Consider the following 136673-nt stretch of genomic DNA (forward strand, 5'->3'; position numbering starts at 1 on the left):
AAAATTAAAAAAAAAAAAACCAAAATATATGCCTATATATATCTATTAACAAGCCAAAATCTATTTTTTCATAACATTTCATTCACTAATGAAATAAGAACTTCGTTCTTTTTATACATTTATACTGTTATTGAAATCATATATATTGAATTCATATATTTGGGAGCAAACGGACGATTATTATTATTTTTTTAAGGGGGAATGGGGAATGGAATGGCACATCTTGCATTTTTTCAACAAAAAAGGATCAAGTCTGTTATTTTAAATGTTTAACCCCCCCCCCCCCCCCCCCTTTCCGTTTTTCCCCAAATAAAAATCAAATGTTAGCTTGCTTACCTCTTAAATCTTTTTCCTACATTACTTACTTGCGAAGTTGCATTTAAAAAAGTCTCAAATGTGTACGACATTCATCTTTTACTTGATATGGTTCTTTTTTATAAAATTATTAGATTTTTGAATTTCTTGAGAAAAAAAAACTCTCGGCGGAAGGAAAGTGAAAAAAAAAGTTTGTTTAAACTGTAACTTACATTAACTTGTATATGGTCATTTAAGTCTCTAATCTGTTTAATTTTGCTACCTCTTCTAAATGCAAAATGTACTACTTCTTTCTTGAAACGTCGTACAAGTCAGATACAAAACAAAGGTAACAAAAAACAGGCCGTAAACAAACTGCCGTATAGTTTTTCTGCACTTGTAGTCAGGTCAAGGGCCTCGGCTATCTCCTCGGTCCTTGACCTGACTACTCGTGCAGAAAAACTATCCGGCAACGCTTGTTACCGGCCTGTTTCTTTGTTACCTTTGTATTGTATCTAATACGTATCTAATGAACATCTATATATACACAGAAGATTTAAACATCTTATTTTAACTTTTAAACAGGTAAGATTACTTCCGTACATTTTGAACTCACTTTTAATATTTGTCCTAAATAATGACATATTTACATTTCCCTGCGCTGTACAAACTGGTACATTGAAATGGGAATTTGTATAATAAAATGGCAAAAGTTAAATATATTTTATTACTTTAAATCGCCCATAGTAATGACTATACCTATAATTTGGCATTGCACAAGGTCATGTTTTTCTTTGACTGTTGATGACGTCTTTACATCCATTGGATGTTGGATGTGTACTGATTGATATTTTTGTCTTAGATACATGAATTTTTTTATTAGTTGTTATGGGCTTTGAACTAGCTGTCAGTAACTGCGAGTACTCTCAGATCTGTACTTAGTGTCCTTTTTGTTGTTAGGGATGACGGATGGATAAATACCCTGCCACGTCCAGTTTGTGTTTATGTTTGATAATTTTCTGCTTTGTACCGATCTGATGAGTTAAGCCTTTTTCAACTGATTTTTATGGTTTGTTCTTATGTTGTGCTGTTACATCACTGTCCTAGGTTAGGGGAGGGTTGAGCGCTCACAAACATATTTAACCCCGCCACATTCTTTATGTGCATGTCCCAAGTCAGGAGCCTGTAGTTCAGTGGTTGTCGTTGGTTGACGTCTGTCATATTTGTTTTTCGTAAATTGTTTTGTTATTAAATAGGCTGTTAGTTTTCTCAATTGAATCGTTTCATATTTTTCATGTCGGGGCCTTTTATAGCAGACTATACGATATGGGTTTTTCTCATTGTTGAAGGCCGTACGGTTACCTATAATTGCTTACATCCACTTCATTTAAACTTTGGTGGATAATTGTCTCATTTGCAATCATACCACATCATCTTATTTTTATATTGCATGCCATTATTGGAACAGTTTCATTCTCGACAACTTTCAGGAATCACATATATATGTTTTTATCTGATATGAATATTGCATATATTTGCTAAATATTCTAAAATCGAATGTTTCCTTATAAAAAACTAACATATAAAATTGCTTGTGACTGAAAATGTAAGCTACATGTATACACTAAAAGATAATTAATTGTAGATATTTCACCAGTGATCGTACGATAAACGGTGTTCATATGTTCTTTACAAATTAGCATGGATTATTAATTGTGAAATTAGTCGTTGAACACGGATCGTTACGTTTGCGCGACAAAACGCATTACGTTTGCGCGAAATTTACCTGTTGAAAGGTTACTACATTTTCGCGGATTTATACAAAAACATATGAAAAATAAGTCCATAACTTTTATAACAAAAAACTTAATATTGTTAAAATATTAAACTGAACAGTTTTGCAGACGATATAATGTCAAATGCTCAGGACTATGCATGAAATTTGCAACAAATTTGCAACAAATTTGCCGACTACTTAGAAGAAAATTACGTTACCAGCGAGTCAAAATGTCCACCAGCAATGTGGATAGCTGTGCCCAATGAAGAAACAAAACGTACCAACAATGGCCAGAGTCTTTTCATAGCCATTACAATAAACAGTTTTATTCAACTCATCCAGCCATCTACACTTTCCGTTGAGATGTTTCTACAAGTTTAGGCGACTACTTAATTAAAATTCGCGTCAGCGATAACCAAGCTCTTGTAAAACGCACAGACTAAGAGAAAATTCAGTTTACCGTTCAACAATTTCTGAAATTTCAAACTGGTGAAATTTCCCGTCAATGCTATCTCAAATCGCTAGAATACAAGTACCAGGCAAGGACTGATCTATAGAAGATTCCCGTATAGATATCATCCGCATGTATACTGCGTTATATTCATGACTATATACTTTGAATGTTCTTTTCCATGATATTTGTATTTTATTCAAAACTTTTTTTTTACATACATGTAGTGCTTTTTAATGTTTATATAAACAAATAAAGACTTGTCTTATATATGTATGAAGTAACAAGATATGGTATGATCGGCAATTTATGTTCAAAACAATAACCGAATTACAGGTAAAAAAAACCTCTGGTAAACTACAGGTAAATTCGCACAAACGTAATACCATTTTTCCGCGCAAATGTAATGCGTGTCATTTTAAAATCCGCGCAAGTGTAGGTCGCCCGTTGAACAACCTCGGATCATGTATTCGCCAAAACACTCTTTACTTTTGAAATGTTTTGGTTTTGAAGCAATGACATGATGGTACAAAAGAACTCCTTATAAGGATAATCCCAAAAGTCACATGATTTGAAAACATGCAAAGACCCTATTATTATTTTACATCACCAAAACGAAAATGTATGTATCAACAACATATCAATTTTAATGAAAAATATATGGATTTGTAATTCGAGATTTGATTTGATGACAAATCTAAGAACGTTTTTGGGCGATTTTATGTGCCTACTTGTTTACACATATTCACTAATTAAAAAAGAATTATTTTTTTAAATTTTCAGTTCTAGTTCAACAAGCTAAAGTTGTATGCAACATTTTACCAAAATATGTGACATAGTCCATTTGCTGTACCTTGACCTTAATCGGCATTACTGTAAACAATTATTACTAAGCTAAAAACAAATTTAATACACTACGAATATTTTACATTGATAACGCTGAGGAGAGAGTTGTCATTAGACATAAACTCCATACGGTACGTAGACCAACCTTTATCATTGACCTGTAGCTAACGGTTCGTTAATGACATGAATCAAATTATACAGCTTGACTGGTCATTATTAGTACATTAATTATGTAATTTCGCTAAAACTAAAGTTGCAGCTCTATTAGAAGTTGATCTAAAAAATTTTGTCTGCTCTGTTCAGAATCAGAAATTAAAACTGCCACCAAAAAAGAGGGTACTTCGGATAGGGTAAGCTTTTGCTTTATTTTACAATAAGTCACCAACGTAACCCTAAAAGAGCAATTCTTGATTGGAGATTTTACATCTGATGCCTTGTATAGGGAGAGAGTCACGTTCTCTACACTTTAAAGAACCCTTAAAATCGTCCTACATCAGTTTCAACGTCCCTATTTCAAAAAGTCACAAAGTTGCGTATTTTTGTATGTCTTGCTGGCAAACGGACGTCCCCTTATTATGGGATTTGCCGCTGGACGAGAGAAATCCAGGCCACCGTTTCACAAAGCCTTCTTAACTTACGATCACCGTATCATTTTACGACCCGTTTACGTGTGGTTCTACGTTCCCGTTACGTGTGTTTCACAAAGGCATCGTAAAGGACTACTAAGTTGATCGCAAGTTACGCACTGTGTATCATCGTAAGTGTATCGTAAAACGGAACTCTAGCTGTAAACAGGAGGTGTGAATCGTAGTTTATTTACATCGGAATATGGCACACTCTTCTTTCACAGATCGACGAGTCGAGCATGCCGATGAGAGCGGACGTGAAAATGTTTGCAGAGAGAATCCTTCAACATCATTGAAATTGTTTTGCTAAATTGGTTTCATGGATAAATATTGTTATCCTTACATCTTATATTTTATGTTTTGAATTATATTTTTTTGTTGAGGAATTTTCTGCAGATATTTTCAGGTTTGTTTGATACATGTGGTTAGATGGAATCCATTAGTAGTTTCCATGTGGGAAACTATCAGACCAATCTATTTGATGTCTGAGAGTTTTAGCTGTTGTTCCCCTAATGGATGGGTAGTTTCTTTCCGAGATGCTTTATTGTAGGATTTTCGGCTTTCCTCTACCGGGAATACAGCTGGGCATTTAGCGGTATCGGTTTGGAATCCAAGTATGTCCTTTCAGGTTTCTCGTTCGTTGCCTTGGCATTTGTGCGGCATCCGGGGTGACCTTATCCATTATTTTGTATATAATTGTTTTTATATTTTGAATTTTTATATTTGTAAGGACGAGCGAATCAGGTGAGTGGGTGTGTTCGAATGTTTTCATTTGTAGACGAAACACAAGCCTTGTATCTTTGATGGGTTACTTCCTTTAATATTCAATAATACTTTTTTTCCTTGTATCGGAAATTTGAAATAATAGGAGAGTGACGAGACGTGTTTATATCTGATCAAAGGATTAAACGAATTTTTTAACAATTATTTGATAATGTCTAAAGTTATTATAGTACTGCAATTTTAGAGGAGATATGATTGATTGATTGCTGTTTTCTGAACGTACAGTGGCAAATATTTCATGCAGATTTATGACCAAGAGAAGAATTTTTAAACAAGAAATAAGAAGTTGCATGCGTTTTCGTTGAAAAAGAATTAAAAGAAAGTCCAATAAAAATAAACAAAACCAGTGTATATAATGTGCGAATCCTGAAATACCATTTTCACTGTATCCGTTAGGAATTTCTAATGTAGAATGTTAAATAAACAGACGACAAATTCATGATTTTTGAATAGAATAAGAAATAAGATATAATGTGTACTGTTTTTATAAATTCATGATATAGGTATGAGATGCGGACGGGTTTTCATCGCGCCTACAGCCATTTAGGTGTAAAATTGATACACAAATAGATAAATATTAAGAATAGTTCACGAACAGAGCGTGCAAGAGATTTAAAAGCAGCAGTTAAGTTTCATTTGCAGAAAAAATGTACCTTTTAACATAGTTATTAATGTTGTATAACTTAAAACAGGTTTTGTTATTCAGCTTGTTATTGAATTAAATTCCACTATGCTGTATTCGTTATGCGATTCATGTTTACTGTCGAATAATGATACTAGACTTTCATTTTCACTGTAGGAGCGATTCATTTCTATTGTACATGCGATGCATTTTCACGGAAGGAAATTAATTAATTTTCATCATATAACGTCTTACATGTAATTCAGCCGACTCTCTAACAAAATTTATGAAGTCAGAAGGATTGATTATATGTGACCCGCCACGACATTTCCAGGCTTATGGAGGTAGAACATCATTGTGAGAAAAACGCCGTTAACTATATGTGACTAGCCACTTCCAGGCTTATGATGGTACATTGTCTAAACTTTGCTTTTTGTATATTTATCTAGAGCATTCTGAAGCAAAAAAAAAAAACTCTGTCATGTTATTATGACCTATTTTTTTGTAATAACAATGAAACAAGTCATTTCGAATACCGACATGATAATGAGACTGTTTGATGACGAATTTTTCATTATCGAAGACACTAATTTATAAAATACAAAATTGTTGTATTCTATTGGCGCTTAGCTATCTTCAACAGCGTATTTGAATAAAAATTTCAAACGAATTAAATTTACAACATTACAAACAGTTCTTAGCTCTATTTTAGAAAATGTAATTTAAACTTGTTAAAATGAAGTTAGTATAAAATTTGTCAAAGAAAGCTTTTAGAACTCCTTTTTTTTTTAATTTGTCTTTTAACTTAGATTTATGATGCATGTCTCCATACATAGTATGCGACGCGTAGCAGTTTATAAGTAATTGTTCTCATATATGCGTTTGATACAGTGCATTTATTATGGATATATTTTAGACTCCATTTATGAAAATCTATAGATCAGAGAATTTTGATTTTTTGTATCAATTTAAAATGTAGATTCAAATATTTATATGTCGTTGATACAGACAAAAAGATCTTATCATGTCAAAATCATGATACAACAGGAAATTTTCATATGCACGGTCTGAACACAAGCATTTACAGAATAAGATATTTCTTACTGAATAGAGAAAAATGACCAAAAGAATTACAGAATGCAGAAATGTAAAACCCACCCACCCCTCTTTCCCCCCCTAATTCAGACCCTCATATATCATTGTGACGGAAAGTTTTGTTTGTTCTATTTAACTGTTTTTATTTTCGAAAAGAATATTTGTACAAGGTGTTGTTAATAAATGTAACGGACAATATATATACCATGCCCTCTCAGCCGACGTCGTAATTTCATTTTTAATGAAAGAAAGTATTTAAAAGCTTCTCTCCCTGTGCAATATGATTTATTAAACTCATTAGGCAGAGCAATTTTTATGACTACTTGCATAATTGTTTAATTGTATCAAATTTATATTTAATAATAAAAGTTTCAGATCTTTAATATCGAAAACGGGTTAAAATTATTTACTTGCATTAATATTGACATAAAAACATCCAGTTCGTATTTTTTGTGTTTTTTTGTAGATCTAAGAAAAAAAGCAACTCTGTTACACTAAAACAATTTACTAATTAAAATTGTCACATGGTGTCTTCTTATGTCGTCTGAATTACAATGTAAGTTATTGATCTGTAATTTATATATTCGCCATCCGTAATTATTATCTAAAATGTTTATTTGGCATGCCATACTCGATAGAAGTGCGGACGTGAAAGAAAGCACTCTTCACAAAAAACGTGAACGGAGATTACATTCCACGGAGATTACATTTCGATGATTTCGTCATTTATAAAACATAATACGTGAATCTGAAGATAGAATTTGTATTAAAATTGAATGTTGACACCGATATCGATCTGTTGGATGTAGAATTTATTTTCAAAATAGTTTATTTAGGATATACCATTCCACGGAGATTCCACAACTGGAGGAAAAACCAAAATCATTTTGGCAATAAATAAAAGGGAAAAAGACTGAAACATCAGGAGTCTCACCTTTGAGAGGTAAAGATGGATTACTTTATAGTGATCCACAAACACAATCAAATATTTTTAATGAACAATTTAAAAGTGCATTTACTAAAGAATACAAAACTTCAATGCCACATAAACCTAAAAGTCCCTACCCCACCATGCCAGATATAACCATTAATATCAATGGCATAATTAAACTCCTTAAAATATAAACCCCCATAAAGCTAGTGGGCCTGATAATATCCCTGCTATTTTCCTTAATAAACTCTCAGAAGAGATACCCCCCTTCCTTTTATTCTTTTTTTCAAAAATCCATAAATGATGGAAAAATCCCAGAAGAGTGGAAACAGGCCAATGTTGTGCCAATTTTTAAAAAGGGAGATAAGCATAATGCAATTAACTATAGACCGGTTTCTTTAACGGCTATATGTTGTAAGGTTTTAGAACACGTCTTAACAAGTAACATTAGAAAACATTTAGATTTAAATAATATTTTAAATGATTGCCAACATGGCTTTAGGAGTAAACGTTCCTGTGAAGCACAACTTGTTATCAGCATCCGGGACATACTAGTAGCCAAATACTTGGCAGAAGGTAATCAAGTTGATGCAATACTTTTAGATTTTTCTAAAGCTTTTGATATGGTCCCCCATGAAAGGTTAATAACAAAGCTTAATTATTATGGTATACGTGAAAATAACTTACTTTGGATAACAATTTTTTTTTGTCAAACAGGCAACAGCAAGTCCTGCTTAACGGTGTTCAATCTTCCAAATTAGCTGTTGACTCGGGTGTTCCTCAGGGCACAGTATTAGGCCCAACTTTATTTTTGTTATTCATAAACGACCTACCTGAGCATGTCTCCTGTAAGGTTCGTCTTTTTGCTGACGACTGTTTACTTTAAGAAACATCAAATAATATAAATGAGTCTCAAGCACTCCAAAAAAAATCTATCAAGCCTTGAAAATTGGGAATCTGAATGGCAAATGAAATTTAATCCTGAAAAATGCTATGTCATAAATATATCTAAAAAGTCGAAAACTAATTTATTTCAATATAAATTACATAACCATGTACTTGAATCTGTCAAAGACAGCAAGTATCTAGGAGTTACAATAAGCAATGATCTTGATTGGGGGCCCCATATTAATAATATAACTTCAAAGGCAAATAAAACACTAGGATTTTACGTAGAAACATGAAAAATTGTTAAAAACCTTACGTACACATCACTTGTGCGTCCGACCGTCGAGTACTCCTCACCAGTTTGGGATCCGTACAAACAAAGCCAAATAAACCAAATTGAGCAGATACAGCGTAAGGCAGCAATATATGTTTTTAATGACTATAACGATAGATCACCAGGTGCTGTCACTGGTATGTTAAACAAACTAAAATGGGAAAACTTGCAATCCCGTAGAACAAAAGCTAAGCTTGTCTTGATTTATGAGATTAATGGGGGGTTGGTCGAAGTCACTAATGACGTCCTGACACAATCTGACAGGCGAACTAGAGGCCTACATAAATTTCGACATATATATACAAATAAAGACTTTTTTAAATCATCTTTTTTCCCAAGTACTATTGCTGTCTGGAACGATCTCCCAGAAACAATTTGCATGTCACCCTCCCTAGAATCCTTCAAAGGTGGTATCTCCACCTTAACATTTGGAGGTTCTAGTATGGCTAATTAATTAGTGTAATTAAGCCACTGTACATAATGTGAATATGTTTAACATTAAGCTACAACTAATGTTATTTTAAATTGTAATTGAACTGTGGCAAATATTTTTATCTTATAACAAAATTTTCGACATCCATTTGCATGTACATAGCGCCACAGTTCCGGGATATTACACACTCCGGCACCGGAGTCTTTCCCGTACCAGGAAGAAGAAGTACATGCTTAACAAATTTCTGCAGTTTTCAACTTTGTTTAGTTTTCAAGACTGATATGATTTGGAATAAATGACGATTTAACAAAATTATTTATGGTAACGTTATAAACAAAATTATTTATGGTAACCTTATAATCAAATTTAACTCATATCACACTCTATGTTGTGCTAAATATTTAGTCTTGCTTGGTCTTCTATCCGTTAACGGGAATTACAGGTTTACGAAGAAAACATTATGACGGCCGGTACGATCACTATCGTTGTGCAATATGTACTAAACTTTATAAAAATAAAAAATATAGATAATAAAGAAATATAAAAATCTCAGATTTAATTATAACAAGCTACGGGTATATAACTCGAAGTCGTTAGTTTTGCTTTGTTACGGTGGGACAAATCAGCGTCATAAAATGGGCGCTTTACCGGAGAACCAGTGAGTAGCGCAAAGCTAACAAAACCTGCGTTTCAGGAGTAAGTGCATGGGACCTATTTGTATCATGTTTTATATCTGGTTCTATTGCCAATGTGATTTCATTGATACTGTGTCTATCCAGTCTGTATCTGGATATAATATCCTTTTCATTTTCAAAATGATCAAACGAAGAAAGTGTGGTTCTAATATTGAAGATTCTTCTTCGTCTTCTAACATTTGCGGCATCTTGATCGAGAATAAAGCCATCTTAGATATGGTTTAATTCATATTTGCGGAAATATACGACTGGGTATAGCTGTAGTAAGTTACGCCAGGATTTACGTATTATTTACGCTCATCTTAACTTACGACGGCTTTGTGAAACGGCTGTAAAACCTACGATTTATTTACGATGAACGTACGATGACACGTAAGACTTACGAAGGCTTTGTGAAACGGTACCCAGGCTGCTATACATATATATTTTTAACACGATCAACCGATGGGGTGAAAATTCAATAATCATCTTACATTGCTTGTTATAAATTCAAACCCAGTAACTTTAATTCAAAGTTTATAAGTTTGATTTAATCGCTAATAATCAAATTGCATTGCTTGAGTTCTGCTTTAGGTCTTTTATTCTATTGTAGAACCATTATGTTACTAGTCTTACTGGCACTGGTTTTTGGTGTTAATTGCATTCTTGGATACACGGAAAATGAACGGAAACAGTTTTTGATGGCGGGATTGTCTGATATTCAACGAGAAACAATTGACGGAACAGTAACAGTTGAGAGTGGAACCATCCCAACATGGTTAAATGGTAGAAAAGCTTTCACACAACATTATCAAATATCTAGAATTTTACAATAAGCATGCTGACCATTTCCCTGAAATTAATGGCATACTTAATTTGCATAAGGCATACTTCCATGTGATAGTTTAGAAAACAAAATGAATATATTCACTTGGAATGTAAAGAAAATAACGAAAAAACTATTTTATGCAATTTCTTCGAAATAATGACACTTAGACTTATAATGTCGATGAAGAAAAAACCTTCCTAAACACAGTTTTATTTCTGATAAAATTTTCTGACGTGAAAAAAGCAGCATCTAGTTAATTCTTAGTAGATAGGTCCATAATTTATTTTAAAACTGCAGTTTGACAAAAATGCAATGCAATGGTGACGCCTAGATCTCTATTTTTGATTGACTTCTAATTCTACTGTTGAGTTTCTATCTCTATGAAGTTTACCTATTTTAAAGCACATAGTCGATATTATAAAGCATAATTCTTATGAGAAACATGAAATTATTTAGACACCCCTCCCCCCTTTCCAAAAAAATAAGATAAATATTGCGCTACAATGTAACATTCAAGCTTTTAAAATATTAGCAGAAAGTATGTCATGTATATAATTATTAAGTGGTGTATTATTATTATCTGATGTATTTTTTTTCTTTCAAAAAGGTAATTTTATGCGACATTCCTGTGGTGTCTTTGGTGAAACTGATCATTTGGATAGCAACGAACCCAACTATATCAGCCATCTTTTCGATTGCATTGAAATTGGTTCAAAGTTCAAATTAGAAAATGGACAAGTGACGTTTACAAATAGGTATGAAATATAATCATTCAGTATCTAAACCAAACTTTACCTCTACTTTTTCTTGATTGAACACACGATAAAAAAGACATACAAGATACATTTTGTTTTTGTAAAAAACAGGCAATCAAAGCTCTTTATTTAAAGGAGAACCGCCAAGATCATCACAAAAGAACGAATACGAACAAGAAAAACAGTTAACAAAGCAAAACGCAGAAAACTAAAGTTTGAGCAACTGGAACCTGTATGCATTTCCTGCTCCATATGTGACAACCGTCGTAAACAAAATGTCGAAAAATCAAAGTAAACATACGCTACTACTTTCATTTTTACTAGGCTAGTTTTTTTACAGTGTAAAATTAAAATTGAAAAGAATTTTATACCTGCAAAAAGTTTTGTCACGAAAGCCTTACTTATAAGCAGGATCTTCCTCTTGGATCGTGCTACAAACGATACTATTTGATTTTAACGAAAGAAATCTCTGTATTACTGAAAAATTATATATTACACTAGGGTTTTCGATAACACAAACTTGTCAAAACATTTACTAAATTTTATCATCGGTACAAAGACATCATTCGTAAATATAAATCAACGTGCAGACATCTTATACGTTCAGGTATTTCACATCCCATCTTTTATGGTAATATTCTATACAAAGCACAAAAATGTCGTCATTCACCTCAAAGGCTAACCAAACCTTTAAACAGACTTATTCTGAAGGGATATAGCTACGATACTGTTGTCAGGTCATTAAAGATGGCATTTTTTGGAATTAATATTGATTCACTCATAGGGTCTTTGCATCGGAAATAAAACACATATATTCTAAAACCAGTTGTTGGCATGAAACGGGTTATGTTCTTCTCGTATATTTTATGATGGTATGGTACTAAACCTCTAACGGGAGGGATTATGCTTGATTTTCATATGATGAATCAGTTTAATTGAGGTCTGGAGCTGGAATGTCAGTAACTGCTAATAGTCCTTTGTTAATTCATGTTGATCATTGTCATTTTGCTTAGTTTCTTCTGTTACAAGGACTTCTTTTAAACTGAGTTTTACTGTGCGTATTGCTGTGTGTTTGTTTATTCTACATTGGCTAGATGTATAGGTGGAGGGTTGAGATCTCACAAAACATGTTTAACCCCGCCTCATTTTTGCGCATGTCCCTTTGTTAGTCTTGCATATTTTTTCTAAATTTTTGGTTCATTTATATGTTTCGGAGTTTAGTGTGACGTCCATTTTCTCTGAACCAGTATATATTTTTGTTTAGGGGCCAGTTAAAGCCCGCCTCCGGATGCGGGAATTTCTTGCTGTGTAGGAGACCCATTGGTGGCCTTGAGCTGGTTTCTGCTCTTTGGTCAAGTTGTTGTCTCTTTAGCACATTCCCCGTTTCCATTTTCAAGTTTATTTTCATACTACTGGATTTATTTTATAACATGATGGTGAACTGAACAACGTTCACTCAAGTTATCTATCCTATTTGTTGATTAACACTAATACTCCAGTTACGAGAATAAAAAAATGAATGAGAATTTTATTTTTGTATATTCTCACGTATTCTCAAATGAAACGAATTATACAAAAAGCTTTAAAAAGCTTTTAAGGTACACAAATATCAATTTGACCCAAATGCTATAAAAAAGTTTAGGAGGAATGTCTGACAAGCACCAGAGCCACATGACAAATTGTAAATCGACCTTAGTCATCTGGAATCAACATTAAAATTTCGACAACATACAAGAAAGAAAAATTATATAAGAGCAAAATCCATTGACCAGATTGCCATAGAAACAATTGGTGGGGTTAAAAAGCTTAAAAAAATCAATCTATTATAATTAACAATTATCTTGTCCCCAATTGTTTCATAATTTTTGAGATTGCATCTCCCGGTCTGATTATATTCGACTTCTAATGTATCTATAATCTGTGGTGACAAACAAAAACTTTCGTATAGGAGAAAACAAGCAAATAAAATAATAATAATAATAAAAAAATACAGAATAATGAAAAAAATAAATAATTTAATACTGCAGTGAAAACCATAAATTCAATCTATCCAAACAATCAAAATGTGACAACAAAATATAACATGGATACAAGGTATCTCTTTAAAATGGGAAAATAGAGATGCATGATCGAGTGGATGTAGATAATGTTAGTTACAGCAAGTTTAAAGGAATTTTGCATTTATGCTCTAAAATTCAAAACTTGTCTTTTACATAGATGGTATGACACCCAGTCAAACGAATTTTTCAATCGTTATGGGAGGAACATGAACAAGTCTAGTGTTTTTATGGCCGGAACGTACAGCAAGGCAGTAAGTTTCATTTTTTAAGACTCGAAAGACCGGTCTTCGCATACACTATGAAGAAATATTCATCTAGATGTAACCAACTGATTGGGCAAATTTACAGTATTTCTACAAAATAAGCAGATGCATATAACGAATCATCTAGCACAGGAATATTTATCCAAAATAAACCTCCATATCTGAAGTAAGAGTTATTTGTGCAAAATTTTATTAAGCGTATTAAATATAAAAGTGAAAGAGACGACTTGAAAACATAAGGACTCGTCAGTCTATGTATAAAATCTTAAGAAACATTGACAGCATTCATATAATCAAAATTTAATACACAATCAATCGTAGAAATAGATTTCTGATACATCAAAATATAAAAAAACCCAACTTTTTTATAGAACCTGTCACAAGTACAGAATTTTAAACAATTTGGAAAGCAGTCAAACAAAATTGTTGAAGTTCCACATGTCAGTTGGTGGCAGATCGGTAACCAAGCCATTGCTATGACAGAAATGCCTGTAGGTGTAGTGATTAACCCAGTAAAGGTAGAGCATAATGGTTATATAAGTTACCTAGACAATAACTTTGGCTATGGCAAAAGTATCCAATTAACTAACAACCCGGCACATGAGCACACTGAAGCAGACGGTACATTGTGGAGCACAGTCACAGCTGTCAGATTTACATCACAGACTAACCTGAATATTTGGTAAGTGTCGCTTATACTCGAAAGTGTCATATAGTAGCGACAGTTCAACTAACAGGGTGTTAGTAATGGCCACAAGTTGATTTCATCTGTCCGTAAATTGATTCGTCTTTTCTGTGTAACCTGAAGTATTATTGAAATTTCTTGATTGGATGAACCCTATGTACTTATGTTAAGTTGGGTCAAGGTTACTCAATTCTAACCATCTCTTAAGACAGATCATTAGCATTGCTCTTTATATGTCGAACATTGAACTGTTTGTTATTAATGACAACTGACCGATTAAAAGAAAAATAAAACGCACCATTTAATAAAAGACTTCAAAGAGAGGTAAAGATCATATGAACTTATATGTACAAAAAAAAAAGTTTTTACTAATGATTTTTGACCTATTTGGCCATTTTTACGAGTAAATGACAACCCTATTTAATAAAAAAAAACAAACTATTTTACTTTGAAATTCAGTCAATATGGTATTAACCATAATATTGTAAGGCTTAATTTAACTAGAACCAATGCATTCATTTTTTTTAATGAAGAACATACAATATATATAGTGGGTTTATTTATTCAACCCACAAGTAAAATTACCTAATCGTTAAAACTGATATTAGATTTAAAATAAGTCACTTATCAGAGGTAAATGACATAACAGAGGGATTATGTTTCCTGAATATATATTATTGGATCGTGACCGCAGTCTTAACCGCCATCATTGGACATCTTATTCAAATATGATACATTTATAATTTAACGGGTTCACTGTTGAATATCCAAGTTTATGTTTAAATACTAAAGCATGGTAGATTATTATACAAAACTGATGCACGTTGTCTATATGCTAGATAAATTCAGAAACATGTACATGAGGGTCTGGATTGAGGTGGGTCGTCATTCCTGTATCAATTGATTTTTTAGGCCATTTTTCTTTTCTTTAATTTTTTGGTCCATTATTCTCCATTCTTTATTCTTTGCCAAATTTCTGTATTTTATTGTTGCCCTTTATTCTGTACCTTTGGTCCATTATTCTCTATTCTTAAAACCGCATGCACGCCCTCGTACATATTTGCGGTTATTTGTGACATAAGAAAATGAGCTTAAATCTTATGCAAGAAGGTACTGCCTAATGCAACAAAATATCATCGGACGAAGTATGAAAATAAATAGATTGTTATACGTATTTTGGATAGACACAAAATGTTATCATAAAACGTTCATGCATTGCCTTTATATGTTTTTGTCGTAATTTTGAACAATTTTAACGTGCTGAATCGTTAACAATGATAAACCTTCATTGACAATATATGTTTAGGCAAAGATTTCACAATTACAAACACGTTTTATGTTATAGGCGAATTATTTACAAAGTTGGTGCTGATAGGATCAGACACAAAGTTGGAGAATACCATTATAACGATGCAGATTTAACAAAGTGCTCTAGAACAAAGCCATTCAACACTTACCCAGATTTAAGTTCAAGATTTGGCTATTTACACTCGTTTAGCTCGACAGAAAAATATATAATTCTCCCTGAGACGGCCTATATGCATGATCCTTGTTTTTACGGTAAGGTAACATTTATGTAGAAAATTAAGAATACATTTACCTTGACTTAGATGATTTATACATATGAAGGATAAATCTTTATGTGTTAATTGTGTGCTCGATTCAAATAGTTGAATGATTAAATGAATTCCGAAGTTGAAGAGCACTGACACCAACAATTTAAAACATTGTGCCAAATATGGCTAAAGCAACCAATGCCTAGGGATAGAAAACCGTAGTTTTTTTTTAACGATTTAAAAATTTTATGAACGGTAAGCTTCAGGGATAAATATGTTACATTATGTTAATGCTATTTTGTCTTGTTTTCATGTGTGCATTTTTATGTTAGTTAATGGCTCCAATAATTAATAATCACGAAGCCACAGATTGTATTCTGCAAATTCTGCTTATTAATGTTAATAAAAAAAATGTTTTTAAAGTGTCATATATTGATATTGCAATAAGAAAATTACAAGCACAATATACATACATAATAAAACAACCAGTATCACAAAAACATCTGACTTGCGAGACACTATGTATCATTGTATACAAATGACAAGAAATCTACATGTTTCATCTTGAAATTAAGTGTTTTTAACAAAGTTATCACGCAAAGTTTATAAGAATCTTATTTATGTTTATAGCTCATTACCAGAATGGGGAACCATTCTTTCCTCAGGGGTTCAAATTTGAACAAAAAGGTATGTCACGGTTAGTAGTGATGAGGAAGTCGGACGGTAAAATAATCGCCAGTATTAAAGCAAAACCTTTCTTCGTAACTCATCAGGTGAGCTATCTGAATAAAACCTCAATAGTTTTACATTGTCTTTTTCAATGTTTAGTTGATATTGTCATCCAATTGATTCACTCTTTTAAAGGGGCATAAGCTACGAGATATAAAAAATCTTTAATGAAAGTGAATTAGTTTTACAGCCAGTTTAGTTCAATATTGTCAAAATAAGCTACGAAACATCGGTGATGAATTATTCACTTGCAAGTGAATAATTCGACATCATTGAATCCGTATTAATGTGACCTTCAATTTAACCCATTAGCTAGAGATTGGTCCCGCATGTATTAGTCGTGATCAGCCATTAAAAGGAAAAGAATGTCAACATTGAAAGTGAAACAAAGATGAACCATTTCGTTGACTGACTCGATCAACAAAATTACATGTATATTTTGTTTAAAGTAGGAAACAGAACATATAATGGGACAGCAACCCAACGTCACAAATAATCAAAATATATTATGTCCTCAATCAAACATTGAAATCGATAACAATAATTAGCGACATGGTTTGGAAACAATTGTGTTTTAGATTTTCTGTATGACTAGTGGAAACAGACAAAACCGTTGTGCGAGGTCACAGAAATTTGTTTAATGTATATGTCATTTTGATTTTTAGCTTGGATCGTATGAAGATGGTGAATTGATACATATGGATATGTTAATGTATGATGACGCCTCTATATATGACAGGACGACATATATTACTAGTCTTATGGCTAATGTAAGTTTTATATACCAACGGTCTGTTCCTAATATAAAATAACTACGCGACAGTTTATAGATGAAAATTATTTGAATTCAAGAATTGAAAAAAGTGTTCCATTGAAATCCATTATTATCGTTACTCGGTCAGTTACTTTATTATAATAAGTACCGGTACGTAATCGGATTTGTTCTGTTCAGGGAATTCCCATTATACTTTTTGTGTTTTACATAAATTTGAAATTTTGAAAAATTGAAATATTATGTTAGAGATTTGAATCAATATATATCATGACAGACCTGTTCCTTTTAACCATTATATTCTATTGTAGACTCCATACACTACTAATGTAACAAGAATAACTATTAATACAACTGACTGGACAGCAATGTTTAAGAATCTCCGTAGTGGTTCTCCTGCTGCCTTTGAAATGTCAAACATCAACTATGCATACAATGGTAGGAAATATACGTATGCTTATATGAGTAGGAATTTCGACAGAGCGGACATAAATGCTGTGACTAAGGTACTTTTCATAATTTCTTCAAACTTCTTTCTGCAACGCTACTATATTCCAAGAGATTGTTTGCTCTAATCATCAAAATATTATTAATTAAGTTCGTACTTTGCTAGCTTTTTTGGAAGTTTTTCTCTTGATGGACAAGAAAGATTTGACTAATAATTAAAATGTAAAATCTACAAAAAAAAAATGTACCTCTTGAACGTCAATTTAAGAATATGATGTCCAGTATTTGATATGTCTCTTTATACATGTATGAGATTTAAAACAATGCAACACGTGTTCATTAGACTGCTGCTTTTTTTCGATTTTTAGTTCAAAACAGTCAGGAACCTGTTGTTCAGTGGTTGTCGTTTGTTGATGTAGTTCTTAAGTGTTTCTCGTTTCTCGTTTTTTATATAGATTAGACCGTTGGTTTTCCTGTTTGAATTGTTTTAAACTAGTCATTTGGGGCCCTTTGTAGTTTGCTGTTCGGTGTGAGCCAAGGCTCCGTGTTTGACCTATGATTTTTTACTTTTTACACATTGTGACTTGGATGGAGAGTTGTCTCATTGGAACTCATACCACATCTTCTTATTTCTATGTCGAATAGATTTTGTATTAGTGATGCCTTTTATATGTTTTACCTTTTAATCTTATACAGTTAAATGTGGATACTGGTGTTGAAACGGAATATGTTTTCCCGGAGGGAATGTTTGTTCAAGAACCTCAATTTGTGTCCCGACCTAATTCAACAGCAGAAGATGATGGCGTTTTACTAGCACAAGGGGTCGATGGAACAAAACATAAAGGTAAACTGTAATCAAGTGCTGTGTCAACGGGGAACTTTTTATGCGGAAAATTAATTCCTCTTTTTGAATAAGATTTTGTTTTTCAGTCGTCATCTATTTGAGCAGGAGTTTTGTAAATTATCTATTTCATGTGGGTTTTGTTTCATTGTGGATGTGTCTTTTTTTCTTTACAAAATAAAATATAACCCTTTTTTCTTAAAATGCGAAGACTGTGTGGTTAATTTTGACACTTCTGATGCTGCTACAATTCTATTAGAATTGAAAAAAAAGTTTAAAAGCTTTAAAGGGATTTAGATTTCAAGGTTTCTTTAATTGTTTTTTAATCATTTTATTACAAACGTCATTTTAGTCTGATTAATTCAGAGGAAGGCTAATCAAAAGAAATATCATTCAAAGACATTGTTTGGTCATATAAACAACAGGCAAAAGATATGATTATATGAGTTAATGGTAAAAGACTCTTGACCAGCATACATTTTATAGGAACAGTTATAACCTCTTAATATACATCAATATTATGCTCATAAATCCGTATTTATTTCAATTCCTTTAGATGAATGAACTAAAACCTCTTGATTTAACTTGATTTAAATTTGTAGACAAATACATTATCTAGAAAATAGCATTGCTGCATGATCATTTGAAGAATGACATTTGGATTTTTTACAGCATTCCTCTGTGTAATTGATGCCAAGACAATGAAGTTGATATCTCACGTAACAGCACCAGATATAGCTTTATTGGGATTACATAATAGGTATATATACATTATAATTTAATTCTATAATGGAAGTGTTTAGCTTCAATCCATTTCAATTTTCTAATTCGTTCCCTAAATTGATTGTCATTTTCTAGGAAGAAAAACGATTTTATTGTAAATTAACCTTTTTTTTCACTAATCGCTCAAATACTTTATTCCATCTAATGCTCTGAAAGTCACAAAATTTCAATAATATATTACAACATCTAAAATGCTGAATTACATTTCTTTCCTACATACATTATTTGTCATAACTTAAAAGTTTGATCATTTGCTCTTATGGTTTGTATTTACCCCCATGGTTATTTAATCGTCTAATCTTTTTTTAACGAATGTGATATTTAGAAGGGATAAGGTGAAAATTTATACTAGCATTTATCATGTTTATAACTATCAAATATATATTTTTTACAGATTTTTTGGTCTGGAGGTTGGAAACTCTTCTGTTGGTTCAGCGGAAATAATAGGAAAAAGATAACAACAAAAATAGTTTATAGCAGAGAGAACGTTTTCAAATTTGTAACACTACATATAGTTGTGATCTATCCATAAGAATTGCCAAATAGTGTTCATTTAGAATATATTTTTAACTTTTAATAAAATTTCGCTATTTCATAATCATTATCATTTTCCTTATTTGTCACATATATGTATGACGTTGTTATTATTAGAGATTGCAAACTACTAAAATTATTGTTTTTCCATAAGCAACAATAGTAGGTTTTCTCAAGAAGCAGGATTAGGAAAGCTTATTTTTAGAACAAATCTTTGATATAATTATCCATTTTTTAGTCCAAAAGTATATGTTCTCGTTGCTTTTCTCAACTCTTTTTTGAGTTATCTCCCTTGCCTAACAATTCTGCACTAAAACCATGTTTAGTCACATTTTACAAAATACTTCCTATAAAAATAAGAAGGTTTTGTATGATTGCCAGTGAGAAAACTCTCCACCAGAGACCCAAAATGGCGTGGAAGTTAGCAATTATAGGTCACTGTACGGCCTTCAACAATGAGCAATACCATCGTTGTAATATGGAAAGCTATAAAAGATCCCGAAATGACAAATGTAAAACAATTCAAACGAAAAAACTAACGGCCTGATATCTGTTCACAACAATAAATGATAATCAAATATGATATACAGCAACAAACGACAACCACTTGGGACAGAATAATATATATTGTGGCGGGGTTAAACATGTTTGTGGGTGCCCCAACCCTTCGCCTTACCTGTGAGTTCCTTTGGGCTAAGAACACTATGTTATTTTGCCTTTGGAACAGTTCACGCGATGCCTAGTAAAAATAAATGTCGGTAGTAGACAACGACCAATCAGGATTAACCATTCTTTTAATTCTGAATACCATGATATCTTCAAAGGCTGCGGCAAAGTTACTCAATTATTTATTGTAACCTAGAAGATGGAAACAACCAGAACTAGAAATAAAAAAGAGCATTCAAGCGAGACAAATCAAAGATAGCCAGGCAGAATTAAAGACAAAAAAGGAAATACGTATACAATTACGAAACACTCTAGGCTATTCAAAATGACATCGCACCTGACCTCCCCCCCCAAATAAAAACAAACAGAAATCCAAATTAAAAAGAAATAATAATTTAAAAAACACAGAAAAAAACGGGAATGTCATAAAATGAACCGGAGTACGTAAACATGGGTTTTTCTTTGCATGCGTTTTTGTTAATTAGAAATGAAGAAGTTCTTTTTCCAATTTTTCTCTTTTTTTGTCAATAAGTTGGCATTGAAAATGTTTAGAACTAAGAAATTATATCTATTTATATCTATTTCTATACAGGAAATATATATGCCCCCACATCGCCCTAATGAACTTAAATTTAACAATGAGAACACTATGCTCATATTTTATGTCTAATTTAAAAGGTAGGTGTATATGTTTCATTTTTTGTAATTAGGGTATGCGTCACTTGATATAAAATGCACTACTGAACACTATTGTTTGGGAGTCTTAAGTTTACTATTTTTATAAAACTTAACATGGACAGTAGATCAATAATCAAATAAGTAAGTCATTGTTTTGTTTTTTATGCTCAAATATTTACGATAAAATATAATTCTGAAACTTTTTGCTATGAAAGATAAAATGACAAATTGATATTATCTGAAATGGATCAAACAATCATGAAATGTTTTTTAAAAGTACATTACAATGAAGAAATACAATGTTGCATTCGACTATATCAGTTTTTACATACACATTAACTTTTTAATGTAAATGCTAGTAAGGGAGCTACCATTTGATTTTTATGGGGGGGGGGGGGGGGGGGGGGGGGGGGGGCTAGGTTGAAATTTGAAAAAAGGCAGGACGGGAGTTTTGAGTAAAAAAAAAGGCATAATGAGCAACTTTGCAAAAAAAAGGCCGGATGACATTTTATGTAAAAAAAGTTAGGATAAAATGATAAAAAGAAAAGGCAGGACTGAATAGAGTGAAAAATAAATAGGCAGGACAGAGATTACAACTAAAAAAAATGCAGGACAAAATTCCCCCCACCATAAAAATCAAATGGTAGCTCCCTAATATACATGTGAAATATGATATCGACTTCAGTGCACAAACAAGTTTGTAAACGAAATATCTAAGGGTACTTATATCCACAAAAGACATCAGTGCCATTCTCCGATGCAAACTGTAAAAAATCAACAAACACAATCTGCCTCAATATTGATACTGTGAGAACATGTACAGTATCAGGTTATGCTAGCACCAGCTCGACACTAAAGTGAAATAGGAACAAAATAAAAATATAATATCTTACAACATTTTGAATAAATTCTGCAACGCACCAACCATGAAAATAATAATTTTGTTGTTATACAGCATCTGTTAAACACAGGTAAGAATGCAACATAAATGGAGAAAACCTGTCCTGTTTGGGTTTGGAGTTGCAGTAGTTTGTTTAATGATATTTCTGGAAAGTTTTCATCCATCATTGACAAATATACAGTACAGAAAATACCAAGATAATCTTAAAGAAGTGAGTTGTATGTTTTTGAATATGCTTAACATATATTTAGAACACACAAACTTTTATGAATTTGAATTGATTGCGTCTGACAGTTAGTAGAAACCTTAAAGAAAGGTCATTTATTGTTAGAGGAAACACCCAAAGCTGTAAATTACAGAGTATTTAAAGACAATTTTAGTTCTGAGGTTTATTTACATATTTTAGATAACAAAAATCTAGTATAATTTTGCAGATTTAGAACGGGCAAATCATAAATTACCTTTTGAAGCTGGTAGATGGTATAACACCTACAAACAAAACAGAAACTGTACTTTGTGTAGTAAAAATGAAATTGGGGACGAGTTTCACTTTATCTTGGAATGTCCATTTTTTGAACAGGAGAAGAAATTAACATACACAAATATAGTTAAACCAGACCAAATATTTTAAAGCATAAAATATTGATTTCAGCAAAAAAGAAAGCAAGGCTTATTAAACTTTGCAAATTCACAGCAAACAACTATGAAATTGTTTGACACAAAACATTATAATATTAATTGCTGTGACAGAATCAAATTAATAATCTCGAAAGTAGCTAAATCCGTCAATGAAATGAAACGTAATTTCGTAAATATTAAAAAATCTCAATATTTTTTAAATTTCAGGTAATAACAAACGGTAAAATCTCGGCAATTCTCTGAAATAAATTCTATCAAAAACTTTGATTTTCCCGCCCTTTACACCACCAAGAACTTGCAGCAGTTACACAGACTATTAAACGTCATAGGTGTTTGAGCAAAAAATGAATGAGCTAGGGTTTTGTCAAAGAACGTCTCGTTCTTTTGCTCAAAAAGTTCATCGGGAAGTACCAAGAACTAATAGATAAATATTCAGTTTCTACTTCAAAAATAAATACAAGATGGTCTTGAGCTATTGATTCGAGGTACTGAAATTGTGTATTTTTTTTATTTACTTTACATTTTTCCTTTTATTTGTGTTCTTGCTATTTCCTGCAAAAACTTTTTAATCTGCGTCCTTGTCAATTTACTATCACCTACACATTTTTGTTGGCGTCTTTGTCAAATTTACTATTTGTCAGACACCTATTCTTGTTTGCTGGTACTTTGAATTTTTCAATACTTTGAATGAATTAATACTTTTGTAACTCATTCTTCAGTACAACTAAACAGATAACTTCATATTTGGTGAGCAGCTTGGTAGTGATGTCTTGTAACGTGTTAGCGATTTTGGGATCTGTCAGACACATTCTTTCTGTTTTTCGAAACTTTGAATAACTATTTGGGTTTGGTTAGCACTAAAACGCAGTCAACTTTTTGTTTATTTACAGAATCTATTGTTTAAACCAGTCAATGACACCAACTGCATATACACAGTAAGTACCGAAATGTTAGTACTGAAAAAAATGAAGGAGGAGTGCATTACTCGTGTTCACAGACTTGGCACCAACTGTACGCTTGTTTATTTTTGTTGGGAACATGACGTCAAAGTCAAAATCAACTGTTGAAAAGAAACTACTGAAATCGTTAGAAAAATATTTTTCATTGACAAATTAAATGATCGGTTAAATTGTATTTTTTAGATGAAAGTTTAAAAATTCAAACCCAATTTTCGTTTAAATTTCGTGATGATGATGCTTATCTCTGAAGGAAACACAGTCAAACATGAATTAAAATTATATATATTTTTTTTACAGTTAGATGAATGGATAGATCGTGATGTTGAAGGGAATTTTATAATACCCCGAGATGATGTTGTGAAGTTGTTACCTCATAATATAGCCGAGTGTTTATTCAGAAGGTATACATTGTAACACAGGTAGAGAGTATTTTTCTAAACCGATTGTTTTCCTCAGTAGTCGTTACACAAAGACAAATTAAAATTTTGTTACGCTATGGCACACGATGACTATTAGTCGTGTTTCATGGAGTACAGAACATCTAAGGGAGTTAACTATTTAGAAATCAGCTGAACGTTTTAATCACATACCATTAGTAAGAAGATATCAAGCTTCTCAATGATTAAAAATAGTGTTTGTCAAACTGCTATATATCCAATGAAATTATTCCTGTAAATTGTGTGGTTCAAATTTCTTGATTTTTTTTATATTTTTGTCAAAAGATCAAGGGAAATATTTTGTAAACATTTTATGAAAATTAAACGAGCCAAATCTATTTTAATCAAAGTGTTGGGTACCCCCTTAAAACAATGTTATTTGGCTAACATGCAATTCAGAATATGTTTGACCTTAGTTCATCAAATAACAAGAATAGGAAATAACGTGTATCCCTTTTCACCTTCAAGACTGTTTAAAAAATAAAATAATCATGTAGAGGAAGTCACAATCTATGTGCTGCGATAAAACGAATGTTCATGTCGAGAAGGATGCACGGATATGATTGATTGCTGTTTCCTTAAAGTCTCGGATTGAATTGCCCTATTCCTTCCTGGCGTGACTATGCATTTATATATCCTAGACTGTCAAAACAGGTTCATCCAACGAAAGAGGTTAGGGTGGCCATATTTCATTACATTTCAGATTTCAGCTTCCTAATTGTGAACTTTCCATTTCTATGTAGCAACATTCCATCAGCGCTTGCATACGGAGTAAATATCTCTCAGTTGATACGATATTCCAGGGCTTGTATTTCCTATTATGATTTCCTTGGTAGAGGATTGCTGCTCACTAGGAAGCTATTAAACCAAGACTTCCATGTGGTGAAGTTGAAATCATCCCTTCATAAATTTTACGGACGCCATCACGAGTTTGTTAACAGTTATGGAATATCCGTTTCACAGATGATAGCGGATATGTTCCAATTGTCGTAACTACAATCCCATCCCCTTTTCCCCGAATGTGACCTACCGAATTAGACTTATTACCGGGTTTGTACTAACATGAGCAAATCGACGGGTGCCACATGTAGAGCAGGATCTGCTTACCCTATCAGGAGCACCTGAGATCACCCCATTTTTTGTGGGGTTCGTGTTGCTCAGTCTTTAGTTTTCTATGTTGTGTTTTGTGTACTGTTGTTTGTCTGTTTGTCTTTTTCTTTTTAAGCCATGGCGTTGTCAGTTTATTTTGGACTTATGAGTTTGAATGTCCCTTTGGTATCTTTCGCCTCTCTTTCATGTACCAGAGCCAAGTGACGCTACCCAGGAGATATGTTGCTACATTTGTTTGCTACACTGTTCAATGAATTGCTCTAAAAAGTATAACAGGTCGTCTGTTGACTTCTATCATCAGTATCTTATATTAAATTGCAGATTCAAATCCATAGCTAACAATCAGAAATCAGTCCTGTATTGAACATATTGTATGTAATAATATACATATCTTACCGATACTATTGCAAAATATCACAATTGCATGAAATTGTTCCTGATTTGAAGATATTAATACTAGAAAATCTATTTATGAAAAATACAGTCAAGAAGAAGATCATTTAATAAAGTAAAATTTCAAAATCTTTTCAAGTCTGATTATTAATAAAAGTACATTGAGACATATCCAAAACAGATTCAGATGATGTTATATTACCCGTTTTATGTTTTTAGTCATATCCCAAAGTGAGAAACTGGACAAAGTAGCGACCATTCCAGCGCTGTTTATATATCATAAACCATGGTACTAAAACCAAGGTTGCAATATTTTCAGGGAAAGTTCACCCTAGACCTTGTTTAAGATTTGTTGGTGTTGATGCTCAGATGTTTGCTGTCCACACATAAGTCGCGAGCGTGCTTGATGAGAGGTTTTACAGAAATACGTGTCGTACGCGTGTTTTTTTTTAACCATCAGCCGTATTTATTTTTTTAAGAAAATTATGTGACTTTTTTTTTAATTAAGTCGATCTTTTAAAATATTTCTAGATATACTACAACTCTACAGACTTATTGTGCTAAACGTAGCCATCATGGTCAATTGGAACATAGTTGGAATTTTTGTATTGATGGCTGTTATAAACCAAACAGTAATACAAAAGTTATTGCATTCAGGTAATAATACAATCTTGCCTAAGTTTCTAGAAGCATTCTTAAGGTTTTAACAAATATCAGCAAAATAATTGAGTATTCATGATTGTCGATCGGTTCTGAGAAAATAGCTTGAAAAGAATGGTGATTTATTTCATCTATTAAGTTAGATCGAGGAATATAGTAGTATTATTAGCTTTTCATTTGGAATCTCGAAGAAAATAAATTCTCGTTTGAATTGTTTTACATTTTTCTTTTGTAGCTAACTATGCGGTTTTAGTTTTGCTCATTGTTGAAGACCGTACGATCTATAGGTGCTACCTTCTACGTCATTTTTTTTTATCTCTTATACTAGTTGAAAATTGACTCATTGACAATCACACCACATCTTCTTTTTTTTTATGAAACAATATATGCTAATGTCATTTAGTTCTTAAAATGAAAGAAAACTTCTGGTTTTCACCAATTATTGTTATATATGTATAGAAAGGCGACCAAATATAAGATTTATTACACAAATATTACGTAATGAAATACTTATTGTTCTTCTGACACTTCTTAACAGTCTATAATGAGGACAGTGACAATTGGTCGTACGTCCCTGCAACTCTAGTACCTACCCTATATCTAATTCCAGACGTCCTCTGTTTTAAGAAAAAAAAAAACAGTTAACAATAATTGTTTGGTCCACAGATTATTCATTTAAAAGGAGCAATTAAATATGTGCTTATATACAACATTAAAGGATTTGAGTACCTCCATACGTTTATGTAAAAATGTAGCTTACAGTCCGAATTAAAGCAGCTATAGGACAAAATATAATGATACACCACTCATCATATATAATGTATGGTTCAGTGGTTGTATGGTTATAAATTCCATTTCAGCATTCGTGACGACTATCCAAACGCTTATGGTCTTTCGGCTTTCTTTAATAGTACTGCATATCGATTTAGTCCGAGGTAAGATATGTAAATTAATATACAATATAATATGAACCTCGTTTTTCTACTGTACCGTAGCGAGTACAAATAATCAAATGGTTTTTTTTTAATAAACTTTGACCCTTCAATATTGAGCTTAATTTTATTTCCATCCGTTGTCTTTTTTTTAGATATCGACATGGCTTTAACGCGGACCGCGATTAGGACCCAAGTGCATCAGTAAAAATAACAAACAAAAACTAAATCCAGAACAATGCGGAATCATAGTTACTGTGGTTTTTAGTAATATCCTGGATCTAACTTGGAATAACAATCAATCCAGAATCCTCCTAGTATATCTCAATTTCTACTAGTAGTTATTAATATTCTGATTCATACTACATTGTAATTAGTAATCAAAGTACTGAAGTACTGAACATCGGATGACCGCAAGTTCTTGTGGATTGTCAAAAGCACTTGTCACAGAAAAAAATCACATCTCTATACCTGAAACTGAGGTTAATGTACAGAGATATTTTTTTTCTGAGACAAGTTCGTGCGTGGATGATGAATAAATGACAGGAAATTCAACCTCACCGTAATAACTATTATATTGTAGTGATACAAATCAGTATACACTGGTTTGTTGTTATATATTATATTTTCATCCATTTGTATATCATTCTATTCTACTACTCTAATAAAAGTGCAAAGCAAGTGCATGGTGGACACTCTTCTGTAAAAATTCGATTTTTCTAAAAGATTGAATATGAGTAGGCATTCATATTTCCCGCAAAAACAATCTTCAATGCAGAGTTACCGGTCCTTGTCGGGATTGTCGCAAAATGTTCTTGAGATATTCTTCCGCATGCTTTACCATATCAATGATTTTTTACTTATATATATATATCTAACGACAAAACATTTTCATATAATTAATTTATGTTCTAAACAAAAATATTGTTATCAGTATTCATTGAAGAGATGTCTTTATAACAAGCGATAAGGAATGTTATTTTGCACTCGTTAATATCCGTGTATCTATCATTTTTATAGATCGGTTACAAACCCAAAACGAAAGTTACGTAATGGAAATCTAGGCGATAGCAATACATCGGAATGCCCTCACGGTCATCGCGATGTAAAAATCAGAATTCTTATTTCTAAGAGTAGATATTGGAATTCTTTTAATCAGTATAAATCAGAATTCTAATTCTACTAATAGAAATTGGAATTCCAAATTGTACTTGGAGGGTTCTGGATCCTACTGGATTCCAATTTGTTCTGTAATATACTTTTATGTGGATAATTCTCAGGACAAACAACAACAACTTTACTCGGTAATTGAGAAAATAAATTTTAAGATAAGAGTGTTCATACAGTGATATCTTCATTATTTAAACACTCCGACATTCATTTTCCAAAGATGACAACGTAAAACATTCGTATTTGTCTGAGAGATTTTTTAATAACTCTGTTTTAGAGATTCTATGAGAAAAAGAAACGACGTTATGTTTAAATTGAAGTCAAGGAACAAACTTGAAGACACAAGGCGACTTTGGACAATGGATGGTATCAAAGACTTTCTAAAGAGTACAAATGTTGGTAGTTACTTTTAACATCTATGATGTAGATACGATTTTTATTTTTTTTTCTAATTATTTTCACTGCTATCAAATTGTTCTGTGTTTATTACGACTAAGAAGGGGCAATAATGTCATTCGGCGGCTTGTAATATTATTAATTTTTATCGTTTTTTTTCAAGTATAATACATGTAATAAATTAGTTTCTGTGATATTGCCCTTAAAAGAGCATCGACAAATCATAAAAATACAAACGAGGAAAATTAAAGGGTGATACGGATTATGCGTTTACAAGACAGCAACACAACACACAAAAAAAAGCCAAAAGATTATTCCGAGCAGCATACCCGTAAAGCACCGACATAGTCTAATAACTAATACTGATATTTGTATATTTCAAATGCATATCTACACATTTATACATTAACAATTTCCTATTTATTGTTACAACTTAATATCATTGCAATTCAGTAATATAAAAAATGAGTATGTAATCTTTCAAATTGTGTGATATTTTAGCTCAAGCAACACATACTCATCATTGATGCCGAACATTACACAAACTTAGTTATCACCAAAATCTTCAAGACTCACATCGTAGATGAAATTCAACAAATTTCTGTTCGTCTTACCAATGAAGATTATATAATAGTTGACTATAAGCCGATACTGTGTAAATTAAGAAGGTTTTATGACCATGGTTTCCGGGTTTTCTGGTTTGATTTAGACTACTCCTGTGTTTCGAGAATAGATAGAAAACGGACAAACTGTATGCAAATTGATATGGTAAATAAATTATATAACAGTTAGTGTAGTATTAAACACTTTTGTCTACCAAAATCACAAAAACAAGTTACATGTTCCAAATTAGCAACACAAATATAAATAAATTCTTGCATCTTACTATAAAATATTGTTGTACAACATTTTGGGGAATTTGACGAGTGGAGACGAATTGTCATTTGACGATGCGAACAGACGTGCTATAATATCTTGAAGAAATTGATAATACTTTCATATTAGCCCCTTAAGCTCTTTTGTTGGAAATATGAAATTTGCGTAAATTTAATGCTATTTATGTATTATTTACAATAAGTATATCTTTTTTACACATTGTGTACACTATGTGTAGTGAATTTTAGTACAAATAGCATCTGTATTACACATAGCATCGCCACACACCACTTTAAATGCGTAACGAACGAGTTACTGGAATAACCTTCATCATGTGCTCGTTTGAAATTTTAAAACCAAAACCATCCACACAATAAGACCGTCATATATAGCTAAGTATTCGTTCAAACTTATTTGTTTAGTGTATGTTTACTTGTTTTTGTTTAAATGTCTTTTTGATCGAGTTAAGCCATTTCAATTGATATTTCATAGTGTGTTTTTTATGTTGTAATGTTACACTACTGTCTCAGGTTAGGGTGAAGGTTGGCGCCTGTTAAAACGTTTAAACCCGCCGCATTTTTATGCACCTGTCCTAAGTCAGGAGCCTGTTGTTCAGAGGTGTCGTTTGTTAGTGTTTCTCGTTTCTCGTTTTTTATATAGATTAGACCGTTGGTTTTCCTGTTTGAATTGTTTTAAACTAGTCATTTTGGGGCACTTTATAGCTTGCTGTTCGGTGTGAGCCAAGGCTCCGTGCTGAAGGCCGTACTTTGACGTATAATTGTTAACTTTTTATACGTTGTGACTTGGATGGAGAGTTGTCTCATTGGTAATCATACCACATCTTCTTATTTATATCAAATAGATGTTATAAATCTCTATAGATTATCCTGATCGGAGATATTGCAATACACTCTCTGATCTCTCTGAACATTGACCATATCACGGGCTGAGCGGAGTTGAACTTTAAAATAGAGGAAAATCAACAGAAAAATACTTTTTTGGACATCATCCAATTCTGGGTATTGAAGACTTTTATTGAAGGACAAAAATACCAAAATGAAATGCTGGTACCTGCTAAACTAGTCATATTGAGACAATCTGGTATTCATACACGCTTTAATACATTGGACCTGGAAACGATCCCTTCGCTGTAATTGTTTTATTGTTTATATTTTTTGAACATAATTGATTTATTTTGCAGGTCCACAAAGATTGCAAAGATTCTTGGAAACTAGTAGGTTCTTCAAATTTTATGCGCATGAAAATTCGTGGAAACATTAAATTGTAGTATTTTATCATATTACATGTTGTATGCTGGAAAATCTTATCATATTGCATGTTGCATGTTGTAATATCTTATCATATTACATGTTGATTTATATTAAACGTCTATTCGCTGGTGAATGAAATTTGAAAGGAAATCTCAAAGTATGTTTATTTATCGTCTTTACGATTTAAAAAAAAAAATACAGAGAAAAGAAAAGCTTTAGTTAACAAGAAAAAAGTCTTCAAGGCAATATGGAAAACTACAAGAGATGAAGTTGCTGCAAAAAAAGATGCGATAATTATCAAAAGTATAAATGTTGATGCATTAAAACACTTTTATTACATTCCTTGTCTATCCATTAAATAACAAAATGTTCTGTTTAGTTTAAGGTAGAACACAGCTATGTTTTGATTCCAGAAAATGAATTTCTCCTGAAGAATATGAAAGTAGACGAAATCGAACAGTTTATGAGCTTACGGTAAATATATTTTTTTATAAGAAATCGCATTAATTTACATGTATTTACATGTAAAACCAGTTTTTAATATATATATATATTATCCCACATGATCCTTGCGCAGATTTGAAGTAAGGGGTGGGGCGACCGTAATAGTTTCACCGAACGGATCGACGATATTATTTATTGCATTTTGTTTACCCTCTCTACCTTAAAAAACATATGTTACCTATTTTAGGGGGCGTACCCCGATTGAATCTGTCCCTCTTGTCTGGTTATTGAAGCCACAGGTATTCTTAGATCTATAACAAATATTCCTTTTAGTTCAGGAAAAGTATATTAGTTGGATATCTTGCGAAACAAAAGATTTTCAAGATTAAGAATTTATATTATAACGAAAGATGTACTGTGAACTAATTGTTTCATTAATAGCAAAATAAACCAAAAAGAGTCAATCATGAAGCTCATTTGCATTCCAAACTCTCTTAAGTCAACTTAGACTTGACAATTGACACTGTTGACAGAACGGGTAAGAATAAAAAATCCGTAAATACCGCCAGTTTTATAATTATTCAAAATATAGCAAATCAATAGAATAGTCAGAATGGTCCGAACCGCAAGTTTTGATTAGGTCATTGCAATATGGTCATATGGACTTATCCAGTCCAGTAGCAAAAACTTTGCTTGAGAGCGTCCGTTTGGTAGTACTGGATGTATAAATACGCATCCACGACCGATGTTAAATACTATGCCTCATGTAGGGAGATTGTTACGCTCTCAACAACTACTTGAGAGGTTCGTTTACGTAGATGACCCGTTGAAGGGACATACTATGCCCCTATCCAGCATTTCTTTTCAAAGGTATAGTCGAAAATTCCAACCAATCATCCATATCGTCCCAAATTTCAGAGTTTACTAATAAGATCATTCGTTCATTTGTTCTCGTCCTGGAAATTATGAATTATTTGTAAGTGGACGTTCACCAAACAACAATCCATCCATCAATCAATTAGGCAATCAAAGAAATTTAACTGAAAATTGGAATTCATAAATTAATCATCCCTTTAAATAGATACATATTATTGATATATCAAAAAGTCTATGTTTTACACAAACAGGGCGTATTTTTAATTATCGTAAGTTTTCATTGTAATTGGTTAAAGAGAAAATTGTGGATGTCTATTTGTTATCTATTTTTATTTAAAAATTTTACAATTTTGCACGGAAGCAACCTCTTTGTAATTAAATGCCTTTAAATAAGAAAGAAAACATGAACATTTCAACTATTTCTTATCTCTGTTGAAAGACACGAAGATTTATTTTGAAATGTATAACACACGAAGATTTATTTTGAAATGTATAACTATATAATTAAAAATATAATCAAACAGAGCGACTTCTGAGTAGTTCCGCAATTTTTGCTCTTTTTCATTTAAGTAAATTAAAAATTTAGCACCAGAGTATCTTAGTATAAAGAATGCCATTGTTATTTGCAACAATTTTCCTATTTTCAGTTATCTCACATCAATACAAATGCACTGCAAGGAAATTATTCGCTTAGGAAGTATCAAAGATGGCGGTTGGGAAGTATGTAATGACATAAGATTTAGGCCAAGACATCCTTGTCTGGTATATTCTTTTGGGTATGTTAATTTAATTTAAGGCCAAGGAACAGTAAATGGGCTATGTCAAAGATTTTGGTAAAATTTTGCATACAACTTTGGCTCGTTGAATTATATCTTAAATCGAAAAAACAATGCTTTTATCTCATTTTTTTCTGAAAAATAAATATACCAGTTTGTCTTGTATGTATGCAAAAGATAGTTATGAAGCTGATAGTCACCAGTTGATGACCTGTAACTGACTATCTCTTGTTTCAATGAAGAAATATCTTTGGAAATAAGTAAGGAAGTGTTAAACCAACTCCATATAGTATGCATACACGATTGATTTAATATTATTTTTTTTTAATGAGAAAAAAATGTTGATTAAATATGTATTTGGCTTTTTGTTTAGTATAAACTGGGACTGGGGATTTGATGAGGATGTTGTGAAGACCTACGATTGCGAAGTACACTCTTTTGACCCAAGGTAAATTTTGTTATCTATTTCAGACATAAAATGAACTTAATGACATCATATAAGTTGTTTAACGTGATTTGTTTTATTACATTGGAGGGGGAAAAAGAAAATGAAATAAAAATGAGGAGGAAGATACAAAGGGACATTCAAAACTCATAAGTCGAAGAAAAACTGACGCCATGACAAAAAACGAAAACGACGAAAAGACAAACAAGTCCACAAAACACGTATATACAGAAAACTAATGATTGTGCAACACGCATCTCCCAAAAAACCCGCGTGAACTCAAGTGGACCAGAAGGGTAAGCAGTTTCTGCTCCATACCGGTGTAAAATGTGATGCTATACTGGGTATACGTCAAATTTCATATCAAAATAAAAGGCGAAATGATAATGAAATTCACCAGCAATGCATCAATACCTTCTGGCTTTCAATTTCGAAAATTTTGTTAAATATCTGAAGCATTAATAGATAAGGTACAACGCCTTTAGATATAAAGAATTTGATGGTTTGATAAAGAAGTGAAAGACTTTGTGTATTTATTCAAATCTTCATCTTACTCAATCATTGATCTCATAGCTCTTGTTTATGTGCAGATTAAAAAAATTCAAAACATATTCAATCGTCTTTTCGAAAAGGATGATTAGAGAAAGATGTTCTGGGACTTCCTTTTATATAGCCGCCTTTTCTTTTTCTCCACTGCTGTTATTGTATACAAGGAATATTACACTTCTTTAAATGTAGTATCAAATTAGTATAAACAAAAGAGGAGATGTGATATGATTATCATGCGGACAACTATCAGCAAAAGACCAAATGACAAGGATTTTAGCAACTTCAAGTCACTGTAATAAGCAAATCCATGCCATATAATACTCTATAAACCACTTGGGGATAACAAAATATTAAATATTTTTTTAAAGATACAGATACAGAACCAATAGCCTGTTTCAAGCTTGAAGCAAAATTACCATTACACATTAATAACGTTCAGTTTGTTTTTTTAGTATGGTATACTCGGAACAAAGAGGAAACATCCAGTTCCACCGCATTGGCTTGATAAATAAAAGAAACTTCTATGACACCAAAAGAAAATGGAACATGACTACTCTTGATAATATCAAAACCACGCTAGGTCATGGAGCGGTATGTTTGAATTTAATTTTAATCACTGAGTGATTGTTTTTTCTAAAGAGTATTCATTGCTGAAATTAAGATCAGCATTTTAATAAATGAAGTCTCTCTTAAGAGAATTATAATACATCAAAATTATGAAAAATGTAAATAGGTCTGTTTCGTTGCTTATGGCGAACAATAATTTGAAATACTAAAACTACTGGCAGGAAGAAATGAATGTAAACTAAAACAGAAATGTTGCAAAAATTACATTAAGCAGAGGCGTATTTGAGATGTTTGTATCTTATGAATATTAATTGACAGATTTCTGGGCAGAATAAAAACCCAGATCAAAACACAGGTTGTAATTCATTGTCTTCTGAATAGCAGGATGGATAAGAAAATGATAAAGAAAACGGAACAATTAATATCCTAGAATCTTGTTCCTCTACAAAAAACCGAAAGCGAGAAAAAGTTTTTGAAATTTATTTCATCATTCCCTTTAAATACCTCAAGTAATATGAAAACTACTAATGTAGATATCACTAGTATGTTGATATACATTAACATTTGAATTATGAGTACTTAATTATAAAGATTTCTGTTAACGAAACTTGGGGAGTGAATTTGTAGAGAACTTGGTGATAACTTGGTGATAACCATAAGTACATATTTGAAACTATTAACATGCTTCAAATGGCATCGAACGAGAACATATCACATGGCCAGCGGCATCCATAAATGATTTACTTTATGATTTTTGTTCCAGAGAACAATCGATATATTAAAAATAGACATTGAATGGGATGAATGGATAGTTTTGCCGAATATCATCAAGAGTGGTGTTCTGAAATATGTAACACAGATTTTAATAGAACTTCATTCACCTGGAAATCTAGAAAGAATGAAAACTGTTAGAAGTTTATACAATGAAGGATTTAGAATATTCTGGTACCATAGAAATCATTTTTGTCGTCGCAATAAGGCATACATTGAATATTCTATATGTTTTGAAGTATGTTTTGTAAAGATATAAAATGTTCAACCTTGTTTTATCATATGATGAAGTCGGGTAGATTGTTTCTTTGTCAAATAAAGTAATACTATGATTGCACATTATAACAGACTGCAGAATTTAATGATAGTGAAAAACATCCATATCTTATTTTTCTCATTGCATTTGTATGGTAAGGAAAAGTCAACGAATTTCGAAAGCATACATTATTTTGTGCTTCGTTCGGCCTCATGATAAGAGTGAATGCTAATATAACGTCAGTACATTATACTCCATGGTACCGTTCGTCCCCTTTTTAAAATATTTTTAAAAGCATTCCTCATAAAAGTATATCAGCAAGTTTGGTCTTTCAACGATATTTTCAGTATGAAATTTTATCATACTTAGCAAAATCTAAAGGCTAATTCCAAGTGTACATTTGTTGATAACGATTCCTTACACGCTTCATTATAGCCGAAATTTGACATAAAAAATGCAAAACTAATTATTTTTTGCCCAAAATATATACTTAAGGAGCGAGTGTTATGATCTCTAAACGGAAAGTTCTGAAATTGTCAAGAATGTTGCAAATAAAAGTAGCTATGGGGTTTACGTAAATAAAAAAACAACACAATGACAAAGGTCAACGTAGAGTCTTCAACAATAGACATGTCCCCAACTTTACAGTATGTCAATCTAAAAATGCCTCAGTAGATTATAAAATAAAATGTTTAACTGAAGGTATAAATGATAGAGATTAGATAGATGGCGCTCTCACATGGAATTTAAATTTTGGAATTCCTGTATCTGGCACTTGTTAATTTGTTGTCGACAACGAATCAGGTGCTACAGGAAATAGTTTATTCAATTAAATCTTAAAGATGCCAAACAAAAGAAATACCAGGGAATTAGGACCGTGGACATGACACAATAGAAGGACGGAGTTGGACGTAAAAGAATGGACAGGAAAAGACAGGAGGCCGAGGTGGAACACAAGGACAAGAAGAAGCTGACATATTATCAGGTAATAAGTCGGAGGAGGATGCACGGGCATTCCCCCTTTTATGCACGACCCGTCACACACAAATTTTGAAATGGCACATAATGCAATTGATTTCATCCCGACACAAGAGGTTAGCATTCATGACACAGTGGGGGAACACGTGCCTTTTTAACCTAATGTAAAGATTTGGCACAGAAAGTTTATTGAGCTACATTTTCTTTGGAGAACACAGAAAGAAATAGAGGAGGTTGACGAGGGCGATTTAAAATTAAAAAGGGGGAAAATTTGCATTGAAGAAAGATCGTCGGGTATAGATTTGTCCATAAACGAATGGACTTCAGCATTCATGGTTTTTATGAGTGTTTACATTGAGAAATACAGGACTCGGGCACAGGAATTGTTAAAATATACGCGTGATAGCAGATTAGCTGCAACGAGGTCAGACAAGTGGGCCACCTATGACGAGCAATTTAGGCCTAAAATACGTCAAATAGAAAAGAATCCAAATTTATCTTGGGGAAACATACACGGTGAATATTGGCTATTACACATCACATCTCCATCAGTACAAAACAAGACTTCAATGCAATCACAGGGTTATAGAACAAATACACAAAATCATGGTCATTATAATTCAAATGCAGCTACACTTTTCAACACTTACACGAGAACAAATCAGCAATCACAGGTAACTAGTGGTAGTACAAATATGTCCTGTAAATAATGGTACTGACTGTCCATACTTCCCTCGTTGTAGGTTTAAACATGTATGTGAAATATGCAGTGGCAAACACAGAAAGGCCCAATGTAACATCAGGGCCCAAGGAAGAAGTAACAAAAAGTATTAATTTTTATTCATTAGGAAATACTCCTGTTAAAGTATCTGTCTTGGAAAATTATTTAGAATTTTACCCACATAAAAATGTAGCACATGAAATTATATCTGGTTTCAAATATGGGTTTTCCTTAAAATATTTTGGCTCCAGGGAACCAAGGGAAAGTTCCAATTTAAGAAGTGCAATACAGCAACAGAACATTTTAAAAGAAAAATTTATGGAGGAAGTTAAACTTGGTCGCATTGCTGGTCCTTTCAGATTACCGCTTTTTCCCACACTTCAGGTATCACTAATCGGGCTAGTGACAAAAAAAAAGGATGGGGATTTTAGACTTATTCAACATTTATCCTATCCTGAGAATAAATCAATAAATGATTTTATTGATAAAAACCATTGTTCAGTGCAGTACAGTTCAATGGACGAAGCAGCATGTTTGATTAATAGACACAAAACATTTGTTCGTTTAAGCCAGTGTAATGTAAAGGCAGTTTTTTGCTTATTGGCTATTGCCCAGCAGGATTTTGGTTTGTTGGGGATAAAATTTCAGGGTGAATATTATCTTAATAAAATGCTTCCAATGGGGGTTTCAATCAGTTGCGCCTTTTGGGAGAAATTTGCAAAAGTTTTGCATTGGATAATACAGCAAAAAAGTGGAAATGATTATATACTCCATTATTAAGATGATTTTTTTTTGTCGAGTCGAGCGAAGATATTTCAAGAAGTATGCGATAAAATAGGTATTCCTCTTGCTAGTGACAAGACTGCTTTGCCTACTACATTACTCACTTTTTTTGGGTATAGAATTTGATACGCAAAATTTAATCATGCGGCTTCCAAATGTTCAGATAAAGTATGTAAGAATAAATATGAAGCTGCTTTGTTTTCAGTTGCCTTTTTTGGTTTGCTTAGGGTAGGGGAAATCACTATTTCAAAAAATAATGTTATAAATGGCTCCAACTTAACAAATGCTGATATTTTAGTTAAGAAAAAAGTCCTGGAGCTGTGAGTAAGGTGCTCAAAACCTCACCAAAAGGGAAAGTCTGTGACTTTATTGATACCCGGGAACAGAAAAAAAAACTACTGTCGGATACGACTCACTAACGACTACTTAAAGGTACGATTATACATTGTAATGGTATGCCTTAAACTAGATACCGATTCAACAGTATACTGGAAAAGGGCTTTAAATTTCCTTCATATCAGTAATGGTCATTTTAGGTCACATAGTTTTAGAATTGGAGTGCCACTGAACTGGCCAGGCAGGGGGTCTCAGAGGAGTTAATTTTGAAATTAGGCAGATGGGAATCGCATGCTTATTCTCGCTATATTAGGTTGCAATTTTTCTAGTTACAAAAAGGCTAACAAGCTACAAGTTTTCACAGGTCCCAAAATTTTATGGATTGTTGGAAGTTCCCTTGTGCATTGGGCCAATGTAGAAGCAAAGAAATAAGAGTCCAAAGGAGTCTCAACATATTGGATTTGTCAACCTGGTTTACAGTTTAAAGATTTGGACTTCCTACTGGATGCAAAAAGGATTTTTTCACCTTCTCCTAATTTCATGATTATTCTCTGTGGAGCTAATGATTTGACAGATTTAGAATTGACAAGAAAGGGTTTAATTGAAAATGTAAAATGTTCCATCCTACGTTACCAGGCTTTATTCAAAAATGTTGTCATAATCTGGTGTTCAATGCTACAGCGAAGATACTGGCATTTTGCACCCTTAAATGCTGGTCCAATAATCGAACAGAAGAGGAAAAGAGTTATATCAGTGGTCAGAAACTTTGTAATAGAAAATGGGGAAAAGCTATTTTACATGAGAACATTATGGCAAGGGGAGTGTCTTTATACAGAACAGATGGAACTCATTTATCAAAAACTGGAAATCAGGTTTTATCAAATTATATACAAGGAGGGGGGGGGGGGGGGTTAGTTTTTTCTTAGCACAACCAAATCAACTTTTCTGCAATGCTTCAATAATGGTTGCTGACTTGGGCTCTCATGTGGCGGTCCAGGGAGACTGGTAGTAATTGTGGGATTATTTCACTCGGCCCTTGCTCTGGGCCTGACAAGTTCTACAGGTTTGGAAAATGTGGTTTGTGGAAACGGTGGAATCTACAGATTGTTGTTCTTCATCTCATTGTTATTCAATCAGTATTATTTTAGGGTCTTCTTCTTTGAGTATTGCAAATAATTTGCCATAAACAATAAATTCTCTGAATGATAAAAACATTGAGGTTTAACATAAGCATGGAGTTACAAGGTTCCTGTTTAAAAAAGAGTATTTGAATATATGGCAAGGTAACCAAACTTTTAAGATCTAAACCTTACCCTTTGAATCTTGGTTCGTTAAATATAACAGAAGATACACAAAAAAATCAAACAAAATATAATACAGGAAATCACTCACTCTATGACACTGCATAATTTTAGGTAACAAAAACACACATTAGAACAATTCACCTATAAACAATTCCACATAAAGAAAATCAGCGCAGCTGCTGACACTATGCTCAAAGTAATTATTCTTCTACATTTTATGTAGGCAAATAACTAGAAATCTGCATAATCGTTCAACGGTTGGTCAACCTCCAAAGAGAATTGAAATCAAGCAAAGGTGCTGCATACTTTTTTTTTCAGACTATATATATATATACATGTACAAAATTGTATAGTATATTACTCCTGTATACTCTATCGAATATATGGAATAGAAAATTGAAGTCAAACAGCATTCAGACACCACATCGTAATTCATTTTATTGATAAGCTAACTTTTAACGACACTACAAACTACTGTCATACAAGTGGGAGGTTTAGTTAGCAATAAAACCAGGTTTAACCAACAAGTTTATTCGACAAATACCTGTACTAAGTCAGGAATGTGGCAGTTGTTTTCCATTAACGGTTCTGTTGGTCGATATAGTCTAACGTTTGATTTTGTCAGGTCTTATGGACTTCTCCCTTTTTGAATTCAATTTGGAGTTCTGTACTTTTGTTAATACATTTTTGTCTTATAAATGAGTGTTTAAAAGAAACAAAACCCAATAAGTAAACAGATAAACAAACACTGTTATAGTTATCTCAGTACAGAATGCAAAACTAGATAAAATAATATCTAAACATCTACTCTCTTCGAAATAGTTTACAGGTATGTAACTAATGACTTTACATTTGTTACAATTTGAAAAATATTTCGTGGAAGTTACATATTATATGTAATAAGTGGAACTATTTTCTTAAAAAATAAAATAGAAGATGAGTGTACAATAAAATAAAAAAAAAAAATGGATATGCTCATATTTTCGGAGTTATTTCATATTGAAAAGAATCAATGATTCCAAATATATCAGATAATTAGTTTTCAAAGAAAGAAGAAAACTTAACCGAGCTCAATCAAATAAGTCAATAAGAGTTTCTGGAAATTTAACATGAAGTTTGAATCGTAACAAATAAAGATGAAAACTTTCTCTTAATTTAATGATATTGAAAGTAGCATTGCAATTCTTCGTTGTAAAACTAAAGCAAAATGTCTTTGCTTGGATGCAGAGTATTTGCAGATGAAACATTCAAGTGTTGTTCGAAGTGTCACTTCCTACATTAAATATAATAATGTGGTGGAAATCTTTTTCCCCCTTACATTTGCGCAATCGTATACTTTATTTGTGGTGCAACCAGATACTTTACTTTTGGTGCAAATGAAACTGTGTATTTTGAAAACTTGTGGCACAAACGTAGCATTGGCGCAAATAAGTTGTGGTGCAAAAGGACGCATTAATGGCGCAAACGGATTTCTCCTAAAAAAGTACGTTGTTGCTGTCTGCCATGCTTGTTTTTCGTTTAATACTTTTAGCATACATCAGGCCATAGGGTTTTTCTTTTGAAATGTGTCACAATTTGTCATGCCGATGCCTTCATTCTTTGTTGAGGGCCGTAAAGCGTCATATAGATGTCTACATCCTCGTCCAGTGGTCTCTGGTAGATAATTTTTGCATTGGCAATTATACCACTCCTCTTTATTTTCATTACGACAGCCAACAATACATATAGATTGATGACAGTTTTGACGTAGAAGTACATATAAAATGCCGAATTTTGTTAGACTCTTTGTTTAATTGAATGTGACCAATCATAGATAAAACATGTTATTTTGAGTGAACAATGCATTCACTCTTTTATTTGAATTACAATGATATCCAAATTGAAATCTAATGTCAAAGTATGAAAATAAAATATCACCTAACGTTTATTTTATACTAGTTGACATGCGAAATTCATATTTCCAATATCTTAATATATAGTATAATTCTGTAAAAAAAAAAAAAAAAAAAAAAAAAAACACATATATGGATCAATATGTTAGAATATCGATTAAGGCAAACACAATTTTGCATTAAATTTTCTTCCAGTGTTTTCATCTGTGATAACTGCTAATATCTCTGTCCCGCCAGCATTTACTTGTAGTTTTAAAGCACCGTCTGTTGTTACCCGTTCTCTTAAATCTACATTTAAAAGTCCAAGTTTTATGCATCCTGGATCTGTGACGTGAACAGGATCTTTTTCTTCTGATGCATAAAACTCTATTTGCACTTCTCTGTCTCTTTTGCAGGTTGGGTCATATTCTTTTGCAGGTTGCCATTCACCAACTTTGATTTCTTCACCAATTTCGACAAGTTTTTCAAAAACATCAGTCGCAAATCGTCTGCCTTGTCTATCTCTTCGTAAAGTTCTATAATTTACATCTTCCGTAGTTGAAATTTCTTTCTCAACTTTTATTCCGTAAGTATATCTTGAAATCCTAGACTTAATAGCCAATGGATCTAAACCAAAGAGTACGGCACCTTTCAGAACAGCTAAACCGGGGTCTTTTGGAACTATTATGTCCATGTTTGGAAAACGTTCCCTTATACTGTCGATTAAAATTTCTGATTCCGAAAATCCACCTACTGCCAAAATAATATTTATGTTTCGTAGATCAGGATTGTTAAATATTTGTGACAAATGTCCTGTGATCGACTGTATAGTTTGTTGGAAAAAAGTTTTAAAACGCTGAGCAGGAATTCTTATTTTCCCATAATTTATTTGTATTTCAGAAGGAAGATGGGATTTGTTGATTTTTTCGTACATATTTTTAAAAACAGGACATATCAAAAGAAAGATATCCGATTCCGCCTTCAGGTTGAAACTTTTTTTCTTCTTTTCAAATTCTTTTACAGCATCAAAGTAAGCCATCGGATTCTCTTGTTTAACTGCATCTACTACGCTAACAGTGAATATTTCTTCTAAATACTTTTCAAATTTGTGGTTGACATTATTTCCACCCCAGCTACCACCGTTGGGGGAGAATAGTTCTTTTAAAAAGTTGTCATCCTCTATCTGATGTCCAGTAACATCAAAAGTTCCACCTGCAAAATATTTGACCTGGATTTTTGTTTTGTTTTGAAAGGGAAATCATTTATTTACCAAAAAAAAAGTCAACATGATATTTAGTTATACATCTTATACACTTACAGACTTCACAAAAAACATGAAAAAGACGAACTGAAAATCAAAGAAAAGAATTTTCCAGGATTTTATCGCCAAAGATATCGAAGTATTCACTGCACCTAATGAGCTACAAAAAGGTCCCCACAGTCCAAAATGTTAAAGAATTCATACAGAAAAACGATAACCCGATTTATGAAAAAACATGACAAACAATAAACGAAAAACAAATTTGACAGCCAGCAACCAACGACAATCAATGAATTTATAAAGAAAAGGCACATTTAAAATGTGGCGGAGTTTTACATATTTGTGAATGCTCAACTCCGCCTGAAATGGCTTGACTAATCAGATTTACATGAAGCACAAAACAACTAACATAAAGACACAATACAACAAATACCGATCTAGGAGGAATTTACTCATAGTTACTGAAAGCTAGTTCAAAGCCAATAACAAATGATAACTTAATCCTCTTCTCTCAGACTAAATAACAATCAGAACACATTCAACGGATTAAGGTAAAGACGCCATAAACAGACTAGGAAAGGTAAACCCTGTACAATAAGCCATAAAAACTTCATCATGACGACTGGGTGTAGGACTACAAGTTTTGATAAATATAATGTGACACATATTGTCCTTTTCTAATTAATCAAAAACAAAATAAATGTTTGTACCGATAAAAAGATTATTCAAAAGAACAATTAGTTCACATGGATCGTGTCTTATTTCACGGGCTTTACAAACAATATTACTGGAAAAATAAGTATGCGATATCCTGTTTCAAATAAGAATTCCACAGGTTCAACAAAAAGCTCAAAACCACATCATGGTATCAATTAATGAATTTTGTAAATGTTTTACAAAGATTACGTTTATTGAATTCTAAAATGTGACATTAGACACAGCACAGTGAACACCTTCATCGTATCTCATCATTTGTACATGTACGTCTTTCAAATTTGAACATTTTTATTTAGGAATTTTAAATGTTTTTGTTTGAATTACCTCCTTGATCTAACACCACATATGATGTACCAGGCCCGAGAAAATCTACAGTTTTAGTTACGTTTTCTCTTATACTCATCGGTACCTTTTGGCAATAAAGCGATGCGGCTTCTGGTTCCAACGCTAAACTTAGTTGGTCTCCCTTAATTCCAGCCTGCAAAAATTACAAAAAAAAAATACTTTCGCAAAGCTTTCATGAGAACTTACTCAGATGCATATTACTTTTCTTTACCTTTTTTTGTGGAAATAACTGATGAATGACTATGACTTTCAAGAACATTGTAGAACAAATATTTTGTGTTGTTCCTATTTGGACTTCTTGCTATAGAGTTGTATTGACTGCGTTTTAATTATTATGTGGAAGTTAAATTGTTCATAATCTCTTTTACACTACGTAAAATCTCTGGTAATAACCTTAGCTTGAATTTGTCATTAAATGTTTTCTCGAATTGAACGTAATCATTTATTTGGAATAACAACAAAATATGTGGATGTACGGCAATTAGAAGAAAACCAAACAATATATAGACAAAATAACCATATGAGTACTTTCAATTTAAAAATTATATGTTATATCTTTAAAATGGAATATTATTGAGCCAATCTACATATTCGTTTTTCATGTTAACAATGTAAAGGTAAAGTTGACTTGTTTCAAAATGCTTCGTTAAAAAAGTTAATTAACATTCCCATACATGAAAAACAAATAATAGATAAGGCTTTCTGAAAAATATGCACGGAAGGGACGACCATTCAAATATGCCCTGTATTAAATTTATTGATTTATTTCTTATTTTATTTTCAAATTTTAAATAATTAGAAACTGTTCATATTTCACAATTTTCTCTAGAAATTGCCTACTTTAACTGTTTCAATAGTTTAATAAAGCAAATGTAAAAATATCTAACTGCAACATAACGAAATAATAATGGGTTTTAATCAAGCAACTTCCACCTTTTTTATTTATTTATTTATGATTGATTGTTGGTTGCTTGACGTCCAGTGGCAAATAGTTTATGGATACTCAGGACGAAAACAAATTAACAATAATACAATAGGTAGGTCCTGTGATAGAGGACGTAAGGGTATAAGGTTGGGGAAATTTGAACTGCAGCTGAAAATGAGGGTATATTGGATAGAGACAGAAATTTTGCCTTGTAACAGGCCACCACCTAATGACCCCTCAACGAGTGTTTGCAAGGGTTCTTAATCTGCAAAGGACGTGGCACTCTGCACGAGGCATCGGATATAACGTCCTCATTCTGACCGGACATGGCTGCGTAATTGTACATCTCGAACAACCAAACGGACGCCCCACTTTGACAAGGGTTTTACTGCCAGTAGGAAGAAGACCAAGAGTGACAATATTTCTATTCCCAAGTCACCCTTGGGGTTCCTAATTTTTCTGCCGAATGAGACTTTTCACAGGAATTTTACTTGAAATGAGCAACTATATGGGTGCTACACATGTACTAGTAAAATAACCATTTCTAACCTTTCCGGAACACCTAAACCGATCTTTAGATTTTAGTTTCCTGTAAAGGGCTTTCTGTAGGGCTTTTTGTGTAATTGCCCTTTTTCATTTTGACAATGCTGTTGTTTGTAGGTCTTAAACTTATGCATTTAGATTATTTATTCTGTGTTGTCATTATGCTTGTGTAGTGTTGTCTTGTTTGAAGGTAAGAATGTAAAATAGTGTACCTTGTTTGGTCGAGAGGGCTTCCAAAGGCTTAGCCTGTTGCCAACTCAAATTCATTTACTTGAACAAAATATCATTTAAGATTGTGCTGTGGTCATTTGTTGTATTCTTGGCTTTCATTTGCTTATGTGCTATGTCTGTATGCCATTTTGTTTTTCTTTGTTGACATATTTGCTTGTCTTTATCATGTTTATAGTGATTAAAATTACAACAAAATGTTGACTGCTGTACCCCTATTTTTGACATTTTTACCTATTATGTCTGTTAGTTTTGTGAACACATTGTTGTCAATATAATGAAATTTTATGCGACTGTCATACAAGTGAGAGGTTTAGCAGGCTATAAAACCAGGTTTAATCAACCATTTTCTACACAAGGAAATGCCTGTACCAAGTCAGGAATATGACAGTTGTTTTCCATTCGTTTGATGTATTTGAGCTTTTGATTTTGCCATTTTATAAGGGACTGTCCGATTTGAATTTTCCTTGGAGTTCAGTGTTATTTTACTTTTTAGATATCCTTTTTATCTCTTCTTCTTTTATGGTTACTTGAATGCCCCATAGGAGATCTTTGACTTTTGATGGCAATTTAACATATAACATTTCAATAAAGAACAGAATCCCTTCTATTTGAGCTTTTTGTTATATTCATGTCTTAACATATAATAAATAAAATAACATAATTATTTGATCAAAAGAATTTACGATGATTAGATGATACAGAACTAACTACGTCAAAATTAGATAAACCGTTTCAATTTGAAATGCAATAACGAACACTACAAATAAAAGATCTAAGTCCAAACCAGATTTGCATAGAGTTCGTCTCGCTCAAACAAATTTATTGTGTAGTGTTTTTTGGATTTTTGTTTGACTATTTCTCGTTTAGTCATGGTTTTATCTGTCTTTACTTAAAGTTATTGTAAGGAAATTTCCTTTATATATTCTTCATTAACTTGAACAAAATATCATTTAAATTTATGCTGTGGTCATTTTTTGTATTCTTGTCTTTCATTCTTGCTTATGTGCTATGTCTATATGTCATTTTGTTTTTCTTTGTTGACATATTTGTTTGTTTTAATCATGTTTGTAGTGATTAAGATTACAACACAATGTTGACTGCTGTACACCTATTTTTGACATTTTTACCTATTATGTCTGTTAGTTTTGTTCACACATTGTTGTCAATATAATGGAATTTTATGCGACTGTCATACAAATGAGAGGTTTAGCAGGCTATAAAACCAGATTTAATACACCATTTTCTACATAAGGAAGCCTGCACCAAGTCAGGAATATGACAGTTGTTTTACATTCGTTTGATGTATTTGAGCTTTTGATTTTGCCATTTTATAAGGGACTTTCCGATTTGAATTTTCCTTGGAGTTCAGTGTTATTTTACTTTTTAGATGTCCATTTTATCTCTTCTTCTTTTATGGTTACTTGAATGCCCCACAGGAGATCTTTGACTTTTAATGATTATTTAACATATAGCATTTCAATAAAGAACATTTAAACGAAAAAGTCAAACGGTATCATAATCCCTTCTATTTAAGCTTTTTGTTGTATGCATGTCTTAACATATAATAAATAAAATTGGATTTTTGTTTGACTATTTTTCGTTTAGTCATGATTCTATCTGTCTTTACTAAAAATTATTGTAAGGAAATTTCCTTTATATAATCGAAAGGCTAAATAACTTAAAGGTTTAAAAAAATTACCATTTCCGCAGCATCTCTCATAAACTGCTTTGCTTTCATTTCCCATATTGCAGGAACAGTTAAAACCCAATGAATATCAGCATTTGAAATATTACCACCTCTTTTGAAACGCGTTTGTAGGCTATTCAAAAGATGATTTTTCAAATATTCAATTGCAGAAGAAAATACTTTTATTGCTTTCATTTGCTTTCCAACAATGTCTTTCATAACAAAATCTGCACTCAGGTTGTCCTATAAATAAAGATACAGCAACACTTGAGTCCATCAATTTGAAATACAGACGTGCTAGGTATTTGTTACTTGCTCGTTACATCACAGTTGTCTTTTTGTTTTAAATATTCTCATTGATTTGTAGGTATTTGAATTAGTTTAAGTATATTTATTAAATAATATTTTGAGTTATCCGCCATTACATGATTCCATGTGATAAGTAATTATCTGTTTACATTAACGACTGTCGGTGCAGATGCAATAAATTTACGAAATGTGATTACCCTTTTCTCATAAAGGAGCATCTTGAAGTCGTTGAAGAAAAAACATTTTAGCCTATCTCCTTGGTCTTCCCTTTCGAAATAATAATTTTTTTCTGCATCAAAACCAAATGCACTAAAATTTCCTCTTTTGTCAAATAATACAGCTGTAGCGGTCTTATAATACTGTCCGTCGTCATCTTGCCAGTAAGGACAATATATTTTAGAAGGGTCTTTTTCAACTTCACGCCGTGCTGAAAATGCATATCCAGAATATGCTGTACCGATGTCTATTGCAGCTATAAATAGTCTTTTACTACCAGCCTGTAAAAAGTAATAAAAGGTACAACCGTAAAAATAGTTAAACAGCTTCAAATATAAAAGTTTTAATTGTGTGAATATAGTGTGACGTAATGGTGTAGGAAGACAAATGTTCATATTTAAAGTGATATAATGATTCGGATGCATCAATGTTTCTGAATATATAACTCTTAATTCGTTCGTGATCGAATAGTGTGTTCCTTAAACGGAAAGGTTATACTCGTTGTTCTGCAAGACAAACACATCCTGTGGTACTGATGATAAAGAAAATAATTTATTGCATATCAATAAAAGATCTGGATAATGGCTTCCTAATTAATACTAATAAAGATTAATTAGAATTTACATTGTCAAGGCTAGGTAATGGTCATCTTGTTTCATCGTTTGTCTGATGATGAAGTTATAGTGAACACTGTGTCTAAACTACACCGGCAAAAAATGTTTAGACTCGATGGTAACTAATATCCGGCACGGTGACGGAACATCAATAGACAGAGAAAAGGCAAGTTTCTGTTTATTTATTTATTATCTTTATGATATCGAAGAATAATTATACATATATAACTATTTTCTATTGTGAGATGTAGTATTTTCTACAACCGTTCTAGATTAACGGAGAAATAAGTAAAAATGCTCGTCAAAATGACGAATTGAGTGAACCTTGCCTCGAATTTGTTTAATTTCTCGTTAAATTGTTCACATTGTACGGAAAGAAAGATACTGACATGGATATTGCAAAACTAGTCACTTTGAAAGGATATAGTTACGATACTGTTGTCAAGTCATTAAGGATTGCATATTTTGGTATTAATATTGATTCACTCATAGGGTCTTTGCATCGGAAATAAACACATTTATTCTAAAACCAGTTGTTAACATGATACGGGTTATGTTCTTCTCATATATTTTATGATGGTATGATACTAAACCCCTAACGGGAGGGATTGTACTTGATTTTCATATGATGAAGACATAATCTTTCAATCATTTTAATTGAGGTCTGGAGCTGGCATGTCAGTAACTGCTAGTAGTCCTTTGTTCATTTATGTATCATTGTCGTTTTGCTCAGTTTCTTTTGTTACCTATTCTGACATCGGAATCGGACTTCTTTTAAACTGAGTTTTACTGTGCGTATTGCTATGTGTTTCTTTATTCTACATTGGCTAGAGGTATAGGGGGAGGGTTGAGATCTCACAAAACATGTTTAACCCCGCCGCATTTTTGCGCCTGTCCCAAGTCAGGAGCCTCTGGCCTTTGTTAGTCTAGTATGTTTTTAATTTTAGTTCATTTATATGTTCTGGAGATTAGTGTAACGTCCACTTTCACTGAACTAGCACACAATTTTATTTAGGGGCCAGCTGAGGACCACCTCCGGGTGCGGGATTTTCTCGCTGCATTGAAGACCCATTAGTGGCCTTCGGCTGTTGTCTGCTCTTTGGTCGGGTTGTTGTCTCTTTGACATATTCCCCATTTCCATTCTGAATTTTACTTTGAGCACCTCAATAGTTGTATTTCTGTGTATGGAATGAAAGTAATGGGTCATGTCAAAATGGAAGGACTCGGTTTTGTCAATGTGTACAACCCGGTTTTGTCCTAGATTTCACAAGGCAGAACCCGGTTTTGTCATTCAAACAAAAAATGCATAATCGCATAACATAATTGAACTTCAGCGTTTAAAAGGAATTTGGTGGCTCTTTGGAAAACGATTTCTTTCAGAGGACAACTTATTATTTATTTGAATCTGTAAACACTTCAATTCCTAGTTTATTGGAACAAAAGTAATAATAATTTTGCTTTGCATTTCAAAATACTTTAACTGCGAAATAGATAGAAATGAAGGTTGTAACGCAAATTAAGGTTTAAACTCTCTATACGTTTTTTTTTATATGAATAATGTAAATCTAAGTGTTTAAACTTGAAATTAGAGTTTACGGTCTTAAAAATTAAAGCACGCACATTTGATATGTGATTTTCAAGCACAACAGGATAGTTATCTTTATAAGTAATCCAATCTACCTAGGGGTGTTATCTTTCCTATGATCGTTTAAAGTAAATCTTCTAAGGCTAAATGTTCATTATAAGGCATGACAATAAGACAAATGTATATGCATGCAGAATCGCCATAGAAAATGAATGTTTATGGGGAGAAAAGGATTATAATAATCAAGCATTAAAAATCAAATATATTTATCCCTAATTGTAACTATAATACTAAGTATAAATTCGTATAATGGTCTCAGGCCACCGGGAAAATGCAATGATGATTATGTTATTAGCAGTTCTATACTATAAATAAACGGTTCTGTTATCTCTTCATTGTGTTATGATTATCGTACATTGACGTTGGTCATTATATTATTGACAATATATAGGGACGGAACTAGGTTTTTCAAAAGTGGGCGTAATTCAAACAGCTTACATACCGCCTAGCGTAGCGAGGCGAACAATTTTTTGGACGATTTTATGCTAAAAAAATCGTAAAAAACATGATTTGATATTTTTTGGGCCATCAAAGGTGGGGGTTAGGGTGTGCGACCTATACGCAGCCTGGATTCGCCACTGATGATATAACTAAACCGTATACCAACTTAAAATTTTATAAAAAATAAGAAAACTGGGACACCCGCGAAATCGGATGTATGTGAGTAGGATTATCATGTTTATTCTAAAAATTCACATTGATATTTTGGAATCGTCGGAATGCGAGACCAATGGATGCAAATTCGTGGCGGCTGGAACTATTTGTATAAAGCTTCATATGTCAGAAGTTAGAAGGTTTGACTGCAACATACCAAGCACACAGATCTTTTATGTTACGATGTTTCTATCTGTCATATGAGCATTGCCCTTGACCTCATTTTCATAGTTCAGCGATTTGCTAACAAAATGAATAGCTGTTTTTTTATCAAGTGAATTTCACACTGATCATGGTTGATATTTATGATCAAGGTTAATATTTCGTATTCAAGTCCGTATCTCTAATACCATTAGTAATAGGTCAACTATATTTGCTCGTATGGCCACATGACTATCTATGTGACCTTGAACCTATTTTCTTGATTAATTGGTAAATGTTAAGTTTTTTTTTGGTTGGTTTTAATGATTGAAATGTGTTCATGTCCGTCTGGCAGGTTTCATCAGAACATGACTTTTTTATGGTTCCATGAACAATGTTAAGTTTAAGTGATACTTTTATTTAATTATTTATCTTACAGACCTTCAAAATAAATTCAATTACGATCATTCAAGCAGTCGCGACATGTCAGTGCGTACACTCTTGTATAAATAATATGTAGTATTTATTTTTGTTGAAAAAAAACGCCAGTGAAGTTGTTTTGCCATGTCTGATTAGTTTATCTCGTTCGTGTAAGCCTTAATTATGAATTGTTAGACATTTTTATTTTTTTAAATTCAAGAACGGTGCAATCTTGTTTTGAATTCTTGGTTGGATTTAGCTCACCTGACCCAACTTGAAAAGTGAGCTTTTTTCATCACTTGGCCATTGTCGTCCGTCGATCGTCGTCTTCCGTTAATTTTTTACATAAATCTTCTCTGAAATTACTGGGCTACATTTAAGAAACCTTATCAACAATTTTGGTTTTATAAGGTCTAACGAACTTATATTTTACTGTTTTTTAAATCATCATTGGGGTATCTAGTTTTGAAAAAGTTTTCGGTGACCCCGTTTGTCAATCAAGATGGCCGACATGGCTAAACTAGAACATAGGGGGGAAATGCAAGTTTTGTCTATTATTTGAAAACAGCTATAGATAGAGAGAAAATTTAACAGGGGCAGATATGTTCAAAATGTTGAGCTCTACCTTTTGTCCATATACATCAAAACTCTTACACGAATTCTTATAGGAGTCATTGCCCTTAAATGACAAATTTCTTCTTTTTTTTCCATTTCTGTCTATTATCTTGAAATATATAAAAGTTATATAGCAAACATTATCAGCAAGACAATATATACAAATAAGTCGACTTGGCTGATATATTTATAAGAATTATTGACCTTTAATTACGATTTTAAACATTTCTTTGCGTTTTTGCCAATTATCTTACAAAAATCTTCTCCTCTTTAACAAATTTAATTTAACTTGGCCACACGAACTATTGGGGTATCTGGTTTAAAAACCAAAATGATCAGGCATTTGTAAATTTTGTTTTTGTTTCAGGGTACCAATAGATGTTCCTTTACTTTATCATTGCATTTACTGCAATGCCAGCTTTTCGGAACGTGATGAGATGACAATACACTCATCGGAACTCCATCTGCACCATTGCTTATACTGCAACGCTACTTTTCCACAGTTCGATGACGTTATTCAACACTACAGAGAAACTCATCCGTACCACTGTTATTACTGTTCAACAACCTTCATACTTTTTGAAGAGGTTATAAAACACTCAACAGAACATCACAGCTCATTCATTCTTAAAGTAAAACATTTAGAATTGAATTCATCTAATGGACAATATGGTTTCCGAAGCCATAATTTAAATATTATTCCGGACTCTTTAAAAGCTGAGGGTAACACAATACAATCCATATTGCCAAGAAAAACAGTATAGATAAAACGACCATTTCTAGTCCTGTGCGCAAAAAGATGAAACTATCCACTTCAGTTGTAGAAACAGCAAATGACGGTCTGAACAGACCATTAAATATTGTAAAAGATGAAATGGGAACTGACTGTGACGATGAAGAAACACTAACAAAACTTATCCCGTCAGTAGTGGAAGCAATGTAAAATCAAGGAAAATTACAAACATGGATTCTATTTAATCAGCTGTTATCAACACAGTCGTTTCCGATGGACAATATTGCTTTCCTGTTGTTTTTAGATGTTGTACAATGGTATGGTACAAATTCTACAACTGAAATGATATATGATAACACAGTAGTCAACACATTCTGGCAAATAGGTTACAAATTGTTTCATGGCAAGTGGCTTCGATATATGAGTGGCCCTAAACACAAAGGAGATCTAGTGAATGGACAATCACATCCGGGTGAATTTGATCCGAAATTGTCAAAAATTAATTTCAGTGTACCATTTTCAAAGGTTACTCCTGGCACTTCAAGCCAAATACGTCCGGGAATAGTATCCCATTTACTGGACAAAGTTGCAGAACAGGCCACTAAAGTTCAGACATTCAATCTGTGTTTTGATGGAAAGAAAATCAATAGCTCAACTAGTGGTCAACTTTGAGATATAGATCTCTTTGGTTTTGAAGGTACACCAACGCTAGCCGATAAGCAGCTAAGACTGAAGCAAGAGAAAACCACAGTAACCAATTTGATAGACAAATTACAACAAACAGATTACCAAATAAGCTCATTAAATAGAATGTCGCAAATAACAAAATCTGGTGTTACTGAATCCACCAGTGTACAGAAATTTTGTCCAATAGGCTAAAGGATTTAAGGCAAGCACATCTGTCAAAAGAGATGGCTCTTAATAAATTTAAGAAAATGGCTGGACAAGACTGGCGAAAAAGTAAGTTACTATATGTAATAAGCGCATAAGAGACATGTCGGTTTGACACAGAATGTTTTCATCAGTGGTATCCTTGAACTGATAAATAAACTTGGGTCCGTGTTGTCCTGTCTTAGTGCAACAACGAATTTGTACTTTACAGGTAGCCAACTATTTCTATATATACAAGCCAATTACATACATTTGACAGAATCAGTTCACCAGGATATAGAGTATAGATTTATCAAACAGAGAACGGATGCATGGTTTGCAATAAGAAAAAATGCAATTGTGACTGGTAGCACACTGAATGCAGCTGTTGGTTTAGATAGCTTTAAGAAATAGCTTCAGTATTTCGATAACAACGTATACGGAAAAGAAACATCAGAGTTTTCAGAGACGGTAAAAAAAAAGAATGCAACATGTTGCGAAAATGAGATAAATGCGGTAGCGACACTCGTTTCAAGAATTTTGCCAACACATTATCCAGATCTTTTTTTTCTATGAAGAGGTATGTTACAAAGTAGAGATGAAAGAAAATAAGAAAATGATCGTTAGTCCAGATGGAAGTTGTAGAGATGCTAACGACAAGGCTCTTTTTGCTGTTGAAATAAAGTGTCCAGCTCCAAGAGAAAGTTGTCTCATTCAAAACAATATTACACTATTCTTTACCGAAATATTACGTGCCTCAAGTGCTGTCGGAAATGTTTGCTCTCGATGTTGATCAACTTTTGTATGTTTGCTATACTTCAGAGTCGACATCCATTCAGAAGGTTACTTTCTGTCCTGATCTCTGGATCGATATATGTACAGAACTTGCTAATTTTACGTGTACCCCTTTAAGAAGACCAACAAAGATATCAGCAAATTTTCCTATTTTACAGGATAAAACAAGCAGCTTTATTAAAAACAACGTCACTTTTCTATGGGATCTCCAATCTTGTACAGTCATTAATTGCAAAAACAGGTCTGAAACATCGACTTCTTTGTTGTGTCGTCACGAGTCAAATGAAACACCAAACAACACCGTTTCTATTCAATCCGTTCAGACTTCACTACATGATAGCGAAAAAAAAAAATAGAATCTGCATATAATCTTACAAGAACACGGGCTTCTGAATTCCTAGCATTTATGCTTCTGATATAGACAGAAATTACAGAGAAGAAGAATTTCATTCAGTTCCCATAGCATTTGGGTTGAAAGGTTACAGTCTATCAAATCAAGTGACGAGAGAGATGATTGAGTATGTTTTATTGGAATGCCACAAAAGGGGCCTATATACTCCTGTCTGTTAATTCCATGGCCAGTGGTATAGAATGACAGTTCATGATCGAACTGACCGTCCTCTGACATTGCTTCAGTTGCAAAAAGAGATCTGGGATTGCGTAAACAATGTTGCAAAGAAGGACATATTGAAAGAAATAACTTCAGCAAATGTAGTATCAGTTTCAAACTATTTAAGCCTTTCAAAAAGAGTAAACATTACCAAATGTGTAAAGAGAATAGAGGCGAACAAAAAGGAGCTGGTGATAAATTCATTGTGTTAGAAAAGTTAAAGGTGAGAAAACTTTCAAGGTGTCTAACAATATCAGGAGACTGATCATAGAAGCAACATCAGAAACCGGCAAAACAAATACAGTTGATGTTACACCCGATGAGAAAGAAATCTACTCAACACGTGCAAACGATATTATGTCTTCCCTTCCAGAAGAGATAGAAAGCAACTTGACAGAAGATATTGTCGTTTAAGTTATAGAAGTGGTATCATCTTTATCGAAAACCAACAAAAGTGGAATCTTAAAGGACGATGAAATGTTAGATGTAAATATTGAAGACTTATTTTCTAGTCAGTTTGCCGATACAAATGATTATGCTATGGGTGAAAATGTTGACAGTAACAATAACAATGATCAAGATATAGAAATGGACGGGGCTGAGGTGGACAAAGTTCTACTTTAGGACACTATCTTTTTTCTGATTCTAGATAGCTATCATCAGCTGGAGCACGAAGACTTGTATGTCAAAATGGAATTCCTGCAGCTGGAATTAAAAAAGAAGCTTTCCATAGGATTGCTAAAGATTCGAATAAAAACAAATGTGGTTTAAACATAGCGATGGCCATAGATCTTATCGATAAACAAATTATTGAATTTGCAAAATCAACATTCAGTCCAAAAGTAACACGCGCTCTTGAGGACATTTGAGCGATGAACGAAGCAAAGTTCTGCAGTCTCATTTACAATTGGTACCTAGCCAATGACGAACCAGGAATTCCAGTAGATGTCCGAGTTCATCATCGTCTGTCACTTTTAGAGGATGTAGATTTTTCCAAGTTTCCGCCGCATGGTTCATATATCAAAAACATACCTATTATGCTGTACGAAGGACTTTTTACCAACATTGAATGAAAAGTCCAGCTTTTTCCATTTGTAACGCGACAGTGCTATAATGTTAGAGCAATAGGGAGCTTGGAAAACTTTTTTGGCACATTCCAAGAAATAGATCCTAGAGGGACGGGCGTCCTGACACCACAAGACATCCCAACAGCTGTTAGTGTAGCCATTGAACTTTAAGTTGCTAGGCTAAATCAAGAGAGGTATACATAAATCAAATATAGATATAAACTGTCGACACAGTCATGTTTCGCTGGTATGAAATTTTGATAGCTAAATGCAATTGATTAAGTTAACTAATCTAATGACAAACTTAAACTGCAAATTCTGTAAGGGTTTGGGAGGCAATAGATCATGACTGAGGGAGTTGGATAAATGATCTCAGATGTGCCACACATTTGATACAACTGAAACCCAATATCATTGATTCATTACTAGTCTTTAACCGTAATATATTTTTATCACAAACTTGACGCCGCCTAAGTCTCGCCTACGCGTCTTTTTCTAAGCGAGACAATATTTCATCAATAAATTGAGCGAATACCGGGAAAATGTCGATGGGTTCTACACAACGATGACTTTTTATCGATTTATCGATTTAGTCAGTTCACAGAGATCAAAATGATCCAATGAAATATAAGAATCATAGTCATTTCTTAATACACTGATGGGTCACATTGGTTGTAATAATAAATTCACACTGTCGTACAAACGTTTGATTATTTTTTTAACGTAAATCTGATATCATCTTTTCTCTTGCCTAATATGGTTTATATATTTTAGAGGATTCTACATGCAAACATCAAAGGCTAAGGTCTATCCAGTGAACGAGATTGATATGTGAATGTCAACACTGACGACGTCGTTGTTAGGGATCTGTCTGTAATACAACCATTGTAAGTACATGTTTTTTTATTATACATTGCTATTAAGTGGCAGCTGTTAACGATTTCTTCTGGGGAGATTGGAAATCGGATCACTGCAAGTTTTTAATCTGTTTAGTTTTTATTACTGGTCAATGTTACTCAAGGAGTTGAGTCCTATGTCATTCGCCTTGTACACTCGTCCGTCCATCCCTCCGTCCAATAAATGTTGTCGTAACACTCGTCTCAGAACAGAACATATTCAACAAGATGATACAATCATTCTAAACACCAAATATGTTGACATTTTGCTTATAGTATCAATGAAACAAACAAAACCATGTGATAACTTTTCATTGAACAATGAACCATGGAAATGAGGTCAAGGTCACACGAAACAATCCAGACAGACATGCACGCCTTGCAACTATCCATGCACCAAATAGTGTTGACCTATTACTTAGAATATTTAATGTAAAGACTTAACACAGAAAACAAAGTATTGATCAATGAACCCTGAAAATGAGTTTAAAGCTCAAATGAAACATGCCATACAGACATACCCACCATGCGACCATGCCATGCACCAATTATTGTAGTTCTATTGCTTAGAATATTTAATAAACGGACTCAACATGGAAAAACAAAATATAAACCAATGAACTGTGAAAATGGGGTCAAGGTCATGTAACTTTCCCCTTGATAAATAATCCGCGGAATGAGGTCCAGGTCAGTTGAACCACGTCCGACAGACATGAAAACAATGCAAGAAATCCATATACCAAATATAGTTATCCTTTTACTCACAATGAGTAAGAAATTCATATGACAAAAAAATATGTAAATTGTTTGCAAGCAGTCGCTAAACCATATAAATGAGGTCAACGAAAATAGACATATAACAGAAGGTATCTGCATAAGAGGTATAAAGCATCCAGGTCATCTACCTTCTGAAATTTAAAGCTTTATACAAATAGTTAATGACACCCACACCTCCGGATAGTTTCCTCTATGACTCGCATTCGGCGAGTTTTGTTGCAGGCTAGAGAAAATTGAGGCACTAGAAGAATATGGTATCGCTCATCGTCCCGGTATGTAATTTTTCTTTCATTTAGTTTAACCGTTTTTGTTACAGTGACCACAAATTTGACAAGTTATCAAGGAAACGAGGCAAGCAAAAACGGAAGAAAGGAGACGTATCCTAACCAAATGAACCTGCACGAGCATAAGACCAGACAGACAATTTCATAAAAGGGACGAAACAAAAATATTGCCACATGTTCGACGTGGTCTTCTTTTAACTGATTTTCTGTAACACTATATGTAAAGAAATAAAACGTTTATTGCATAGTTACATTATTTGAATTGATTTATGTTATACCCCTATCAAAAAGATAGTCCGTCCGTCCCATACAACACATCCATCCACATGTCGAAGTTAAATTTACTTTCAAAAAACCTAATACTATGTGGTAAAAAGTTGGTTGGTCGGTTTCAAACAATAAATGAAGTACCCAAATGAAGACGGGCAGTAGTTGCCATGGTTATCATTTAAGAAAAAGACACACTAGATGTCGTATGGGTATAAAATAGATTCAAATTCCCAATCAATTGTATTACAATCTTCCAATAGATTTAACAAACAATCATAACCAATAATAATAAAAAAGTGGTATTAATAACAATTGTAGAAAAAAGAAAGTGTTTCTCTTACTAACATTTGTATAAAAAATATTCAAATAGATTGCTAACAGTTTAAGAGTTCTCTATAAATATAATTGAGGCCTGAAAATAACAATACGACTTAACAGACTGTTCATCCTCATTGATGATATTTCCTAGTATGTTTAGACTTGCTAGATCTGTATCGAAATCCTTTGTTACATATTTGGCAATGATATTGGGCTACACCTTGTTTGTGCTTTCCTGTCACATGGTCAGATAGAAGATCTTTCCTCTCGCTGAGGACACATTGAACACTGGAAACTTTTTGCAAAAGAGTAGTACAAATTTTCAAGTGCCTCTTGTATGAACCTTTGTAAGTGTACTGTTTTTTTTTCTTCAAATTTTTCACACTTGAAAGGTTTATTTCCCATATGATTGTTCATGTGGCCAAGAAAATGGGCGTTGTCTACAAACTTTTTGTGATAGATCTGGCATTCACGTCTCCTTTTGACAGTGTCAGAGTGACTTATTTCGTGACGTCTGTGGCCACTTTTTGTTTTTAAGTTTTTCCCACAAAAACAGCAAACACATCCAGGCTGATCATTGGTGCTGTGTAACGCAGCTGTAACAGCTGTTGAGTTTTCATTGATAAGTTCATGAAATGACTAATCTAATCCCTCAATAGTCACCTTATCTATCATCTAAAATAAAAAAAGATTGTTTAGAGGGTGATAGAAATGTCTATCAATATGATAAATTCATACATTTTTGGATAATTGTAATATTATCACCAAGAGGAGTTTGAGACCAAATATCCCCTTACCCAAAATAAATCATCAAAATCCAACATTTCTAACCTTACATACATGTATATATTATAGTAACTGGTAATCTTAACAGAGATAAAACTTTTAGCACAAATCGCGCATTTACTATACAGGCTATGTAATCGGATGAGTTAAGCTCTTTTCAACTTTTTTGATAGTTTGTTCTTTTGTTGTAGTGTTGGTGAGAGGCGCCAACACGTTTAAACCCACCATTCTGTATGTGCCAGGCCAGTCCCGAATCAAGGAGCCTGTAAGTCAGTGGTTGTCTTTGGTTGCTTTATAGCATATTCGTTTTGTACATAACATAGGCAGGTTGTTTTCTCTTTTGAATTATTTTACATTTGTCATTTCGGGCCATGTTATAGCTTGCTATGCGGTATGGGTGTTTCTTATTGTTAAAGGTCATACGCTGACCTATCTTTGATAACTTTTACGTCATTTGGTCTCTGAAGGAAAGTTGTCTCATTGGCAATTTTTACGAGATAAGTGTCCACTTAGGTTGTTCTAAATAATACGTAAATATAATAACGATAATATTTTGCAAACCAATTTTTATTCACTTTGAAAACACATAATTGTAATATATTTTTATCTCAAATGTTATCTCAAAGTTTCATTTGAATTTGAACTGTGAATATGATATGGATAACATGCGTTAAAATGCCTATAAAATTAAATTTACTTACCTGGAATTACGGAGAAAGTTAAAAATCCCACAGCTATGTTATGTGCGTGCACAAGTGTGAAAACTCGCGTTAGTACGCGAGTAACATATCAAATTGAGAATGGAAATGGAGAATATAGTATATAGAGTACCAGAAAATCTGGCGAGGTTGCATACATGACTAATTCGTGCAGAATAGTATAGACTAAAGTCTATTTCTGACTGTTCGTCAATGATTGAATGAATGAATTAGTAATGATAGTAAATATTGTAAACAAAGCGTTAAGTATAGTAAAACATTCTAGCTTTACTCTTTAAATAAATTGATATGATGACACAATCATGCCCCATCTTCTTATTTTTACATCATTACATACTAATATAGTAAACAAACAAACATCATAATGTTAAAAAAGAATTAATGTAAGTGCATGCTATTAAGTATTTATATTCCATTTAAACTTAGTTCGAAGATAAGTGCAATAAGGGAAACGTATAGCATTAGGAAAATGTGAACTGCCTGTTTCGAAAAGTGCCCGTTTAAAATAAATTTTAACACGACTGGTTTGTTTTACAATAACATTTATGTTGAATTTCTTTCGATGGACAACGTTCAGATCCGTGTTAACGTTGCTTTTCATAAATTTGTGGTTTCAAAACCAAACAAAACCGGGTCCTATACATAGACAAAACCGGGTCATTGTGTAGTAAACAACATTGACAAAGCCGGGTCCTTCCATTTTGACATGACCCATTTCTTTCGTTCCATACACAGAAATACAACTATTGAGGTGCTCAAAGTGACTAGTTTTGCAATCTCCATGTCAATATCTTTCCTCCTTATCTTTCTTTCCGTACAATGTGAACAATTTAACGAGAAATTAAACAAATTCGAGGCAAGGTTCACTAAATTCGTCATTTTGACGTGCATTTTTACTTATTTCTCCGTTAATCTAAAACGGTTGTGGAAAATATTACATCTCACAATAGAAAATAGTTATATATGTATAATTATTCTTCGATATCATAAAAATAACAAATAAATAAACAGAAACTTACCTTTTCTCTGTCTATTAATGTTCCGTCACTGTGCCGGATATTAGATACCATTGAGTCCAAACATTTTTTGCCGGGGTAGTTTAGACACAGTGGTGTATATATATCATTAAGTGAAACATTTATGCATGCTATGGTACAATAGTTTAGCAATTAATAAGTAGTTAACAAATTTAAATTGTATTTTATACGGTGTATACATGTTTTCTTTACAAATAAAGTTTTGTTGCATAAATCTTGTTATTCGACTTCATAGAATAGCTGATAAAGGTTTGTCAACAATTAGTTGTTCAAGCATTGCATCAATTAGTGGTTAATATCAATTCGCTTATTTATAGTTATAGAAACACGACTCAAATGTTTCTTTTTGTCCTGAATTCAAGATGTGTTCATAATTTATTCAGGATTTGAAAAAGGTCGTGTCTTACTGTACAATGTTTGACATTGCTATATAAAGTATTCTCTGAAAAGTTTAAGATGGTTAGTTTTCATATCAGCTGGTTAAGTACGATCAGTTTTTTACTTACACCTCTTTTCAATAGAAGGTGTTCCCATCTTTATTTGACATTCAACTGTATACTTTTCGTGCTTTGTTCATTGCATGATTTTGCCCGAAGGAAAACAAATCCCATCCTTACTCACCCTTGAGACTATTTGCTTCTGCTGTATATGTTTAGATAATGAAAAAAGAATCGTATGGATTGGACATAATGTGACACGTTTATATTTGTTTTTGCTGAATGGCTAATTCTACTACAGTTGGCGTCTGGTGGCTCAAATGCCGTTTTGAGGAGTCATATGCTGGTTGCCCATCAATTCCAAATAAATCTATGACAAAAAGTTTTCAAACTAAACTTTTATTGTTTTATTATGATTATTAATTAGTTTGTCTCACACTTTTTCTATGATAACGCGAATCTTGAATCGTTTGAAATATAATTAGTGATGTCAATGTACTTGGATCATTCCTTTATATATGTATCAAATTACTAAATTTACTTCACTTGGTTTTCATTTGAATATTTATTTATGTGATTAAGTATGTTGTCTATCAATTCAGATTAAGGATATTTTTTCCTTCACAGATTTTATGGTGCATGTTATTTTTAATTAACCTTTATTAATCTGATTGAGATTAAGATAGAGCGTGTTGGTCGATATCTTGAACAAAACAGTTAAATTTTTCGTTGTCTTGGTACCATTAGTTATTGATGGCAGAACTTTGGTAAATTCGGATAAGTTTATAGTATTCACAGCTTCCTAAAGTTGATACGATTTGGAGCTTGTAGATACACTGTTAACGTTGTTGACGTCGTATGGGTTGCATAATTTTGTTTCGTATTATTGTTGTCTTAATTTGATTTTCATAAAAAATCTCTTTTCACTCATAACGAAATCAGTACGTTTTAAATGAAATAACAATTTACATTTTTTGGTGCGTCCGAAACGCTTTTCTGGAATTAATCTTCTAATCAGAAACACTCAAGTCCAAAAATGTGAAAACCAAGGAGGTATAAAACTTGAAAATGAGTAGAGCTATATGCTTAGAAGGAAAGAAACATAAAAAGAATAACTAATTAAAATTCTGTTACTGAAAGGTCGACTTTGTCCGAGGGAGATGCAGCCTTCGTTTCTTAATCATTTTATCAATGCAAAATTTAAGAAAAGAACGTTATAAATCATGTTACTACCGGAGCACTGACTGCTAAGGTGATGACATCGTCTACGGTAGCGGTATAGACCCACAGTTAGAAAAAAAATTCCATTTTATATTTTGATGTTCATATAAGTTTTTTTGTGTGTCTTTTGGCTGCTTTGTCATTGATGTATATCCCTTATTTGTTTAGTGATAAAAAGAAAACAAAAAACGTTTTTTAATATTGAATGAAATATAATACAAACCATTATAATAAACACATACCTGTATGTTATCGTGATTAAATGTGCTAATAGCCACATCTGTCAGATTAGTTTCATTAACTTCTTCGTTGTCGATTTCCATTGTTCGACTAACCTAAATGTTAATATTGAATTTGTCAGATAATGATGAAAGAAAAAGAGAGGCGAAAGATACTAATGTGACATTCAAAAAGTCGAAAATACACAGATAACGCCTTGGCAAAAAAAGAAAAAGACCAAAATACAAACAACAGTACACAAAACACAACATAGAAAACTGAAGACTGAGCAACACGAACCCCTCTAAAAACTGGAGGTGATTTTGATGTGTTTTTATTTGATTTTAGTTTTTCGAATAGACAAATTTCAAACCATGAAGGAACTCAACAGGAATAATCTGGGAAAATGATAGACAGTCCTCTACAATTTGCTCAATAAGTGCTAAAATGAGTAGACTCAAGAGTAATTTAGAGTTATGCATCATTTGCCAAATTTCTGCCTACGAAAATATGTCAAATGCAACAGAAAAGGGAAATCTACTTTCCTAGTTACCATACTAGTTTCATGAAATAAATAAATGTTTATCGCCACCTTCATGACAAATTCGAGGAAACCAGAATGATACATACAGTGTTTACTACTGGAAATTGCTGAACTTGAAAAGGGGACTAGCGTCTTATGCTTCAAATGAGTTGGAGCATGATATTGCTTTTAAACGATAACAGAAATTTTACACGATGATGTGTTTTTGAAATTAAGAAAGCATTTTCGTTGTGGTATTTACCAAATACATATTGTTACTATCAGAAGACATGGTAATTAGTATACAAATGCTTAATAGTAGCACACTTGAAAATCAATATGATTCCATTGAGGACGGGGAAGATCAATATAAATGTCAGTAGCTCAATAAGTATTTCCAATGCTTTTTTGCACTGTTCGGTGTCTATAGAAATTTAAGTATGATGTTGATGAGTACAAGTAAATTACAACTGATAAACATTCTGAATATAGACTGAACAGATCTAATTAACTGTAAGCGATTAACTGAAATACTAAAAAGGACTTAATGGTTTATTTTCCAGTCTTTTAAGAGCTCTCAGATCAAAATGACCATTTTGGATCAAAATTAGATAACTAGTGACGTCGGCGATAAGAGTATGCTTTTGTTCTTATAGGAAAATCGGATGATAAATACTTTTACCAAAAAAAAATCCTTATGTTTAACAAATTTAAATATTTTAATCAGCAAAAACGTTTTGTAAAAATAAAATGAGATATAATAGAGTATGATATATCCATTATTAAAATATAATATTTCAGCTATGGTGGCCATTCTTTTTACAAAACCAAGTTTTTTTTAAATATGTCCGTTAGTTTGATATAAGAAAAACGTGTTTAATAGCATAAAAAGCGCTGTGCCTTTGCTTATCGTGTGTTTTTTGCTGTGCATGTACTGATTTTGTATGATGGATCGTTACCCCATATCCTTTGTTTTTCTATTAATTGCGAGGCGGAAAATATCAAAAAGATATTACAACTCATTAGTCGCAAGCAAACTGACAACGTCATGGCACAAAAAAAAACCAAAAAAAAAAAAACAATGAAAATACAAACACCAGTCTACAGAACACAAAAATTGAAGAACAAAATCATCACCATAAAGTTTGGGGACATCTTACGTGATTCGAAGAAAAAGCAATTCCGATTCCACATATTGCACCCGTCGTGTTGCTCATGTAAAAGGGGCCTTCACACTGGACGAAGACCGCGTTACGATATAAAAATCGTCCAGATCGTGAAAGATCTTCCCAAGGTCGTGGTGAAGTCTAAAGGAACGTATTAGCAACGTAGTGGGGTCGGCATTGCGATTGGTAGAGAGTGATAAACCACGACAATTTTGAACATGCTCAAAATTTACGTAGCAAGATTGTGGTGTTTAATAGTCGTTGTGACATCGTATCAAGGTCGTAGAAGCAGCGAAGTGGCAGCGGTGTCAGCGTAGCGTAGTAGAGACTGACAACGATAGCCTCACGTTCGAACTGCGACCGTTTCACGCTTGTATTACTCTAATACTACGATATCACTACGACCGTGCTGCACGCCTACTACGGAAATTTCTGTTCTCACTACGATCAAAAGGACCACGGTACGTTCTCGCGACGAGGCTCCTACGACTGTTTAACGATGTCGACGCAACTATAAATACTGCAGTTTTCACAGCCATTCTTCTTATCTACTGAACGTTTTCGTAGTTATATCAGCCAGCCATTAGAGGAAAAAGGAAAGGCGGTCGTGGCAGGAGTTCCACAAAGACAAAGAGAGCTGTCTGCACCTGAGGAACAACTCAGTGGAAGCTGGTCATGAAAAAAAACCAGACAAAGCCATGGCAACAATGAAAAACGAAGACAAGACAAACAACAGTCTACATAACACAACATAGAAAACTGAATACTGAGCAACACGCGCCCCATAAAAGACCGGGTGATCTCATGTGCTCCAGAAGGGTAAATATATCCTAGTCCTCATGCAGTATTCGTCGTATTGCTCAACTTGGTGGTGTCATTTTCAACATACACACCACTACGATCTTCTTCATTTGTAACATGCACACCGTATGTATATGAATCACATTGTATTGATTCTTCAGATGTTCTATTGCAGAATAATGGTAGTGCGGTGAATTTATCAAAGTTCCTTTAGAAAAAGTCTAATAGTCTACAAAGTATGATAAGCCCACATAATTGTTTGGTCTTTGAAATCGAAAATCAAAATATTATTTAAATAAATTTTAGTAAAATGTTTCAATTTCGAAATTTGTATGACATCTTAGGAACTTCATCACTTCTATATTTCTGCTCTGCATTGCCTTTGGTTTTGCAATATATATATTATTTTGAACAAAAATTGCAGATAATGGCTTCTTTCATACCTCCTCATTTAGGAAATGAGTAGGCTCATCGTGTCAAATCATTGTTCAAAAGATGTATTTGTTAAAGACTATGCATATATAGCCTTCAATATTTCGATGTTTCAAAAACGAATTGATTGCGTCATTATATTTTTCAGTTTTGGTTCAAAACCGATTTAAAAATAGAAAGATCACATTATATACATTTAGAATTATTCGCTACTGCAAATAAAGCCTTATACTCACCATTCGTACATCTTGTACCGAAACTGAAAAGAACCTACCACTTCTCTAAAATGAAAAAATGCAACTGTCAAGATTAAACGAAATATTTAAGGTGCACAACATTTTAAGCTATGTATAATTTCTTAGATATAGACTTAATCCAGTTATTTGTAAATAACCTCTGACATGTACATATGTTTGTCAGATAGACATGTATCACTTAAAGGTAATCCACGTAATACATATGTGTGACATGTCATGTATAATGGGTACTGAGGAACGAAAGATATCTTGAAAACTTCACCTCACCACCTGAGGGTGAAAATGAGGTCAAGGCTAATTGACGTTTGTCAGATGAACATTCACTCTTAACCACCCTACACACTTGAATTTGAAGTCTTATTATCTATAGCAAGTGACGGACGTCACTGCAGACACGGGTAAAGCGAACAAATTGGAAAATATAACACCGTAAGATGTGGCTTGAGGAACATCACCGTGAAGGAAATTAAACAATTACGGAAAAATTGTCCCTTTTGTCGTAAATTTAAGTAGAGAGTTTAATATGTGAACCTGAAGCATCCATATCTAGGAAAGGGCAGTTATATCTGTTTAGATTTGAATCATTTATAGTGAGGTCGCTTGGGTAAATATTACTTATGTACCTTGTCTTGATGTAATAACTAGTAATAGTTTCAACTGAGCATAGTCTGACTCATGACTACGCCAATTAATCAAGGCAAAACAAATATGTGATCACCGTACTCGTTTATTGTAATATTACACGTATTTAGTTAAGCTAAATTATATAGTGGAATCAAATTATGTGAGGTACATTAAACATTTATCATATAAGAGTTTTCCAATAAAATTACATACGTACGTAACTCGACGTACGGACCTAATGGGACTGGTTATCGCAAACCATTGCATTTGATTAAATACGGCGCTCAAGTTTAAACAAAGTATTCCAAGACTTTTGAAATCACGCATTGGAATTTTCATCCATACAAAATAATTTTATCATGACGAAAAATGATAGAAATCTTGCAATTTTATTTATGACGTGGTTTTCCTGATTCCCGCCTTTATTTTTACTGACTTAGGATCACGTATAAACACACGTATCCCATAATTATCATACGTACAATTTGAGTTATCTTTCATGGTTTTGACTATGACAATTATTTTTCAATATACTTTGCAGATGAAGGCCCAATTATACTTTTATTTCTGTCTTTTTTATAGTTTATCTTGTTATTATATTTGTTGCGGGGAAAATATTTAGTAGGATATTTTTCTATCTCTTTCAGAAATATCGAAACCAAAGTTTGTCAGAATCTGTCTCTTTATAAAAGTTGAAAATTAAGATAAAACTATCGCTTCCATTTAATTTCTAAACAAAATTTTTTTTCATTTATTATAAAATGTTTTGATAAAAAAATCCCTATATGTGTTGTTTTGTAGAATTAAGGTGTGTTTGATTAGGGATGGTTCTGTATTAATTTGTGTAACGGGAATGCTATCGGAGTTCAAATTCAAAAGACATTTCCAGGGATTTGTTTTATATCCCTTGAAGTAAATCAACTACAAGTATTTTATCTATGTTCTATTGTATTGTTTATCTGTGTGTTTCTCTGTCCTGTATGTTCTTCTATTTATTTGTATTGTAGTCCTGTCATGTAATGTCATTTTAGTGTTATATTTAACATTGCTGTGTATGTTGCATTTTAGTGTTTCTGTTGCGTCTTTGTTCTCCTCTCATATTTGATGTGATTCCCTCAGTTTTAGTTTGTAACCCGGATTTGTTTTTTCTCAATACTACTGTTGCCTTTATTTATTGATAAACAATTAAAAGGGTGTCACCGAATACATTTTACTGAATGAATCATTAACGGAAATGTGTATGGTAAGTAACAACCTGACATGTCATCCTACCCGGACACATGATGTTGACCCCGGACCAACCAATCTTTGCTTTAACTCCTAAATATTGCGTGCTTGGCAGAGAAGCAGCCAATCTTCGATTTGAAACGGGCGAGAATCGAGTTGAAGACTTCCTGTACTCGAAAAGTGCATGGTGTAGTTTCATTGACGCAATGAGGCAACCACCTCACCAAATTTTTGACAATTAAAAAAGAGAGATAAAGAGAATTATATACCATGTACGTATAAAGTAAACTGAGTGACGAGGGTTCAAAACGTTGACTGCTTACTCTTTACTCACTCATTTCTCATTATTAACGTCTTGAAAAACTTTTTTCATAAAATGAACCAGGTAGATGCAAATATCTTTTTTAAGTAACAGACAAAGTTTACCTCGCAAAAAACTGATTTAAGCAGGAGGTCATAACTGTGAAACTGATATTTTGCTTGATTTTTTTTGACAACGAAGTTGTTACTTTTGGTGGACAAAGTTTTCAACAGGTACTTGGCATTCCTACATTTTATATAGTACTCTTCTATCTTGGTTAATATAAGCAATAAAATTGAGAATGAAAATGGGGAATGTGTCAAAGAGACAACAACCTGACCACAGAACAGACAACAGCAGAAGATCACCAACAGGTCTTCAATGCAGCGAGAAATTCCCGCACCCGGAGGCGTCCTTCAGCTGGCCCCTAAACAAATATATATACTAGTTCAGTGATAATGAACGCCATACTAAACTCCAAATTGTACACTAGAAACTAAAATTTAAAAAAATACAAGACTAACAAAGGCTAGAGGCTCCTGACTTTGGACAGGCGCAAAAATGCGGCGGGGTTAAACATGTTTGTGAGATGTCAACCCTCCCCCTATACCTCTAGCCAATGTAGAAAAGTAAACGCATAACAATACGCACATTAAAATTCAGTTCAAGAGAAGTCCGAGTCTGATGTCAGAAGGTGTAAACAAAGAAAATAAACAAAATGACAATAATACATAAATAACAACAGACTACTAGCAGTTAACTGACATGCCAGCTCCAGACTTCAATTAAACTGATTGAAAGATTATGTCTTCATCATATGAATATCAGGCACAATCCTTCCCGTTAGGGGTTGTAGTTTGTGCTAATTTTTAAATAGCATCTATTCCAACAAATTATGTGTATTCAACGTGTCAAATTTTCATGCAGTATATGCTCCCATCCGTCATCGTCTAATGCTATAGGACGAGATACGGTAAGATAGGTTGGTTATGTCGAGTAATGTCATTTTATAGGAAATCTCTATCAAAACTTTTTATGAGTGATTTTTCACAAAATCAAAAACTTCAAAAATTCATAAAAACGTACCATATGAAAAACTAAATTTTGAATGATCAATGTCATCATCTCGATCACTTTTCTGCAAATAAATTGCAATTTTACATTACAATATGTCAATTTCTATAGAAAATTGTTGTAAGGGATGTCTCAGCTGATGAACACAATAATGGTTCAAAAATTTTGAGATTTCACAGATAATCGAAAAATGTTGCAATACTTAAAATGTTACCTTGTTATGAAAATTGTTGCGAAGCTAAATGGGTTGTAACTTAGAAGGAAGGACTGTATTTAAAAAAAAATGTAGCAAGGATGTAATTGGATATAACATAAAGGAATGTTTTCATTCACCTACATGTATCAATTATATTGTAAATACATTACCCTTTGTGTTCTCAAGTCATTTGTATTGGATCTTAATCAGCAAAAAAATATATTTGTTGTCGTAAAATTAATAATCTTACCCTAGTCTTATACTAATCTATAATAAACAGTAGAAATCTCCGGCGCTTTGATCGTATCCGTTCCGTTCCAAACAACGTAACACTACAGGGGAAAAAGTAGTATTAAATTTTCCCGGTTTTAGGTTGGCCTTAAGTGAACTTAAGGCAGACGAAGGAAGTCAACGTAGGAGCGCTGTGATTGGTAAGGGTAAAATATATTTTTTTTCATATTTTAATGATTTCTTGCAGTGGGTATATATACAATATAAATTTTGAAACACATTGAAATGTTTTCTTGAGAAATATTCGAAAAGGCGTCCAAATTTTCATAAATTTGATGTAAAATGACGATGGGCATGGATACCATAAACAAGCTCCGATCGAAGATGATCGGGATACCATTTGACTTTACTTTCTTTCTAAAACAGAATAATAAAGTACTAATATCACACATAGCTCACAATTTTAATCATTCTCAAAATAAATATTATTCAACCATTAGTTCTAAAATACATGTTTTATTTGTTTTTTGTCATTTTTCAGAAAGAAGTCGAACAATGATTTCTAGAACGGGTCATAATAATTCAATTAGTTAAACATGTATACCTAAATTAAAGTATTTTGGCTGTTGGGGGTACTTAATTAAAATAATGCTATTGGCGTTTTTTTTGTGTCCAAAACTTCTGTAAGATTTAAATTACCTAAAACTAAAAACAAAAATACACACGAAACAGATTTTGAATACTTTTGTAACTGTTACGTTGTAACGCAACACGATTGATAATTACTATTCTGATGGTTAAATTGTGATTTTAAGGACGCTTAATTTGCGTGGTAAATGAAAATAAAACTTTATATGTTTTGTGTGTCCGATGCGCTTTTCTGGACCACTCAAACCCAAACACTTGAAAGCAAGGATGTAAGGCACGAAGAAACGAATAGTCTGAATGCCTATAAATTATCTTTAAAGAATAGCCAAATTCATCTATGGTCAACATTTCTGTTGGTCATCGAGTGGGTATTATCAAAGAACAGTTTGGAAATACATCATATCAGTACCGACACACGGACTACTGAGTTGATGATACCCGGGGGGACTAACAGTTCACCAGCAGTAGTATCGACACAGTGCTAGTAAATGAAAATAGCACTTTAATGTATTATCTGAAACTGTTTCATTTAAAAAAAAGTGTCAATGGTGTTCATGGGCAATACGATTATCAGTAAAATTAGTGTAAAAATCGACCCTGTCTTAAAAATTATCAATGTATATTGATCAATATAGCATTGGTGTATTCTACAAAGAAATATTTTATCTAAATTTACATCGTTTTAGACTGAAGCAATCAACAATGTTATAGAATGATTTTCTTTAATAGAGGACGAAGTCCTCATTTGAGTGGTAAAACTGTTTCACAAAATTTGATTTTGAAAGTAAGATTGATAAACCTAAACTGATTTATCTGTTAATTCTGGTTACTGTATACATGTATGCAGTCGGTTCAAAGAAAGTTAAAAATTGGGATTAATTTGCCCTCGTAACTTCAATAGCCTCAACATATTTAAACGTTCATATTGATATTAACATTATATTTGGAAAGTCCAAATCTTATCTCTTGATATTACTGGTTGTCCAAATGAAAAAATTGTACAAGGATCCTTAAAATTACCAGTTTTGGAAATATCAAAAATGCTTTAGAACATTTTTAATTCATATCTGACAATGTACTGATATTTTGTTCTTTTTTTTCTTTTTTGCTTTTCATCTGAAAACTAGAATTATCCTATTTCTTTAACTAGTATTGGTTGCTTAAAGTAAGTTTTTATAAATAGAACATCTCAAAGTGATAACATTTGAGATTAAGCACTTATTAATTATATTACCTACAATACGATTTATATTCGTTGTTAAAATCAAATAGTTTCAACAATTACACTGAGATTAGTACATACTATAAATATAGGCAACAGAAGTGTCATGTATGGAGCTGGATCTGCTTACCCTTCCGGAGCACATGAAATCACCCCCTGTTTTTGGTTGAGTTCGTGCTGCTCGGTCTTCAGTTTTTCTATGTTGCGTTTTGTAGACTGTTTGTCTTCGACATATGAGATTGAATATCTCTTGGGTATATTCTACTGCTCTTTTGAAATCTTATAAAACGATTAGGAAGACAACTAAAGATAACAAATAAAAACTGAGGCAAATTTCATGGTATACACAGGCATTAAAACACAAGTATTCATTAATAACATAAGACAAATAAGACACCGACTAAACTTACGCTATGTCGATTTGTAACCGGCTGTTGCTGTTCATAAAGATTTGGAGTCGACGCGGACTTTTGTATCTTGCTTCCATGTTTCGATTTCTATAAGAGCATAAAACATTTATTACGAAAATAAAAACTGAAAAAGTTTGTTTAACATTAGTTATTGAATCAGTTGTGATGAAAGGGAAAAATTGGTTCAACTTTGTGTCATTAAAGAATGGTCAACATCGATACAAGTATCTTGCTTAAGAAAGATAACAGTCATACTTGGGTAAATAACCATTCTGAAATTAACAAAATATTGTCTGACACCGACTACCTAAAAGCGCCAAATATTCAGAGCGACAATATATTTGCTACATTTGGTGCATTCGTTTTCTAATAGACAATCGGTTTTCGACCGGAAACTAACTGCAGTCCTCTTCTCGTCGACTAATTGATATGAGGTACACTTCATACATAGACTACTAATGGAGAATATATAGAAGCTAACATTACTATATTTACCACACTGCATAATTCAAAGTTTGATCACTATGAATACCATCAATAAAACTGAACATTAAATAAAGGATACGACTGACGCAATTAGGACTGCTTCTTTCTTCGCAACTAGTATAAGATAGTGAGGTCCTCTTGAGTCATTTTCCAAATAAGGATATTTTATTTTTCTAAGTGTTCACGTTACATTGAAATGCAGAAAGAGTTAATCATGTCATAATTTACAAACACTGTCATTATTTGGTTTCATCTTTAGTATTTTGTGTATTGTGATTTGTCTTTATTATTTTTGGTTTCTTTTGACCATAGTTTAAGATGTTTGTCTACGACTTATTGTATGTGACTGTCTTTTTGATACTCCCTTACCTTTTAGTATAGTTATTCCTATCCCATACATTGCTATCGTTTGACGTATACTAGTACCAACTATCTCTATTCTTTTGCAAAAGTGAAGCTGACTTTTAGAAATATATGGTTGCTTAACTGTATCGCATTTTATCATGAAAAATTAGGAAAACAATATTTCCTGGTAAAAAAATATCACTCAAGCTTGATGTCTTTAAACAACGTTAAAGCATGGCCAGATGTCCGTGGACATAACACGAGTTTTCTGGCTTGCTGTCATTAAGCACACTCAAGACTTAATGTGAGTTTGAGAACATTTGTATACAAACAAATGGTCAAAAGATTAACTTTAGTTGAGGATGTTGCAACAATAGTTCTTAAAAAGTACTAACAAAAATATTGAACTCCAAGGTAAATTCAAAAAGGGAAAGTCCATAAAAACATACAAAATCAATTATACTTTTCAACCAATAAACTGAATTTTTTGGACTGGAAATACAGACAAAATATATATTTTCATCCCATGGTTTGAGAGCATATAAACCTAAATGGAAAACAACTTTTATAGTGTAACTATGCCTAAGTAACTTGCAACCTTTGTTCTACAACATATTCTAAATGTTTTAATAACAGAACATTTACAGACAAAATGTATGATTTTTAATCATTCGAATAGCGACGTACCTTCTACCAAATATTTTTTTTTCTCATTTTATATAAATGTGCATTAGTTCCTTCACCTTTTAAACTATTTTTTCAGGTATCAGAAAAAGCTGTTACATTAAAAACCAGAAACAACGGAATTTACTACAAAATACAGCGGATGACAAAAAAAAAAAAAAAAAAAAATAAAGCCAAAATTTACTTGAATGCGTAAGGTTATATAAAACCTTACGCATTCAAGTAAATCTTGGCTGTCACTTTTTTTGGAGTTTTGAGCGGACACCCAGAATTTATATAATTTTTTTTTATTAACTCAACTTTGGTTGTAAAATAGCGATTTATGGAATACCCCATGACACCTGCACTATATTATCTGTATGGATAAGCGTATACTATTTTAAAAAGGCATCCACAAAATGACAAAAAAAAAAAAATTAAATAAAAATACATGAATCTGTTTGTGCCAATATCGTTTGGCGTTTAAAAAATATTGAATATTTTTGATGAAAACCTGTTATTTCCAGATATCAATTCTATTGGGAATAAAAACCATAATTGAAAACAGGCTTTTCTTGATGAAATAATAGGTAAATTAAAGATGCGCTTAGCGTAAATTCATGTTAGGTTAGTACTTACAGATTTGATGGATGTATAATAACAAAAGTTTATAATGCTTACTCTTTTTCTCAGCTTTTGAAGAATGGCACCCATGCTGAGGAGTTTATGGTCATTTCATAACTAAAAAACAATATATATATATACATAGATAAGAAATAAAATGGTTTTGAAAACGATTACAACGATATATAAGCTAAACCTTTCAAGAAAACTATGGATTGCTTCGCAGTTTATTCTACTTTATTTCCTTACATGTTTCAAATTTATGACTCATTCCAGTCAATGGGATCTAAATCACGCCAAAAAAAAAAAAAAAAAAAAATCCAATCAGAACAAAATGTTGTTGCATGATAATTTACAGATGGAGTGTATATCGTATATATATATACAAGTCTAAATTGAAAACAACGTTCAAACCTATGATTGCGTGGGATAAAAACCGCAATTTTTATACGTGTACATGCAAAACAAATTTCTTGTTAAAGGGGGTAAATACAGCACAAACAACATTTTTTAGTATATTTCAACAAAACGCATTTGACTAACAGGTCGAACAACAAATGTTCATATACTGAAACTATTAGCTTCGCATCATGATGTTATTTTTATGTTCTGAAGAACGAGATGAGGCCTGTATTTTGTATTTGCAATATATTTGACTTTCTGCATTTAAGATTTTTAGAATATCATTCCCATGATAGTGTTGTCGTTTATTAATCAAATTTTAACGAAAAAATCAACCATTTTATTATTAAACCATTTAATGAGAAAAAAAAAGAATTCTCAATAATTGCGCATAGAAGTGTCATCATTGTCATTGACAGGTTACTTTTTTGAAAATTTAACCATTGAATGAAATGATTTTAGAGCGAATCATTTCATCATAAAGTAAGAAGGGAACGGGCATTGATGACACTAACCTGCAGGAAACCAATATTCTGTAACAGTTAACAATAAATCAACATCTGACAAAGTAACTACATTTGGCAAATTTCACAAACAATGAAGCTGATACACGATCCTGTCTAAAACATTATGTTAAACATATACGACATTATAGAGTTCACAATCCTTCAAAAGTCATCATATCCTAAATATATGTGTTTGAGCAAAACCTAACTGGTACATTAACTTTTCTTTCAAACCCTATTTTTACAAGAGTCACCTTTTCAGGATTTTTGATATAGACATTAAAGGACTGCTAATGTAGACACAGATTTGTATATGTATATGACATTTTCCCTCAGAAATACATGGCCAAAAATCTTCTTTATAAGATATCTTGAAAATGGAACAAACATAAATACGACTTACCATACATCTAAAAGTTAAATCACACCATATAATGAATAAAATGGAAAACTACTTATGACTTAAGACAGTGTTTGAATTCCATAATAAAACGTATCTCTGATGTCATTGATATAATTTATAATCTAATTTAGAAGATTTTTGTGCATAACAGTGGAGTAAATGTCGACACATAAATGATCCTATCGAATCGTTCGCCGATTTATACTCTCTGAACGAACGATTGATTTTTTCGAATAAATCGATCTAACTCTGCATTGGTCAAAATCAATTACGATCTCTTGCTTTCCTCAGATTTTGCTATCTTCACAAAAAAACTACAATGTTTGATGATGTCTCATATACATAACACAATATTCTTCAAAATCATTAAAAAGGGAAGTTGAAGTTTGTCCATACGTCGTCTAAATTTACATATAATTACATACGATAAAATAGTTCTCGATTCTCGACAAGCTTCACGTTTTAAAAATTTAAATACAGAAATAGTCTCGAGATGAAAATATCCCGTCACACACGATGCAGTGATATAATCCATCTTGATCATCTGAATCTAGAACGAAGTCATACAAATGGTTTAACTGTGAAAGCCAGAGAAGTAGTAGTCGATATCAGAATATGATTATATTATCAATCATGCTCAGTGAAAAAAGGCCTAAAGGACAGATATGTTACATGCATTTGATTTACAATGAATTGCAATGAATTTTATACTTCATCTCAAACAGCATGAGGTTGATATTTCAAAAAATTATATCTAATCGAATAATGGTCCGCATGAAAAATAATATATTAAGTTCAGTATATATCTACCATCTACTAAAAAACCTCATTTGTAAACTCTGAATCAAGGTTTTGAATGATTTTTATGATGCTTATACATGTAAGGTTTTACTAAGTTTTAAGAGTCCAGTCAATATTCTACCCTATGTCGCAACAACAACCAACATAACTTTATTGAACTGTTCATTAATATTACGAAAACATTATAAATAGGTCTGGTTTTTACCATATGAAACATTCAATGACTAAAAACATTAATGAATTTGTTACATCTTAGGTTAAAACTTTAATGTTTTGGGATCTAATAGTCATCAGATGTAGGCCATAAACATGACAACGAAACTTTAAATGAACTACTTGTAAATCAATGTATGTCGTTATGTTACAATATACAATAAGATTATGTGATATAAACGATACAATATAATATAGATAAAAAACCCTTTACCTCGTGACTAATGTTCAAAGAAAAGGTATTTTGAACTTATTGAGATTATGCACTGACAACAAGTAATTAAACGTTTTATTCCAATTGGTCCTAAATCGCATATTTTTTATAATCTTTTATTATGCGAGAACTTGATTTTTTTATTAGTTGTAATTGGCTCTGAACTAACGTTCAGTAAGTGCGAGTGGCGTTAAACTGGTGTCTTTTTTTCATAATAGTCATGTGTTTGTGCTTCTTACAGATCTATTTGATTGGAGCCATTTGCATCTGATTTGTTACTGGGCTTTCCAAAGAAAAAGAAAAACAGTTATTTATGAACCGTTCAGTCAATGCTCTACAAATTTTAATATGCTGTTACTGATGACAAAATGGTGGTCAAGCTTGATATTGACGATTTTCATTTTAGCTGATAAGGAATAATTGTCATTGATAGATTAGATAATATGCATGGAATGTGACAGGTAAAAAAACCTGAAAGCACCCAGTTTGCTGTCAGTTCCATAGCTCATTTTTTGTTACAGTTTGTTTTTATGTACTGTTACACCACCGTCCCGGGCTAGAGTTGAGCGCTCATAAACATGTATAACCCCGCCATATTCTTTATGTGCCACCTCAAAGTCAGGTGCTTATAATTCAGTGGTTGACGTTGGTTCATGTCTGTCATATTTGTTTTCGTGAATTGTATTGTTATTAATTGGCCGATACTTTTCTTGTTGGAATTATTTAACTTTTTTCATGTCGGCACCTTTTATAGGTGGCTATACGGTATGAGTCTTTCTCATTGTTGTAGACCATATGATGACATATTGCTTATATCAACGTCATTTGAACTCTGGTAGATAGTTGTTTCATAACCAATAATACCACATATATCTATCATATTAAAAATACTACTTTTTTGTCTGTTCATAAAGTTAGATATTATCAAATGGGAAAATAAATATCAAATAGAATTGAAAAAAGGCTGATCATATCAGCTTCATTGTCTTAGCTATAACTTTTATAATGAAATCATTGTCGTGTTTTATGGAGACACTGAATAATAATAAAACTAACAAATATGGTGTTGAGTTTGAAATGTGATATGCACAGGACGTCTACTGAAAAGACTATAATTACACTGACATTATCAAACAGTTTATGATAGCAATAAGCTTACCTGCATCTGTCTTAAAATAATGAATATACTGATACAATAACAGATACAAATTACATCTAAGTATTATCCAAACAGATAATCAGAACAAAAAAAGTTGCATAACAAGCTTATTAAACAAAATAGAAATTAACAAACCTGATATGAATATGAATAATGTAAGCAATCGTATGATTGGTATTCAAATCAGGAAGTATATCACAGGTATACGTAGCAGTAGTTGTCCCTACTTCACTGATAAAGCAACACTTATTCAGCAAGATTTCTTCAGCTTTACTTATGTTATGGATATAATGGAGATAAAACTTATGTATCTACATTCCTGAGCAGATTTGTGTTTCTGGGTGGATGTCAAATGAGTTATACCCGATATCTCCTACTATTAACATATATCAAGCGTTCTTTATAATCAAAGTAAAATACATGTTACTGTAGAACAATTCAGGAGGCGTTTCAGAGCAGAGTATTGGTGTATACCTTACAAAGAATTGTAAGATCAAATGAGTACAAACTTGAGATCATTCGAAATTTTATTTTACTGTTAAAGAGGCAGTATCTACGGTAGTCACCATAAAATTGGTCGAAATATTTTTTCAAGAATATAGTAAAGTTTGTATATAAATACGGTTAAATATAAAATAAGAAGATGCGGTATGAGTGCCAATGAGACAACTCTCCATCCAAGTCACAATGTATAAAAGGTTAACAATTATAGGTCAAAGTACGACCTTCAACACGGAGACTTAGCTCACACCGCAAGCTATAAAGGGCCCCAAAATGACTAATGTAAAACAATTCAAACAGGAAAACCAACGTTCTAATCTATACAAAAAACGAGAAACGAGAAACACCTAGGAACCACACCAACAAACGATAACCACTGAACAACATGCTCCTGACTTAGAACAAGTGCATATAAATACCTGCGACAGTAGTGTAACATGACAACATAAAAAGACACACTATAAAATATCAATTGAAATGGCTTAACTCGATCAAAAAGACATTTAAACAAAAACAAGTAAACATATATTAAACAATATTAAAACGTAGGTGCCTATATAACATAGACGTTACAGGTAGTAATAAAAAAATATGAAGGAACAGTGTCAAAAAGACAGCTCTAACCTGGAACAAAATGGCGTTAAATAAAACAACGTACACAGGTAAATTTAAATATACTAATTTTTGTGTTAGGAGTACGGAAGTATTTTTTTTACAAAATTAATAAATTTGTTGTTCAGAGTACGAGTACAGAAGTGAAAATTTATCGTCATACTAAATACTTATCAAAGGTGATGCATTAAAAATTGTGTCAACAGGTCAAATTAACACGAAAGTACGATTTGAGAGTACTGGCAGTTACTGAGAGCTAGTAAAAAGCCAAAAACAATTAACAATAAAAATCATGCATCAGAGACTAAAATCAATTAAAACACATCCCAGGGATTTAGTGTTTTAACGCCATGAACAGTCAAAGAAGACATGACTTGTGCAATGCCAAAAAAGTATGGACAGGCAGTAGGATCGGTAGGAGTTAACCTTAAAATAAATATGTATCATGTTATATTTTGATAAAGCCATCTCTAAATAGAAAAATAAAAACGTGGATGTGCAAATTTAGTTATGTTTTAATTTGTTGATGACAAAATCGATGTTAGTGCCAATGTAAACAATATTTAAAGATCTTATTACAACATTAATAAGATAACCTTTACTAATAAGATTGTTTATAGGTTCGATGCGTTTAGACACTCACCGCTCTTTTAGTACAATATTACCGTAAAATTTAGGATGTAGCTAAAGTACAGCAAAATTGACTAATCAAATCTTTGTATCTATGAAAGAATTTATTAAATGTTTTAAGTAATTTATGGTAACCAAATCCTTGACTTAACATTAAAACCTATTTTTGTGCAAATCTTCTTTCTTCGTTCTAGTGCGATAATTTACTTTTCAACGAGTTGAATTTTTAATTGGTCCGATAAAAACTGATTTCAAAACCCGCCCACACGTTTATAACTCTGGACCAACAGAATAAAAAGTAAAATAACAGAAAAAAACATAAAAAACTGTTACATCGGAATAACAGGCATTCAAAATGCACTGCATACTTTAAACCAACTATTATTAATTACCGATCAATTATTTATTCATTTAATAATGGCATATCAGCTTATAACATTACACATTTTAGAAATTAGAAATAGAAATAGTTTTATAATAACATTAATAAGCCCTTCCGGGCTTTATCAACTCTAAATAGAAACGTTTAACAATTTACATACTTTGAAAAGTGAAATGATTCTACTAACTGATTATTAAAAATCTTCAGAAAAAGAGTGTATCAGACAAATGAAATGAATTCAATTGAACTATGAAATGAAATTAAAGATGTTATAACTTTTCGTATTTGTGAACATGTGCTTCTAGAAGGTCTATGTCATTGCTCGTGACGTGACTGTACATTCCTACATAATTAATGAGCTTTAGTCTATCAGATGACAAACAATTAGGGTGTCTGCTCTTAATTACACTCATTAGAGTCATAAAAAAGACAATAAACACATTGACATCTTAAAACATTTTCCGGCTTTAGAAAATTACGACTTAAATAGATACCGCCTCTTTAAATCGTTACTCAATATAAACAGTAAGAATCAGAAAGTTGCAATTAACAAAAAATAAAAAAAAAAGATAAAGAAAACCAACATGATATAATAATTGTAGCAACTTTTGATCCCAGCATGTTTAGTATTAACTAGACAATTATTAACGTTCAAATGTTGTACCTTACATTCCGTTTTTTGTAAGAAGTCAATTATTGCTGTGTGTTTGTTTATTCGACATCGGCTAGAGGTAAAGAGGGAGGGTTGATATCTCACAAAACATGTTTAAACCCGCCGAATTTTTGCGCCTGTCCCAAGTGAGGAACCTCTGGCCTTTATTACTCTTGTATGTTTTTTTTTTAATTTTTAATTATTCATATGTTTCAGAGTAAAGTACGGCGTCAATTTCGTTAAAACTATTATACATTATTGTTTAGGGGCCGGCTGAATTCCCCTTTTGGGTGCGGGAGTTTCTCGCTGCGCTGCGTCGAAGACCCATTGGTGACTTTTGGCTGTTTTTCTGCTCTTTGGTCTTGTTGTTATCTCTTTGACACACTCCCCGTTTCCATTCTCAATTCTAATTGTGGAGAAATTTATGAAAACATTTTTAAAACAGAATTATCATATTTCATGGTGTTCATATTTGGAGTCATTTTATTTCAGAATGTTTGTAGCATAAAAATTTCATCAAAATGGCAACTATGTTGGATAGTAAATAGCGTCATAAACTATGAATATTAACAGGTGATAAATGCAACAAAAATAGAGAATGCATATTTTTTTTTAATGAACATGCATTGGATGAACGTATTTTGTTTATAATGTGTAGACGTGCAATAAGGACAAAAAAGGACTAAACATATTGCCTGAGCTTCTCGCGATTTAACTTCGTCTAGCATTGAGACAAAGTTTTCCTTCTAATTATGACAAGCACGTTCTATCGTTTTTGTTTTACGCACTCGACATTCCAATTACCCCAAAAAGTATAAATTTTACATAATACAGTTGCATTTAAACATAGACATTGTATATGTACAAACCTTCGTAATTATGAGCAACATCATGCACTTGTGTGATAAAGTCCAGTATATTTTAACGGAAGTTATATTTATAATTGTGGGAGATAGCTATATGCTATAAAATGGATTAAAAGCACGACTTAGGAAAGAGTCGGAGATACCAAAGGGACATTCAAAAATTGACAACTAGAAAACTAAAGACTGAGTAACATAAACCCAACCAAAAATTTAGGGTGATCTCATAAAAGATAGAATACCCTGCTCTATTAGTGGCACCCGTCATGTTGCTAATGGAAAGAACAAATTCGGTTATAATTCTCATTAAGTGATGTCATAATCGACAAACAGAGAACGGATTTGTGGTTGAGACAATTAGAAATTATACATGGTGATCTCCGCAACAGATATTCTGTAACGGTCAACCAACTCGTGATTGCGTCCGTAAAATGTTTGAAAAGTTGAATGCAACTTTTCGACCTGGAACCATTGCGTCAATAGCTTCCATCAAAGCAGCAATGCTCTTTCAAGAATATCATGATAGGATACGCCAGCTCTTGAATATCATATCAACTGAGAGATATATACTCCACTTAAATGCGCTGGTCGAATGTTGCTACATAGAAATGATAAGTTCACAATTTGAAGCGGAAATCATCGCATTGTTGAATAGTTTTATTTTTAATGATCTGTGAGGGTCTGTTGGGTGATTTCAACCCAATTGTGAAATGGCAACATTCCATCATATGGAGTACATATCTCTCAGTTTATACTACATTCCGGGGCTTGTGTTTCCTATCACGATTTCCTTGATAGAGGGTTTCTGTTCACAAGGAAAGTTCCAAGCGAAAAAGACTTATCACAGGGTTCGTACTTTCATGAGCAACACGACGGGTGCTACATGTGGAGCAGGATCTGCTCATCCTTTCGGAGCACCTGAGATAACTCCCGGTTTTTAGTTGGGTTCGTGTTGCTCAGTCTTTAGTTTTCTGTGTTGTGTTTTGTATACTTTTATCTTTGGATCGTTTTTTAATTTTTTACCATGACATGGTCAGTTTGTTTTCGAGTTTGAATATCCCTTTGTTATCTGTCGCCTCTCAAACTCAAAACGATGTTCGTCGGACGTTATATACTTTGTGAATTAACCATTTCAGTTTACACATTAATTAACTCGTTCATAATAACCGTTATTACTGTATCTTTTTACTCAATTGTTTCACATCTTTAAAATCATTTGATCCTTCAAAAAAAAAAATTGAATAGGTTTTATATTACTGAGTTGCTATTTTGTTATTATAAGTTTAAGCAATAGTAGTTTACTGATGTTGAAATCTCGTAAATCGATTAGGAGGATATTTATCAAGGTAACAAAGAAAATGTGATGGAATTGCGTGAACTCCAGAAGGAGCTAAACTAGGTGCGTCGAATAGATAAGTATGCATTACCCGCCATGCCTAATCACACTCAGTGAAACGACAACGACACATATTGTTTCCTTAAACAGACAATCCTTTATTTGATAAAAATCTGCAGGAAATGTATTTTTTATTTTAATTATTCCATTGCCGTACTCTAATTTGTCGATAGTTATTTTCATATGCTATGACCTTAAAATGACACCTGTCGTTAGAAAAAATAACAATCACATTTCTCAAGTGCTCAGCAAAATCGTGATGAAAGAAGAAGAAAACACACGTGGGAGGAAGTTACATATGTAGTATTAACAGATTCTGGAAACAAAAATGATAATATATCATAACATCAGATAACAACTGTTATGACAAAGTTTAACAAATGCGAACGCAAGGAATTATGAAAAAAACAACCAAACATCTTTTTATCGTCTCACTTATCATATACGTGCTCACCTCATTATAATCGGTTCTAATTTTTAATTTTTTGTTTATCAAGGTCTCTTTCGGTAAACTTTGAACCCGAAAGTAAATTACTTAATGATATATTTTTACGATAATGTTATAGATTCGTGATAAATAGAAAAAAAAAAAAACGTACACAGATGACTTAGTTTAGTATATATGCGTTTGTTCAATAACTTTCTTTACATTAAAATTACCAGAAACTCGTTTAATATTTCTTTCAATTTAGCATTGCTTTTATTTACATTAGAAATATACTTCTAGACGAACTTTCTATTGTAAAAGAGTGGAAACATACCAAGAGGACATTATAAACTCTTTAATCTAGAGAAATATACAAGACCATGGCAAAACCTTTGGGTGTTCGCAGAATCTCAAGGAAGGGTAAGCAGATCCATCATTACTAGTCAGTGATGTGTCTGATTCTGTGGTGTCACAAGGAAAAGAGGACGGAATTGTGGTTACGTCAATTGAAATATATCCGTTTTGGTTTTGTAGTATTCTAAAAAAAAAAAAAAAAAAACATTTGACCACCGTACACTTTATATTAGTAATTTTCACTTCAATTCAAAGTTGGCGTTAAACAGCCATCAGTCATTATCGTCATATAAACTAAAAGAAACAGATATTCCTTAAAGATCAACCAACTTGTGATGGCGTCTGTAAAATTTGCGAAAAAAATGTTTCAACTTAACCACTTAGAACTCTTAGCTTTATAGCTTCCTTATGAAATGCAAGCTCTGGAATATCGTATCGACCGGGTTTATAGATTCCATATGTAGGCGCGGTTTCTACAAAGAAAGGCAAAATTCACGATTGGGAAGTTGAAATCACCTCTTTTGTCGTAAAGTCTCAACATACACTCATGGTTCATTTGAAGATGTAAGTCAAGATATGAGGCAGACATAGGGACTCCGTTAACAATAAAATTGAGAATGGAAATGGGGAATGTGTCAAAGAGACAACAACCCGACCATAGAACAGACAACAGCAGAAGGTCACCAACAGGTCTTAACCTGTTTTAATTATATTTTTTTGTAAAATAATGTCAAGACCAAATATTTCATACTTACAATTTTACGCTTTTGTAGGAGTAAACATTGTCGACATCATGAAACGGTTTTGTACATATTTAAACTTTCCGTTGATATACAGCTCACAAATAATATGAGACTTAAAATATATAATTGAAATTATCAGATTATAAACCGACATAATGCAACTTTTAAATATCATCATAATAAAACAAACAAAAAAATAAATAGTAAGGTCAAAGAATGTAGTTACATTTTACCCTTTGCCACAACACAATTGAGATTACTTGAATGAAAAGATAATAAGATTGTGTAAATTCGTCTGGTAGGTTTCTGCTTAAACATTTAAAGACTTCAAACAATAATTTATTTATATCAATTAAATCTGATATATTGGATCATTATTGGTATCTTACGCTTGTTATGAGACATGAACGAAATCATTATACGTTGCTTTAACGTTTTCTACCAATAAAGTATACTATAACATATATAAAAAGAACATAAAATATTACAGATCAAACGTTTGATCTATTTAATAAGATTTAGTTAAAGTATTTGAAAATTTATTACGCCAATTCACCGTCAATAATAGCTTATACGTTGTTTACACAATAGTATCAAATCACATTATTTACATAGCCCTCTACAATTCTATAATGTTATGTATTTTAAACATATATCATTAGATAAAGAAAACCCATCCAGATACCAATCTGAAATTAACATCACAACACAAATTGACCGATTCTCAGTTTTTTCCAGGAGGTTGAAGTCGAAATTCATCTTTTGTAGTACTCAGATTTCCTTAATTTTTAAACATAAACTCCTGACACAATTGTTCGTAAAAAATGAATAGAGAAGTTTACTTATATAAGCTCCTCTGCATCCGCTTTCATATGAAATATTCCCTTTTTATGTAAATATACATGTGCAGTATTGCAATACGAATTCATACTTGTTATTCAGCAAATTATCGATAGCATAGCTAGCCTGTTTGAACAAATCAATTACCATACCTGATGTATCTCCAAGAATGAGCGCAATTGCCAATTGAATATTCAAATCAGTAAATATTTATTATGTAAATTTTGAAATGGTTGATAAATAAACAATAAATGACCATTTAAAATAAAGAACATATATAATGATAAAACGAAAAAAGACGAAAATAAACAAAGCACAGTAAAGAATAATGGCACTTATCCCAATAAAACCCGGCTGTTATCAAACGTGCTTGCACTCTTTAGATATTTTAAAACTCGGTAGTTCGAAGTCGAATACAAGGTTCATTTGTGTCTTTTGTCTAAGCCGTAAAAACCCAAATTAACAAAATAACCGGTTCTTTGTACATTCTCTTAACCTACATCATAACCCAGCATAACCGTTTAAAACGACAAAATGAAGTTTTTTTGGGGGAAAGGATACACAACATCATCACCTATATATGAAGTTCAAAGGATGAGAAAAAAATCACAAAAATAACAAGCACATAACTGAAGTAAAGACAAAAAAATCCTTTATCTCCCCTTAAACGCTTAAATATCGCTTAAACGATAAAAACTTAAATTCAAATACAAAGTATACAACTTAAAAGTTCAGAATGTAAAAATAGAAACAAACTGTCATTTTCACCATTAAGAACCTTTATTCAGTTAGATCAAGTCCAAGCGAGAACTCTCGTTCAAGGACATATTAAAATGAAACTTATACTAGGAAGATACTTCCTGAACAATCATATGTCCGGTTTAAATATTCAAGAAAAAGCGACGTACAGGACCTTCCTTCATTTTGTTAGATACCCAAAATGTCATACGTGTCTTTATATTGCTTGATCTACAAAGTTCGAAAACCTCTTTCCAAATTATTACTGTGAACTACCTACTTTAAGGACAGTATTTATGAAATTTTGATACTTAAATTTAAAGAAAACCAATTATAATGTTATGCTGAAGTACGTACAATCGTAGACCTCATTTCAAACAAAATATTATAGGATATCGTGGTTATCTTCATGATTAATATATTGTATTGTTCATTATTTAAATTGATATAATTTAGTTTTTTCATCTTCACGAGCTATTGTTAATTTTATCCCTTGTCAAAATTTAAATAATGATACTTGGTACTGATTGTATATTATTCATTACATAATATTGTAAACTCAGTAATAAAACACCCCCGAGAAAATGATATGATCACTCTGTAGTGTGTATTCTGTTTATTTAGTAAATATAACTTGTAATGTACTGCTCCCAGAATGGTCTTTTTAAGTAGGATATATTGCTATTATTTTTTGAAAATAATTTCGGAAATATAATATAAGGAGAATCTTTCTTTACTTCTTAACCATTATTATATAGAAATACAAGTATTATTTTATTAAAATTGATTATAAACATGTAGAAAAAAAAAAGGAAAACATACTTCCAAATTAAGGCGACAGTTTACCTATGTTCAAATCTCGTAAATTGATTCGGAAGAAGTGAAACCGGTTGTGTCCCCAGGTTAAACGTCTCCTACTATGTATGCATCACCCGCCATGCACATTAAACGATTATTGTGGTAGATAAGGATCTAAATAAAGGCATCAGTAGTATACCGGTGTTCAAAAGTCATTAATCGATTGAGAGGAAACAAATCCTGATAACACACTAAAACCGAGGGAAACACATCAACGACAAGAGGAAAACGAAGGAACAACAGGAACACTGAAGTGCAACAAAAACAAACGCAAATATACATAGAAACGAATAATTTGATACAACGCCATATTCCTGACTCGGTACAGGACATTTTAAGAAAAACATGGTGGGTTGAACCTGATTTAATGGCTAGCCAAACTTCCCGCTTTATGACAATAATAAACAATATCGCTAAAATTACAGCACTACGTGACAGAAGTATAGCACAAACACATAATATAATAGTCGACACAACATGCAAACCACAGAACAACAACGAACATATTCCATCAACGACAGACACCACAGGAAATCACAAACAGTGACGCGCTTACGTAACTAACATGCAATCTCGAACTTTATACAATTATTTTCACAATACTCGTTCAAACAATTTTCATGACAATGATGTTATGGAAAGGCAATTTTATAATTATTTGGACTACAAACGATAAGACATAACAGATTATCCAACCGAAACCATAACAGAAACATCAAAAATAAATACATGAATGTTGGATGTACAAAAAACCGAGATACGTCGTATAGCAATGCAAATCCACACTCGGTATAACAGTCATATTCGGGAATATGACAAGGATGGTATTGAAGGGCAATTTTATAATTGTTTAGACAACAAACTATAAGACATACCACATTATTTAACAGAAACCATAACAGAAACATCAAAAATAAATACATGAATGTTGGATGTACAAAATACTGTGACACGTCGTATAGCAATGCAAATTCACACTCGGTATAACAGTCATGTTCGTGAATAGGTCACGTTCTGTACATAGCAGACAGACGACCTAGGTGTTAAACCACAATCTAAGACGTGGTAAAAATGTCATTAGTTAGTTTCGACACAGACACATCGTATAGATCAACCAATTCGTGATGGTGTCCATAAAATTTACGGAGTGTCATTTTTAATCTTTCCTCCTCAGCAGTTTATGCGTAAGAAGCACACTCCTGTATATGAAGTCAGTATAGTAGGAACATGCACGAGCATAACGTATCAATTGAGATATGTAAACACCATACGACGGAGCAGAGGGTATGTTACTGCTGAGAAATGGAAAATTGATAATTGGGAAGTTGAAATCATCCCGTTTGTCATAGACTTTAGTGTGAAGTCGTCCATCTGTGTCAATATTGAGGAAAAGATCAAGGTATGAAAGAGTCCTTTTGTATCAATAGTATCCTTAATTTCAAGTTCCCTGGGATATATGAGATGCAAGTACTGACTGAAATATGGGTTATTCAGTGATAGGACATTATCAATATTTCTGAAAGTAAAATTAAAGAATTTTGTAAGGTGCTTTTTCTTCTTATCTTTTAGAAGGTTCTGAATGAATTCTGCTTCATACGAGTACAAAAACAATTCGGTCAGAAGGGGTGCACAATTAGAACCCATTGGAATACCAACTGTCTGTTGAAATATCAATCCTTTAAACTCAACAAATATATTGTCGATTAAAAAGTCCAGCATTTTGATAATATCATCTTCACTGTATTTTCTGATAGAACCAGTGTGGTTCTTCACAAAATAAGAATTATTATAACCCAAAACAGACATTAATATCTACGATTCCCATTTTTATAGAAAAGCTCTGTTTAATGAGATTGTGAAGTCGAACTTTCAATAAAGCATGGGGAATAGTAGTGTAAAGCGTAGAAAAGTCAAAGGTTTTAATGTTGCTGCAAAATTGCATAGATTGTGATCTGAGATTTAGCAGTAGATCTTTAGAGTTTTTGAGAATCCACATCCGATTGACACCACTGGTTGAATATATCTCAGCACAACATTTTTGCATAGAACTTAGGATCTGCTTACCCTTCCGGAGCACCTGAAATCACCCCCAGTATTTGATGGGGTTCATTTTGCTAAGTCTATGGTTTTCAATGTTGTTTTATGTGCTGTTTGTCTTTTTTGTTTTTAGCCATGGCGTTTTCAGTTTATTTTCGACTTATTTGAATGTCACTTTGGTATCCTTCGACTCTCTTATATTGAGAGGTCTAGCCTCATAACAGTTTGGACAGTTGTACCCTATAACTGATTCAGGCATTCCGTGAATAGTTTTTGGATAAATATATATATGAGCAACAGATTTATCTAAAAGGTATTTTAAACAAATTACCGTCTTTGAAAGATATATTTTGTAGTAAATATGTTTTGGGTAAAGGTGTTACTGTTTGAAAAAGTGGCATCATTAAATCTCTCCTTTCGGCCCATACAGATAAGTATAAACTTGTACGTTTGTTTTTTATACATTGGCTAGAGGTATAGGGGGAGGGTTGAGGTCTCAAAAAACATGTTTAACCCCGCCGTATTTTTGCGCCTGTCCAAAGTCAGGAGCCTCAGGCCTTTGTTAGTCTTGTATCAATTTTAATTTTAGTTTCTTGTGTATAATTTGGTGTTTAGTATGACGTCCATTATCACTGAACTAGTATACATATTTGTTTAGGGGCCCGCTAAAGGACGCGTACGGATGCGGGAGTTTCTCGCTGCATTGAAGACCCATTGGTAGCCTTCGGCTGTTGTCTGCTCTATGGTCGGGTTGTTGTCTCTTTGACACATTCCTCATTTCCATTCTCAATTTTAGATACGTAATTGCTTAAATGGTCATATCTTTGCTCGGGAGTTGAAATCATTTGTTTTGTAATAAACTTTCTCATATTATATCCAATTGTTTGTTAGAAGGAGTACTACATAAACAATAGACAAGTTCATTAACTATCGAAACGACGGGTCACATTTGATGGTATGGCACGACTTAAAAATCATCATCATTTGTTTTTTGATTAACTGATTGACTTCATGATGCAAACATGTATCAGTGTAATACAGGTTTAATAGAAAAACAAAGGATATTGGGGTATCCATCCATGATACAAATTAGTACATGCACATCAAAACAACACACATAAAGCAAAGGAAAAGCGGTTTAAATGCAGTAATGAGCGTAATTCGTTGCAAACTGAAATAATGTTGGTAGACTTTGTAAGATGTATCACCACCTAACCGGGCTGGGTCAGAAAGAACATACTGGAAAATAGTACATATTTAAAACAAAATAGTTCTAACGCATAGGTGTACATTCATACTATGTAAAATATATTTGGGTCTTCAATGCAGCGAGAAACTCCCGCACCCGGAGGCGTCCTTCAGCTGGCCCCTAAACAAATAAGTATAAAAATGTATGAATTAATCTAGGTGTTTTTTAAATACCAATTTGAATAAAATGTGAAATGAAAGAAAGTTTTGGGACCAAGCTAAGTCATTGGCAAACACATTATACCTGTTTTCTTCCGAGACCACATTTTAAAAATTTACAAGTGGCATATTTTAATATACTATTTTCTATATTTTTCTTGTGCTGCTTCTTGTCTTTTTAAAAAAGGTTAAAGGTCACATATCAAAAAACAAAGACGGCAATTAAGGAAAACTTATGTTTGTATCCGAATATAATTGGTAAGAAATAAGCAAACGCGTTACAGAGAAAAACAACAAAAAACCACAACATTTATTTATTAAATCTTTTAAATTTACTTCTTTTTCATAGGATGGTTGGTAAGAGAAAAACAAAATTAGATGTAAAAAATGTTGAATTTTGTATGAATTGTTATGGACAAAACCTAGTACAAGAAGTAGCCAAATTGTTTTTCTCTTTTACAGAGTATGGCAAACGACATATTTGGTGGGGTTCGTTTTGTTCAGTCTTTAATTTTCTATGTTGTGTTTTGTGTTTTGTGTTTTGTGTACTGTTGTTTGTCTGTTGATCTTTTTTTTTTCGCCATGGCGTTGTCAGTTTATTTTTGACTTATGAGTTAAAATGTCCCTTTGGTATATTGCATCTCTATTACTGTTATCAATAAATATAGTTCTTATGATAAATCATAGCTAAATGTTGGCAGTATCATAATTATTTATAGATTACTATGTGGATGTTAGTTCAAACAATGCATGTGTATGACAAACAATCCGATAGAAAGAGCACTATTCTGAAAAAGGAGAATGGTGTGTTGTCTAAAGGTATATCTAAGAAAGTAGAGAACGAGGGTTCATTGCATGGCCGATTTTGTCACAAATGATTCCAAAAAGCGTGGAAAGCTTTATTCTGATGATGTGATTTCCGAGTATTATCACTCAATACTAATACTACTAATACAATTCAACGCCTCTAATTGTACTAACTTACCAAATATCATATGATACGCTCTGGTAATATGTTTCTCGCTCGCTATATTCCCGCCAATACGCCAACTCTCGTTACCTGGTAACTATCTGAGATCTTATCCTGAGTAAGGTAGTTTACAATGGATCATTCCGGGAACCGGGCTACGCGGTATATCTAACTACCGTACTGTCTACATAGTAATGTCACGTCCATTATACCATATTACACAACACTCCCCCCACTTTGAAAGGAGTGAGTTTACTTCCTATTCGAATATTCACTATCTTCATTTAGTCCACCCCGTCTGGTCGCACCACGGGGATACAAATAAATCTCCATATATATAGTTATATATATTACAATGTTGACATATTAACAACATACATATATTTCAAAATTCCACAATTGCTCCGTTGTCGCTCTGCGGAGTTATTTTAAACTGACATATCATTCCTTGATATATATATATTACACACAATCTATTCACTCTTGATGTAATTTCCAATCAAAATTTACAACTGATTTTCTGTATTCTCTATGTACACACGAATCTGCTCTATATTCATACTACTTGTATAATGCCTTAAAATATAAATTTACCTTGCGGTGCCAGAGTCCTGGCACCGTGGACATCTAAACTTTACCATAGTGTCTGCCAGTGCTGGTGTCAAATCTATACAAGCTCCATGGTACCACTCATCGCAAAAATCACACTGTATCATAAACAGTCCATCATCTTGTTTTCTGCACAAACAGTGTAAGTCTGGGTTAGTCGCCTTGGTCACATCTTCACCGTCCTGTAACCGGTGCTGGCACTGTTTTAACCAGGGTGGTACTTCTCTGTCTTTACATGGCTTTAAACGGTCATGATTTATTGTCAGTACAGTTTTTTGTAATTTTATCTTGTACACATACGAAGATAATTTGGCACATACAAGTCCTGGACCTTTCCAAGGTGGGTCCAATTTCTTCGCTCTACCTTTAATTTTTGCCGTGTCTAAAACATAAACTAAATCTCCTATTTTGTATTCTCTCTCCAGAATACGTACATCATAATCACGTTTCACGGTATTCTGTGTAGTTTTTAGCGTGTTGCGCGCTATTTCATGTGCAGATGTTATGGCATCTCTGAGTCTTATCACATACTCATCATGTGACTCGTCTGTTTTAGCACCAGGTACGCTGTACAATAAATCAACAGGCTGGTTAACCTCTCTCCCAAGCATCAGCATGTTTGGCGTAAAACCAGTACTTCTGTTAACTGACGATCGAACAGCTCCTGCCAATTGTGCCAAGTGTTCATCCCAATTGTTCTGTTGTTTAGAAACGAAGCAACGGACGGCGTCCACTAAGGTTCTGTTGCAACGTTCTGCTTGTCCGTTTGAGGACGGTCTGTACGGAGTAGTTCTTGCTTTGTGCATTTGCAAGATTTCACAGATGGATTTGAAAAGCTTGCTTTCAAAATTGCGTCCTTGGTCTGTAAAAACCTGAAATGGGAATCCAAAACGAGAGAAAAACTCGTTCACAGCAGCTTTTGCCGTATGTTCTGCAGTTTGTGCTGGTAACGGAATACATTCCATCCATTTGGAAAACTGATCAACCATAACTATTACATGTGCATTCCCAAATTTCGTCTCTGGCAGTGGTCCTAGAAAATCTAAATGGACACGCTCCATTGGTGCACCTGCATGAAACTGGGTAAGCGGACATTTAGCCTTCCTGTTTGGCTTCTTGTGTAAATTGCATGTACTACATGTTTTGACAATGTCTCTAATTCGTTGTGTCATACCATACCATTGATATTTTGCCTTTATTCTTAATGTGGTCCTATTCATACCTTGGTGACCTGCAGCAGGAATATCATGACATAATGATATCACTTGTTCAACAAGATCTCTTGGTACCACAAGTCTTGGTGTTCTGTCTTTCTTGTCCAAATTTCTCAATATTCCATTATCATCTAAATAGAACATATCTTTGTTTATCCAATATTTCTTAGCTATTGGACTGCATCTGAATATTGTAGCCTCTGATGGCTCTGTTTTGTCCCATACCAGTATTAACTCCAAGTCTGGGTCTTTAGACTGATAATCTCGTAATTGCTCTGGTGAATAAGTACTAGCTTCTATACCGGTCTCAGTAATGGCATTTACATTTGGATGGTCCAAATATGTCGCGTAAACTGACATACCAAGTGGTGTAGTGACTATTTCCACTGAACTGTGACAAACATTTTGATTCTGGCTTACTGTATCTTGATTGGTACTGTCAAATACTTGTGGCTGGACCGGAGATGTACCTTAATTCTCATTCACGTGACTTGTCACGTTCTGGTCCCCGTCTTGGGATACTAGTATAGAACTATCTGGTCTAGCATTGTCCTTTATAATCACATTTGTATGTTGTGCATTGTCCTGTTTCAGTAAATCGTTCTCAGAAATCAAAGAACTCGGTAGTACTGTAAGTGGTCCTGTATTGTGTGTTTGCTCAAAAGTTTTACAGTCTTGATGTGAAGCTAAAGGAATAACGTTATCTACGTCTTCTTGAAAACCAAGCCAACTTTGGTGAGCACGAGTACTTTAATCGCATGCTTCACAGGGTAGATTGTGTTTTAGCACGTTCCCAGCTGCTAATCTATTCTAGATCTGTGAACAGGCTAAATCTGGCAGACGTGATAATGCGTCCGCATTTTGGTGTCTTTTACCTGGCCTGTGCTTTACTGTCATGTGATACTGGTTTAGCTCCTCTAACCATCGAGCTAGTTGTCCTTGTGGCTCTTTAAATTGCAATAACCATGTTAAACTACTATGGTCTGTACGGACTATAAACTCTCGTCCTAAAAGGTTATGTCTGTAATGTCTGGTGAATTTCACTACTGCAAGCAATTCTTTCCGTGTCGTGCAGTATCGTTTTTGCTCATGGGTTAATGAAAAACTTCCGTAGGCAACGGGACGCTCTACACCATCTTGTACTTGTATTAATTCTGCGCCAATTGCGAAATTGGAAGCATCTGTGTCCAAAATAAACGGATCTTTATTGTTGGGTAATGCCAATAACGGAGTTGTTGTCAATGCCTCTACAAGTTTGTCAAAAGCCTCTTGCACTGAATCTCCCCATTTGTACGGTTTCTTACCGGTCAATTGGTACAAAGGGTTGGATAAATCCGCAAAATTCTTAATGAAAGTTCTATGATAATTAGCAAAGCCAAGAAATTGTTCAACCTCTCTTGTTGTTGTAGGTTCTTTCCAGTTTTTAACAACTTCAACATATTCCCTGCCAATTGCCATACCATCTCTATTGATTGTTCTGCCTAAAAAGTCAATTTCCTTTTTAAAGAAGTCACATTTCCTAGGTTTCAACTTTAGCCCATACTCTCTGAAACGTTCAAAAACTGATCTTAAATTCTGTAAATGGTCTTCAAATGTCTTTCCCATTACTAGAATATCGTCCAGGAAGGCGAGTACAACATTCCATGTTAAACCTCTGAGAACGAGATTCATTACTCGTGAATATGTTCCAGGGGCGTTGCAAAGGCCAAAACTCATTCGGACAAAGTGGAATAATCCATATTTAGTGATGAAAGCGGTCTTTTCTTTGTCTGAGTCCTTCACTTTTATCTGATAATACGCACTATTTGCATCCAATTTTGAAAACCATTCGTTTTCCGCCAAAGTATCCAAACATTCGTCTATCAAAGGAAGCGGATAGACATCTTTTTTCGTCACGGAATTCAACTTCCGGTAATCAATGCACCAGCGCACGTTGCCATCGCGCTTGCGCACAAGTACTGGGGCAGATGCCCATTCTGACATAGATGGTTCTATGATACCTGCATCTAACATTTTCTTTAAATGGTTTTCTTCTTCGTGTGCAAAACACATGGGTGTTCGTCTTATTCGTTGTTTGATAGGGCGCGCATCACCTGTATCAATCTCGTGTTCAATGTGGTTAAATGTTCCCAAGTCAAAATCATCTAGTGCAAAAACATCAGCAAATTCATGAAGTAAATTTGCAACTTTGGACTTTTGGTCTTCAGCAAGTGTACTGGATTTATCCAATATGTTCTGCAACTGTTCCGGTAGTGTATTGTTATCTCTGGCTATTCCAGTTGTTGCTACTGACGGGGCTGGCCCCGTTTCAACAACGTCAGCTTCAATTGCTTCGCCTAAAAGAGTTCCCTTTTGCAAAACTATCTTGTTGTTCGTTACATTAAGTAAACTGACACATGGCAAAGAACTAGCATTGTAATAACCACGTGGGATTAACAAATCTATCTCTTTATTAGGTTCAACTATAAAATCAGTTAATTCCGCTGACAAATCTGACTCTAATTGTACAACTGAATTAGGAGGTATGACTGTTCTATATGGAACGGTTATTTTAGCTACTCTTGCTATAACGTTCACAGGCGGTACCAGTCCAATATATCCATGTACCATAGGTAGTGCCTCTCCATTGATGAAGAAGATTAATTTTCTGCAGTCTAAAATTACTTTTGCTTTGACTAGAAAATCAAGTCCTAATAGCATGTCATTATCAATAGGCGCAACATAAATATCTGTCCGATATGTTCTTTCACCAATTTGTAATTCAACTGGTCCCACTACAAACGCATCCATGTGCATACCACGCCCTGCTGCATGCATTGTTGCTTTTCTTTTCATGGGTGGTTTTTTGCTAAGAGATTCATAAACTATGTCAGAAATTATTGTAACTTCTGCTGCGGTATCTACTACCGAAATTACAGGCTGTCCATGCACTTTAAAAGTGAATCGAAGCATAGATGCTGAGCCTAACTGGCAAATAGTTCCTCCTAAGTGTACGGGATCTTGCAACTGAAGCTCAATTACTTTCTGTAAATCATTATCAGGCTCCGTTGTGTGCAATGATGAATTAGACAGAGTATCTGTGGATGTTGACATATCACATGTTTTCAACGGGGTAATCCCCGAAACAGGTGTCTTGTTTCTTTCGTTTGAAATAGTGTTCAACGTTAGGCGGTTAGGTGTGGTCTGAGTCAGGGTTCCGCCCTTTAGCCCGACTCTTTCTGGTTTAAATGGTCTGTGTAATTTTTTCCTGTTGATGAATGCAAGTCAGGACAGTCCCGTTGTATATGGCCAAACTGGTGACAGAAATAGCAAGCCATATTTGCTAATTTTTCAGGTGGTATAGGTCCCCAGCGCCTTTTAAATGGTGATTGTCGCTGATTATCTTGCCTATTATCCCTGTTACGCCATTGTTGGCGATTACCTTGATTTTGTTGGCTGAATGGTTGGGTTGCTGGCTGGACTTCATTTTGAACAGGAAACTGTTTTGCCTGCTGTTGTTTTTGAAGCTGCTGTTTAATGTCTCCAATTTCCTGCTTATGAAATGCTTCCATAGCAGTCATCTTCTCTAGCAATGTTTCCATTTGTTTAGACAATTCGGACATTGTGTCCGTCTTACCCATAGCGTGAACAGCTAGGTCGCTATCATATTCATAGCTTGGTACATCCTGACTTGGTGTCGGGTCACGTCTACCGGTTGGTTTACCAAATATAGCTGTGTGGTTATGTTGGAACTATTTTATCTGGTCAATTGCTGCTTCAACAGATGTTGGTCTGGCGGTGGCTCCATGTTGACCAGCTTCTTTATCTGAGCATCCCTGGCATATTTTCCAGATAGCTTGTGTATACATATAACTGTCGGGAAGATTTCGGAATGCTTTACAGGCTAACGAGAGAACTCGGTCTGCCCAATCTTCCAATTTCTCATTTGTATTTTGTCGTGCACTCATGACCTGAACTTGCAAGGTCTCTGGTAAGTCTTGAAAATTGAACCGTTTCTCTAATTTGTGAATTAATTCAAAGTAATCCACACCTTGGTCTCTATCCAGTAAATGTGCATAGTAATCACCTGCTTTACCATGTAAACACCAACACAGTTGGTCTTTTCGTTCCGTGGTAGTCCACGATAAACGATCAGCATACCTATGAAACTTGGTGTAAAAAGTTTTCCAACTTGAGGAACCATCATACTTCAGTCCTTTAGGTATTTCTAGGTTCTTTGATTTTGGCTTTGCTGGAGGCATTAATTGCGGCGACTCCCCATAACTTAAATATGGTCTTGGAGGGTACATATTTCTGTTTATTGTAGAAGAGTATGTTGGATTTGGTGTTCTCAAGGAATATACTGGTTCCCTAAATATTTCTGGTGAAGGTATTCTGCGACGGATATCAGGTGAAGGTATTCTGCGTCGGATTTCTGGTGAAGGTATATGTGATTCTACCTGTTGACGACGTCTTGGGACTGGAACTGGCCTTTCTAATCTAGGTTCGTGCTCGTTGGGCCCTTGTTGCCATCCCAATTGTTTTGTCTGCTGTTGTGTATTTTGATTACGTGAATAATCACGTTTTTCAATGTGCTCATTGGGACCTTGCTGCCATCCCAATTGTGATGTCTGCTGCTGTGTATTTTGGTTACGTGAATAATCACGTTTTTCAATGTTTTCCTCAACATTTAATCTGATACTTGGTTTCGTGTACCCTAATTCATCTGTTCTATGAATTTTGTCTGGCTTAAACTGTCGATCAATTGAAAAATCTTGAACTTTATCCTGCTCATCATACTTGGTTTGTAGTAATGGTTTTCTTTCATCAGGTCTTGACAATTTTGTTGAATACTGGTGGTCCCCATACTGCAAAGTGTAATTTAAAGGCTTGCTCATCGCTGAACTGGGACGTGATAACTCACGTTTGACTTCCTCAGGCTCAGGTTTAAGCAAACATTCATCAGAAGGTGTGTCAGAATCTGAAAAGTCATTGATTTCTGCTTCTCGTCTTGCATATTCCGAATGAAATCCAGATGTTTTAACTTCACCATAATCAACATAATCTTGTAAATCATAACTTGACTGAGTCCATGATTTGTATTCTTGTTGCTGTGTAACTGGTGAAAAATCTATCAAATCCATCAAAGTTTCAGTAAGTCGTAGTCTTGGTATTTCAGAAAGATGCTCAAACTGAATATTACCATATGTCTCTCTCAAAGAGATAATCTTGTCAGCTGTGACATTTCCAACACCAGGTAACAATAATAATTCTTCATAAGTACAGCTATTAATCTTTGTACGCTCCTTCTGAAAAGCTAAGTCTGCCATTATGTTATTATAACACAAATACAATTCAAATTAATCACTGGTTGCTGAACCAGAAAAAAAAAATTAATGTGTATGTGCTATGTGGCTAACCACACAAAAAACGGCTAATTTTTCCGAAAGTGGCTAATTTTTTCCAAATTGCTCTGATAACGGCTAATTTGTCTAATTTCTACATAAAACGGCAAATTTTTGCAAAACGTGAAACAATTTTCGAAAGTAAATTTGTAAACACTGTAATTAACGCAAGTTTTTATGCTTATATTATCTCCGTGTTCAAACACTTCATAATATACCAAATATAGCAATATGAACTTCGCAATTACACGTGACGTACTCACTTCTGTGTCTCGATAAATTCGTCTTTTAAACACAGGAAACCTTGCTCGCCAAGCGCCAGTGATGTGATTTCCGAGTATTATCACTCAATACTAATACTACTAATACAATTCAACGCCTCTAATTGTACTAACTTACCAAATATCATATGATACGCTCTGGTAATATGTTTCTCGCTCGCTATATTCCCGCCAATACGCCAACTCTCGTTACCTGGTAACTATCTGAGATCTTATCCTGAGTTAGGTAGTTTACAATGGATCATTCCGGGAACCGGGCTACGCGGTATATCTAACTACCGTACTGTCTACATAGTAATGTCACGTCCATTATACCATATTACACAACACTGACTTTTCCGAACCGTTCCTCTGAAATTATATCTGAACCACAAAGTTATTTGTTACATAATGTGTTACGTAAAGAGGGAGACTTAAATGACGTAAGATAATAATGCTTAACACTTACATCTCTTTTCAATCAGTCGTAAAACTTATGTAATGATACATGAATTTGACAGCTAATGTCCCTTTGATAACAGCACTTTATTTTGAAAATATTCCCTTTCAAAAAATAGAGGTTAACAAATATCGGAACACTCAAGTTAAAAGTAAACAGCAGAGGGAGACATTTTGAATGCACCTTCTACGTACACTTAAATATTATGGACTCAATGCGACAGAGGAAACCAGTTTTATCATAAACCAAAGGAATGCTTCATACTATTAATAAAACTGTTAAAATGAAATGTAAGTTACATAATTTTCTTATTAGTCTCCGATTTCACTAGGATGGCTGCACGCGCCAAATGAAGCTAGTTTGTCTAGCTAAATATTGCGTGAATTATCAAATATAACAACTAAAGTTATATTCCTACGCATTTATACATGCCTGTATATGTGTAGCGACTACTGCAAAATTATACGTTTTCCATCGGATTTTCAAACATAGGAAATACTAGGCATCTGAAGTATTATGAATATCTAGCCGAAAAACACAATGCTAGAGTACTTTTTTACTTCCTCCCCAACAGGGGCTGGAAGATATACCCTTTCCTCTCGCTTCTATGACATACCGCTTAGGAATTCGTATTCGCCTTATCCCGCCCTCTAACTAAATAAAAAAAAGAAGATGTGGTATGATTGCTAATGAGACAACTCTCCACAAGAGACCAAATGACACAGAAATTAACAACTATATATAGATCACCGTACGGCCTTCAACTACATGTTTAGTTCTGAATGTTGAGATGTGTTAAATAAGGCAACAGTAGTATATCGCTGTTCGAAAGTCATAAATCGATTGAGACAAAAACAAATCCGGGTTACAAACTAAAACCGAGGGAACACATCAACTACATGTATAAGAGTTGTGTTTTTATTTTTGTTCATATGTTACTTTATTCATTCTAGTCTCAATACCGTTGAATTCTGAAGTTTTTCAAAAACAAATAAATGATTACAACTTAGTTTTCTTTTTAAAAGCCATGGCATTTTATGTAATACGTATCTGTACACATATACTATACTGTATGTATTTTATGTGATGTTTTTAGCTAATAATGTGAAAAATGCAATCAGATGTCGCAATAATTAAAGAACGCTTTGTAATTCTGCCGAATAGGTTTGTTAGGTAACAAATATTGCATAGTGCACACTTATTTATTCCTCTTATTGTAACCGAAATTTAAAACCAACATAAATAAGATCAAGCATAATTCCTGAATTTACAGTTTTGACCACTACATCAAAGCAGTACCAGAAAGTGTAAAGATATGAAATCAGGAACCATGTCATATTGTATATATCTCCCAATTGATACGATATTCCCGGGCTTGTGTTTCGTATCATGATTTCCTTGATAGAAGATTGCTGCTCACAAGGAAGCTATTAAGCCAAGAGTTCCAAATGATGAAGTTGAAATCATCCCTTCGAAAATTTTACGGACGCCATCACGAGTTGGTTGACTGTTATGGAATAACCGTTTCACAGATGATATCGGATATGTTCCTTATGCCGTAACTACAATACCCTTCCCTTTTCGCGAATGTGACTTACCGAATTAGACTATTTACCGGATTTGTAATAACATGAGCAACACGACGGGTGTCACATGTGGAGCAGGATCTGCTTACCCTTCCGGAGCACCTGAGATCACCCCCGGTTTTCGGTGGGGTTCGTGTTGCTTAGTCTTTAGTTTTCTATGTTGTGTCATCTGTACTTTTATTTGTCTGTTTGTCTTTTTATTTTTGGCCATGGCGTTGTCAGTTTGTTTTCGATCTATGAGTTTGACTGTCCCTCTGGTATCGTTCGTCCCTCTTGTATTTCTCCCATTATTGTTATTGTTGTGTATGCTTTGTTCATAAACAACAATTCTGCCTCTTGATCCATTGTCATCTTTTCACCTTTCCCCTTTTATTTATATATTTGTTATTTTTTTTTGTTTCAATTTGAAAATAAAAAAAAAATCTTGACAACTTGACAATCTTACATAACGAAACTTCTCGCTTCACAATTTTCAGGTTCCAAATTTTTTCTTGATTAGAACAAGAACTGAAATTAACAAGACTATAAATGAAATAATTAGTTTAGTCCAGTCGTATAGTTACTTTAACGCATTCCTCATAAAGTAAAATCATTGATACTGCTGTGATCCATACCTTGTTTCAAGTTATTTGATACCTTATTAATATGTAGGTTGAGAGTTGAGAAGTTTTAATTACATGTGCCTTATAATAAACAACTGCCCCAAAAGGGACTAATGAGGTAAATTGACTGCAATCAACATAACTGAACGCTAACTAGTTTTTGTCTCGCCTGAGACGAAAGTCGACGAAGTCAACAATTGATAAGTTTTCTGCTTAAGTTATTTTGAAAGGAACTACTTGTGATAGATCAATTATATTTTGTATGAAGTTGCATTACTTTCAATACATATCAATTTGATTACTATTTGAAGCCTTGCACCCTAGGTCAGGGTCCAGTGACTTTGAATTAATTAACAATTTTCAATGTTAAGTTTTCTGCTTACGTTAGTTTGATAGGAACTACTTCTAATAAATCAATGATATTTTGTATGAAGTTGCATTACTATAAAAAAATGGATTTACCTTTATCAGGAAAGCTCAAAGCCGATATTTGAAAGCCAAGGATGTAAAAAAACCGAGATAATTGAATAACCATATTACCAAAGAGGACCTAAAAAATAGCCAAAGCCATATAAGGTCAACTTTGCCTGAGGGAGTTGAAACCTTAGTTTCTAATAATTTCAAAATTTATTAGTGGACACTTTTAGAAAGGTTTGTTATAAATCATGTCAGTACCGAAGTAGTGACTACTGGGCTGATGATACCCTCAGGGACTGATAGTACACCCGCAGAGGTATCTACCCACTGCTGTAAAAAAATGAAATCAACACGTTATAAATTGCATGCCTCCGAAGAGTTCGATGACTATTTGCAGTGACTTTGAATTAATTAGCAGTTTTCAATGTTAAGTTTTCTGCTTAAGTCAGTTTGGCAGGAACTACTTGTGATAAATCAATGATATTTTGTATAAAGTTGCATTACTATCAGTGCATAATAGTTTGAAGACTATTTGGAAGCCATTTAGATTATGGTCCTGTGACTTTCAATTAATTACCAATTTTCAATGTTAAGTTTTCTGTTTTAGTTAGTTTGATAGGAACTACTAACAATTGACAAATGTATTTTCTATAAAGTTAAATTACTGTCCGTACATCTTAGTTTGTTGACCATTTTGAAGCCCTGCCCACAAGTTCACGGTCCAGCGACTTTGAATTAATTAGCAATGTTAATATCCATCGGTTTGTCTTTTTCTGAATTTTATGCCGACAGGCGAGACATATCTGTGTCAACAATTTATCTATTAAAACAAATGACAAAACTATTAATTCGGCAAAGGTATGACTAATGAGGGGGAACAAATAAAAAAAAAAGTTCGATGTACTTAAGGAAAAACCTCATCAAATAAAAAAAAAGTCATCAAATTTACCAGCAATGTATCAATATCTAAGACAATTACCAGCACAAGACTAAATGACAGTTCATCCCAATAAGCAAAACCCATACCATGTAGTCAGCTATAAAAGGCATCTTAGTAACTAGATATTAAACAATTTTGTGAAAGATAAACACATAACCACTAGCTTGATTTGTGCTAAATGCAATTCTACAGGTGCATATTAACAAAATTCGGTTGTTGAAGGTCGTACGGTTGCTTTTAATTGCTTACATCCACTTCATTTGAACTTTGGTGGATAGTTGTCGCATTAGCAATCATACTACATCTCCTTATTTTTATATTCTATTTATTCGTTTATTAATCATAATGTGGTATCTGGTAGACATAGTAGATCGAGATGATAAAAGCTGATATTACCCTGTAATCTTGTAGCACAGTATCGAATACAGTTAATGTACACTATATATTAATGCAATAATACTTAGGAACAAAAAATAGACATAAAGTTCAGACATTTTTCTATCAGTAATTGTTGCCTTGTAGTACAATGTAATAGAATGTTAGACGAATACAAACCAGTATCATTTAGCTATTTTTATACATGATCCCCTCGAAAATAATTCAGTCAAATGAATATAAAACCAGCTAATATCAATGTAATAAAGCATTTCCAGAAATTTCATATGACTTGTAACACGTTCTTAGAAATCAATGATTGTCAGTAGTGGTACTTATTTTGTCATCAGAACAGAAATAGCGCACAAGAAGTCTTAAAATTAAACATGTGAAAATACAACAATAAGTAATGAATGTATTACAAACAAAAACCACAAAATGTGCATATTGATTGATGACAGTTTTGATGTACAAAGTGTTTATAATGCAGAATCATTTACAAGGTTGTCCTCTTAAATTGTAACGGCTAATAACACATGGTAGGGTGAAAAAATACAATTGCTTTCATTCTCTTATTTTAATTGAAATATACTATCAAGCTAAAACTATAAAAGCAAATTAATTCACCTACAGCAAACTTTTTGTTTTATACTTGTTAAATCCAACGTTATGTCGTGCAAAATCTCATTCATTATAATTTTGTCATGTCAAGTAAAACGTCAACAGCAACATATGTTTGAATATCGATTAAGGCAAACAAAATTTTGCTTTGAATTTTTTTCCAGTGTTTTCATCAGTGATGATGACCGCTAATATTTCTGTCCCGCCAGCATTTATTTGTAGCTTTAGGGCCTCTTCTGATGTTTTACGTTCTCAAAGATTTACTTTTAAAGTTCCAAGTTTCATGCATCCTGGGTCTGTTACGTGAACCGGATCTTTTTCTTCTGTAGCATAAAACTCTATTTGCACTTCCTTGTCATTCTTGTTGATAGGTTCATATTCCATTGAAGGTTTCCATGTGCCGACTTTGATTTCTTTACCAATTTCAACCAATTTTTCGAATACATCAGTGGCAAATCGCCTGTTTTGAACATCGACCCGTAACTTTCTATAGTTTTCGTCTCCTTTAGTTAAAATTTCTTTTTCAACTTTTATTCCGTAAGTATATCTTGCACACGGTTCTAAACCGAAGATAACTGCGCCTCTTAGAAAAGCTAAACCAGGATCTTTCGGAACTATTATTTCCTTATTAGGCAAACTTTTACTTATACTGTCAATTATAATTTCTGATTCCAAAAATCCTCCTACTGCTAAAATAACATTCACATTTTGTAACTTTGGACTTTTAAATATTTCTAAGACGTGTTGTGTGATCGACTTGATTGAATGATCAAAAAAAGATTTAAATTGCTGAGCTGAAATTCGCATTTGTCACGCTTTATTTGTATTTCAGATGGTAGACTGGATTTGTAAAGTTTATCATACATTTCTGTGAAGACAGGACGAAGTGAGAAAACAACATCTACATCAGATTTGGGGTTGACACTTTTTTTCTTTCTTTCAAATTGTTTTACAATGTCAAAGTAAGCCACTGGGTCCTCCGCTTTTATGTTTTCTACTACCTTAGCGGTGAATATCTTGTTTAGATACTTTTCAAATTCGTAGTTCACGTTATTTCCACTCCAGTTGCCACCGTTGGGGGAAATAATTTCCGTCAAACAGTTGTCTTCTTCTATCCGATGTCCAGTAGCATCCAAAGTTCCACCTGTGAAATGATTGAAAACCCGTATTTGGTAAACATATTTTTTTGTTATCTGAACCTAAATAAAAGAGACGAAATATACCAAGGAGACATTCCGACTCGAAGAAGTCGAAGAGAAACTTACAACGCCATGGCAGAAACGAAAGACTTCAAAAGGACAAAAAAGTGCTGCGAAAGGGAAAGTGTACATCATGCATGCTTCACTTGTGGCACAAACGTATTTTGGTGTTAATCTTTTCGTATATATCGGCATTCAATAAGTAAACAGCTTTGTTTTGTTATATTGATCGAATTATTCTCTTTGTACGGGGCTAAATCTTCGAATAATTTAACGTTTAACAATAGTCGTTGATATTATTTTGATCAAGATAATCTAATTAAGCAAAAATGAAGACATAGCAAGAACGCGCACAAGTGCAGAAGGTTTTCGTAAGAGAAAAGATTTAAATATTAACCAAAAATATTGCATGTAGAAACCTATACAAATGAAAATAATACATTTGATAGATGTTAGTTTGCCTTGGAATCAACTTGAAAACGACTTCACGAAAGGTAATAAATCTGTACGTTTAAGCCATTTGAAATTAGGTCATATCAGTCGGATATGCATTTACTTATTTTATAAAATTTTAAAAGAATATTGCAAACGTATGCATTATGCATGTAAAATATGGATGAGTTAGTTAAAAATGAGTTGACGAGTGTGACCTTCAATGTCACAACTTAATCTTTAACAAGTTCTGAAATTACCTCCTTGATCTAACACCACATAGGATATACCGGGCCCGAGCAAATCTACAGTTTTAGTGACACTATCTGTTATTCTCATTGGTACCTTTCGACAATATAGAGATGCAGCTTCTGGTTCCAATGCTTAACTTAGTTGGTCTCCTGAAATTCCAGCCTGTAAAAATAAGAGTATTTGCAATTATTGTATCTGATGCATTTAACATTGAATAATTTTACCTAATTATTTTCTTTCCCCTTTGCATGTGAAATTAACAAATGAATGGCTTTGAAAACAAAGCAATTTGACTATTATTTGACTGACCTTCTCCTCTTTTATGTTTGATTATTTATAATCCTTTTATCGGAGGTTCTTTCTAAACTTTGGAAATTACAGGAATTTGAAGTTCTTGTTAAGTTCATCGCACCACAATATAAACAGGACAGAGAATCACCAAAATGACTGCATAATTGTTTTTTTTTTATTAGTTAGTTCCAAACCTGTAAGAGAAAAGGTCATTAAGGTTTGCCCTTGTCCATTTATACGTCCGTACGTCCCGTTTCTGTTATCCAATTTTGGTTTGTCTGAACTAAATGTTATGAATATTATACACAATCCTTATTACCACCAAACACAGACCATGTTCAAATTTGGGTGGGTTCATATTCACTGTCTTGAGTTCTGTCCTATTATAAATAGAAAAAAAGCTGAATTTGCCGTATATTTACAAGCCGGTTTCATCTTTGTCCGATTAACACATTCTTATTAGCACGCAGCACAGTTCAAGGTCGAATTTTGGTGGCGTCACTTTCACCTTTTTGAGTTATGCCCCCCTTATGAATTGAAAAAATTTATGAATTTGCCGTTTCCGCAATCTAACTTTACTTTGTCTCATCCCAGTGTTATGAAACGTATACAAAATGCTTACCACTACCAAATACAGTTTAAGTTCGAAATTGAGTGGCGTCATTTTCACCGTTCTTGAGTTACGTCCCTTTATAAATAGAAAACAATGCTGAATTTCCCGTATATTTACAAGTCGGTTTCGTCTTTGTCCTATAGACAATTCTTATTTTTATATTTAATAAGTATAATACGTTTGATATATTTCATAGACTTAGAATGCAATGCCGTACTATTTCGATCAAAAATGGGAAGGTATGAACATCTAATATTTTGGTAAAGATGTTTTGTAGATATCGTTTAGGGTGTCTGGGTAGTGTGACATGTCTTCCTGTGGATTGTTACCTTGTGAACTAGCACGTTAAAAGTTAAGGCAGAGTGTTGGTCTTTTATAAATTCGGGTTCATAATTATCTTCCCTTCCTCAATTTGCGAGGTATGGCCAGTGCACGATGTAGTGACGATATCGCCGATATTATCAACTTCGTTCATGATTTATACCGGCTCGCAACATTGTCTTACTTGTTGTCTTACTTGTTGTCTACATCGTTGATATCGCCGACATCGTTCTTCTTGCTGTCTTCATCGTCCCCTTTCCTGTCTACATCGTTGACATTGTCGACATCGTGATGTTGACAACATCGTGACGACATCGTCTACATCGTCTACATCGTCCCCCTTTCCTGTCTACATCGTTGACATCGCCGACATCGTGATGTTGACAACATCGTGACGACATCGTCTACATCGTCCACCTTTCCTGTCTACATCGTTGACATCGCCGACATCGTGATGTTGACAACATCGTGACGACATCGTCTACATCGTTTTTCTTGCTGTCTACATCGTTGACATCGCCGATATCGCGATGTTAACAACATCGTGACGACATCGTCTACATCGTCTCCCTTTCCTGTCTACATCATTGACATCGCCTACATCGTTTTTTTTTAAATAAAGAAGTGTTTAGTTTATCAATTTCATTTTCAAATAATGTATTTATATTACGCCTGTGTCGATGTTCTTAATAGTAGATATTATTTTGACAGTTTTTTAATGTTCGCAAATCTCTATCCTCCTCCTCCTCCTCCTCCTCCTCCTCCTCCTCAACATCTTTGCGATGTTGACATTATAGATTACGTTGTAATACAGTGTTTTGACATTGTCTTTTTCGCGATGTCGGCAATGTCAACCATGCAGAGACAAGAGGATGAAAGGATATCGACAAAGTAGTACAACACAATGTCGACATCGTTGTATTCAAAATTAACAATGTAAACACGAGTAATGTGTTAGCGATATCGGCAATGTCAACGATGTAGACAAGAGTATGAAACGATATCGACAACGTTGTACAACATCGTGTCGACATTGTCTACTTCGCGATATCGTCAAAGTCAACGATGTTGACAAGAGTATGAAACGATATCGACAACGTTGTACAATATCGTGTCGACATTGTCTACTTTGCGATATCGTCAATGTCAACGATGTAGATTAGAGTATGAAACGATATCGACAACGTTGTACAATATTGTGTCGATATTGCCTACTTTGCGATGTCGACAATATCGGTACTACTTTGTCCATTGGACATGAATGCAATTTGCATATTCAAACTACATATGCAATGAACACTTACGATCCTACATCCTGTGGATACTTAAATTTTAGACTTGCTCAAAGTCGTGATCTTCAACACTGCATTGGGAATCGAAAAGGAAAAACGTAACGTGTCGTTTTGACTGCTTTGTGCATCGAAGTCTTATTGTTTTCTATTTTTGTAACTAATGTTCGTTAATGATTTATAATTATGCAGTAAAACAAATTTGGTGATTCTATAAATTGTTTATCATTTACATGGATAAAATACTGTAAGTAAGTATACATCCAAGGGTATGAAATATTTTCCCTGGAAAAGTATTTTGTATTTGGACTCGTTAAACAATTTAAACTGTCATTCCTGTGAAATAAAACAACACAGAACATTCCTTAATTCAACACACTTTCTAAAATACCACTTATATAGGGAATTTTTATTTATATAAATTTAAAAATAAAAGTAAAACACTTTTAATAAGAAATTAAATTGAAGCGAAAGTTTTAGCTCAATTTTCAACTTTTATCACAAGAATAATTCTGACATGCACTGATTTCGACATATGTGAATAGAAAAATATCCTTCTGAAATATTCTTTCCACATAAACATAGATAAATAGATAGTTTGATAAAGTATAATGATATATTTGAAACTGAATCTTTGGTGAGTCAGATAGTACAGTAAAATAAAAGTTTTTTTTTCTTGACACCGTTCATTTGGTTTTTGAAAACATTGAATTTTGTTGATTTTTCATCAAAATTGATCGTGAAAGATCGTCCAACGCATTATCTTGATCGTGATAGACAAGGCGTGATCAGTCGTAATAATCAGAAAACAAAATTTCTTTTACCAGTTGATATACTTGCAACTAGTTGAAGCGTGTAATTATTTTAATAAGAACGAACATTGTATTTTTTTTCTCACATTTTTTTAATTAATTTAATAAAACACTTTTTCTTAAAAGTTATCAAAATAACTAAAAACGTGTCTAGATAAGTATATTTATAAGATGAAAGGACCTTTAAGAGCGTAAATTATCGAAAAGTAAAAGTATATACGTATTTGTAATGCTTAATGCATCCGCTCTCGAAATATATGCATGTGTACGCATTTTGTGTGTTTTGTTTTGTGTAGGTTGCACTTCTATAAATATAGACAATCTGTGCCAGTTTTACCATGAAAAAAAAAAATTACATTTTAGAATGGAAAGTTTATATGCACTACCATTTTCTTCAAAGATTAAAACATATGGCTGTGCGGCCTATTTTCAACATGTATATGCCTCGAACTTGTTAGAGTTAAAACTGATACTAAAATTCTATACTTCCCCTCCCTTCACTTTAGGTCTTCACCAGGATTCAATTTCGCCGCTCTCTGTGTGAATTTTTTAGAAAATTTACTAATTATGATTACACAAAATAACTTGAAGAACCATTTGAATCATTTAAATGGAATGACATTTTTTCAAGAAAAGTTCTTAAGTCAATTGAATTACGAAAAAAAACGTGTTTGTTTACATATTTAAGGTCATTAAAATGTCGAAGAGAAACCTTCCTTTGGTAGTTTTGTAAAAAAGGTGTACTTTTAAAGCTTGATTTTTCTCAGATACTGATCATAATGTTGAACCATTTTGACAGACAGTTTTATTTTTTGTAAATTTGTCCGTATAATTCATTAAACTAGATTAGTAATTGACCTTGCATATGTCTTCTCTATAAGATTTCCTCCACGATCCTTTACCAGAGCTTTCACGATCCAATCGCAATACTTGACCACCGTTAGGTATTCTTTCACGATCATTTTTATCGATATACAGAATGATACCCGTGATTTAAAGATAACATTTGATCTATGAGCTTGATCAATTTAAGCACATGTGGACGAGTCAACGTAATTTGCATAGATTTCTTTCGTTTAAGCACATGACAGTTATCTCAGAGGTTATAAGTCGGTTGGATTTGTTTCGTTCTTACCTGTATAGCATGCCACCAAGGTTTCATTTGATTTCAAATTGTTGTCCTATCGGTTAATGTTTACAAGCACCTGATGTACGAAATTCCATTGAATAGGTGTATTCGAATGTTGAATTTGCACATGTGCGTATTTGGTTAAAATAGAAGAAAACTTTGTGAGGCTCAAAATGGGGAATAATATCCTGATTTGTATTTGGTGACAGTTTTCAATAAAACAAAGTATATTTAAGATTTATTTAACTGAAGTTAGATGATCTTTATAGTTTAATGAAGAAACGAGTCTTTGGATGAAAATACATGATTCTGATTGTTTTCCTAAGAGATGGGGAATTTCGCACCATTCTTAACAGTAGCTATGCTGACACTATGGGGATAGCAAGACATTAGCAATTGCTATATATAAAGCTACTTAACTGATGTATAAAAGAAAAACCGGAACATTTTTAAGGGATCTGGGAGGGGACAGGCAACGTGGAAAGAACAAGCGATTGGACTTACAGAATATTTACAAAAAGAAAGATAAAGAGAAAATTTATTTTATTTAGTATAAAAGTTGGATAAGACAACTAATATATATGGCTTACTTAAGATTTAAATTGCTTGATACTGATGTTATTCTCACATTTTATGGCAACAATTGTGAAGACAAACATAATATATTTAGGACAAGTAATTATTAATTTTACTTGAATATTTAAAAATAAGTTCTTGTCGGACATAACGCCGAAAAGAGAACATTTATATGTACGGGTTTAATCCTCGTTTATTGATTTATTTGAGGCTTATTTAGTTGGTTGAAACTAAAGGTTTCGGTAATCGACTCGTTAATAAAAGGTAGGGTTAACCTGTTTTAAGAAGATTGCTTCATAGTTAAAGCAAAGAAAAAGACCATTAAAGAACAAATTAACTTTTATTATGGTTTGAAAAAAAAACCCTGTAATAACTGCAAAATAGCATTAGAAGTTATAAAATTATCTATTGTGTACATGTTTTACATTATTCATCTCTTTAATAATGTATGTTTCCCCATCCATAACCAAGCTTGATTGAGGTATTTATTTTGATCCGTAATATAAGGAGATATATATGTGTCACGCACACGCTACCCAAACCCATGACAGTTTTATAGGAAAAGGGTACGTATGTTTATTTGTGATCTTATGTCAGTAAAAATTGAGGCAGGAATCACGTGATTATTAAAAATGCATTATTTCTATCATTTGTCATCATGTTAATATTGTTTGATATGTACGAAAATGCCTGTGTTATATGGTTTCAGATGTTTTGGAATACATTGTTTTAACTTGAGCGACGATTTTAACAAAAGCATAGGTTGGCAATAACCGTTCCCAGGTATGTACGTCGAGTTACGTACGCATGTCATTTTATTGGAACAGAGAGGCGAAAGATACCAAACGGATATTCAAACTCATAAGTCGTAAACAAAGTGACAATCCCATGGCAAAAACCGATAAATAACTGAAAGACAAATAGTACACTTAACACAACAAAGAAAACTAAAGACATAGCAAAAAGAACAACACTACAAAAACCGGGAGCGATCTCAGGTGCTCTGGAATGGTAAGCAGATCCTGCCCAACATGTGGTATCCGTCATGTTTCTCATGTAAGTACAAATTCGATGATAAGTCTAATTCGATAGTTCATATTCGACGAAAGAGTACGGCATTGTGGTTACGACCATTGTATCATTGGATCATATCTGTCGTCATCTATGAAACAGATATTCCATAACGATCAACCAACTCACGATAACATCGTTAAAATTTTCGAAGGGATGATATCAACTTCACCACTTTGTTCAATTGCTTCCTTGTAAGTAACAACTCTCTATCAAGGAAATCATGATTAGAATTTAAAGCTCTTTAATATCGTATCAATTGGGAGATATATACTCCATATGCAGGCGCTGCTGGAATGTTATTAGAAATCTCTATTAACACGTACATTGCGAAGTCATGCTAATAGATTTAAAGGCTTATTGGTTGAGTACTTACAATAATTATAGCTTAAAAGCTTTTAAACATTGAATGCGAATCAAAAGGCTACATACCACGACGAAAATTTTAGACTAACCATTTTCATATCGGACATTTATAACTGTTTTTTTTTTATTATTTATCATGTAAGAATTGATAAAATTGAATAAAAAGATATTGAGATTTCCAATAAAATTACATACGAACATAATTCGTCGAACGAATTTTATTGGCCGGACAATGTCAACCTATGAATTTTGTTAAATACGTGACTTAAGTTTCTAATTAATATGCCTAGAATACTGGGAACCAATTGTGCCCCTCTTCGTGCCGACTTGTTTCTTTATTATTATGAGGCTGACTTCATACAGGAACTTCTTAGGAAGAAAGATAAGAAGTTAACTCTTCGTTCCGCTATATAGATGATGTTTTCTCACTGAATAATACAAAATTTGGTGACTATGTTGAACGAATCTATCCCATCGAACTAGAGATAAAGGATACTACAGATACAGTTAAGTCTGACTCATATCTTGACTTACATCTAGAAATTGACAATGAGGGTCGGTTGAAAACAAAACTTTACGACAAAAGAGAAGATTTCAGCTTCCCAATTGTGAACTTTCCATTTCTATGTAGCAACATTCCAGCAGCGCCTGCATACGGAGTATATATCTCCCAATTGATACGATATTCCCGGGCTTGTTTTTCCTATCACGATTTCCTTGATAGAGGATTTCTGCTCACAAGGAAGCTATTAAACCAAGAGTTCCAAATGGTGAAGTTGAAGTCATCCCTTCGTAAATTTTACGGACGCCATCACGAGTTGGTTGACTGGAATAACCGTTTCACAGATGGTATCGGATATGTTCCTTATGTCGTAACTACAATACCCTTCCCTTTTCACGAATGTGACTTACCGAATTAGACTATTTACCGGATTTGTAATAACATAAGCAACACGACAGGTGCCACATGTGGAGCAGGATCTGCTTACCCTTCCGGAGCACTTGAGATCAGTTTTTGGTGGGGTTCGTTTTGCTTAGTCTTTAGTTTTCTATGTTGTGTCATCTGTACTATTGTTTGTCTGTTTGTCTTTTTATTTTTGGCCATGGCGTTGTCAGTTTGTTTTCGATCTATGAGTTTGACTGTCCCTCTGGTATCTTTCGTCCCTCTTTTGTTTTCGGAATAAATTTGTTTTGACCATGGTGTAAATACTTTAGCTTGGGTGGAGTGTTATTCACACTAGGGTTGGAGAGATGGAAAAACATATATAATGTATAATAAAATTTAATGTTCAACTCATATACAAAGTTTTTCATTGAGATAATTGAATGAGCATACAAAAAAGAAAAGAAAGCCAATTATCATTCGTATTTCCGAAACTGATATTTTGAATTGATATACTATATACTTACTCAATGATCAAAGGATACTTACGAGAACAAAAATGTTTTTTTCTTAACTTTTACGTCTAGTACGTAATTGTTTGCAAGTAGTAAAACTAAGTACTTTTTAGGATCACCTGAATAACCTTAAATTTTCGTTGGAATTGGTGGTATTCAATATATAGTTGTCTGTGTAGTCTTTTCGTTGTTATTATTTACGCCTTAATTTTATTTTTATCATGGTTTTTTTTAAAAGAAAACGGCATTTAAAAAAAAGTGTTATTTAATGTTTAACAAATATTACCTTTTCGGCGGCGTCTCTCATAAACTGCTTGTCTCTCATTTCCCATATTGCAGGAACAGTCAAAACCCAGTGGATATCTTTATTTGAAATATTGCTGTCTGTATGGAAACTTTTTTGTAAGGTTTTCAAAAGATGATCTTTCAAATAACTTATTGCAACAGAAAATACTTTTATCGCCTTCATTTGTTTTCCTGTAATGTCTTTGATAACAACATCTTTACTTAAGTCATCCTAAGAATAAATATGATGCAACATAACACAACTAATCTAAAAAAAAAAGAACTTGAAACAAAGACCTGATAGTTCATGATTTGCCCTTGAAGTAGTATAGAAATTTAACAACATGATATTGAATATATTATAAAATAATCATCATCCCATAATTTTAGAAAATAAGATGTTATACTGTAATTGATATTAATATTACATATAACAAGTAATTGTTATGTTCGACGTCAATCCGTCAATTTTAACATATTTAGGTTAGTCTTTAGTTTTCTATGTTGTGTTTTGTAGACTGCTATTTGTCTTTTGGTTGTCTCTTCGTCTTTTTACCACGGTGTTGCCAGTTGGCTTCGAACTGTGCGTTCGGATATCTATCTTTCATCTCTCTTTTAGTCTTAGTTAGTAAACAATATTAACAAAATCAGTACTTTTCTAAAACATAGGTATTAAAATATATATAAAAGGTACCTGTTAGCTAATAAAAGGCACTACTATCTATCCTTTTCTGATAAAAAACATCTTGAAGGTATCTTTCATCTCTCTTAAGCTTTTAGACTGGGTAAAAGAGCGATATTTAGAAATGGGGTACGTTTCTAACACACAGGTATAAAATTATATAATAAGTACCATTTAGCTGATAACAAGATGCACGATTACATACCCTTTTCTCATAAAGAAGCATTTTGAAGTCTTTGAAGAAAAAACATTAGAACTTGTGACTTTGATCATCATTATAACATTCTTCTGCCTCAAAACCAAATTTGTTAAAATTTCTATGTTCGTCAAACAAGACAGCTGTAGCAGTCTTATAATATATTCCTTCGTCACCTAGCCACTGGGGACAATATATATTAGAAGGACCTTTTCAACATCACGGCGTGATGCATATGCATATCCAGAATATGTTGTACCGATGTCTATCGCAGCTATAAATAATCTATCTTGACTAGCCTGTAAAATTTTAAAACTTTAATTTTTAGTTGAAATCTAAAGGTTATAATTGTGTAATATTAATATAACCTATCAATTAGTCAAGATTTTTTCCGATTTAAACATTAATATTGTGGAATCATGATGCTTTAATTAAGTAGTTCTTTGTAATTAGTAGATATAAAAGTGAATATATATATTGTGTCGTAGGTTACTATCCCAAAATTGTATTCATAATAAGAACAAATAAAGGCAACAGTAGTATTCCGCAGTTCAATAGTCATGATTCGTTTAAGCAAAAACAAATCCGGTTAACAAACTAAAACCGAAGGAAACCCATCAACTATAAGAGGAAAACAACGGAATATCAGAAACACTGAACTACAATAATCACAAACGCCAACATACTGAGTAGTCCCTTGTTAATTTATGTATCACTGTCATTTTGCTTAGTTTCTTCTGTTACCAATTATGGCAACGGACTCGGACTTCTTTCAAACTGAGTTTTACTGTGCGTATTGCTCTGTGTTTGTTTATTCTACATTGGCTAGAGGTATAGGGGGATGGTTTAAGTCTCACAAAATTTTTTTGCGCCTGTCCCTAGTCAGGAGCCTCTGGCCTTTGTTAGTCTTGTATGTTTTTTAATTTTAGTTCATTTATATGTTTTGGAGTTTGGTGTGACGTCCATTTTCATTGAACTAGTACACATTTTGTTTAGGGGCCAGCTGAAGCCCCCCTCCGGTTGCGGGATGTTCCCGCTGTGTTGAAGACCCATTGGTGGCCTTTTGCTGTTTTCTGCTTTTTGGTCGGGTTGTTGTCTCTTTGAAACATTCCAAATTTCCATTCTCAATTTTATAGAAACGGACTGTAGATAACAACTGCCATATTCCTGACTTCGTACAGGATAGTTTAAGAATAAATGGTGGGTTGAACCTGGTTTTATGGCCAGCCAAACCTCCCGCTTATATGGCAATGTTCAAAATACCGCTAAAATGACAACACTACGTGACAGGAATACAATAAAACCGCAAGAACACTCAGCACAGCGAAATAAATTTATAAATAATATAATAGAACATTACAACATGTAAAATATTTTTATAAATATATTGAATGGATTATTTAAAAACCCATCGTTATAAGTACACACCTTTCTATTTACATGATGAAATGAGTTCATGACCGTGTCTGTCGGAGAATTAAAAGATGATTCTTCTTCGTTGATTTCAATATTTTGAACAATCTGAAAGCAGACAAAATGAGTTATTGTGCCATACTGTTTTGAACTTTACAGACTGAAAATGGCATTTTAACATGATAAATAAGTAAGGTTTAGAGATGGAGATCAAATTAATGCAAATGTCAAAAATTATACGTCTAGAGCATTGAAAAACAATATTCACACAGCACAAGAAACTGACTCAGTGATATTAATGAATTAATGAAGATAAAGGAGGATTGAATGTTATCCTTCTAACAAAAGCAAAAGAAAAAATAACAAATACCTAAAAAATCATATAGATTTGATGTTTTATATATTATATTTATTTCGTAATAAGTTCAACCAAACCCATTTTAACATAAGCGTTTTTGCTGAAAAAGAGCCGTTGTTATCTTTTAAACAGATTTTACGAAATATTACGGCTAGAGTAAAACTTTCAAAGAGACGACTTCATGCTTACGATGAAAACTCCATAAATTAGAAGCTGGTTTTTAAGCTGCGACAATCGGTCAGGGAATCGTCGTATGTATTGGTAGGGCATGTCAACTTGGCCAGAAAAATCAAAATGTAAAAGTTCTTGTTTTTGTTACATGCTGACCGTCGTTGAACAAAAGATACATATTGTTGGAGAAAAAAAAAACGAATAAGAAAATGCATGATGTATACGTTAGTTACTTGAGAACGGATCTAAGGTAAATCCAAGACAGTATGAGTCAGCAATTTCCATGTTTTTATGTACTGCGCTCAGACGTCAAGTCGCTCCAAAAACCCCACAAAAAGAATATCATTCGTTATGTCAATATCGGGCCATAATAAGATTAACATTTAACAGAACAGTCACTTACACTTTGCAAGTCTGGTGCCAATGTAGGATCGTAGTGCTGTTGAGCTTTTCTCTACAATTAAAAGAAAACAATCCAACTATCTTCCCCCTTTAAAACTAATGATACATGTAGTCGTTTTATCCAATTTTGTCCTGTCCCTGTGACGTTTGACCTAGTGTGAATTTGTATGACAGGTGGTATTTAGTTTAAACCTATTTTGACACTCCGTAAATTTTATGGACACCATCACGAATTGGTTGATCTATTCGATGTGTCCGTGTCTAAACTAACTAATGACATTTGTACCACGTCTTAGATTGTGGTTTAACATGTATGTCGTCTGTCTGCTAAGTACCGAACATGACCTATTCCCGAATATGACTGTTTTACCGAGTGTGAATTTGCATTGACATACGACGTGTTTCGGTATTTTGTTCATCCAACATCCATGTGTTTATTTTTGGTGTTTCTGTTGTGGTTTCGGTTGGATTATGTGCTATGTCTTATCGTTTGTAGTCCAAAAAATTATAAAATAGCCTTTCAATACCGTAATTGTCATGATAATTGTTTGGACTGGTTTTGTGAAAATAATTGTGTACATGTATATAATTGTATATAGTTCAAGATTACATATTCCTTACATAAGTGCGTCACTGTTTGTGCTGTCTGTCGTTGATGGAAGATGTTCGTTGTTGTTCTGCGGTTTGCATGTTGTATCGACTATTATAGTATTTGTTTGTGCGTTGTTCTGCGTGTTTGTGTTGTATTTCTGTCACGTAGTGTTGTTATTGTAGCGATATTTCTTAACATTGGCATATAAGCGGAAGGTTTTGCTAGCCATAAAACCAGGTTTCAACCACCATTTTTTCTTAAACTGTCCTGTACCGAGTCAGGAATATGGCAGTTGTTATCAAACAGTTCGTTTCTATGTATGTTGGCGTTTGTTTTTGTTGCACTCCAGTGTTCCTGTTGTTCCTTTGTTTTCCTCTTATAATTGATGTGTTTCCCTCGGTTTTTGTTTGTAACCCGGATTTGTCTCTCTCAATCGATTTATGACCTTTGAACAGCGGTATACTACTGTTGCCTTTATTTATTGTGTGAAAAAGGACAAATTGTTTGTACACAAGTTTCTCAACTTAGTAACGTTTTTTCTAATACAAATATAGATATAAACATGCATGAAGGTTAGACATATATCATTTTAACAAATTGGTTTTTTAAGATAAACAAAAAATTAATAGAAATTTAGAGAATCGAATCAATGGAATTTTATCTCGCAAAAAAACAAATCGAGTGCGTCCAATTTGGGAACACACCAAGCTGTGTAATATACAAATGTGTTAGTGTACATGAAGTTACAAAATATGTGTGTGTATTGCTTTAAATACAAACTACAAAAATCTGTGTGGTCTCATAGCTTCATGGTGGGATACATATTAAGCTGTTTTCTTTTTAACAGATTAAGATGATAAACGGAATTAAATAACTAATAATTGTAATTATCGACAATTTGTTCAGTTTCCCTTTCATCTTACTACCTAATATTTTTAAGATCATGGACAGGACTTGATACTCGAAATTATCATATGCAATGGCGTCATGTATCAGTGCAGCAACGTCACGTGCTCAAGACATTTTGCGTCAATTTGTCAATGAAATACACGCAACTTCATTCATACAACCGAACAACTATCCCAACTTTTTGAACACGTAAAAGTAGTTTTACTAACTATATTATTCTCACCAGAAAAACATACTGTTAAAACAAAGTGCCGAAAAAAGAATAATGGCATTTAATTTATTGATACTGACTTCATCATTTCAATATCAGCTCGCCCTACTGGGTTCGCTTCATATTCTTGCTCATAAAATCAGTATTAAAAACCGAAATTCCATCATTCTATAGGTATCAGATTTTTATATTTTTTTTATTTGAAAAAAAGAAAAAGAAAATATTTCTATTACAGAGGTTTATAATACGGTCATCATTTTAATGATACATTAACATTTTCTAATTTCTATAACCAGTTATGAATTTTTGGTTAAATGCTAATTAAGTTTTTTTGGGCAGTTAGTGTGGTTCCAATAAAGGCAACAGTAGTATACCGCTGTTCAATAGTCATAAATCGATTTAACTGAAACAAATCCGGTTCACAAACCAAAACCGAGGGAAACACATCAACTATAAGAGGAATACAGTGGAACAACAGAAACACTGAACTGCTACAAAAACAAACGCCAACATACATAGATCAGATCAAGCATTTAGTAATTTTCTGAATGAAATAGTTATATTACTGTATACTGCAATTTATCGACTGGTTTTATCATTAAGTTTTATAAAATATACTTGTAATGATAAAGTACTATTTTGAAACACAGATGCTGTATCAAGTTCAGTCAGAATGTCGTCAAAACTAAAACTATAATTGATGAAAAATCGGCCAAAATAATGATGTAATTTCCTTTATTTGAGACGAAAATACACGAACGACACCTAGTACATTACTGCTTTATTGCAAGTTTTTTAGTCATTTTCATATAAGTTTATACCGTATATCAATCGGCTTTTGAGTCCCAGAAACCCCTCTATTGCATCTTACGCATAAGGAAAATACGTCTAGTTTAGCTGAATGACTTTTTGGAAATTAACAAAAATCATATTAGGTTCCGTTGTTAAAATACGATGATGGTAATGATTTAATCAGACATGAGATAAACCCGCTAATTCACATGCTCGAATTCAGAAAGCGAACACAAGATTCCCCGAGGGGTTCAAACCGGCATTTTTGGTTTGTATGTGAATGTTATATTGTTGCGATATATGAAAATGCATGGTTGATTTTAATAGCGAATTGATACACTCATCTGGGTTTTGTAAAAATGCATCATGTTGAAGATACGAAAATCTGCTTACAACAACCAAGTTCAATATTATGTTTCAATTACCCAACTTTATGTTAGTCTGGACAAAAATTATCCGTCAATGAATTGAGGTATGGAAGTCTTATTTAAAAAACTATAAATTTACTATTGAAAATGACATTTAAATAAAACTGTTATACATATTTGTATATATTCTCCTGTGTGGGTTAAAACGTAGTGCTTCCGAGGCGCTTTTCTACATTTTTCCTTTATCCAGAACGCTCAACTTCATTTTTTTTTCTAAAGCAAAGGATGTATAAATATTTAATCTGAAAGGAGCTGTATGACCAAAGGGTACATTTGAAGAATAGCTAAACACTACATACTGTCAACCTTGCCGGTGGTAAAGTTCCTCTTATTTCATACTACAATGTAATTTCTAAATTGATCTAAGGGTGAAATTATGAGAAGTCTGTTATAAATCATATCAGTACTGAAGCACTAACGAATGTGCTGATGATGTCATCAGTGATAAGTTGTCCACCAGCAGGTTTATATATCTTGTACTTGCAAAATGTTTTTCTTAATTATTTTTTTACATGATACAGATTTTTAGATTATATATATTCCTGTAGATCATTTCATTGCATGAAAAGATGGTCAAAATATTATATATTCTTTTAATGATGGTTTTTGGATTTCAAGTCTTGTTATTTATGTAGTTCATCTAAACATCGAGCATCACTAAAATTGTCAACATGAAATTCTAGTGTCGTACAATATAATATTAATGTAATTTTTGTTTAAGTTTTTTATTTTCATTTCAAAATAAGCACCGTCGTTACACATACGTTTAAGTAATTGATTAGAAAAAAAGATCATAGTGGAAGCAGACCCATATAAACATGTTAAAAATAAAGAATACAAGAAAGGTGCATAACTCTTGAATAAGTCTGAAAAATAAACTGGTTTCAACATATTTTTTGGCAATTCAATCCAGTTGTGAAGAAAAACTTTCCTATTAACATGTTATTTGATTTTCCCCTGATACAATTTTTTTTTAAACGAAACCAACTTGGTTATTGTATTGATAGATATGAGTTTAAAGTAGAAAATCTAGAAATTATCGCAAAATTTTCAACAGTTCCAATTTTGAATCTCAAAAATAGCGCGGTGACATACGTTTATTATATTATTAGGATATACAGTCTAGACCTACAACCTATTTTTTAATAATCAAAATTAAAATAAAATTTGAAACAGGATCGACCCCTCCATAACATCTCACTTACTTTATGTGTCTGTTGCATGTAGTGTCCGATCTGTTCAACGCTTTTAGAATACAGGCTAGCTTAAACGTAGGGATGTACACATAATTGAAGGGAAAAAATATGAAAATGTGCATGTTATGAACTAAATGAATATTTTTATGTTTGTTGACCTTTTAAGATTTCCAGGGAGTTACGATACAAGGAGATATTTAGTCACATTAAACAGTGTAATCTTCGGTTGTTTATTATTATGTCTTTCCACTTTTCAGTGGAAAGACCTATTGGTTTTGTTCTGATTATAATTTTTTGTTCTTCCATCTAATTTTTTTTCTAGCGCAGTATTATTGTTTCACAAGATGTCGCTTTGATATTTGATATATGATATCGAACAGTTTATACGCTTTTGAAACTGACCCTGTTTAATCGAAGACTTTTTCTTGTAGGAGTTATCTCCCCAAACACTGTTTTTCTTGTGGCCACTACTCCTTCGCAACCGTAAAAGAAACCGACAAATTTATTTTACCAAATTGCTCGCTATCTTCAGGATGTTGAGTTTGGTTTTGACCGAAGCATTCCGGAAACTCCATATGAGAGTTATTTCCCCTTATGCATTTGATTTAAGTGATATGCATTTGTAACTGGTAAACCATAAGTGATAGAGACCTAGGATCTTTGGATTTGAGGTCCTTGGTCCAAAAAAAAAAAAAAAAAAAAAAAAAAAAATTGAGTTCAAGGTCAAAGTTCAAGGTCGTATTCTATATTTTGATATTGGCTTATTTTCGCTTCTTTATAAAAGCCGTATAAGATATTGACAACACTTTTTTTTTATTAAATTGTTAGTTGCGACATGTCGTAACACATACATTTTGGTTGAAAGGGTACGTTTACATTAATTGGAGTTTTCTCCCCTCTTATATTTAATATTACGCGTATGATGATGTAACTCATTAAACATATATAATAAAGACCTAAGGTCTTTTGATTTGAGGTCCTTGGTTTATGATCTTGAAATTTAGGTCAAGGTCATAGGTAAATGTGATTTCTAGATCTTGACCTTTGCTTTAACTTCTTATGTAAACATGATAAAGCCATAAGACTTTGTGCATTAGGTTGCAAGCCGTATGACCTTGAAAAATCTAACCGGAAGTGACCTTGTGTAAACCGGAAGATAGTAATTTGCTGGTCTTATTTAATGTAAAAGTATGTAGCACCATATATTTTAGGAATCAGTGTCAAGTTAACTATCAAATAATACCGGAAGTGACATTTTTCAAACCGGAAGTAACAAATTATCTCCCATATTTCAAACAAAAGTGTTTAGAAACCATACATTTTTGGAATCAGCATACAATAAGCTATCCTTTGACACTGAAAATGGCATATCAAAATATATCGTTTCGGGTGGAAAGACCTTCAATTGTTCTCTGAACAACTGGTTTTTAATTTAAATTGGTTTTTCAAATAAGTCTTACTGAAAACAAATGAATCAATACTTGCTTTTCTCTCTTTACAGGTAGTCTAAGAATGACTAGTTACTACAATTTGAATAATACTGATTTATTTTCGAACATTAAAAAGCTTTAACAACTAATCTCCACATGATATTGAATATAGATGTACTTACACTATTTTTTTGTTTGTTTTTAGTTTGTAGTTCAACCTGCTGTTTCTAAAAGAACAATAAAAATTATATAGGTTTAAAATAAAAAATATTTCACATTGTTGAATTATCATATGACTGGTTGATATACATGTATATACATATGAAATGTTTTAAAGGTTAGGTGCCTAGACCATATCTAATTCTATCTCCTATTCAACCAGAATGACACAAAGATGTGTACTGTTGATGTGAATTGAAAATAAATGATTCAAAGACCACGCATAATATATCAACACGCAGCACAAATGTTGCTAGACACCCGTATTGTCTCTGAAGACGATATCGTTATTGTGTGGTAATCACATTACCTAAACTGCCAGATAAGGGAAAATAGTGTTGACTCTGATATTGCACTTGATGTTTAATTGTTAATTACGCAATTGTTAAGGAAAATTTGCCTCCAATGGACCCACATTACTAACGGATATTGCAAAGAACATCGTACTTTACACATTTCATGGCAGTATTATTTAAAGTTTGATAAATCTTATTTGGAGTGATATCCTCACGTACCCTCAAGGATGTAAAATCCAAACCTCTCGGTTGCTCTTGTGTATCATTCTCATACAAATATAGTCCCGCTTGTCATGTTATTACTGGAGACGTTGACATCGTTACAGGTCAAATGACCAAAATCGTACGTCGACTCCTTATAGGAGTTTTTCCACTAAATGACGATATTTACCTTTGTTTTTTGCATTGGGTAAAAATACCTACTAGATGAAGTAAAACTGACGACAGCAAAAATTATCATCAGGACAGGATTGACAAATTTATCAAGGTGACAGAAATCTCCAGTTATCTCCTTTTCATGGTAATTGCCCTTCAATGATGATTTTACCAAATTTTTGCATATTTGACCAAAGTATAGCAGATAAAGTAAAAGTGTACCCGAAAAAAAAATGACCAGCGAGGCAAAACGTGCAATTATATGAACATGGCCGAATCCTAACAGAAGATACTGCCAGTTATTACGCCAAAACTATAATATGAAGATTAAGAAGAGCTGTAAACAGTAAAAATGATCAGCAAGATCAGATCTACAAATCGTCGATTGACTCCTTGTTTAAGTTATTGCACTAAAATGACGATTTATTCCTTGTGTATGTGTTGGAAAAACAAATCTAAAAAGATAAAGAAAAACTGTTAAAGGCAGAAATGATTAGCAAGACAAGACCTACAATAGGCAAACAAAGCCAAAATTGTAAGATAATTTCTTTTCAAAATTATTGCCCTTGAATGACGATGTTTATCCATTAAGTTGTATTTTGGACAAAAATATAGTAGATTGAGAGAAACTGAAAACTGAAAAAAAATTATATGCAATACAAGATAAAAAAAAAACAGATGTGATTCATGACTTCTAAATATGTATGTTGAAGAGTGGCCATTATATTGAAAAATGAACTTTAATCTAAGTGAGCGACACAGGCTATTTAGAGCATTTAGTTGATTGGTACATTGATCTGTTACACATATATTTACACGTAACAATGTAAATATATTTTAAAGAACTGGATAAGTACTGCGAGTGAAGGGATTCATAATAATATAGCAAAGGTTGGCGATGCTTACTTTTTTTCTACATGTCTGAAGCACGGCACCCATTCTGAGCTATTCGTGGTTACGTTATCTCTAAAAAAAAGGAGCAAAATATGTCGAAATGTTCAAAAATAAGTAAAAACCTTACCGAAAGACAACTATGTAGTCATGTTTTTAATGGAAATTTTTACATCTCCCGGGAGGTTGTCTTAAAATTTATAAAATTAACAAATATAACTGCCAAGGTCATATAAAAATAACAACAAAACAATGACTTGCATGAATTATTTCGATTCAAAGAATGCAAAGACTGTGGCTGTTCTATTTAACAATGTTTTAGTAGATACACCCTAAAAGGGCATTAGCTGTCAAATTTATATACACCAATTCGACCCAAATTCTAATATTTGACTTAAAACATATATACTAAAAAGTATATCAAAAGTACAAAGGTCCAAAAGAAACAAGTTACAATGAATGGATTCGCTAACATTTATCAGTATTTCGTGCGTATTTTAGACAAGACGTCCTATAAGAATCCTTCGAGATGACCTCCGTAGACTGTCAACGAAATGATTATTCTTGGTGTATCCCTTGTGTAAATTTTCAATGTTGACATTCTTTTCTTTTTAATGAATGGATATACCGCCTGACACCACGAAAAACACATGTGCAACCCATCTCAATGGTCAAAGTAAAGGTTGCATGAATACGGATTTATATATGTTGAACTATTGGCTTGCAAGCATATGATACCTCAATATTGTGTTAAAAATATTTTTTTTAATTTTTTGTGTAATTCGTTGCTAATGCTCTTTAAACTAGAAAAAAGAAAAGATAGTATAGCGATTCATATTGCCATACAAAAGCAGTGATAAGGTATCAATATGATGACAGAAAAAAAGAAGCAATTAAACATAATTGCATTCCAAATTTATATATAGAAAACATCTTTTGCAAGTGTTACTGCATCTAGAAAATTTCAGATAATAACACTACTCCTGTTTAATCAATACTAATTGCTCCTTTCAAAACAAGAGAAAAGATAAAATAGATATACATAGTTTTTATGTAAATCAGTGAATTTAAGGCGAACACTACTCAGAAATGAGAAGACTACGTTTAATATTTAATGCTACTGTCTTAAGTTGAATTTTAAGCCTTGTCACAATAAGAATGAAAACAATTATATAATTAAATGGGGCATTAGCTGTCAAATTCATAATCACCGATTTGACTTAAACTATCACATTTGAATTATAACATATTAAAACATAAATCAAAATTACACAAATACGGGATCAACTGAGGTTGAATTATTGACTTGCAAAACAATAATACCTTTGCGATGTATTCACGCTCATTTTGATCAAATCGGACCAAACTGACTGTTAATAGCGAACTATTATTTCATTATTCAGTTGAAAAGAAACAGAAAGAAATCTTATTTAAATTTTCGGTTTAAATAACAGCTAATGCACCTTAACATGTGTACATTTAGTCAACAATACACAAGTATGAAAGGTTACATTTAAAAGATATAATGATTAGTGGTGAAATTTAATGGATAAGATACTAACTTTAAGTTAATCTTATATATTTGGCGCTCGTGATTGTCAAGTGCGGGTAATCAATATTATCACAGAAACATTAACTTCTTCAAATTAATGTAATCTTACATGTACAGTAATATTACTTATCAGCAATATTTGTGCATTATACTACCACAAACAAATATCACCTGACAAAAAATAAAAATCATATTGAATTCAAAATAGAGTTCAACTTTCAGCTTACAGTAATAAACATTGCTTACAATGACACTTTTATCCTTTGAAAGGAAAACTGTAAAATGCACCCATGACGCAATTATTTATTAGAATATTGCTAAATTTAAAAGTAAATAATACTGAAACTTATACAAATGTTTTATGATTAAATTTATCAACATTTCTTGCTGGATTTAGTTCAATATCTGGACGTTTACATGGGTGCTAATAAAAGTTAATCCTAGGGTCATATCTTTGACAAGACAAGAAAAGACAAGACAAGACAATTTATTTACAACTTAGGCACACGTATGGTGCTACAAGAGAATAACAATTATACATTAACAATTGCATATATACTTATACATTTACAAGCAAGACACACAATAAATAAATAAGTGATACCATACAATAAAACTAATATATACCATATTTGGTTGATTTGTTTGCAAAATTCTTAATTGCAACGTGGATATGAAGTTATTGTAACATTCTATGAATTATGAAAATATTTTTTCAATATGTCTTAGAAACATGCACACTTTTGTTAGCACTGAACAGTGCTTGATATTCCTGACAGCAAATATTTGAAATAACATGTAATTTCAACATCTAAGATGGTTAATGATTTTTAAGCAAAGCAAATTGAAGGTTTATGATATACATGTCATGCACGATACTTTACGATTTGTATCCAGAACAGAGTAGAGAATTTGAAAAGGACTATGGAGTTATTTATTTGTTGCTAACAAGCTGGTTTGATTAAAAAAAAAAAAAACACAATAATATGATTAAAAATTATCATCATGGTAATGAAACACACGCTTACGTTACATAATAAAATTATATACTTCGTATTATTTTTTTGCAGTGCAAAATATTTGAATATGTATACAACGCATACTGAAGTACTAAATGCGTTTAAATACTACATACAAAAATCAAATTTTATGCAAACTTATAAAACATATTATAAAATAAATTATGATTTTTTTCCCTCTAACTTGCTAAGTTAAAAAAAGATTAAAATGACTAACCTAATGTTAAATGAATTATTGGTGCAATTATCGAGTGGTTATTCATAACAGGAAGTATAAAGAAGTCATCACAGCAGTGTTTGTCATTTCGTCACTGATAAAGCAACGAATCAAATTTCAAAATGATTATTTATGAACTAATTTGAATACAGACATACTGAAAGTACTGATGTTAAACAAATGACCTCTAAGTTTGCATGAAGTATTCTTATTAAGAATAGCTTTGGGGAAAAGTAATATTATGATAAATTTTATGTTAACTTATGTTTTTATGAAAAAAATATCATGTACAAGTTTATCATTTATTTTTTTTAATAATGTATATATATATTTAATAATCGATGCAAGTTACAATTGCATTTTGTTTTTGGTTGCGCTTAACACATCTTCTTCCATAGTCCTCACCTAAATTCATCAGCCGCCTTAAGTTTTTCTTCCAGTTGATTGGCTGGGCTACGTACAGATGCAGAATAGGTTCTGACTATTTCAGGCTGGTCGAGTACTAAATTATACTTGATTTCATATAAGCACGATTAAACTCTGAGAGTACTGCAATGAGAACTAGAGGTTCTAAAGAGCATGTGTTGCCTAGGTCTATCAACATCTTCAACAACGCATACTCTCCAGCATTGTACTGTAGAATATATTACATGACCAAAAACTCTGTTTGTTGATCTTGAATTGCTGATTCTCTATCTTCTATACTTTTTCCCAAAACATAAAAAGGGTGCAAAACGACATTAAGGGCAATATATCTATATCGTTACGAAGACAACTGACATATTTGCATATCTTGTCTTGCAGATTGATCACTTTTTCTTCATGAAGTTAATGTATATCAATTATAATTTCACGATTATAGGTAAAATCACAAAAAAATTGTCATTTAGGGACATTTTTTTTTATAAGCAGTAGATTTCGGCCACATTTACATAGTTGTAACTCTTGTCTTGTTGATCTTGTTAATCTTTTTGCCATTTAAATATTTATCTATCTATTATAGATTTCAAGGTTAAAGGCGAAAAACGAAAAAATCATCATTAAACGACAATAACTTCTATAAGGAGTCTATTGACGATTTCGGCAACTTGTATGAAAATAAGGAGATGTAGTATGATTGCCAATAAGACAACTACCCACAACAGTTCAAATGAAGTGGATGTAAGCAATTTCAGGCAACCTTACGGCATTCAACAATGAGAAAAAACCCATACCGTATAATCGGCTATAAAAGAACCAGACATGAAAAATATGAAACAATCAAATTGAAAAAACTAACAGCCTAATTAATGACAAAACAATTTACGCAAAACAAATATGACTGGCATGAACCAACGACAACCACTGAACTACAGGCTCCTGACTTGGGACAGGCACATACAGAATGTGGCGGGGTTAACATTTTTAAATTTTTCAATATGTTTGTACAATGGTTTCATCAAAGAATGTTTTCTTAGCTCTTTTAATTTTTGATCCTACAATATTACGTGCTTCCTTGTACAATGTCCAATAGTAAACCGGAGTTGTATCTAACAAAGGGCTTGTGCGTGCATGTAGTCCCTCTGATGCATAGTTGTTAGTATGTCATCGTTTATCTATTTCTCGGAAGACATATTTATTCCCCTTCCTTTGAACGTTATCCCAGATGCTTGTTAAAACCCAACAACAAATTGGCAGTATTTGGCCACAGCCTTTAATATTATTTAAATTTATACATATTGTATATAAGTAATCTCAATATAAATGTATGTATGTGCCGCAGATCGCTGGCAATTTAACTGTCTCTGGTATATCTGAAAATATGAGGTTACCGGCATATCGCTGATTATGGCAACCGTACTATCAAATATATATATATAAATGACTACCACAGAGTGTGGTAACTTAATATAAGATTAAAACAATTTGGATCACCGTGGGAACACAGGTGATGGATCAAAACCCTTTCATTGTTCATCTGTAGTGAATGATACTATTTATAAAACGAAATGTTTTTTGATGCAGCGAATTCTGCAAATCAGAACACATTTGTACATCATTCGATGAGGACAGTTCTTTTTACATCAATCGGAATTCTTCATATATCCATTTCGCAAAATACATGTAGGCGTCCAGAAATGTCAACTCAAACATCACCTGAAAAGTTAACATAAACCAAAGCAGTTTCTAATTCTAATTATATTTACAAGACGGAAAAATTGCCAAATTTTTTCATTGCATGTTCAATATCAGTAACAAATTTGTTTACTGATATTCTCAAGTATTGACGCTCTTTTCTTGCATTAAATTCACATTTCAAAGATTCGACAACATATATTTCATCTTGCTCCTTGAAATTTTAGTTTGATGTAAGGAGTTTAGGGCATGACAATTAAATATGCAACATATTTGCAGAACAATATCAGTCTTGGTAATTTTCAAGTGTTTCGTCTGAGAGATGTCCTTCATTGTTAGTGTATTGTTACGTCTGAAGTATCTGTTTTCTATTCCGATGCAAAACAGTGTCCATATTTGCATATCAAACAACACAACAATTTTTTTAATTTTTTTTATTTATTTAAGTGGCATGTGTACCTACAGGCACTCTGCAGAATCATCCCCTGCACAAGTCATTATAAAAATGGCCAATCAGATAACACAACTCTGTGTCCACACTTGTTTTATTTACTAAATAGTCAAATTACTGGGAGGGAGGGCGGGTTTTTGGTTTTTTATTCGAGTTCAATTGTCTTCTGCCTTCCTCCTTGGATCCAAATTGAAAAAGGCTAGTTACGTCATATTTTACGGTTCAGTAACCACCAATGAGATTATGGTAATACTTAAACTCACTAATAACCAAACAAAACATATATGGTACAGCACACCGTGATAACTGAATTTAAGTACAAGACTTAAATTCTAATAAATAATAATTAGATTTGTCTATGAATGCTTTATCTATTTGACTTACATCAGCCAATGATTTGAAGGAATTCCAACCAATTTGACACATGTCATCTAAAAACTCAGTTTTGTTGAGTTTAAAGTATTCTCTAATGGTTGTATGTTGATTTGGGCCGTCTTTAATATTTTTAGGAATAACATAAATAAGATGGCGATCGATGAAGCCAAGGGGAATTAAACCACCAACAATGTAGTTGCACTTATTCGTTACATGTATGTGATCTATTGGTGTGCTTATATTTTTAGTCCTACACATCGGTTTCTCTATTACCCTGTAAAAGATTTTTTTTTGTTATTGCAAGTTTACACTAGAATTTATGAAAATTGACAAAATATATCAAAAGAAAACACAAGGAAAAGTCATCAGTAACAGTCTCATACTATGACACATTAACATAAAACTTTACAGAATTTCTAATAAGCTACGATATATGACGTTAACGATTGAGTCACCATAGATATTATCATTATGATCAATCAAAAGGTAATGTCGACCCAATAACGACCAAAAGATTACTCGAACTATTTTGCTTCATTAGTATCATCAGACGAACAAAAATAAGGAAAACAAACTGTTACATTGTATTCGATATTTGTTGAAATGATCGACTCTCTAGTGACCAAATGAAAACATATTATAACCAGTGGCTAAACCGATGACTGAGAACAACAGAAACTTCAATATTCTTATGAAAAAGTCGAGAAAATCAATAGTAACACAATGCCGGTGCCGATACTGATCAAAAGTTATGTCTTAACACTGTCGTACATTTTAAAGAAATTCTTTGTAAAACTGTGTTATTATAAATATAAATGCAAACACACGATGTTTTGAAAAAATCATGAACATACAAAATCTAAAAGATCTTTTGGGTCACCAATTTTCGGAGTGTTCCACATATTCTTTAGCATGTTACAATTTCCCCAAATATACCTATTTTTCACACCTTACGATTCGAGAAAAAATATATACTGGACATGGTACTCCAGAAATGTATTTTCGCAAAGCAACATTTTAAACCAATTTTACACAAATCTCCTATAGCCTGATGTACTCGTCGATTGTTATTTCAGGAGGAACATGATAATGTTAAATGAACTTTCTTTTAAAAGAAAATCCTTTATAATATCAAAATCTTCATAAATGTATTGCTATTGAATAATGGTCTTTCCGTACACTAATTCGCCGATATTTTCCCGTATGCAGTGACCTTAACTACGTGACCTCTCGTTAGAACTTCGACAACGCACAGCACAAGTGCGAGGGAAAACCCGTGACGAAAGAATGTAAACAAACGTGCACATGAAGGTAAACAGAAGTAACTGATTCTTAAAGGGACATTATCTGTCAAATTCGTGTTCACCGATTTGACTCAAATTCTCATATTTGGTTTATAACATCCTAAAACGTAAATACAAATTACAATATGTATCAACATTTCGTGCGTATTTTTTTCAAGACGCCATCTAATTAACCATCGCGATAACCTCCGAAGACTGCCGACGGCCAGTTAACACGACATAAACATAGATATAGATATAAACAGATAGTGACCACGTGTAATTGGATTTTTCTTAGTCTGTTTGGTTTCATACTGCAGGTTAAAAAGTATGTTTATTATCATTTTTACCTGTATAAGAAAGATTTTTTGTGGATCGAATCAGTCAACCAAATGGTTCATCCTTGTTTCACCTTCAATGTTGATATTTGTTTTCTTTTAATAGCTGAATACATGCGTAACCCATGTCCAGCTAAGGGGTTAAATTGTAGGTCACATGAATACGGATTCCATGAGGTCGAATTATTCACTTGCAAGTGAACAATTCATCACCGATGTTTCGTAGCTTATTTTGACAAAATTGAACCAAATTGCCTGCTAAAAACGAATAATTATTTCACTATTTCACTTTCATTAATGATTGAACAAAAAATATCACGTAGCTAATGTCCCTTTAATGAACAAATTAAGTACACCAAATCATATAACAACTGTTGAGTAAAAGTTTAATAACCAAACGCGAACGCAAGGAAAATATAAAAAATAAAATATCATGGCTCTAACAATTCACCTAGATTTCACGAGCTCCACTGGCAACATACTCGAAAGTTATGTAGGTTGCGATCAACAATCACTGAATGAAATATTATTTGTCGATAATACTAGTGGGAAATCTAGTGACAAAATATTACCTCCCCTGTAAACAATGAAAACTAAATCTTCTCAATGTTTGTCCCGTTTTAGCAAGGACGCTATCAACTATGGATTCACGGAAAAACGTTCTAGTAAACAGTAAAAATAGAAATAAGTTGAAATAAAAACAAAACTTCAATATAATGTTATCATTTCCTTCCTTAAGTAGCAAACGACGAGTACAGCAGACTATAGAAGCTTGATGTAAAATTGGTTTAAAATGTTGCTATGCGAATAAATTCCTGGAGTACCAACTTCAATTTATTTTTTAACTAGCTGTATACCTCTCTGGAACATGCTAATTATCCGTATATATATACAGCTAGATCAGAGAAAGTCAGGGTAAAAATTCCAAAGGAATCGATTGATATGCAGCAAAGATTGGCACTTTTGAAATTAAGTAATACTTAGCAAATTCAAACAGACCTCATCTCGATGTAAACATTGAATGTGAATAAATCTAGAAGATTGCAAATACATGTACAAAAATCGAGACGACCTTTTCTTAACATTGTATAAAAAAATAGTAGAAAGATACTTACTTTATAAGAATAGTTATATTTAATTTCTTAACCTGCACAGACAGACTTTTACATTTTTATATTCACGAAAAGACAATATTTCTCTATTGAATGTACATGTGACAAGAGCAGACCGGTGTGCTCGATAACTTAGTTGTGAACAAATAAGTATACTTAAGTATACTTAAGTAAATTGTAAAATGCTAAGGACTTTGTGGAACACTCCGAAAATTAGTGACCCGAAAGATATTTGGATTTTGTATGTACATGATATTTTTCAATTTTTTTATCACTATGCAGCAAAGATTGGCATTTTTTAAATTTCAGTTTCACAAGCTTCTAATGCAATTATCTCGATAAATACTGAACATAAAACATCGTGTATTTGCATGTATATTTCTAATAACACAGTTTAACAAAAAAATTCTTTAAAACGTACAATTATTATTTAGAAATAGTTTTTTATCAGTATCATCACCGGCATTATTTTATCATTGACTTTCTCGACTTTATCATAAGAAGAGTGAATTTTCTTTTGTTTTCGTTCACTAGATTTCCCACTGAATACGTTATAGATTCGTAATAAATGTAAAAAACGTGCATACAGCCCTTGAATGGTGTAAACTTCCCAAAAAATGTGTTTGGTGTAATGGTGTATGGCATATGGTGCAATGGTAAAAGGTATATCGTGCTATAGTGTATGGTATCAGGGGAATGGTGTAATGGTGTAACATACGATCGGGAATGGTGTGAATGAATCGTGTACGACATTTAAAACTATGCAAAATATTGATAAGAATTGATTTTTAATTTTATACATTAATTTACAATATTGTGATCAAAATTCGTTTTTTAAAATAAATAAATAATTTTGAAGTCGCACGCTTTCTTTGAAATTAAATTGCATTATGGTATAATTCTTATATGATTTGCATATCTATAAATACTCGAATTGGATTGGTCCGTTAGCATTTTTTCCCTTGGTTTACACTTCGATAAACCATGTTGCCGAAACTATTTTCGTAACCTTCATTGTGATCTATTCATGCGCGATACAGATGCATGGATCAAGGGGTTCAAGCAAATAGATATTGAAAAAAAACCCAAATACATAACTGTTATTTCTATTCTAATGAATAATAAAAATACATTAATTAATGCATTAAAGCTTGGAAAATGTATAAATTTACAATAAAATAACATTCCGCGAAAAATCATGAATGAGCTTGGCGCATTATCTTCAGGGGAAAACTTGACGTCATACGAATGAAAACTCTCAAGATGAATATTATTCCGTTTCTTGTACGCTTTAAATTAAAATAATATCTCATCAAAATGAAGTTTTTGAGTTAGGTGTTATTTCATTTTAGATTTTTTTGCATCAAACATGTTAAACGAACATTAATGGATTTCAGAAGGTCAATATGGCGGCTTACTACTTAGTTACGAAATGTCAGTTGTGCATTTGATGGTAAATAGTAGCCAATGTACCGAAAAATATTAAATAAAAATTGAATGATTGGGATTAGAATTATAAGGATTAAACACATTTATTCTAGAGGTTATTGATGTGTAAACTGGGTCGCTGACTCACAAACTTTACATAAAAGTCCTTCGGACTTTTATTCAGTTTGTGAGTTAATCGCCCCAGTTTACACACCAATAACCTCTAGAAAAAATGTGTTTAATCCTATAGTAATGTGTAAGGTGTATGGTGCAAAGGTGTAACGTGTATGGTGTAATGGCACAGGGTATGGTGTAATGGTGTATGGTGAATGGTGTAATGGTGTATGAGGTTAGTGGGAAGTTTACACCACCCAAGGACTGTACAGGACTTAGTTTAGTATATATGCATGCATTGGTTCAATAATTTCAATAACATTATAATTACGTGAATTAAAAAATAAAAGCGTCCTTGCTAAAACGGAACAAACATTGAAAAGATCAAGATTTCAGGAGAGGTACTATTTTGTCCCTAGATTTCCAACTGTACCTGTTACAAGAAACTACATTCTAAAATGTAAAAGTGGCATATTTTTAATTATTTCCATTACTTTCCAAATGTCTTCCTTTTATTTGAAAAAGAATTAAAGATCAGCTTTACATTTCATAAAAAATATAAACAAAGATTAAGGAAAACATTGGGTGATACCAGAATATGATAAGTAAGAAATGAGAAGATACGCCTCTCATAGGAACGGTTGTTAAAAAGGAAAGAAACGTGAAAAAATGTGACAAAACCTTGGTCAAAAACATGAAAGCACACTAGCTTTTCCTTTTTCTGAGATTGTGGTTAAGCGATACAACGTGTTTATAAAATTATAATTTCTTATGATTAACTATAATTAATTACTCAGAAAATTACTGATAATAAAATGGTTTCTTTTTCGTTTATAATCTATGATTTGTCAACAACGTTTCGAAGTCTCTAGTAATTCAAATGAATTGGTTACGAGAGTTTTGACTTTATGATTGATTTGTCATTTAGTTAGTTGATATCCGAATAGAACCTTTGACTTTCTGTTCATTTTAATTTGGCATATTAATAATATTTCAGTATTTTAGGTTAGTACTTGGTAATCCTTTTTCTGAGATTGTGGTTAAGCGATACAACGTGTTTATAAAATTATAATTTCTTATGATTAACTATAATTAATTACTCAGAAAATTAATGATAATAAAATGGTTTCTTTTTCGTTTAAAAGCTATGATTTGTCAACAACGTTTCGAAGTCTCTAGTAATTCAAATGAATTGGTTACGAGAGTTTTGACTTTATGATTGATTTTTCATTTAGTTAGTTGATATCCGAATAGAACCTTTGACTTTCTGTTCATTTTAATTTGGTATATTAATAATATTTCAGTATTTTAGGTTAGTACTTGGGTAATCACGTTTACCAAGAAACTTTGGATCCTCGAGATTTGCCATAAATCCTTTTGTTCATGTGCTTTAAAAAAAATCTGTTATTAACCTTGTTCTTTTGATTGATATTTCAAGAATATGCCTACCAGAACGTCTACTTTTATAACGAAAAGTCTGTTCATTGATTTAATATTAAAACTCAGACGGAGAAAGAAATAAATCGTAGCATTTGAGCGCAATCGTTCTCAACAGTAATTTCGAGCTGTCAACATTTTGTGTCCAGTCTTTTTTTCGATCGCGCCTTTTCATATCATTAGCTCTTCATGAACCAACATAGCAGTAAATATACGTGACATTTTTGCCTCTGGGCGTTAAGAAAACAATCAATCATACAAATCTACAATGTAGCCAACACCAACTTCCGTATTTAAAATTGTCTCTTAAATTGTTTATTTTACAAAGTGAATGATAGTCCAAGCAATCCTTGTGTATGTAACAGTTTGAATAAAAAGTTCACTACTCTGAAACATTGACTAATCTAATATTTTCGAAAAGTAGAAGAGTGTCTAACGTTATAACCATGGAAAGGGAAGAGGTAGGGTCCAATCTTCGACGGACAATCTTTTATGTAAATGATTCTCATGGCGATGTAAGGTTATTCTTTTCAGAACATTTCCTATGTAAATCTAACCATGTGATACACAAACATATTTGTTAAGGTAGTATGTCCTAAGCAGAGAGGGTGACTTCCAAGCATGACAAAGACAATAATTAAAAGAATGTGCGTTTCTTTCAATTGGTTTCAAAACTTTCGTGATATTCGAGGAAAA

At 32.9% G+C, this 136673-nt stretch overlaps 4 protein-coding genes across 4 annotated transcripts; 3 read left to right on the plus strand and 1 right to left on the minus strand.

Annotated features, from left to right (window-relative positions):
* The first annotated feature begins 748 nt into the window (after nt 1–748).
* Nucleotides 749–20064, plus strand: LOC127714850 (carotenoid isomerooxygenase-like). The gene is made up of 12 exons (XM_052220881.1): nt 749–879; nt 10368–10540; nt 11191–11338; nt 13556–13649; nt 14033–14343; nt 15692–15906; nt 16533–16675; nt 17297–17401; nt 17715–17909; nt 18547–18694; nt 19364–19451; nt 19869–20064. The coding sequence occupies exons 2-12, from the start codon at nt 10375–10377 to the stop codon at nt 19930–19932; spliced, it is 1677 nt and encodes a 558-aa protein (XP_052076841.1). The 5' UTR covers nt 749–879; nt 10368–10374; the 3' UTR covers nt 19933–20064.
* A 1370-nt stretch (nt 20065–21434) lies between these two features.
* LOC127715329 (uncharacterized) lies at nt 21435–29457 on the plus strand. Its single transcript, XM_052221361.1, has 7 exons — nt 21435–21493; nt 22308–22464; nt 23783–23827; nt 24149–24252; nt 26323–26448; nt 27312–27386; nt 28831–29457. The coding sequence occupies exons 2-7, from the start codon at nt 22330–22332 to the stop codon at nt 28964–28966; spliced, it is 621 nt and encodes a 206-aa protein (XP_052077321.1). The 5' UTR covers nt 21435–21493; nt 22308–22329; the 3' UTR covers nt 28967–29457.
* Nucleotides 29458–29574: 117 nt separating this feature from the next.
* Nucleotides 29575–35863, plus strand: LOC127715330 (probable methyltransferase-like protein 24). The gene is made up of 7 exons (XM_052221362.1): nt 29575–29717; nt 31027–31059; nt 31476–31570; nt 33064–33192; nt 33566–33640; nt 34639–34777; nt 35517–35863. Exons 1-7 carry the CDS (start codon nt 29703–29705, stop codon nt 35781–35783), a joined length of 753 nt encoding a protein of 250 aa, XP_052077322.1. The 5' UTR covers nt 29575–29702; the 3' UTR covers nt 35784–35863.
* Nucleotides 35864–36515: 652 nt separating this feature from the next.
* On the minus strand, nt 36516–94221 carry LOC127715829 (heat shock 70 kDa protein 12A-like). Its single transcript, XM_052221964.1, has 6 exons — nt 94172–94221; nt 93372–93687; nt 47495–47725; nt 44076–44229; nt 42795–42985; nt 36516–36587 (listed from the first exon to the last, which is right to left on the minus strand). The coding sequence occupies exons 1-6, from the start codon at nt 94219–94221 to the stop codon at nt 36516–36518; spliced, it is 1014 nt and encodes a 337-aa protein (XP_052077924.1).
* Between the last annotated feature and the right edge of the window lie 42452 nt (nt 94222–136673).

This window comes from Mytilus californianus, unplaced genomic scaffold (assembly GCF_021869535.1).
Source record: "Mytilus californianus isolate M0D057914Y unplaced genomic scaffold, xbMytCali1.0.p SCAF_9, whole genome shotgun sequence".
Lineage (NCBI taxonomy): Eukaryota > Metazoa > Mollusca > Bivalvia > Mytilida > Mytilidae > Mytilus > Mytilus californianus.

Coding starts and splice junctions, on each gene's coding strand:
- LOC127714850 (XM_052220881.1), top strand. CDS start 10,375: ATGTTACTAGTCTTACTGGCACTGGTTTTTGGTGTTAATTGCATTCTT. Junction 10,541..11,190: donor CATCCCAACATGGTTAAATG/GTAGAAAAGCTT, acceptor TCTTTCAAAAAG/GTAATTTTATGCGACATTCC. Junction 11,339..13,555: donor CAAGTGACGTTTACAAATAG/GTATGAAATATA, acceptor TCTTTTACATAG/ATGGTATGACACCCAGTCAA.
- LOC127715329 (XM_052221361.1), top strand. CDS start 22,330: ATGCAACATAAATGGAGAAAACCTGTCCTGTTTGGGTTTGGAGTTGCA. Junction 26,449..27,311: donor ACAAAAGTTATTGCATTCAG/GTAATAATACAA, acceptor ATTCCATTTCAG/CATTCGTGACGACTATCCAA. Junction 27,387..28,830: donor GCATATCGATTTAGTCCGAG/GTAAGATATGTA, acceptor ACTCTGTTTTAG/AGATTCTATGAGAAAAAGAA.
- LOC127715330 (XM_052221362.1), top strand. Junction 31,060..31,475: donor GCAAAGATTCTTGGAAACTA/GTAGGTTCTTCA, acceptor TGTTCTGTTTAG/TTTAAGGTAGAACACAGCTA. Junction 33,193..33,565: donor TGTCTGGTATATTCTTTTGG/GTATGTTAATTT, acceptor CTTTTTGTTTAG/TATAAACTGGGACTGGGGAT.
- LOC127715829 (XM_052221964.1), bottom strand. CDS start 94,221: ATGGTTAGAGGAGCTAAACCAGTATCACATGACAGTAAAGCACAGGCC. Junction 93,688..94,171: donor GACAGTAAAGCACAGGCCAG/GTAAAAGACACC, acceptor TGTTTGTCACAG/TTCAGTGGAAATAGTCACTA. Junction 42,986..44,075: donor TGTGGTGTTAGATCAAGGAG/GTAATTCAAACA, acceptor AATATTTTGCAG/GTGGAACTTTTGATGTTACT.